Source organism: Platalea leucorodia (assembly GCF_965183815.1).
Source record: "Platalea leucorodia genome assembly, chromosome: 2".
NCBI lineage: Eukaryota > Metazoa > Chordata > Aves > Pelecaniformes > Threskiornithidae > Platalea > Platalea leucorodia.
Window position 1 is genome coordinate 17,667,860 of NC_138824.1, and position 144,179 is coordinate 17,812,038.

The 144,179-nt window shown below is 42.5% G+C and overlaps 3 protein-coding genes across 3 annotated transcripts; 1 reads left to right on the forward strand and 2 right to left on the reverse strand.

Moving 5' to 3' along the window:
- Window positions 1–2,429: 2,429 nt before the first annotated feature.
- On the reverse strand, window positions 2,430–60,122 carry ALKBH8 (alkB homolog 8, tRNA methyltransferase). The gene is made up of 12 exons (XM_082337601.1): window positions 60,090–60,122; window positions 55,137–55,277; window positions 51,078–51,318; window positions 49,891–50,022; window positions 48,913–49,008; window positions 47,399–47,503; window positions 38,072–38,142; window positions 18,981–19,087; window positions 14,681–14,835; window positions 13,585–13,850; window positions 3,993–4,142; window positions 2,430–3,007 (listed from the first exon to the last, which is right to left on the reverse strand). The coding sequence occupies exons 1-12, from the start codon at window positions 60,105–60,107 to the stop codon at window positions 2,438–2,440; spliced, it is 2,052 nt and encodes a 683-aa protein (XP_082193727.1). The 5' UTR covers window positions 60,108–60,122; the 3' UTR covers window positions 2,430–2,437.
- Window positions 60,123–100,139: 40,017 nt separating this feature from the next.
- On the forward strand, window positions 100,140–120,055 carry ELMOD1 (ELMO domain containing 1; the record flags this gene model as incomplete). Its single annotated transcript, XM_082330983.1, has 10 exons — window positions 100,140–100,284; window positions 100,431–100,459; window positions 101,683–101,780; window positions 106,042–106,171; window positions 109,341–109,474; window positions 110,686–110,754; window positions 111,043–111,066; window positions 113,247–113,297; window positions 114,823–114,956; window positions 119,883–120,055. The coding sequence occupies 10 exons, from the start codon at window positions 100,140–100,142 to the stop codon at window positions 120,053–120,055; spliced, it is 987 nt and encodes a 328-aa protein (XP_082187109.1).
- A 19,681-nt stretch (window positions 120,056–139,736) lies between these two features.
- On the reverse strand, window positions 139,737–141,567 carry SLN (sarcolipin). Its single transcript, XM_082303927.1, has 2 exons — window positions 141,456–141,567; window positions 139,737–140,403 (listed from the first exon to the last, which is right to left on the reverse strand). The coding sequence occupies exon 2, from the start codon at window positions 140,294–140,296 to the stop codon at window positions 140,201–140,203; it is 96 nt and encodes a 31-aa protein (XP_082160053.1). The 5' UTR covers window positions 140,297–140,403; window positions 141,456–141,567; the 3' UTR covers window positions 139,737–140,200.
- Between the last annotated feature and the right edge of the window lie 2,612 nt (window positions 141,568–144,179).

Genomic DNA, 144,179 nt, shown 5'->3' on the forward strand with positions numbered 1-144,179 from the left:
AGCGAGTTCCCCTCTAGGTCAAAGGAAGAGGAGGTAAATAGGAAACAGCAGAACCAAGGATTAGTAAGAGGCAAACAAGGGGCAAAGGAGGAGCAAAAAGCCGAGCCAGAGAATAGGTACTAGCCCTACTGAATATCAAACACATGCGATCACTGCCCACGGGCTACACTTCAGTGTATGGGAACCTCCATACTGACTGCAAGAGCCATGATTAGCCCCTCTCACTCCAACAGTGTGGGGAAGCCCAGGCAAGGGTGGGCAGCAGGCAGTTGTCTGAGTTGGGAAATGAACAGTTTGCTATGCTGTAAACATGTTAAGATTAGAGGGGTAGCCTGGTCCTGCAATGCAGTCAGGGAATGGATCACATTTCTATCTCTGCCAGAGAGATGGCATCAACCAGTTTATTTCACTCGTTGGACTCGGTTTCTGCTCCCCGTCTTGGACTTTCTTGCTTAAATCAAGGCTTGGGGTAACACCTGCCTTCTCCTGCACACCTGCACACCCAGAGCACTGTTCAAACAGTGAGTTGCTCCCATGATAGAAACTGCACGATCGATAGTTAGTTCCCAGCACTACCTCTCCCCTGATGACAGCAGGGCCTGCTCACATCACAAGGTCTTGATGAGCAATGCCCAACAGCCTGACCAGAGATGTTATCAAGGAGAAAGGAAGGTTCCTCCTGCATAAACTCACCAGCTGTGCCGCGTACCAGAAGAGCCAAACTGCACACGTATGGGAGGTCCAACATTTCCCAGCTATGTGGTGTTTATTGAATGTGTGCAAACCAACTCCTGAATATGCCGAAGGCAGCTCATCTGCCACGGACATGCCCCTCTGCCTCCCTGTGGCCCAAAGAAACCAGCTAGGACAGGGTGCTACATGGACAACACGTGCAGCTGAGGAATGAGATCTCCTTCCCCAAGGGCTCTTTGGAAGCAGATAGTGAGCAACGCCCAGGCCAGATGAACTGTGGTGGCAGCAAGCTCCTCTCTTACCACTGCCAGATTTTCTCCATTATATGATGGGGGGAAAATGGCAGAGCCTAGGAGAAATGGTAACTGGGAGCAGGCTGCCAGCACAGCAACCCCTTTAACCTGCAAATCTGAGGCAGGCAGGAGTAAGCCAAGGGCACACAGCTGTCCTCCAAGTCCCCATGATTCAGGATGGGCACCTCAGTTTAGATGCCATTACAGCAGCAATGACCTGCCTATACCATGGATCTTGCTACAACTATAGGTGATGAATCAATAAAAAGGGCAATGAGGGCATAGCTGAGCAGTACTGGTTTTCAGAGGCACCAATAGCCATTCATCGTGCAAAAGCCAGTCCATTACATTTTAATTCTGGAAATGCATTGCAGGTGGCATGCTCCTTTGATAGCACAAGAGCTGTATTAAATAAGTTGTGCCAGTCGTTGCAGGCAACAGCAGCAGTGGCTGCTGCGAGTCAGCCAGCCCAGCATCAGCTCCCCTCTACTCCAGTTGTTTGTTCTTCTGAAGTACAATAAATAAAAATTGTTCCACTGCCAACATTTAGGGGTTGAAACTACCCTGAAGAAAATTTGCACCAATATTGCTCTCACTTTAATCTTTTTCCTGCTTTTTTCCAGGGGCATCTGAGCTGGCAGCACCCCAGGAGCCCTGGTGCCGCAGGCACAGAGCCCTGCGCTCACAGGAAGGCATGCTGGCCAGGGTATTCCAGCTGGGCGACCTCACACCTCAGAGGAGCTTTCAAACAACACTAGACCAATCTGGGGAGTGACAGCGTGAGTTGTGGGTGCTTGAGGGTCAAGGAAGAGAAAAAGGGCTGTGGTATCCCACTAGCTTTCCAGTTCCCCTTGAGGAAATCATTAGTGCCACGACCAAGAAAAGAGAGTAAATTCCAAGCTGAAAAAGCACCGTGACCCCTGACAGACACCAAAACAGGCAGGACCCTCTACTGAACTTTAGGCAATGTTTTGACTCTTCAACTAAACTGCTTCACATGCCACTCATTCCCTCCTCTCTGAACCACAGTTTTATGCAGCAAACAGCTTTACCTGTCCTGCCCAGAGCTCCATTCCAATTAGCTGTGGGCTGTAGGGAGGCCACTACAGCTACACCAGCATAAACTGGTGTAAGAGAAGGGAGAACCAGGCCCTTTGTCTTTAAAAGCTCAACGCTGCCCTTACTGATTTCCATGGCCAGTATTTTCCCACTTAATCCTCTTCACTGTAATTCACAAAAGTAAAATATATGCTCTGCAGAGGTAGTATCTGAGTTTGGCCATTATTTTGTCAACATAGGCACACAGTGCTAGTTATTGTTATTAACTCAATAAACAATCTTTATTCTGCTACTTTAAAAGAGGTAATAGCTGCAACCTGCATTAAACATACCTTTTACACTGTAAAAAACAAACAAAAAACCCACCAGAGGTAGTGGAGGAAACACCACAACTACAACTTTTCCAGAACCACACACCAGTTTCCCTGATCATAGTAACTCTTTTGAACCCTCACACAATCCAGGGATCTGCATGCTGCTTCCAGTTCCCCTTCACGGAACACATGGTAGTAACGGTGGAAAACAGGGCTGAGTTCTCGCGATTCCTTAGAGCCAGCTGGAAACGACACTGTATCAACACTTTCTCCTTTCTTTTTAGGGCCACCTTTCAGGTGCCAGGGAACCAGCAAATCTTGAGCGTGAAAGGAGGTTCGGTTAGTGTGGACAGGCAGCCCAGAGTCTGCGACTGGCTTTGCATCACAGCCTTCGTCCTTCGAGTCATTAAGGAGTCGGCCAGAACATGCTGAGTCTTGGCTGTTGCTATCAGGCATTTGATCACTAAGCGGTCTCGGGGCCGTGCCAGTATTGATTTCCTCCTTCTTGTCTTTACTACCATTCTTTTCCTTAAGGTATTTAGACTTCTGTTTTTTGTATTCTTGTTCCATTGCCCAGACATAAATGAGTGCCGTTCCACCAGGTCTCAGAAGCCGAACTAGTTCACGGATAGTAGCCAGTCTCCTCTCCTATAAAGGAAAAATGAAAGTGTGAAGCTAGTACATAAACAGAAAGACAGGAGAGTGGAATGGCAGCAATTCCTCCTTACTGTCCCCCCCCAAGATACAATAAAAAACAGAGGAATTTTTTCCACTATTCATTTTCATTGATAATATAGCCCGTCACTATAAGCAAGCCAAGACATTTTCCTGAACACAATTCTCTTTCCATTTGAAAACAGACCCGTGCTGAGCAGGATTTCTTGGACATATCAGCCAAACTGGAAATGACACACACCTCTTCAAAAAGGTTATTCAATATCTAAAATCCCAGATTCAGCTCTACCATACCTGATGATACACACCCTAAGTTTGCAGCTGAAGGAGTCAGATTTATGGCTTATACACAGGTCCTCTGACCAACCAACCAAAGACATGTCAGCCTTCTCCAAAACAGACTTCTTCCTACTTTTTACATTGCATTTGGAAACATTCCCTTAGGCCCCACCTCAGACGATGGCTTCATGATCTAAAAGCTTGTTACAATCGTACAGTTCCTGCCAGAAGAAGCTTACACAGCCCAGAGATACAGCGGACTAATGAGCAGTGTCCCTGTTGTTCTTTGCAGATGGACAATGAAGGCACAGAGGAAAAAAACATGAGATCTGCTCCAGATCTGAGCTGGGAAGTAACATATCTCTTGACTCCTGAAGCAGAGCCCCTTCTCCAGTGCCATTAATTGTAAGCAGGCAAAAATGAAACACAAACACCTAGATCAAAGTGCCAGGAGGAGGCAGGGCATCTGACAAGCAGAGGGAGAACGTGAAGAGAAAATTTAAGCAGCAGCAGCCCAACAGCTTAACTCTGCTCTGACAACTGCTTACACCAAGGGCAAACCTTCCATTTCCCCCCATTTTGTTCTTCCCTTTTGCTTCCATGAGCCCAAACTAGCAGGTTTGTGTAATATTAGCAGCTCTGCAGAGCAATACAGTGGAGCCAGGGAGGGGTGCCTTACCGCTGTTGAGAAGTGGTGGATTACAGCAATAGAGATGCAGGCGTCGCAAGAACCGCTGCGGATTGGCACCGACAGGGCATCACAGACAAAAGCCTGGAAATTTTTTTCTCCACAAATATCCACCAGGTTTTTGCTGCGATCACAGCCAACCTGTAACAGAAAGTGTTTCATTAATCATAAGAGGATAACTACAAAACTGGAAAATGATTTTCAGTTGATGCTTACAGTAATAAGAGTCATCACAGTCTCCTACTGAGTTAACACAGTTTAGTTTAAAATAAAAACGAGAGCGAGTGTGAGAAAACAGCCTTAAGTAAGAGGAATATATGGTTCCCAGGTATAGACAAAAAGAAGAAAAAAAACCTGATGCTTACTTAAAACAAAGATGGCAGACTGGATATTAGACAGCTCATTATAGCACCCTGATTTTGAACCAGCTTAAGACAGAACAGGTTTCAACCTAACTTTTCCTCAAAACTGGCTCTTAAGGTATCTTGAAACCAGCAAAACAAGAGGTGACCTAACCGCAGTATTTTCTTTTCCTTTCAATTGCCATTTGTAACCTGACAACATTTGAAGCAGCCAAATATTGAACTCGCAAAAGCTGAATCTGCGAGTGTGAACAACGATCTGGTGACCTTGGTGGCACCACTGAAGTATGTCGCGCAGCTTCACTGATCACCCAGGTTTCCCCATTTCAGCAGAAGTGCGGAAGTGCTCAGGTACAGTCCTCTTCATCCTCAGTATCGCAATCCACAGAAATTTAAGCACAACATAATTTTCCAAGGTTCTGTGCAGTCCAAATGAAGTAAACCCTAAGAACCATTTCAGGACACCTCATAAAATGTTTCTTTTATCCCCCCTTTGAACCTTGCCCAGCATCCAGGTCAAAGATGGTAAGAAAAAGCACCTAGAAGAGGGCTTTTATGTGCTTGCATAAAACCAATAAATCCAAACTGATCAAGACCCTTCTGAAAGAACAAATAGAGCGAGGCGTGCACCACCCTCATTTTCATGTCTGCTGCACACACTGAATGCTCAAACCAAAGCCCTGCCACCAAGTCGTATATCAAACTCAGCTTGCATGAGAATATTATATTTATTTTTGTTTTCAATGATCAGCAACAAGTAGACAGCAGAGAAGAGATTCAGAATCCTTAATAATTATTGCTGACAGTGTTTATTGCATTTGACACAGAAAGAACACTAAACCATCCTTGCTGCAAGAAGAATAGCAAACAACTTGCTCTGGTTAATCAACCCAGCAGAGACAACAGTACTGCTAAAATTAAAAATCTCTTTTGCAACTATTAATGAAAATATATTTATTTTCCATCACAACTTTTCATTTTATCGGTTCAAATCATTTTAGCTTTCAGTCTACCACCACAGTTCTGAAGAAATCCAGGATTCTGTTCCCCTCTCATGTCCTGAAAGCTTCCAGGTGAGCTGCTTTCTAGTCAGGTTCCTGACTTTTGGTCCAAAGTAAATGAAATGGTTGTGAAAATGCCACCCTGATAACCCAAGATAATCCTCTGCAAAAACAGTACTATGAACATGTACGTATTGTCCTGCCAGTTAGCTCTAAACAGATCTGAAAAGATCAGTCCTAGCGTTGCTTTCTTCCCATTTATTCCGTGGCCTCATCTCTGCGTTTACTGAAGCAAGGAGTGGATAGCGTTATTTATGAATAAAAAAAGGAAACTCCTGTTTACGTGGAAGTAAACATAAATCCCCATCATTTCACACTGGGAGCCAACTGAAGTGTCTTTAAATTACTCTCATCATGGAATGGATTTAGCTGACAACCTGCATGTTAGGGATTCCACGCCTCATTACCGGTGCCTAAAACTACTTTTGCAATTAAGACATTAGCATGCAGTATTTAATAAAACTCAAAGGACTGAATTCGCTGCTGGCAGAAGGAGGGGGAAGAACACTTGCAACTTCCACTGACAACAAGCTTTTCCAGAAAGAATTGCTTTGGCCCTGTGCATCTACAGCAAAAACGGGCTGGATAATGGAACTCAATCCTCCCTCCCAAAATGACCTTGAAAAGGACTACGCTGTATGTTGATGAAATCCAATGAACTGAGAATGAGAACAAAGGCATGACTGCCAGAATGTGAAGTCCTCATTTGCATCTAAATTATATCAAATAATTACAAAGTCAGGCTTACTTGTATTGTCACAGTTATTAAAGTGAATCTACATCCAAAGCAAAAAGATTCTGGTTCGCAATGAAAATGGAGACCTTGAAATGGGTCACTCTGAATGCACAGCTGCTCTAAACCAGGTATATTAGGCTAAAACTTTAAGTTGTCTTAAATGTAAACATTATAATAGGTGCTACATATATATGCATAAATGCTGAACACAGGGAGTCACCACAGATATGCTTGGTGCTGGAGCTTAGCAAATTTAGCATCCTTACTAGAATTATCTCTGCATGATATTTTAAAAGAATTACAATCACCACATTCCTGCATTTGCTAGCTTATAAGAAACATGCATTCATTAAAAACCAAAATACATTGGTTTCGGTCTCTTAGAAAACAGTAAGCTAGCAAAAAGCAGTTAACTTCAGTGGTGCAATCCCAGCTGACAGCTGGAAAATGAGCCTATCTTATGATTTTTATGAGTACAGAAAACATTTACAACAAGGGGCAGAGACCCCAAACTCAGCTTTTCCCAATTCTGTTACTAACTGATTTCTACATTCTGAAGCACGTGGAAGCTTTGATGTGATGAAGCTTCATTTACAGAAAACAGTTCAAAGGAATGTTTTAATTTAGAACAGGTTTATTTTTCTCTCTCTAATTAAACATGTAATCAAAACATTTTTTAAAAATTCTCAAAATTTAACTGGAATGCTTTAATTTTTGCCAGTTCATGTCTCTAATTTTGATGCTCAGCACGTGATACTGTCCTTGCTGACATCTCTTTTAGAAGAGTGGAGAATGGTAGACGAATTACTGTTAGTTCAGTGTCCAAAACCAACAGAATCTAGTACATCTCTTGGTGAGCCAAGTTATATGCATTTTTAAGGTTCCCTATTTCTTATTACCTGTGAGTCTTCTCAATCATTTATCTGTTTTCCCAGTTTTCCAAATCAAATTCCTTGCTCAACCCCCCCAATTTCTCACATATATTTCAAATAGGATACCTGACTATTGAGCTGAATCCACCTCTCAGCGAGTCGCTCTACAACTTTCAGTATTTCCCCAAAGGAGACTGGCTTCTCAGGTTTCTCAGGTTTTACTCCAGGCAGCCATTCCCACATCCCTGCCTTTTTGGCAGGTTCCCCCACCCCTCTCTTCACTGCTTTTTGTGATGTGGACAACGGCTCACAGGAGCTCCAGAGCGGCCACTGACACCTATGTACTGGGGCTCAGAATCCACTTACATTTTTAACAGGGATTTCCAGCACTGATTTTCATTGTATCTGGATAAACACTAACTGCATCCAACTCTTGTTTTAAGCCAAAAAATCTGTATTAGTATGGAGGCCTGTAACTCCGCAACTGGAATCCCGGCAAACACAAAACTTAGGCAAAAGCGTGTCGTCATTCTGGCATACAGCACCTTCTCTTTAGGGCACACCAGGTAACGCAAACCTTTACACGAATGGAAGTATCAAAAAAGACTAAGATAAAAGAGGATAAGGGAAGGGAGAAACAAATGTAATACCTGTGATTTGTCTGAGTTTGCAGCAGCTCTGTACTGGCTTCCTGGGAACGGGATAACACAGGCAGATATCCCATCCCGCTCCTTTGCATTCCCAGGCACCTTCACCTCCACTGTTTCAGCCAGGAGTAGCTAAACTAAGTTTTATAAAATCTACTTAATGCAGTGGTTTAGAATAGATCATTAGGGGGCAAAAGACACTAAATAAATAGCTTGCTTCATAATGGTGCTGAAATCTGCAAGAAATAAATCCTCTTGCAAGCTTAAATAAAGACAGGGAAAGACAGGTCGATGTTGCCCACCATTATATATTTTCTTTCTATGTTATCTCATTATAAGTAATTCTATCTGGTAGAATTAGTTCATTTAGGTATCTGGAAACCTGATTGATTCAGCACATTAGAAAGTGATGAAGAAAACGACATCTAATTCTGAAATCCAGCCGCCAAATGGAATTATGTCGCTCCCCGGAGAAACACCTCAGCTATAACTGATAGCATGAGAGCCTCAAGGAAGCAAATTACATTCCAGCAAACACACACATACGTAAAAAAAGAGACACCAGCACAGCCACAGCAAGACAGACAAATCTCCTTGTCTAGTTGGTCTGAGTAAGGCCTTTAACGTTCCTTTCACGTAGTGTTTTGGTTTTCCATTGCGTACAGTCAGGGTGTCTGTGGAAACAAAGCACTATGTCTAAAACATTATCCTGGCTTTGGCTGGGAAAGAGTTAATTTTCTTCCTAGTAGCTGGTAGAGTGCTGTGTTTTGGATTTAGCATGAGAATACTGTTGATAACACACTGATGGTTTAGTTGTTGCTAAGCAGTGCTTACACCAGTCAAGGACTTTTCAGCTTCCCATGCTCTGCCCGGTGCACAAGGAGCTGGGAGGGGGCACACCCGGACTGGCCAAAGGGCTGTTCCATACCCTACAACGCCATGCTCAGTCTATAAACTGGGGAGAGTTGGCCTGTGGGCAGCAATCACTGCTCGGGGACAGGCTGAGCATCGGTCAGCGGGTGGTGAGCCGTTGCATTACTCATTTTTCCTGGGTTTCGTTTCTCTATCTCTGTTTTCATTTTCATTATAATTTATTATTTTTATTTTGGTTCAATTATTAAACTGTTCTTATCTCAACCCACGAGTTTTCGTACTTTTGCTCTTCAGATTCTCTCCCCCATCCCACCAGGACTGGGGCTAAACCACGACCAACGTGAAGTTCATTTCTCAATGACAAAGCGTCAGAACCAAGTTAAGCAGTTCAGCGCTCATTCTGGTTTTGTGCCGCTGTTGCCCAGTTCCTTCTGAACTCTCTTCATCCCAGATCTCCCATCATTTTTAATGATTCCTACTCATTGAGAGAAAAGGGCAGGAAAGGTTCCTCTGCCTCACCCTCTGATCACAAAAATACAATGAACTGGCTCCAAATATACTATTGCAAGTTAGTTTTGTCCTTCTGGCTTTTACCCACTCCTAAGTCCTTCGGATAGGAATCTGTTCTCAATCAACACGGACCCAGCGTAACTAAAACCCACCCATCACTATGCAACCACACCACAGCAAATCTTCACCCTCTCTCTTCCCCACACCCTGGCAAAATCCAACTTTTACACAGTTCCAGCAGATCCCAGTTTGGGATGGTAATGCAGAAAACAGAGGTGCACATCTTGCAGCAAAAGGGTGTCTTACAAGGTCATGTGAAATACAGGCAACATTACTGATTACCTCTGAATGACACGCACTACAGAAATAAGAATGTCTATATTAGAGCAAAGCGTTTGGGCTCCTACATTGCCATAATTTTTCTTCCTAGCATCAGTATTCTGGAAAGGAGAATAATTTCTTTATATATAAACAAAAAATACCTACCCAATGGCATTTGCAGTTGTTTGTTACTGTATTTCCCACCATTTTATCAGTTCAATTAAAACTGTAAACCACAAAATTGAAAGGCTTCAATGTCTTTCACTCACACCCTAGCCCTGTGAGGATGCTGAACGGTGCTGTGGGGAACTGGGAGACAGAGCTAAAGCTCATAAAAATTGATGAGATACATTGCAATGATGTCAGCTGGCTCTGGAATGAAACCCTCGTGGTGATGGGGGGATGGGTAAGGCTAAAACGTAGCATTCTGCAAAAATAAAAGCCCTGCTTACAGATATGAATATTAAGCTTGAAAACACTCAATATAAACTGGTGGGGAGGGGATTGTGAAAAGAAAAAACAAAACAACACAAAACCCACAAACCTAAAGCCATTTCTCTCTTTTGCATTCATTCAAACAATAAAAAAGCTGGGCGAGACAGAAAAAGAAAAAGTAATCTGAAACTTTATTAAATTCAATCTTTCTCCAGTCTTTGTCCTAACTACATCAGACTTGGATTCCATCTCTTGCTCAAACATTCTTAATCTCAATTTGTTTGTCATGAAATTGCTGCTCTTTCACCGTGTCAGAATAATGCAGCCATTACAGCACTGTCATTTTCGTTGCGCGTAGCTGGACTTATGCATTTCACTGTCACACAACCATACTCAAGTAGATAAGGCTGTATGTAATCATCCAAAAGAAACGGAAGCAAATACAATAGCACAGGCCACAGTGGAGATATTTTCAGACAGCGCCTGAAGATTAAAACCATCAAGAGGGCTACCTTAGCTTTGATCTACCATTAGCGCTGCTACTTCAGATAGAAGCATCCTATCTAAAAATGTACAGTAACCTTTATGGCACATCGCTTGCTTTCACAAAGTGCTTGCCTCAGGTTTTCAGTATTTCTGAGTCAAAACACACCAAGCTACATGGCTGTACTGACAGTGCTCTACTCAACCCCTAAATATCTCCTAATTTCACAGCACTGCTTTATTGCTTCTTTCCCAACAGGACCTATAAGAGCTCCAGTGCACTGTGCGTAAAAACCTTACCAAGAGCCACAGCAATTGCTGTGAAGGAAAGGCTGCAGCAATTTATTAAGTTTCTGCCTGGATTTTATGCCCCCAAGTCAAGAGGAGTAAATGAGGGAGGAAACTGATGCGCTGCATCTAGAGAGCACTCTCCCTATCCTAACCATGCACCTGATACACAAAGAGTATTATTTAACACCTCACCCTTGGATCCATGCCCAACCCGCGGTAAATGGAAGTAACACAACACGAGAACAGCCCTGTGCAATCAGACCTTTCTGCTGAGCCCAAATAACAACCCAGGAGGACAACAAAAAGCGGAAAAGACGGCTCCTTTCTCCCTCAGATAAGAAGAATGGTTGAACAGGCTGACTCATCCAACCCAGGCACCATACCAAGGAGATGGGCTACCAGTAATAATACTGATACATCACTAACACCTGTTCTACAGTACTTCCTATAGAACAGTACAGCTAGGGAATAGAGGTAAAAATCCCATTCAGGAGTATATGAGTACTGATTTCCTATTAAGGAATAAATGAGTACTGATTTCCCACAGATCAGCGTCCAGAAAATAAAGAACTGACAGCAGTCACTTCCACAGTCACAGAAACAGCAAAATATTTAAAGTAGTACCTTGCTTCAAATAATAGCCAGTACCAGTTGCTTTAGAGGAAGATGCACAAAAAAATCATGAGGACAGTTCACTCTCTAAAAAGCTGACCATAAGAAAAGTGTCTTGCTAAGTCCTGTCTACTGGCACTTTCCATCAGGTCAAAGAACAAGGGTTTGTATTACCTATGAACAACATGATCTTATGTCTCTTGGAAGAATTTGACCCAATCCCTATGACTGCTGCTCCGTGCTTGGCTTTCTGGCATTTTGTGACGGTGAGTTCCATCTGATAAATGGCACCAAATGTGCCCAAAGTATTTTGTCTTCTCAGCAGAAAACGGATCGCCGTAGCTTAACCTGCTCCCAAACCATCAGGTCCCCTTGGATCACCTCACTGTCCTCACTAGCAGCAACTACTCATATCCATGGGAGGTGATCTAAGTGACAGCCACTGATAACACTTCATCAGTACTGAATGCCATCCAACAGTCCTACCTTCCTTTGTCTCCAAACGAGTGTAACGCCACACCGTTCCTTTCACCTACGATAATTTAGTTCTCAGTCTTTTTGAGATACCTTGTCAAAAGTTTAAAAAAAATCTGTAAACATGATATACACCGGTTTTTCTTTAACCACACTTTGGCTGATGTATAAAAATAAATATAGTAGAAAGAAAGAGTCACATCCATCCTCCTGAGACTCTGTGCTAGCTTGCAGATGAAAATAAACAAATGCAAAGTCTAGAGTCTAGCTCCAACCAAGGAGAACTAGTTGTCACCAGTAGAAATTAAAACGTGAAGGTAGGCCAACTGAATAAAGCAATTCCCAGATTCTGTTTTTCAGCTGTCTCAACTGCTTCTTTAAAAATTTCCTCCCTTTCACTGTTACTTTTCATGTTTTGGATTTCTCCTGCAGGCACATATGAAATGAGGTAACTCCTAAAGTAACAGAGGAGAGGGGCTGGCTTTCATTTGACTGCCAGTAGATACGTGATCTCTCTTTCCCTTAGCTGCTTAACTGTGAGCTCCAGAAAGCAGACTGGTGCTGGCAATTTCTCAACATAGCATCTTGCAGAGATTTCACCTTAAAAGCCTTCCACAAACCTAGACAACAGCAATTTACCAAATTCATTCTAGGACCAGGTGACCTTCATGGTACCCTGACAAACTTTTCTCCTTTCTAGTTAGGTTTGCTGATTGTTCTCACAGGAGTCAGGAGTGAAAGACTGAAATGTACTGAACATCAGTAATTATTTTCAGGCTACAGCAGTCAGGCATAAACATGGCTACTTACAAACCAGTTGATTTTGTTCTAGCTTATAAGAACAGTAATGCAAATAAATCCATTGCAAATACAGACAAGGCTGTAAATACCAACTTATGTTTTACAGCTGAATATAAATAGCAGGACAGAAACTCCTGAAACAGACAAACAAGTGTGACTTTTATTATTAATAATGAATGTTTTGCCTTACATAGAGGTTTTCAAGCCTGATGGATTTCAAAGTGTTTCACAGTACAAGCACATGAAAGAATCAAACAATTCTGGAAGAGGGGAGAGCAGATAGCATACTGTACACCTCTCAGAAAGATTTCTTTTAGGTAAAAACAACAGGAAGTTTGACCCTTGCAAGAAAGTCTTTGAAATGTTTGCAATAAAAACTACCTCTTGGTTCACATTTGTATGTGCTTCCTGTCTCCCTGATAGGAAGGGAGAGAAGTAAAACCAGGCGGCATACAGACTGTGAGATGGGGAAGGTGATGAGAACATCAGGAAGAATGTCAGAACTGTCTAAAAGTGAAGAGAAAGGAGTGAGAGGCCAGAAATCTGTGCTGAAGTTGAGACTCCCCCATGAATTTTATGTTGGCATATTTACTGGGCCTATGCACAGAGTCAGAGGTGGGACAGCCAAACATGACATCATTCACAAATGAGCCATGCCACCAGGCCAAAGGGAAGTGAAATATGAAAAGTAGCACTGCCCGTGAAGATTTCAGGAACATGTACATTGCATTCCCCACCCACCAGCCAAGTGAAAAACTTGTTGGAAGCATTCAAATTGCCCAACCATTTTCCCTTTTATTAAGCTTATTCAACAACAAAAGAGGCTAGAGCATCCGTTACAATTTTTCAATCCGCTGCACCCATTACTATTTTTTTTATTAACATATTTTGACTTGCAAAGCAAAAGTGGCTTTGAAGAAAGAAAAGGGTAATGCACATAGTGAATGGATGTGGAAACCTAACACAATTGGTAATTGATCTTGGATCAGGAAACAGCTTTCTGTTCTTGGCACTCTTCCCACAACTGAAGCTCCAACATGCTACAGCTGCACGATGGAATAAACACTTGCACCAATGAAAACAAATGACAGTAGCTACTACTTACCATGTACAAATCCTCGTTGATGCCTAGATATTTCCCATTACCACAACCAACATCAGCCACTATTGACCCTTTTGGTAGAGACCTGAGAAACTCTACAATTCGGGGCCACGGGCTATGCCTGGTACTGCTGAAGTGTGTGGCAATCTCTTCGTACACCTTGTGTACATATTCTTGCTCCAGCTCTGAGGCCTCCATCTCATTGTGGGGAAATGAAGGTTGTACCTGCCTTTGCTGTCCTTTCTGGCTGTCACAGACAGATGGGTAAACTAGATACAGCAGCAGATAAACAAAAAATAAACTTTTTTAAAGTCATTCCTTGTTGGTTAAACTTATTTAGCAAAATAAAAGTGAAATATTAAAATGCAAAAAATGCTTCATTCCTCCTTTACCTTTTAAAAACTGAAATGCAGGTCAAACTGCAGAAGTGTTTGATGACCTTAAAACAAGCAACCTGCCCACATGTACCAGAGGCTGTCTGCAGTGATCATTCATCCTGCTATGTTAATGAGGTTTATGTTTTCAAAACTGAGACAGTGCCCCTAATATCAAAGATCATGACATCACTGTAATTTAGTCTCTGAAATTCTGTTCTGAGGCCACAAATGGATTTCAATTCCATGTAATTGTTGAGCCACCTATCTATTATTATCTGTACTGCTCTAAGGCACTGACATGGCTCTGTCACTGCAGATCTGACTGCTTCTACTTCTCTCATGTACTTGTTTTCAGAAAATTACAGTCCCCTTCAAATTAAAAACAACAAAAACTGATGGGAACCCGAAGAATAGTAGCTACTTCTATTGTGGTACATTATTCCAGCACTTGAGGTCCCAATGAAATGCAAGATTCCAGATTACCTGCCTGGCTCTAGAGCAAGCCAAATGCCTTCCTGTACAGAGAAATTACAGCAGCCAAATGGATGCAAGCAATTGAAGCCATATAGTATGTCTAACCCTGAGCCATCCAGCAATGGCTACGAGGACTGCCAAAACTATCCAAAGGGATAAACCAGTTTGCTCAAAAAAAAAAAAAAAAAAAAAAAAGCTTACATATTGGTGATAAATAACAATTTTGACTTGAAGATCACCTCACTTACTGCAATTGCAAGGGCTTCTCCTCACTTTCCTGAATGTAAATGATGTCCTTGTTTCCCTTCGATTTAGTGTTAAATCTCCAACGTCAGCAGTGATTGTTCCAACTTTCTGCCCAAGCTCAGATGCTTGAATGACATCATATTTTCGGGGTGTAATCCTAAAACAAAGTAACACAAAATAAAAGAATAATTTGCATCAGAAAAAAAACAATCCATCATTATAAGAAGGCACTCCTTAAATACTGTGACAAGTGTGATTACAACCTGCTATTTAATGTACTGCTGCTTCTCAGTTTTTGACTTACTCAGTTTCAGAGAAAAAAAAAAGGTGCTGACATATAAACTAATGACGTTAATTAAAGCGTTATTTAATTGCAAGTAATTACATTTCCCTTTCCTCCCTTCCTTTCCTTCCAAAAAGTTGCACTGTTTATTTTTCTAGGACTTTATCTGAGATAGTTGTTAAAGATAAAATACACTAGTAAAAGTAGTGGCTACAGGCATAAAAGCATAACATTGGCTGAGCTCTACATTAGCAGATTGAAGTTTCTTGTTACAAACAGGCCTCTCCAATGAATTTTGCTTCGCAACAGAATTACTTCTCCATTTATTGACAACAGGAGATGCAAAGAAGTAGCACTTAGGAGATTTGCTAAAATGCTTAAAGGGAGAAACTCCGCTGTAGATCTTTCTTGACCAAAATCTATCAATCAAGCAAACTGGGAGCAGAGCTTCTTAAGCTACTTCTGGATTTGGCACTGATCTTAATGGAAAACAAAAACATTTTTACAAGGACAAAATTCACAAAATGAAAGTGATTTGGAATTTTTTGGGGGTGACAAAAGTTTCAAATAATTTTATGAAGAGATTTACATGATGAAAAAGTACCAAACCCTAGAATTTTTAACATCTCTACCAATGGATCTCTCTTAAATTTCAGAAGAGGAAAGTGAGAAAGTAAAATGAGAAACACAACACGAGAGAAGAGAAACAGCTGCACCCACATGTGGTTTCCCATCACTTGCACATGGGAAAAAGTAGATACTCTTGGAACAAAATGGAAACTACTCAGGGAAATAGCTTAGCACTTCAAAGCTGTTACTGTCACACTGAAATGCTTCTTGAACTTAGTCATCAAGGAGATTAATGCACAAATTTCCTCAAGAAAAAAACCTATCATCTCTAAGGAATTGGCCTCTCAGTGAAGCCCCTTCAGAGCTGCTGACTTCAAAGTACTTGACTCCCAGAAGGACAAACTTTCAGTATAAAACTGACTTCCATATTGGTTAGCTGAGTTTAACCCTCATAGGTTGAGCCAAAAGAGGGAAAAAATCGTCTTACATCTTCTAATAAAGCAGAGCGTCAAGTCTCATCTCAAATTTCTATTGGAACTTTTTTGCAGGTCACGTGAAACCACGGACCAGTGCCTGTACTTAACCAAGAAGAATGATCCAAATGCTGAGAAGGCAGCCTGCAGCCCGATCAGCATTCCCGTACTTTGCTGTACGCCATCTTTCCTACCACAGGGAAGCTGCTCTCTAATCAAGTCACAGGGAAAAAGAGTGCAGGTCTTTTCTGTCTGGAAATCAGGAAGCAGGATGCTCCACCTAGATGTTGCAAAAAGGAGACATGGAGCAGCCCCGAAAATGGAAATGTCCCAAAGGCAGCCATGGAAAGGATGGGATCTAATAAAGAACCGTCTTGTTCATGGCAGATAATGAAGCTATGATGAAATCATCAGCTGAGGATGCCCAAGACTCCCTGGACAGGAGAACTTCAAATCCCAAGTCTGCAGATTTTCTATTTCATTTTCTTTTGTACCTGCAGCAATAAGCTAAGCATAGCAGCTAATATTTTCAGAAATAAGTCTTCTTTTTCAAGGTTCTAGTTTTAGCCTACATAATTTCCTTTTGCCTATACTACAAGCAAGAACTCCAGACAAAGGCTGGGCTAAAAACAGGCTTCCCAATATCAAAAATAAAGTGCTGCACGCTGTCCTGCTTGGCACAGAGCCGTATTACTATTGCAGTGTCAGGAATGGTGTTTTGTCAGGTTACCCAACCAATAATGAACCTCATCAGAAAAAACATCACAAATGAACCTCATCAGAAAAACCGTAATTTTACTTTCACCTATGAGACAAAAAGAGTACATATCTTTTGCTCTCCTTGATGACACTGTATAGCTTATTTCTTAACTGTATCTTTCTCTTTCAGACAGAACAGAACAAAAAACCTTTTCCTGTGCATTTATTAACAGGGTCAAAATGAAGTCACTCATTCCCCTGGTATCCAAATATACACATTGAAAGCATTTCCAGAATAATTCCAAAACTGAACCTTTTGCTCTCTAATTTGACTTCTGAGGAGTAGATAAAAGGCATCGCAAATGATCTTAAATACATCCTGACATTATGTATGCAAGTGAATTAACTACACTTGCTTGCTGGATGATTAGTCTTATTGATTACAATAGTGTGCTTCACTGGCATGTTGCAAAGCTTACTCCAGTTGAGTATCTTGACCCACTACTGCATTTAAAAATATACAGAACTATTTTTAGGAAAGGTGGACAAGCACTGGGACTGGAATAACTTATACATGAGTACAAAGATCTGGGATCTTCATTTTAAATGTAGTTTATGTCACTGGTTCTCAAAAGACAACCATGACTTGAACGTACAAGTGAGTTAAGTAACAATCTCATTCCAGTCCTCAGCAGGCAGGTACGCTACCCCAACTTGAATGCCTGCTGGCAAGTACTGCAAGTGCCTTGCATGCATCCTTCCCCCTGCTGGGAGTTTGGCTGCCCGGGGCCAGCTTGGAAAGAGCAGAGCTGGTGGCCTCGGAGAAAGCTGCCATGAAGACAGGCAGCAGCCTCAGCAAGGGCCACCCCTCCTTCCCCTGGGAGGTGCTTTTAAACAGAGGCTGTCTCGCTGGGCCTTGCCCCAGCTGCAGCCCCAGAGGATCCCCAGCTGTGTCTGTGCACAGCCACTGCCCCGCTGATCCGGGCCCTGACCCCCAGGCTGATGTCCCAAGCTGGCCTCAGCCCAGTCCCACGGAGGTGCCTGATGCCCAGGGCTGGGGGCTGCCCCCTGGCTCCCCACACCAGCAACATCACCGACATGGAAACTGCACTATGTTCTCAGAGTTGTAGATAACCTTTCCAAAAGATGACTGACAGTATCTGGCAGGACAGAATAAGCAGCTTATAATGCTGGTATCAGTGTTCAGCCTTGTATACCAAAAAACAAAGGACTTCACTGCCCTGGGCTTCTATAGTGATGCACGTCAGGAGTACCAGCTGCTTTTTACAACTATTTAATTTAATGAGGGAATATACAAGTGGTATAAGCACTCTGTAAAAATGAACAATGTAAAGGTCATTGGGAGTTCACGTTCACCCTTCTTCATAATATAAATTAACTAGTAAAATTAAAAGGCAGAAAATCTTCTGCCAATAAAAGGATTTGATGTTTAATTTACACAGAATGTAATTAGTGTCTCCAATTGACTGCTGTAACCAGTGATGGCTTGGATCAAACAAAGGAAGAAGCATTTACCATGGGCATTTCTGTCCAATATGAGGGTTTCCACATCCTCCTGAAGTGCACTACTGTCACTCTCAGAGCTCGCCAAGGTTTTAGCCTTTTTGCCAATTTCAGCACTCCTATTTTAAGTATCTCCCAGTGGTGCATGATTTAAAAAGCATGTATTTAAACTCTACAATAAGCAAAGCCTCAAGATATATTTCAAGAAATCTCTTTTCCAGGATCCCAAACATGCTCAGTACAATGCAGCCTTATCAGCAGTTACACTGTCCCTAAAGCAGCTGGGAAGAGCTCAGCAAGACTCCCCTTTGTCACCCTCATGCCCTCTGTGCCGGGGAAGTCACTCTGTTAAACCAGCCCTTCTCTAAAGCCTTTGGCATATGTGATCCAATGGGAAAAGCTGTGGGCTGAAAAAGAGAGAAAAGAAATGGGGAAGCTAATTGCACTACAATCAATTCTTTGCCAGCTCAGAGTCACTGAGGACTTTCACACTGCAGACGTGAGAGCAATTTCCGAGCGAAACTTCACTTGTGACAGCAGCAGGAAACTGCAGCTCAGGGACTGGCAATTAGCTTCCTAAAATCCCCATTTTTTTCAATTTAAGCTGAGCAGAGGACTGAATTTGTATATTAATTATAAAACTTGACTTGATTTCTTTCAGAGCGATTTTAAATACAGAATATCATTAACAAAGCAAACAAACAACACATATTATTCTTCTATTATCAGCAATGCAGAGACTCTTATACATACCCATGTGTCCACAGGTATCTGGATTCTCCAGTCATCACCAATAAACTGCATCGGGGCAGCATAATTGCCACTGTATGGCCATCAGGGTGTTTGAAATCCATCACAATCTAAAAAGAAACAAAACCAGCCACCACAAATGAGCATGATTTACAGAGCTTCATATACATGCCAGGCATTCTTAAGTCCTTGCTTTGTTTGCCTCTTCAATGTGTTCATCAGAATATTGCCATGAAACAGCTACGACTTCCTAGGGATGCAAAAACCTCTACGTTTCTGTCCTTAAGATTTCTCCCTTTCAGCACTGTGTTCAAAAATCTGAGGCACTCACAAATATATGTGCATATACAGATTATTAAAATACTAAAAATATATACAAATATACATATATTTGTGGATTTTCTTTTCTTTTCACAGTAATAGTTTTCTTTGTGAGAACACAGTAGCACCGTTTAATCTCTGTGTGTACCCGTGAGGCGGGAAAGGATTACTACCCCTCAACTAAAGGCAACTGCGTAAGAGGAAGAGAGGGCTCATTTGCTGTAACTCAGGCATCTCAAAGTTAGGTACCTGGGCTAAGGCAGTCAGCTGCTGTCTTTTTGTGAAGTCTATGCAGAGAGACAAGTATCTCCACAGAGTGATTCATCCTAGTCTAAAATGTAGAGCTAGGTGATGTGGAATGACCCTATGCCCTCTGGAAATGCCTATCCATTCACAGCAGATTGAGCTGAGACAATTAACTCAAGAGTTGGATACATAACATTTAGATAACCAGTATTAGGTGAGAGAAATAATTTCCAACCGGCCCACATTCTTGGAGGTTTGCAGCACAACAAGCACATGCAGTCTCCCAAGATCCTGACTAACATGCCAACTACCCGACCATCCTTTTATTATTTGCCACCTGGCTTCTAGCCATGGCAATATATTGAGGTAACGCTTTCAGCTTTATTCCAATTTCACAGCCCAGATGGCAGTGCTACATTTTGCTTCTGCTTGGGCCAGGAATGTTATCCTTTTACATTTCCCAAATGAGAGAAACTCTTGCTGTGGAAAATAAGGAGCAAGTCGTTTAAGCAAGCCAAACGAGTTACAGAAGACTTACCAAAAAAGAAAAGTGGTCAAAAACTATTCAAGTCAGTGGTTCCAGCTACACTGGAGAATTAGCACCATGAAAGTGCTGCCACCTGATTTGTAACCTAGTAAGTATACAATTTAAAAGCAGACTTACTACAGTATGCCAGATCGAAACAAATTAAGCAGTTCTGCTTCTGCATACAGATGCGTTTAACAAAGAGAAAACAGTGGTGCAATGATCAGTCATTCAGCACAAAAAAAATGGCAAGACAGACTGAATAAGCAAGACTTTTAAACACTACAAATTACCACTCAGAACATTTACTATGTAATGCTGTGCACACTGGAGCAAACTACAATGGCATTTACATTTTTAGGGAAAAAATTATTTACGCTGTAGTACCACCCACATAGAGTGACACAGCTTCTCCTGTCGAGCTATCTAAATTTAAGCCAAGAAATGACGAAGGTGACAAACAGTGGGGCTGAAAGGGGAAGAGAAATATGGGGGAACAGGAATAAAGCCTACCTATAAGCTCTGATTAATGATTATGAAACACTTCAATAGCTACACAAATAGATGAATGGCAGCCACTTGCTAATATACTCCTTCCCTTGCACTTAGCAATTTCTTCAAAGAAGCATGGGGTGAAGGAGAAAACACAGTGGCTTCACAGATCTGATGGTGAGGCCGTCCCATAAAGCACGACTAGGTGCAAGCCTCTGTAAAAAGATGTAGCTATCTGGCAAGGCAAAGAAACCAGAAGATGACTAATCAGGACCAGCAAGTAAGCAAAGGAAAAGCACAAAAAGAAAAGAAGTGGGAAGTGATGTGGTTGGATGAAATGGGTGAGATGATATTTCAGTCTGTCTTTTGCCATCTGGTTTACTGCTGTTGGGGGACAGGTGTGAGGGGACAAGATAGAGACTGGGTTCTTCAGAAGTATGGCAGAAGAAACCGATCATGAGACTGTCCAGATACCTTCCTGGAGGCTCAGTGACCCTGCTGTCCCTCTTTCTGTATCAGTAGTAGCTACAAAGCCCCATTCTTGGAGCTGATGTTCAAGAACAGCACTTTCTCAAAGAGTCAATGATTGCCAGCTCTCTGGGGGCTACTACACTTCCAGTTCCTATCTCGCTCCTGGCCCTGGAAGAGGACCTCATTCCCTTTCACTTCTCTGCATGCCAGACTGGGGCACTCTGTGTGAAGCAGTGGGAAACAGTTCCTCCAGCCCCCTGCCTTCTCTGCTGCTTTACCTTGTGCATCTCCAGTTCCTTTTCCCGCACCAACTGCATGGCTCCCCAGAGTCTCTTAGCAGAAGATGCTCTGCAAACCCTGTCCTGTTAACAACTGTGCATCCAAAATAGCAGAGGTTCAGAGCACTCTATAACAGATAGCACACTGGGAATGAGAGGCCACAAAACTATCCCTGGTAGCTGGATTTTCCAGCAGAAGTAGCATGTCCTCCTGGCTGAATTTCAGCTACGCTAAGCCAACAAGAAATATGTCAAACAAATTTCTGATGGTGCAGAATTTGAGGCTGAAAAGCAGGAGATTACCTATTGTATGTAACATCTGGCAAGTCTAGTCCTCACCAGCACAGGATCCCAGCTCTGTCCCTGCTCCCTGCTTTTCTGTGGAGGAAAAACTTCTGCATTATCATCTCACGCTGTGTGGCTGCTCCCCTTCTAAATGAATATCATCCTTACAACAAGCAGTGATGATTTGAGGAGGAAAATACAAATAAAGGATTCATTTACTTGCAAATGGGCAATGACATTAAGTAATAAGCAGTAACTGAAAGAGTCAAAAATCCAAATCCAAAACTGACTTTTGCTTATGAAGCAGAGATCCTCAGCTAGAATATATTAAAGTTTTGCACTGTTTCTGTTAACAACAAATTTGACATTGCAATACAGACAAAGAATCAAATTTAAGGAATCCACTGTGAACATCTGAAGAAAATTTGTGCAATTCCTATGCTTCATTCATTTATCTAGAATAACTGTACCTGAACACTTAAAAAAACAAGCAACAGTATTTCTTCTATTCTTTGTCTACAGTACAGTAAAGAATATTTGACCCAGAAGGATTTTTGAAGAACTCTGTTCTTATCTCTGAAAAGCCTATTACTGACTGAAGTAGATAACATTCCCACACTGCTATATGTGTCTTTATCCTGGCAGAACCTTCTAAATTGTCACTGTCACACACACACACACACACACACACACACACACACACAAGATTAACGCATTTGGTCCTCTTTTTAATTTACTAAGGACTCACAATCAATAAAGCAACTCTGCCACTGCTGAATCAATCTGCTTCATGACAGCTTTGCTCCACAGGAGCTATTTCCAATTACTATTTTCGTTTTTACCTATTTTCTTTTTTCTCTTAGGTGGCAGAGTCAATAAAGATCAAATTTCCAGCTAGCCCATGGTGCATCATCCAGGGATTACATTAAAAAATAAAAATAGCGGATGCTTTGATCTTATACAACTTTTACCTTCTTTCTTTGCACTACGGAAAAATTATGTTTCTACATATACAGCAAAAATCTTGAAAGAAACAAACAGCTAATAATACCTACTTGTGGATTTAAATATCTTGTCATGATGCCAGGTTATTTAAGAAAGAGTGCTCATGACAAAGGAGCACATGAAGCATAAACAGCTTTCAAGGATGGCTGAACATCAAAGCAAAGTGACACCCACATCACGAACATTGTTCCTGTGGCACAAAATACAACAAAATGCAAAAACCAGAAAAGAATCCAGCTTAAAAGAAGAAGGGAAGAAAGTATGGGGTTTTTTAATTCCTCAGGGAGTGAGAAGTCTGCACCACCTTCCAGTGCAGTGGTACCGAACTTCATGAAAGAGCAGGAGGATGGAGGTGAATGACTGGTCTATCAAATAAGTAACGATCCAAAGATGAAACAGAAATAATGCAACAGGGCTATAAGGACAATGTCGATAAGGATTTCACGGGTACAGTGTGGAACAGCAACACTATTTTTCTAAGCTTTGTCTCTGAGGCAATTTGTATTTGATGTTAATAGACTACCTTAGACAAAACATACTCTAAAGCTAAAAAAAGTACAATGTGGAACGTTTCTCAAGTCTCTGACGTTATTTACTGAATTTTCAGAGAGCAAAGACACATTATCAGCCTACATAGCAGTTTCCCACATGTAAAACAGATGAAAAAGAATGTCTACTTCAAAGACAGCTGAGAGGTTTAAAGCCCACACATGGAGCTTGAACAACACAGTAGGGCTCTACGCAGAGACAAGAGCCTGCTGGCTTACACAGAACTGAGGCAATCAATCAGTAATACACAGTGCCTTTCACTGCAAAAACCATGCTAAATTCCAAAATTTGGAATTCAGAAAAATGCTGAATTTCACGGGGAAAGAGAATGGGATTATCTTCTCCAAATAAACCATGTCACAGGACATTTATCTTATGTAACCTATGCTGATATTTACATCCTGTATCATGGTCTCTAGTCATGCTTCAGACAATGAGTGCAACGTTGACAATCATGACGATGAAATATTTCAGTACTGCCTATCTCAAAAATCTCTCAACACACACACAGGCCTAGCCCATATCAGATTTATGCCAAAGCATACCATCTCTTGCTAAGCCTGCTTATCTACTGAGGCACTATGGTGATACTGGTCAGATGCTTAATATACTTACTAGGTTTTCTTTCTTCAAAAATTGTATTCAATTTTCCATCCATGCAATGCATTACTATCTCCCTGAATTTTCTGCGTCATTTTAAGTATCTATATATTTCTTCCTCTTAATTGACATCTAGCATATGAATGTTTAAAAACTATTTCAATATACAGACAACTTCATTCTTTTCTCTCTGAGGTCTCACCTTGTTATGATTTTCTTGGTAACCCCAAGGAGGAGAGTGTATCCACTGAACAGCATACCAGTAGCTCTCCTAGCTATTACGTATGCCATTGACTCCATGATACAAATTCTCTTCTTGTCTGTACTGTTTACAAGATTCAGGTAGTGCACAAGAAGAGGAAAACTACTGCAATTTCCAAGCTAACTCCTGTTGGATGGAGGAGTTTCCAATCCTTTGCAGGCCTTGTCAAGCTAGCTGGAATATACACCACGATCCTTTTGTGCCTGTGAATGCATCTCTTGAGGTTCACCAACTCAGAGATATTAGAAATGTTTCAACCAGTACAACACTGACCAGTAGAGCCAAGATATTCCATTAACTCCTCTACTGTGCCTCATCACTGATCATTGCCACTGTAGAATAACTGCAGTGCTGAAATTTAGCCACTCTGGGTACACCTACATTTCTAAACAAAAGATGATACAAAATGTTAATAAACATCTACAAATTTCAAAATAGCCTTCATAACTAATAGCCCAAAGCTCTAATCCCACAGCGTGCAGTTATGTGCATACCACCTCCTCAGAGGCCACGTGGGCCACCAGCACTCACCCCTCTCCTGGCAATGGGGGCACCCCTGCTCTCACACACCCCCTGTGAGATGTGGGTGCTCCCCACGCACACACCAGTGACAAAAGCCCCCCAGGGTCACACACAGGCACCCCAGGTGTGGGTCCCCACTGCAGCACCCTGTGCTGTCACCCCACAAGCTGGATGCCGGCTCCTCGTGGTGTCCAACGGGGCGGCTGCTCTGCGCAGCCTCAGCAGAGGCTGGGATGCTGGTGGTATTTCTGGCAGCATCACACCAACTTTTGACCACTGCAGTTCCCACCCTATGGTCTCTCCCTGCTGCTACAAATTTTTATGCTTCACTCATACGTCTTCTCAGGCTGACCCTTCTTTGTTTCAAAAGCCTCTTTGTAAATCCAAGGTTACTGTTCAATCTTGCTGATTGAACAGACAGACTAAAAGAAGAACACAACAAACCTAATCTATTAAAGACTACCCATCAAATATGCCAGTTCCTACTAACTCTAAAAGTATCAAATTTCTTTTGTATGTCAGGCCATTACCTGTGGCCTTTGCACCTTCTCAGATCATTACCTCTGTTAAAACTCAATGTTGAATATCAGACTCTTACATAAAAGACTTTCAATCCCTACAGTAAAAAGCAATAGTTGCATTACCACTGCTTCCCTCTCTCTGTCACCACACATATAAATTTCTCCTTTCCGGAAAAAGCTATCTAACTCCAGCATATGACCTTGATGCCCTTCTGTGAATCCAGAGACAAAGACTCAAGCAAGTTCTCAACAACATCCAACTTATTCAATTTCGCTAACATTCTATTTTCATCCTTTAATAAATAGCCTCCCTAGCTCTTAGCTTAAACTCTTTTAGGACACAGAAAGCAAGAAGCTAATGCTGTTAGTCTTCATTTAATTTCTTTTATTGACTTAGCCTTCTCTGCAATATTTTCCATTCTTTCAGTCATATGTCTTCTCTCACATCCATGTGTGCTACTACACTGATGTATAGGGAATTGCATCCACCTACACCAGGGCAGAATGTGCCCCAAGTGTACGAAATCACTCATTTTCCTTTTCGAAGGAAAGGAAATTTCCAAGATTTTGTATCATCACTTGCTCTCTAATGGAGTACAGTTCAATGGAAGAGAACAAGAGGACTCCTATACATCCTGATGCTAGTGGTCTCCAGAGGGCTCAATCTGTTCAAGATATAATGCCCAGACACCACAAGAAAGCAGTTCTGCATCATCAAATACATCTCCTCAGACTTGCACTTAATGTATTACTCTATGTTCTGAAAGTAAATAATCCTTATTTACATGTTCAATGCTGAACCAAACGTCTACCAAGAAACCACAGTACAAGTCCTTACAACACAGATGCAGCTATTCTGTAATGAGTACAACTTTATATGCAAGCATGACGACATTTACAGGAGTCTAGCGTGCACATCTGTGTACATGGTGCTGTGGCATTATCTGTAATCCTTTCACACATTAAAAACTTGCAAGTTCTCAAGAGATTTTCAGTATCTAAGTAGAAAAGGAAACACTTCAGGGTTCAAAAAGAGCATATCACCTTTGTAAAACACTGATCATTTACGAATATCTGTGGAAACACACTATAATCAGCAATTTCCATGTTACCACAGTTGCAAATACATGTAGCAGGACTCTCTTCACCCATAATTTTATTCCCATGCCACCCTACCTGTACATTTATCATCTTGTCATCGATCCTTATAACCTTTAACTGCAAGTTTTCTACAAAAGAAGCAGTGTAAGGGACTGTGAACAGGGCCTCCACATAACATAAATCATAACTGATACAGGACAAACCAGGCCTTGGCTCAGTAATACTGCCAAATGTGGAAGAAGAAACAGCTACAGTAACGAGAGAGTCATTTCCAGGAAAGAGGACCTGAAATACTTACATTCAGGGTGGTACATTCATACCATGTACTAGTGTGCCTCCGCTGACGTATAATAGTCCAAGTCCTTACAGGTTCAGGGTATTTCAACGCATGGGTAAAACAGGCTGCATGTTTACCATCTGTATAGTGGAAAAGCGTCTTCCCTCACTCTCCACAAACATCAGGATTGTTCATCAGACCTTACTCTCCTCTGCAGGTCTCAGCTTTCTGCTTGTAATGCCATAGTACAAGAATCCAAGCTAACTATAAGTCATAGGGTGAAATAGTCATTCAGTTCAAGATTAAGACATCTATATTTAGGCATAGATTTTTAAAAATCCTACTAGGGAACTTCAACCTGTGAAACCAGACACTAGATGTCTAGTTCAGCATGAGCTTAATCACCCCTTAGGCTGGACTGACTCAATCCCCATTGATTACAGAGGAGCTCAGGCATGCAGTGCACACATACACACCTACTTGTAAACACTAAAATCTAACTGTCTTAATCCTGGACTGAATACCACTGACAGCAAGTTATTTAATAAGGCACCCAAGTGTGGATTCAGCAGATGCCTCAACTCTGTTTAAAACAGTCCTGCCCTAATTAAAACCTCTATTATCACAATAATCTTGCCCCCTACATACTAAGAAAGTAGTATGGAAATAGTTCAGTGCTGAGTACCTGCAATTCAAAAGGATGAAATGATGAGTTTACTCAGCCTGAGTTTGAAACAAAGGTCAACTAGCCCTTCTCACAACTCCATCTAACAACTGTCCCAGAGACCATTAAAATAGCAGAGAATTGCCACAATACAAGACATGCAAACTGTGCCTTCCCAAACTAATTCTTGCATCATACCTCAAAAGAGCTGACAAGACATAGTTTTTAATCTATTGCTATAGAAACTACCATATGGCCTGTTTCTTAATCCTCTACATCTTCACTGTAAAAGGGAAATCTACTAAGGAACAAAGATCTGGCCATGAATTTACAGAAGTGGCTTAAAGACATAAAGAAAAGTCATTCCTTAGCAGTCAAAAGCATATAACTCTCAAAAGAAAAATAAATAACGAAAGTCATCTTCTCGGTTAATGATGTCTCCTAGGGCCATAAAGTATAATTCAAAACACAGCATGACACAGAAAGACTTCTTCAAAATCATTTGAAGAAAACTGTTTTATCAATTCACACAATTGCTATGTTTCACCCCACAGAAGTATCACACATCTGAAATACACATATTATTTTAAAGCAGGTAAAACAATCAAAAGGGAAAAAACACATTTTGATGCTTACATAGACGGTATTCCAACACTGCTGATTTTCATCACAAGCACCGTCATCTCTTTCTTCTCTCATTCCCTTCATCTGCTTCGTTAGCCCAATGAGTGTCTTCACATAATGCAGCCAAAAGTTATACAGAAGGGCTCTAACAGGGCCTCAGCATCTGGCCCTGAATGTACAATGGTTTGCATGAACATGCACTGCAGAGAGATGTATGCAGTAACAGAGGAAGAGAAGGAGGAGGAACAAGAACACCTCACAGGGAACCGTGAGGTGTCCAGTTTTCCCTGCTTTCAGCTGCACCATCAACCTTAGTTCCTTCCAACCATTATTCTGCTGCCCCAGCAAACAGACCAGAGCTTCACCCGCGCTGCCCCTGCACTGCACCAAGAGGCTGCCTGCCTACTTTCTTCTCTGGTAAGAGCACACACCTCTCCCTTCCTTGATTCAGAATCTTTCTGTCAAGCGTATCAGCCTCACAGGTGTGGCAGCTCTGGCTCCAGCACACTTTTAACCACTGTCAATTGCCAGTTCCTCAATGAAAATTTCCAGAGTCAACTCTACTGAAACAAGAGCTCTGTAGAGAAATTCCTCCTGAAACACTCAACACAGCTGGAAAGAAAAACAGAAACAGAACATTGCAGTATGCACAATGCTCAATTTGTAACGATAGTATAAATGCAGACAGACTTCAAACCCCATTTGCTACACTTACTGGTATTCTAGAAGTCCAGTTCAAAGCCAAGAGAGACAACACACCACAGCAGGAGCTTAACCTGTTAAGCTTGTTTCTTTGCTTATAGACTATTTGTGATGATTATTATTGACTGACTGCTTGCCATTTCTACATGAAATTTGCCACAGTCTTAAAATAGGCTCCCATGCCAATAGAGATGACATCACTGGCTAATGAAATTAGATTTCTTTATTGAATTCCAGAACTGAAGTACGGCTGAAATGCAACAGCTAAAGATAACGACTTTTTAATGCCCTAGAGTTCAGCCTGTTTGCTGTTAATTTGTGGCAGACACCAGGATTCCATTTCATGCATCAAGTACCGATCTTCTAAAAATAACATGGGGAATAGAAATAACTTCCACTGATAAACCTCTTGCAGAAATTAAAAATTATTTTAAAAATAAAGAAATTAGTAACTACTCAAACAACAGTACAGAGGTTTCTATAAAAAAATACTGAACTATACTTCAAGAATGACAATCCAAAACCTGACTCAAAAATAATTTCAGCTGTAAAAATATTAATTGAAATGTAAATTTAAATGCTCTATTAGTTTTCTTCTATTACAATGATTACATTTTTCACAGGAATAAATAGCAACTTCGTATTTAGACAGTTAATTCATCCCACCAGCACTGAAAAGTAGTTCATGTATCATCGTGAAGGGTACATGGGGGGAGTGAGGCGGAACAAGACGGGGGGAAAAAAAAAAAAAGGTTTAGTTTAAAAAGAGCAATATCATGCATCATAATTAATTTTTTTCAAGATTTTTATCTATCTACATATTTCCTACCACATGAAAACCAGTTCGAAATCTCTAGCAATAGCAAGACACTTTTTAGACAGTACATTTGTTTCCACTGAAAAATTCAATATCTGTATTTGTGTGTCACAGTAAAGCTGTAACAGCCAGACATCTGAGAATTGGAAATGAAATGATGCTACCTCAGCATATAAAATAAGCACACTACAGAAACAGCAAATAGCCTGGAGACAACAGGTTCTGTTAAAACAGAATCAAGTTGGTAAAGGAATTATGCAGAAGTTTTCACTCATTATTTAGCAGCTGTGACCACAGTCAGAAAATCGTAAGACCTACTGCAGACTTCAAACATTTTAGAAGGTGTTTCACTCACAGTAAGGTTTTGGTATGACTGTGAGAAAACTAACTGGAACTATATATTAGTAGTGACTATAGGTAGTCAGGCACTGGCACAGGCTGCCCAGGGAAGTGGTTGAGCCCCCATCCCTGGAGGTATTTAAAGGACGGGCAGATGTGGTGCTGGAGGACATGGTTTAGTGGTGGACTAACAGCTTTATGGAAAGGCATGGTAGATGACAAATTTCCTTCTTCTGTAGAGAGGAAGGAAGGCTGGTATGAATCCAACAAAAGAGAGACAGGAGACAAAACTCTGCAGAGCTATTTCCCCAGTATTGGCCCATGGTAGTAAATGCTAGACCTCAGAGACTCACCACAGGGATAACTCATAGAAAGAGGCACCTGGAGACTGTAATGTCTCACCAAGATGAAAGGGAAGGAGGAAGAAGAAAAAAAAAAAAAAAAAAGAATATTTTTACATACAAAACGTTAAAATACAGGCTCTGTCATAGCTTAGCTTTGATTTTGTTCCTCCCAAGTAGCTGAGGAGGCAGCGGAGAAGGTAAAATCTCCATGCTGCTGTCTTGTTTCTCAAGAAATTACTGCCACACAGCTTCTACAGAAATAATGCGAGTATCATTGTTCTAGGGCAATTCTGTCCTAATGCTCTTCTTGTAGCATCTCAGCGCAAATCAAGATTGGTTAGCAGATTCCTACAGTACCTGGGAAACAAATGCTTGTCTGCATTAGTTATTATTAGGTATTGCAGGACAGGTTCCCTGTGAACAATCTACATGAAAGCTGGGCTTTCAAGATCCTTACAAAGGTTAAAATAATTCATCAGGTGGAAACATCAGCAGATATAACACATTGATATCTGTGAACAGAATCCTGTATGCAAATGGGGAAGAGACATCCAGCACAGAAATAAAAACTCAGAACAGTATGTTTACTGAATATTCACCTTTCCCAAAAAAGACAGTAAGATTATTATAAATATTCCCATGGAGGGCTGCAGGCTTTATTGCTTATTTCAGGGGGCACAATTCTACGTTCAATTACTTCAACAGAAAGTTCTCCCTTGATTTTGATGGGTCTTTTATCTGATCCAAGCTCAAGTACATTATGGTATGACATGGACAGAAAGAAACACACAGGGCATATTTATACAGTGTAAATGCAAGCAGGAGAGACAGGTTTATAAAGCCTGATGCATTTCACTTGTGGTGCTCAGGACACCTTTCACATGGAGAAGCTCTTCAGTTGTTTTCAAAAAATGAAACACCACTTTAAATGGAAAAACCCAACTAAATTTGGCATACAATTATAAATACAGTCCCTCTGGGTTTCCAGCTAAATGATACAGAAGCCACTGCAAATCACTATTCTTCAAGAACTGATAAAATCCATGACTATAAGAAGGGTACAGCTCAAGAAACCTGTCTTACAGATCTGAAAAGCACACTATTGAGCTTCAGGAATCCCACCAGACTCACTGGAACAAACTTCTGAACTCAGCATTAGGTTGCAGTGATTAAAATTCTTCCATTTGGGTCAAGAGACATTTTGGTTCTGCCAATCCAATCTCTTTAAATATTGATCACTATTACTACTATTTCACCTACTACAATCATGCTGCTATCATGGAGGAAAACTGGTGGAATAGTCACTACCAGAATAATTCCTTAAAAAGGTAAGATGCTTTCTCCCTTCCCTTAAAAGAAAAATAAAGCAATGCAAATGTAAACAGTAAATTAAACTGAATCAGGAACTAACCAAGATAAGCAAAATAACAGTGGGACCACGAAGTTAACACAACAATATCCAGTCCCACCTACCTTGTTAAAGCTCATACAAGACATGACACAGGTGCTAACGGTCAAAGGCTGGGTACAATCTAGACTTCCTAAAGGCTTCGGATAAAATCTCTCAAGGAGTTATTACAGAAACAGCTGCTGCTATAGCAGCTACAGATTTCTGTTTGTTAACCAAGACAGATTAGAAATAGATCAACAGATAAGAAGCAAAAGTGCAGGAAAAAATGGTCAATTATCAGCCTAAGAGATGAGTAATAGCAGTGTACCTCGTTCTATAAGCTCTAGGACAACCATCGGTCATACACCTTTCAAAAGATCCGATGGAGTTTTTCTTTGTAACATTGCTCTGCTTTCAAGGCTTAATAGAGTCACAGCTTTTCTTTACAGATCAAAGCATGTAACAGCTGCAGGCTGACATGATGAATATGTGTTCCGATGAACAGAAGTTAGGCAGAGGTCAAGGATGATCCACACACAGCCCCACTGTTTAACCTTGAGCCACAAATCTTACTCAAAACCCTGAAGCTTCCTTGTAGCAGACATTAGGTCATGAGCCTAACCAGAGCATCACACGGCTGTTTATACCAGCCTTCTGCAGGGCCACAGCACAGGGATAGGAAGCAGAGTAAGGTACTCAAGGAGGGAAAGCAGAAGCTGAGGAGAAGAGAATGACAAGTCTGGGGCTTCCACATCAGGGCTGGATATTAGGAAAATGGGACAGAACAACATAACTCATGGTATGATGCCAACACAACACAACCTTCAGGAAAATTATGATTGCGCTTCATCCTCTGGCATGGGGCAGTGGGTGCCCCACAGCAGTCTCAGACAGAATGGGGCAGAGCTGATGAGGAGGGACTGCAGGTGTCACTAGCTGTTTACTAGGGGTAAGATCTGCAGCCAGGAAGGGAAAATTCTATTACGGGTTGGATACTCTCACAGCACTACTTAACTCATTATAGAAATGCTACCTCCGTATTTCTAAAATTCTAATGAATCAAGGCTTACATGACAGCATGTAAAATGGCAAATTAGGAAAAGTGGAAAAACAGAAATCTCAATATTGATCAAGCTCCTGCTGCAAACCTGCAAAAGAAAATTTGACACAGGCTTTAACTAAGATATTTTTGAGACAGCTGCAAACTTGGCCAGGCTCCTAAGATGAAACACTGTAAAATTATGTATCTTTAGAGACACCAAATGGAGGTACTGAAAATAACACCTAACTCAAGTAAATACAGAAAATTCTCAACAGAAAGGACTGTTCCCTGTTTTGCATACTTCATTCAAATTCATGGACACAGGACATATGGTTTGCCATTAAGCTTAATAAAAATCACTCTGAACTAGATTTACCCCATTGCCTTTCTTCTCCTACTATGACAACTTCTGAATTAGAGGAAGTTTTATTCAATGAGACAACACTGAAACTGATATTCATTAATATTTTCAGTGTATCAGTTCCTGTAAGGAAAGGGTGACTATTTTGACTTATAAAATGCCATTACAAGCCCACAGGACATTCTTGAAGTCTCACTTTATTCTGCAGTTTCACAGGAGATGCCAAAGAAACGGGTCAAAAACAGAGAAGTGATTAGCCTGAGACCCTTGCTTTTCCTGGAGTATAATGGGACAAGACACATCACATGTCTCACTGCTTTGCCCTCAAACTACTCAGTGCTTTTTATAAGCAAGGCAGAAGTACAAAGTAATAGTGAGATTTTTCTCCTTGAAATTAAGTTTAATCTGTCTTGTAAACCCCCCCAAACACAACGTATTGCACCAACTAGAACAAAATGGAGCCACTTGGTTTCCCCGTGCCTCCTTGACAAAGCTGTTTCATGTGACTGGCATAGGAAAGAGAATCTCACACCTACATTTCTGCCTCATTGCAGGCAAGCTTAAGAACTTGGATTGCTGTAGGTTATCTGATGCAAGACAAATGCAGTGTTGTGAAGAACCATGCCCGTATTTTCTTCTCAAGATTGCTTGTTCGTATTTACAATTAACATATGCGCCACATGCCAATAACTATTCCTTTTTCAACATAAATCAAGTTTGCAGAAACAAATTAGACTTAAAATGATTCCCCTAACAAAATATTACAAAAAGTGCTTTGTTACTGGGTAAACTCATTCACCACTGAGGAAAAGACTGATTCTCAATCATCCGATTTAGGCTGCAAGGTACGACTGAAGATGGCAGTGGCACAAAGTGCATCTGGAGACAAGTCACTAGTGGTGTACTCTAGGGGCTGATACTGGGGCTAACACTGTTTAACATCTTCATTAATGACCTGGACGATGGGGCAGAATGCACCCTCAGCAAGTTTACAGACAATACAGAAGGGGAGGAGCGGCTGATACACCGGACAGTTGTGCTGCCATTCACAGGGAACTGGACAGGCTGGAGAACTGGTGCCAACAGGAACCTCATGAAGTTCAACAAAGGGAAGTGCAAAGTCCTGCACCTGGTCAGGAATAACCCCATGCATCACTACATGCTGGGGGCTGATCAGCTAGAAAGCATCTTTGCCAAAAAGGACCTCGAGGTCCTGCTGGACACGAAGCTGAACATAAGCCAGTAATGTACTCTTCCAGAAAAAGAGGCCGAGAGCCTCCTGGGTTACACTACGAAGAGCACTGCCAGCAGGTCAAGGGAGGTGATCCTTCCTCTCTACTCAGCACTGGTGAGGATGCATCTAGAGTACTGTGTCCAGTACTGGCACTGGACTTCCCACTACAAGAAATATACGGAAAGATATGTGCAAGTCCAGCACAGGGCCATGAAGATGATTAAGGAATATCTCTATATGAGGAGATGCTGAGAGAGCTGGGACTGATGAGCTTGGAGAAGAGATGGCTCAGAAAAGACAGTTTGTCAATGTGTATAAATACTTGATGGGAGGGAATGAAGAAGAGGGAGCCAGACTCTTCCTAGTAGTGTCCACCAACAGGACAAGAGACAATGGGCACAATTTAAAACCCATGCGATTCTATCTGAACACAAGAAAACAGTTTGGTTTGGGTTTTTTGGGGGTTTTTTTTGTTTTTTTTACTGCAAGGGAGGTCTAATACTGGAACAGGTTGCCCAGAGAGGTTCTGGAGTCTCCATCTGCAGAAATATTGGAAACACAACTGGACAAAGTCTTGGACAACCTGCTTTAGCTGACCCTGCTTGAGCAGGGGCCTTGGACTACATGACCTCAAGAGGGCCCTTCCAACCTAAACAATTCTATGGTTCTGCAAAGATGATAAATGAAGTTTGAGAACCTATGCTGATAGCTAAGGCACTAGGCTAGGAAGGCACTTGTGTTTAGTCCCCTGCTCTGCCACAGACTTCTTTTTCATAAGCCAAAAAATTACTAGTTACTAGAACCTGCCTAACTCAGATCCTGGAAGGACAAGCATACAAACAAATCAAAAGAAAAGCTCCTTCCATGACTTAGTATAAGAATAAACCATATGAGGCACTCTGCTTTCTTTTCTTCCTCTGAAGTGTCTGGTTAGCCAACTTCCAAAATAGGATACAGAACCAGTTGGGCTGCAAGATTATCTCCTTATGGCACTTCTTATTTAAATGTGTGCATTTACTGTTGAGAAGAATAAAGAAAGGACACGACATACGACTTCGTTTATGTATGTTTTCCGTTAGGTAATTTGTTCAGGTGAAAAAAAAAAAATAGTCACACTACAGAGAGAAGAATAGAGAGAAGAGACAGATACCAAAATTTGCTGCTGTATATGCAGCTCCAATTATTTATTATCGGAGTGTGTAAATTTTGTACATGGTAAGCTTTAATAGGAATAGAGTAGGGGGCTTCACTCCTTAAATAGCTAACTCACATATCACTACAACTGATATTTACATTTTAAAATCAGATGAAGAGCTAAGTGCACAAAAACACATTAAAGAAATCATAAAAACTTATAAAAGTACCAAAAAGAAAAGCCATTAAATAATGCAGGATTTCATGGGCCACTCCTTCGGCTGGGGCTGCACGGCTAGAAGGCGCGTCCCCTGGGTGGTGGATAGGGGATCCCTCTCTGGAGGGTGCACCGGATAAAATTGAAGAAGGTGCCGCGAACCAACGCAGCCTAAGGGAAGGCCACCCTGACAGAAAAACCACTGGCCCTCCAAGTCACGGGGGTTGGGCAGGAGGCCAACTACCTCCTCCTGGGGAAAAAAAAAAAAAAAAAAAAAGTTGCAGAAACGACGAGCATCAGAAATGGTGGGGACGGAGAAAATCGGTAACGAAGTGAGGAGGAGGAGATGGAGCTGGATCGGTCGTGTCCTGAGGGGGAAACTGACGGAAGACTGCGCTGTGGCCCTTGACTCCAGAGCACGCAGCCGCAGACCGATCGAAGTGGAAGAACGATGTGCGCGCCTTGTGTGCCTCCTGGCACTGAGAGAATTCAGATTCAGATTCATGGGCCACTGGCTTGTTTTACTACATGTGTGCATTGATTGCCTGCACCCGAAAAGTGCATTAATGGCTCATTAGGAAAAGGCACTGAAACTTGGGAGCTATCTAACAGACCGCATCCAATGCCTATGCCTGAAATACCTGGGAATGGCCCAAGTCTGGCTGTTTCCCTGATTGAAATGTACACATTCCAATTTTTAACTGCATCATAATGCTCCAGGCAGTCCACTTCCCAGAAAGGTTTGTATTTCTCAGGTGATTAAAATCACTCTGGCTTTTGGCCATCTCTGAGACCATCACAAAGGTGTGCTGTAATATAATCATCCAGAAATGCACTGCCTATGGTGCCTCATCAATGAGATAACAGAGCATCTGTGCCAGAGTCGGCCTTTTAATTGAAATGGAAAGGGTAAGAAAGCATGGGGCTGCAGACTGAGGCAGAACATTTGAAATTACAGCACCAATATAGTTTTTATAAAATAAAGTAACTTTTTTTTTATTTACAAGATCAGTATAGGAACAGCTGTAAGTTGGGGTCATCTACTGTTGCTGTGCTGCCCTGAATGCTCACCATGTATTAGAAAAATAAAACTTAGGATGGATGAACTGCACAGAAGATCAGTTAGAGCCCTTCTCCTAGAGAAACTGCATGAAAGAAATGGACATTCTTATGTGCTATCTAGCATGGAGGTGTTGGCACTGTTAAAGACAACATTGCAGCTGAACAGAGGAGAACACACTATCTCTGAGACAAGGCTAAGTGCAGAAGCCACATGAGGAAGTAGCCCCTAGATTGGGAGATTCCAAAACAAAAGTAGTAAGAACGCTACTGCTACTGTGCATGCCACCCTCACAACTAATCCCAGACGTTCCTGCTCCAGTGGATGCTTTTGTGAGTGGCGGACAAATACATCCATGGTCAGGCTGAGAGGACTGGCAACACTGACACCCCCTTTTCAAGCGACCAAGAACACAGATGTGCCACTGCCACAGATGCTAATGAAAAAGCTATCCTTCCTTAGACTCACCCTTAGTCCCAGGAGCTCCACATGCACTACACAACTTGCAAGAAAAGGAAGTCAATGCCAGAGCACAGACAAAAGATTCAAAAAATATGAGTGCTCAGAATATCCAGCCATGCTCCTCTCTCTGCCTAAAGAGTAAGACAAACTGAGAGCAATAATCAAAGTTGTTGTTTTGTAACAGGAGAACGCTACCGGTAATACAAGTACAACTCTACAAGCACACACATCTGTGTCATCTACACGCCGCTGCCAGAAAAAATAAGAAGATTAGATCATTCTCATACACCATTCATAGCTTTTCAACAGAAAGATTCAAAAGTCAAACCTTTATTACCGATTGCAGTAACTTGTCCTTAGCCTTGTTCAGCTTCTAGTTATCCACTACCATGGGAATACACAGCAACAGATGTAACTCTCCTGTCACAGAAAGCCCAAGACAATGGAAGCAGGCCTTGCAGATGTGTAGAATACAATCTCAAGAAATGTGTAGGAAGATGGGAAGGACGGGTAGCAAAGACTTGCTGCAGTAGTGCTTAAGGCAGAGAAAGTAACACTAAATTTGTAAAACATGGATGGGCACAGACGCAGCAGATAAATCCAAATAGAGTAAAAGTAAAGACACTAATTAGAGCACTGAGACTAGATGATATGGACTGTTTTCAGCCCTACTCTTGATATGTTACGTGACTTTGTGCCGGTCCACTGTTTTTCCATTTCCCTTCCCACTCTTTGTCTACATCATCTGCGTATGTTGGAAGCTCGTGAGATCAGAGTCCACCCCCGCCTGCACCACAACTATCTCAGCAGGGTTCAGACTCTGAGTGGACCTTCTACAGGTAATACATCTACATTAGCCTACTGTAAATGTACTGAATATAAAAATAAAGGGAGGCTTATGCAGACCAGAGGGAACAGGGGATGACACAGGAAAAAATGGAAGTAGAAACATAAGCAGGAGTGATATGCTTTCTACAAGTAATACAAAAAGAAGGAAGGTCGATGGAGAACTGGATGCTAAGATTTAAAAACAGGGTATCACTGATATCACTGGCAAATCTTCCAGTGACAACATCTCATCGCAGTTACTTATTTAATTAGTATATCACATTACCTTACATGCTTGGTATTAAACTCAAAAGAGTGTGAGCAGTCAGAATGGAAAATCAAAGTAACTTGTATTAAACAATATAAAAATGAAAGTTCCCGGTAAAGCATTAACAAAACACATACAAACATTAAGTTTACCTCAGCTCCTAAACTGAGAGAGATTATTTCATCCTCAAAAGCAGAATGTGTATCAATATGAGGAGGAATTCCTGCATAAGAAAAAAACAGAAACGTCAGTATAATAATAATAGAGTGGTATCTCTGTTAGCAAGCTATATTTCCATGGATGTCCATATAGAAAACTGGGATGTATGGTTGAACAAACAAAACTTATGATAAAGGAGGGAGTTACCTTCCAAAAAAATTCAGGACAATTGTCTGATTTACATGTCCAGATTAGATGCACACAGTTAACACAAGTATCCTGTATAATCAGTGGCAATATCTAGAAGACAGTTCAGAGCACCCAAAGGCCTCGCTCACCCTCTGAAGACTCCACGTGCTCTCCTTGCTGCAGAGAGCACCTGAAATCACTATGCTCTCCCCTTGGGCAGCTTAGCACTTAGCACTAACAGTTACGCTATCTTAGTCGATTCTGGGGCTTAGTTCATCCATGATTATGTATTTCTCCCTCACTTTTTTCCCAGAGAAGGAGTCATCCCAAATACTCCCTCCATTGCTAAGCAAATGACTGCGCTAAGGGTCTCAGCCTCAGAATTAGGACCTACCACCACAAATGCAGACACTGTCAGGGTCAAACCCTGCCTCTGCTTTGCAGTTCCCAGGGGAACTCCACATACTAGGCTAACCCCTGGGTACTATATCGGTTGGTGTGTGGATGAGTAACCACACGTAGTTGAGAATTGCCAAAGGGACTGCAATGTTTTTATTAATTTTTCTTTCAGAACTGCTAATTGGAAAGAAACTGTCATTCCCCACAGCTCATGCCATGCATTTTAACACCAAGTGCTGAAACAGCAGTGGGCATGCCACAGCAAGATCTCACCGCATGGTGGGGAACTGTAGCCAGCAGTGGAGCAAGCCCAGCAGACAGCTTGGGAGAACTGCAACTATGCCTTCCTTTGACACCAGAGCAGGCCCAGACAGATAGAGCAACTCCTACGTGATCCAAACCAAAACAGTTATGTTTGCTATTAAAAGCTCTACCCACATTCATTTTGTACACCATCAAATTTCTGAGCTGAAAACATTTTTTTCCTAACAGTGACAGCCCTATAAAGTATCCTTATTATACGCCAGATTTTACCTCCAGATGTAAATATTCTGAATTCCATTAGTTTCAGTGAAAGCAATACAAGTGTTCTGTGAGCCCAATATTTAATGACAGAAAATCAGCGAGACTTGAAAACCAAAGACACATATCTGTGTTTGCTCATAACTTTGCTTTAGTACAAAGCACCGAAACTCTGCCTTCAGATGCGCACTGAAGTCAGTGCAATTCACTACGCAACAGGAGAACATCAACTGCTCTCTTCCGCATCACCCAGACAATTCAATCAAGACCACAGTGACCTGCTTGTGGGAATAAATGAGGCTGTGTTTGACTTTGATGAGATGCAGCTTTGCCCTTGAGGCTTATTACAAACAGGTTTGAAGGGATGCAGCTGTGCCCTTGAGGCTTGTTACAAACAAGTTTGTGAAAACTTAGAGGCAGCAAAATAAGGATACGATTAGATACGTTTCTGAAAGAGGAAAGTTGCGTGCACCAACTTGAAGAACCAATAAGCAGCGCGGAAGAGACGCGTGAACGTAAGGCAGTAACCAATGAAATAAGTTTTGCTTGCTTGTGAACACTAGATCATATTATAAGGAGGACAGATTGTAAAAATAAAGGGTCTTCGCTTGTCTTCGCCTGAACTGATATGCGGAGTCCGTGTCTCATTCCCTTCAAATGGTGACCCCGACGTGATCCGGAGGAGGCAGCGCAGCAAGTAGCGTCCGGAGGGAACCCAGCTGAACGACTCAAGCTGACGGCAGGACCGCGGCTTTAATCTCGGGACATCACCTTAAGAAACAGTTGAGCAGCTGGGCAGTAATCATGGGAGCTAACATATCAGCTGAAGAAGAAGCTATAGTTAAACTTTTAATGCAGCTATTAGCGAAACGAGGAGTGAAGTATGACGCATATAAAATAAAATTATTACCGAAGTTCTTGCAAAAGCAAGGGGCTCCCTCTACAGTCTCTGCAGTATTTGATGTGAAAACTGCAGAACAGGCAGGGGAGACGATTTGGGAGGCGGCGTCCAGAGGGGACACCACCGCCACCGAAGTCATGACCACTTGGCGATTAGTGACTGAGACCTTGCGCTCATGGCAAGCTGAAAAAAAGGTACAAAACGCAGTCGCTCAAGCGGCACAGATAGAGAATGATGAACTGAGTGAAAGCAAGCCCCAAGACAAGGAAGCTCTTATAGACTTGGGGGAAAATTAAAAGAATGAGAACTTGGGTGAAACAAACAAGGGAGCAGGACTCAGACCGCCTCCCCCAAGTTCCATTCCAATGAAATCCACTCCGTCCTGTCCCCCGTGTCCGATGCAGCCGCCTGCGCCGCAGGCTGTACCACAGCCTGAGCGAGCCTTCGACCCCCGGGATCGGTGGGAGCAGCTCCGTAGGGAAGCACTGAAAGATGGAGAAACCGCGGGGTTCAGGTTTCCGGTGCGGGTACAAGATAATAGACCAAACAAATGGATCCCCTTTCAGTGGGATCTGATTAAGGAATTAAGGAAAAATGTCACTGTGTATGGTTTAAACGCACCGTTTTCTCAATCACTGTTGGAAAACGTTATGACGGGACAGTTATTAACCCCACTTGACTCACGACAAGTGGCTGCAATGATCTTAACACCGACCCAGCGATTACTCTGGGAGCAAAAATGGAGGGAACACTGTGAGGTAGCCGCCCTGAACAATCTAGCGCGAGAGGATGGAGATCCCCTTGCCAGAGCAGGGATACCCCAGCTGATGGGTACTGACCCTTTGCTGGATCCCCGGTTGCAGGCTAGATTAGACCCAAATATCCTTCGACAATCCGCGGCATTAGCTCTTCAGGCGATGTTGCGGCTGCCTGAAGTGGGAAAGCCAAACCAATCATTTACTAGTATTCGGCAGGGGACCCAGGAACCATATATGCAATTCATTGATAGGTTAAGAGATGCATTGGATAAACAAATCGAAAATCGTGAGGCAAAAGAAGCCCTAATACTAAAGCTAGCAGTGGAAAATGCAAATACAGATTGTAAACAATTACTGCAGGCGCTACCTGTAAACGCCACGCTGGTGCATATGATAGAGGCTTGTAATCGAGTCGGATCTATTGAACATCATACTGCTGCGTTGGCAGGAGCGTTTGCTGCAGCCCTCAACATTGGGAAGGGTGCCGATGGGGAACGGCGATGCTATTGGTGTCATGCCACCGGACACCTAGCTGCTGATTGCCCACAGCGGGCTGGCCGAAGTGCCGCTCCCAATCCTCCTACCCTACGTCCACGATGTGGAAAAGGGTAGCACTGGGCTAACCAGTGCCGCTGGAAATATAATGTGGAAGGACAACCCCTGCCAGCACGGCAGGGAAACCGGAGGCGGAGCGTGGGGCGGAGCCGCGCGATGACACAAGCTCCACCGCCTCCCGGACCGAAAGGACGGCCAACACCAGGTTTCCGGCCAAGGGCAATGCTGGCCGAGAGGCCTGTTTCTGCAACAGTGACGGCAACTTCACAGACATCGTCCCCGTGGGCACCCTCGCCGCCCAGACCAGAGGGAGTGCCGGACTGGATGTCGCCACAATAGCAGATCTTACCCTTTGGGGATCCCATGTGCAAAAAACCCTGCTAAACGTGAAAGGACCCATTGGACAAGGATATAGTGCACTATTATTAGGTAGATCAAGCACCACCTTAACAAGCTGTTTTGTTTTGCCTGGAGTAATTGATGCCGACTATGAGGGGCAAATTTAAGCAATGGTTTGGACTCCTTCTCCCCCAGTATTTATACCTAAGGGAACCAGAATCGCTCAACTAATCCTGCTTAAAGCTACAGTTCCGCGAGCTGAAAATCGCACGCGGCACAACGCGGGATTCGGATCAACAGGGCCTCCTGCAATTTTTTGGGCCACAGACATCGCCACTACAAGACCGACACTTACACATTACACATTACACAACCCATGCGCAACTCCTTCTTGTACCCAGCTATCAGTCTTAATGGATACTGGAGCCGATGTTACTGTCTTAGCTCTTAAGGACTGGCCACGTAGTTGGCCGTTAGCCACCCCCACAGAGGGCTTGATTGGAGTCGGCGGCCTTTCTCAAACCTTTCAAAGCACCCACCTGCTCAATATCAATACCCAAGAAGGGTCTACATTTACTGTACGGCCATATGTGACAAATTTGCCCATGAGCCTGTTGGGGCGAGACGTAATGTCCCAATGCGGCTTCACCTTAAATTGCCCTGAAAATTTTCAGTAGCAGCCACTGATGAGCGACCGACAATGAAACTTATTTGGAAAAAAGAAACACCCATTTGGATAGATCAATGGCCGCTCCCCAAAGAAAAAGTCGCTGCCCTTCAAGAACTGGTCAAAGAACAACTTCAACAAGGACATATCACTCCTACAACCAGCCCCTGGAATTCTCCAGCATTTGTTATAAAAAAGAAGAGTGGAAAATGGCGACTGCTACATGACTTGAGACAAATAAACAAAGCTATGGAAGAAATGGGAGCGCTCCAACCCAGCTTGCCCTCACCAACAATGATACCCCGAAATTGGGACATAATCACAGTAGACTTAAAAGACTGCTTCTTTACTATGCCACTACATCCTACGGATGCACCGCATTTTGCGTTTTCGGTACCAAAAATTAACCGAGGCGAGCCAATGGATAGATACCACTGGACTGTCCTGCGTCAAGGAACGAAGAATTCTCCAACGATCTGTCAAATATATGTGGCTAAAGCCATACGTCCTGTACAACTAAAATTCCCGGAAATGTACATCTACCACTATATGGACGACGTTTTACTAGCAGGCCCCACGAACACCATGGTGTGTGAAGCACTACCTGTTTTAAAATATGCATTGCAAAGCAAAGGACTGCAAATCGCACCAGAAAAAATTCAAATGGAAGCACCATGGAAATATCTTGGGTGGAAAATCTTACAACAAAGTATCCAACCTCAAAATGTGATCATTTCAGCAGACATAAAAACCTTTAATGATGTACAAAACTATTGGGAAACATAAATTGGATTAGAGCGCAGTGTGGTATTGATAACTACACATTAACACCCTTATTTGAGCTACTTAAAGGAGATACCGATATTAACGCACCACGCCAATGGACGACCGAAGCAAAAAACGCACTGAGAATCATAAATGAAAAACTCTCACTGCAACAATGTCACCAACGACTTCAAAATTTACCCATACAATTATATATCTGCAACCAAAACCAACAGCCTCTAGCAATCATCAGACAATGTGAGAACAAAGGAATAGACCCTCTCATAATGTTGGAATGGGTGTTTTTGCCACATCAACCTGCGAAAACCCTGGCTACTCGTATCGAAATGTTCGCTGCGTTGATAAAAAAGGGCAGAGAACAAATTGTAGAAATGGCTGGAGAAGAGCCTCATCTCATTGTCCTTCCTGTCATAAAGGACTACTTAGATTGGTGCTTACAAAATAGTCTAGAACTTCAAATGGCCTTAGCAGGGTTTAGTGGAAGAATTGGTACTCATCACCCCCCTCATAAAATGTTCACCTTTTACAATAATGTAAAAATTGAAGAGGCGCCACTATACCAGTGGCAACCAGTTAAGGGTCAAACGGTGTTCACCGATGGCTCAGGGAACACAGGAAAAGCAGTCATCACATGGAAAAAAGAAGGTCAACAGCAACACAAAATAGAACAAATTGAGGGTTCACCTCAATTAGTCGAGTTGCACGCCATTACCATGGCTTTTAGAGAATGGCCTCTAACTCCACAAAATATTGTATCAGACTCACTATATGCTGTAGGAATTGTGCAACGCATTGAAAGGGCACAACTAAAACATATACTGAAAGAAGCCGTGTTCTTGAAGTTTAAGGAGCTATTATTCTTAATAGAACAACAAAAACATCCCTATTGTGTAATCCACATTAGAAGCCATACAAACTTACCCGGGTTCTTTACAGAAGGAAATGCACGAGCCGATTACCTAACGAACATTGCATTACATACCCCAGTACCAAACACACTTTCTCAAGCTCAATTATCGCATCAATTTTTCCACCAATCTGCCAAAGCTCTTGTGAAACAATCTGCAATCTCTATGGGGGATGCAAAACTCATTGTGCAAACATGTCCAGACTGTCAACAACAACCATCCTGCCCATTGTTTGCGACAAACCCTAGGGGACTCTCCTCCCTTCAGCTCTGGCAAACTGACGTGACTCATGTACCCGACTTTGATCGGCAGAGATATGTTCACGTTTCCATAGATACCTACTCCCATGCAATCTGGGCCACTGCAATGACAGGTGATACTAGCCGGCACGTACAAAGCCACTTCTGAGCTGCCTTTGCAGCGCTTGGTATTCCAAAAGAAATAAAAACAGATAATGGCCCTGCATATGTCAGCCATGCGACACAAAAATTTTTCCACACATGGGGTATCACTCATAAGACAGGGATACCCCATTCTCCCACAGGGGAAGCTATTATAGAACGTGCACACAGAACCTTAAAAACTCTATTGCAAAAACAAAAAGAGGGGGAAGCTCAGGAATCTCCCCAAAACAGATTAGGAAAAGCTATATATGTACTAAACCATTTATTGCTGCCTTTTCAACATGAAGATGTCACACCCATAGTCAAACATTTTAAAGCTATGGAGTCAGGAATGGCACATATATCACAGGAGAAGGCGATGGTAATGATGAAAAATTTAAATACTGGGTGTTGGGAAGGGCCATATCGGCTACTAACTTGGGGTCGAAAGTATGCTTGGGTCTCAACAGATGTAGGACCTAAGTGGGTACCTGCAAGGTGCGTAAGACTGGCTCTTGCATTGGATAACAGGAACGAGCAGCAGAAGACAATGAACTCCGAGAAGACTGATGGGGAATGACCCCCATGCGAACGTGAGAGCAGTTTGTGTCCATCGTTGGAGACCAGGAGTGTCTCTTTGTCCCGTCTGTAAACGGTGTTGTGGATTTGTGACCTTTTTTTAATTACTATAATAAGTAGACAAGCTTTTGTGGTAGAAAAACAAAAAGGGGGAATTGTGGGAATAAATGAGGCTGTGTTTGATGAGATGCAGCTGTGCCCTTGAGGCTTGTTACAAACAGGTTTGAAGGGATGCAGCTGTGCCCTTGAGGCTTGTTACAAACAAGTTTGCGAAAACTTAGAGGCAGCAAAATAAGGATGCGATTAAATACGTTTCTGAAAGAGGAAAGTCGCGTGCACCCACTTGAAGAACCAATAAGCAGCGCGGAAGAGACGCGTGAACGTAAGGCAGTAACCAATGAAATAAGTTTTGCTTGCTCGTGAACACTAGATCATATTATAAAAGGGATAGATTGTAAAAATAAAGGGTCTTCGCTTGTTTTCGCCTGAACTGATATGCGGAGTCCGTGTCTCATTCCCTTCACCTACCTACCTGCTGTTCATACTCCATATATGCAGCACATAGTACGAGACCTAAGCATTCAAAAGTGGATGGGAACTTTCAAGTATAAACCTACAACTTTAAACATTATTAGGACCCTGAATGAAAAAAGTGCTCTCAAAAAGGAATTAATTTAATGTGTCTTAAGTGTGGCCCCTACAGCTTAGATACACAAAGTCATCAGTCACTTTTTAAAGTCTCAAGTGTAATTTCCAGTGACAATCTGGCTCGGAACACAGATACTAAAGGTATTAATCTGACGGCACTCTCTGTTCATTCAGATCCTAACAATTTGCACTTAAGAAAAGGTATTTTGCTTTGGGGTTGTTTGTTTTTTTTTTAAAAACTGCTTCTATTCTTGACAGACATCTACAATCATAACTAATCTCCTCTGACGTCCCAGCCAGAAGTACATGACTGTATCAGTTTAATAGGTTGTCAGATACATAAACAAATAGGATCAGCTTTTCAGACCCCTGTTTGGCAGACACTGTATTAGCCATCAGACATTAATTCTGAAAGGAAAGCTGTTGTCCTTTCTTCCTAAGGACAAATGAGATATCTACACTAGAAAGGAAGCCAGATACTTAGCCTTGATGACTGACCTTAGCAAAAAGCACAGCATGTGATTTATTCTTTAGAGGTGTGATTAGAAGCAAATTTCTCTTTGTATTTCTCCAGTTTGGGAAAGATTACAGAAATAGAATAATTTCTTATTCCTCAGATAAGGGAACACTGCTTGCATCATACTTAAGAGTCCATATATCACATATAGTACATTATATCATATAATGTATATATTTTTATATGATCTATATATATATAATATAACAGCAAGAGCCGTTTCCTGGAGACTGTATGCACAGTACAGAGAGCAAGAGGAGTCTGGAGTGAAAGAATGCACTGAGTACAAAACCAAATATGACCATTTATTCCTGTATTTTTCTACGTTTAGTTTCCATGGCCTTGGACTCTGAAACACCATCAATTTCCATAACAGTAGTATCAAGAAATGTACTTCTAAACACAAGCTCCGGGGTTCACAAACCAGTATGAAGACTTTAGTTTTGATTCAAAGCATTCCTGGTCACAGAGGAAATACACTAAGCAGGTACTTAAATCCTGTCCCTACACCATGTCACATTTAGATGCTATTTCCTTCTGGTTTTCAGTTAAGTTGCACTGGTTTGGCTGGGATAGAGTTAATTTTTTCCACCGTAGCTTGCACGGTGTTATGTTTTGGATTTGTGATGAAGAGAGTGTTGAGAACACAGGGATGTTTTAGTTATTGCTGAGCAGTGCTTACACAGCATCCAGATCCTTTCTGGTTCTCTTCCTTCCCTGCCAGTGAGTCGTCCACGGGTACACAAGAAGTTGGGAGGGGACACAGCTGGGACAGCTGACCCTAGCTGACCAAAGGGATATTCCATACCATACGACATCATGCTCAGCAATAAAACTAGGGGGGAGGTTTACCAGGGATGCCATTGCCCAGGGACTGGCTGGGCATCTGTTAGCTGGTAGTGAGCAATTGTCTGGGTTGTTTTTTTTTTTTTGCATCACTTGTTTTTCTCCATTTTATTTTCCGTTTCTTTCCTTTTTTTTTTTTTTTTAAACTTATTAAACTGTCTTTATCTCAACCCACAAGTTTTCTCACTTTATCCTTCCGATTCTCTCCCCTACCTCAATGAGGGAGAGTGAGCAAGTGGCTGTATGGTGCTTAGTTGCCTATCAGGGTTAAATCACAATGTAAGCTAAAGAGCTCAAAATTTTTGAAGGACAAATAAACTTACCTTGTCCAGGTTCATACTGATTTACAGTCAGTTGATCAGGTTTATGTTTGATATACCCCTGCTTCAAGCACTTCTCCAAGAATAGGTCGCAAATTTCAGGAAGACCTAGTTATAGAAACAAAACTGTAAGCAAAACAGGATAGCTCTTGATATTTTTATCCTTTCTTTTTACAATAAATATAACAACTGGACAAAATACACAGAAACAGCTTCATAGATACGTAAGTCCATCTTCAATAATGATCACTCTGCATTTGCTGTAACACGTACATCACAGCTGAGGGCCTGATCTGAAAGTCCAATATATTTATAACATCTCATAATTAGAAAGGCCATTCCTCCAAAGCCTCTGCGTTCAGAAGCAGACCAGGTCCACTCCTTACAAATGCAGACTGCGCTATCTGCACATAATTAAAGCATATCAAATCAGAGGCAAAGTTTCCACCAACTACAGTAAAAAAGTTGCAGTCAAGAAGCAAAATTATGCAGAAAGTCAGAAGTTGTGCAGAGAGCTCTCTAAAAAAATTTAGCCCCCAAAAACCTGTTACTGAGTTAGATTAAATATCACCAAAAAAAATCTGCTGAAGGTAAAGTGGTTTTGAAACAGGCATGAAAGTTACAGTCCTTCACTGAATGTTTGGTTTGCTATTTTTACCTGAGGACTTCACTGTAAAATTCTGTTGGAGGTAACACACACAAACATGTTAGTAACAGCCCTTTCATGAATCTATTGATTTTTATTTTTCAATTTTTCTCCCCCAATGAAGTGTTTGTGCTTTTCTCACACATAAAATATTCTAGCTGTGAGACCAGAAAACAGCTCAAATACCGATGCTTTTATGATTATATAGCTTCACTGTTAAAACCACAATGTAACCAGAATCCTCCTGTTGGAAGCTGCATCCACCCTAGTACACATGCATCACCTTAAACACCTTCAAGTTTTACAGGAATTTAACTCCCTTATTTTACTATTTTTAAATCTAAGACTATAAGATGACTCACTTTGCTCTGACTCACAGCTCTCAACTCCAAATAAGAGTTATTCAAACCTTTTCAAAATTGCTTTCACTCTAAAGGAAATATTATTTTGGTGTGCATCCAGCAAGCTTCAAGCTAGTCAAGATAAATATACACAGCAATATACGTCACAATCCCCAAAAAAATGAACACATAATTTATAACATATAATTGTTTTATGAAACAAAGCTAAAAAAGAATGACAATTACAATCACAAAAGTCTCATTTGACTGGACCTCAACAAAGGGCAGCAACCCCTGGCTGCAAGTGATTGGAAAACAAGCTTCAAGCACTCACAATAATTTGGAACAGATCCCATTCAGAAGCACTGTTTGGTGTGTGCTTAAGATACAGTGAAGGCTCTCCTCTTACTAGAATCTCACCTCTCCTTTAATTAGAATCTCACATCCGTATCTCAGTGAGGCTTAAAGGCTTTATATAATGGTTCAAACATCAGTGAGCAATAAGTATGATTTAATAGGGAAGTTCTCACCTCCAGGTAAAGGTTTGTCTTTATCAACATTGTTGTTATCATAGCAAAACTCATATCCAAAATGTTTTACTCTTCTATGCTTTAAAGTCTTCTGGGCTGTAAAAACACACAAGCTGAAAGTAAGACTAGACTACATAAAACAGTATAGGCAATTTGCTATGCTTCCCTATTCCATCTGACCTGTTAAATGTAAACATTCTTTAATTAACAGTTGAAACAATGTGTGCAACCCTTATTCTTCATGGCACATGCTTCTACCTTATTACCTTTTGTATTTGCATCAAGCATCACATTCACGGCTGTATGAAGTCAAGCTGATGGTTTTCGTACATGCAAGAAGTAGAGAGTACCAATTTTCTTTAGCCATGTTTAATGCATCTTTATTCTTGCCCTGATCTCTGAACTTCCACTTGATTAGTATCCTATGAATACAGCAGGATCCTTCACTTTCACCAATTACCAAGTTACATGTTAGCTAAGGTCAATATAACCCTTTGTGTTCTTCCAAGGAACAAAATTTACACAGAAACCTTGAAGTGAATTCCAAGAGCAATTAATTTGTTAAGAGATTTAACTCCACAAAGCTCAAGTGAAAGCACAAAAGCATCCAGAACGTGTCTCTCACTGACTTCTTTTTGATTTAAGAGAAGACATGGCTCCTCAGTTGGACATCAAATTACAAGAGTAACCTTCACAGAACAGTCTTGTGCTTGGCATAAGACACCTAAAAAAGACTTTAGTTGTTCCTGGATGCAGGAGTATTATTCAAGTAAATCCATACCAGCATATCAACTCAGACCACTTGCCCCCAGGAGTTTATCACTTGCAATATAAGACCCAATTTCTCAAATACTAAGAACAAGTACACAATGATTTCAAACAATACATTTACCAAGATGTAGACTTCTTGCAAACTGAAACTGTAGGAAAAAACAGCATAAAAGTATGGAAGGTCTGGATTTCTATGGTATTGCCCACCATTTTGAGTATCTTCATCTCCTGTCCAGTCAATACTTCCCAACATCCTCCTTTCTTCCTCTGGAGAAATAATCTTTTCAATGACCATTAGACCTGGAGGCAAGCTTGGAGGAACAGCATTCTTCCAGAAAACTAGGGTGTACGGAAAAAGTGAATATTGTCACTGTTCAGAGAAAATAAAACCATGTGTTCCCTATGGGGATATTTACTATGTATGAGAATATAGTATAGCTGTACAAATATTTACTTTCATGATACAACGGAGCCCTCATTGGGGTCTTATTTGGTGAATGAATGATCCCTTTTTGGCATGACAAAACAGGATAAGGCCCAAGTTTTGCATCATGCAAAGCACTTTCTAAAAATTTTACTGCATAAGACCAATAAGATTCCATATTATTCAAACGCAAAACCACTTGTGATTTTCCTGTCAAAATAACGGAAACAAGAATTTCCCAATCACTTCAGGATTCTACCTGCATTTCATTTTAATTTTCTAGAACTTTGATGATTTACCAAATCATCAGATTACTCTCTGTCCAAAGAAGCAGTCTGTAATCAAATATCGAGGAGCATAATGCAATACCTAGGTGAACACAAAATGTTGGTGATGTAGGGACATTCAGTTGGCTATCCTTACAGCTTAAAAAAGCTATTCGCTGGGAGAATGTACAGACCAACACCAGGAACCCATTCCACTAGACACTGTAAAAGCTCATAGAAAGAGCAACAGTTCTTATACTAAAGAGCTTATAGTCAGCCCTAAAAAAACCTTGGAGAGAAGGGGGAAAAAAGCCAGAAATCTTATTGTGCCTATTTTACTTCTTGGAGTTGAGACAGAGATCGCAAGACTAAGGTCACACAAGAAATCCAACTAAATGTCCAGAGATCTCCTGGGTCCCAGTTTAGCTCCTTAATCACAAAACCTTCATGTGCAGTATTGAATGGTCTAGAAACTACCTAAATCCTTTTGCCTCCAAGTAAAGGAGTTCAAATTAGAGTACCCTATCATGAAATACAAGGAGCAAAGATTATTTTATGTCCTGAATTTTAGATTCTGGCTTTCATTCTCTCTGTCCACTTACGAAGACTAATGTGCTTTTAGCTATATTTACAACCTAGAAAGTAAAAGCAAAGGGAAGCAGTATGCAGGAAGTTGGATATATGGGAGAGCAGAAAAATTATACCTTTTTCTACAAAATTAATATAGAGAACAATGTTTTGGCCAAAGTCTTCCAGTGTCACTTCTTTTCCATTAAGGGCATCAAAGGCTTTCTTGGCTTCTTCTGTTGTCCCATATTTCACAAATGAATATGGTTTATTCGGTGGCATTAAGAGTGTTTCTACCAATCCATATTCTTCTACTATCCTGAGCAGTTGGTGTCTACTCATCCCATTACCGAGACCAGCATTGGCAATAACCAGGCTCTAATTGAAGAGGAATTTAAAAAAAGGAGAATTAGTGATTACTGTTGGTTCATTTAAAACTAACACTCTACCAAGAGAGCAGCTCTATAAAGAAAATTAAGTAAGCTCATGAGTACTTTTTTGTGTATTCCACACAAAATATTTACATTTCAATGAGCTTGGTATATGAGGCTAAAGGAACCTTTGTTTGCCCAGCGCATATTCTGGCAGAAAAGCTTGCAACCTCTATCAGAGATACCTCCTCAATTAATGTGTGTACTTACTATTAAAAGAGCACTTAAGCTTTCAATCAGTATGTGTGCGTCAAGTGTACTGCAGGCAAACAGTGACACCGGCACACATAATTTTGGAGGTTTCTAAAATGGTATTTTTCCAGAGACCTGTTACCAGTAACAAAAATAAACAGAAAAACCTTTGAAGACTGTGATTCTTTTTTCAAGAAAGGTTTTCTCATCTTTGCCAAGCAGTCTCTCCAAGCAGAGAGATTGATATTCCCAGTCCCACCTCATGTCTTCCATACATCACGTTCACCAAAAAAAGCAGCAGCCTCTAGAAAGAGAGCATCTAGTTCTGCTCCAGCACTCTTATCTGAAAATTCTCCCTCTTGTTTTTATAAACAAAAGAGATTTATGTCCTATCCTTAGTTAACACAGCTTACTTCATACACAATGCCTAACTGCTTCATTCGACGCTTTCATAGTGATTTATGTCCAAAATTATCAAGGAGTATGCAGTTTGTGAGGACTGTTGCTGGTTTGCCAAATATTAGAAGAAACAGCAAAACAGAACTTTTCAAAGGACTATTATTCAAGAAATACCCTTTGAAAATACATAGGCCTTTTCAAAATAAATTAACAAGTTCTTTTGACATCTAAATAGCTATATGCCATAACTGGATGTTCAATCTAATCATGGTGGTTGAAAGAAGTTTAAGTCCTTTTTTAAGACCAAATGAGGATGCAGCCTTGAAGCTTTGATTGAGCCCTGGTGACTCCAAACAGCTAGCAACAATTTATTCAGATCAACTCCATGTAATACCTTTTCAGAAAGCTTTCAATCTTTTCTTTAAAGTCTATGAATGTTCTATGACCTTTTCTGAAGGCAGCTGGTAAAGTGTTCAATTGTTTCAAATGATACCATTTAACTTCTCTAAAAGACAGAAAATTAGGTTTAAAACTGAAGACAAGGATTATTAAAAAAAAAAAAAATTATATAGTGAGCACGCCTGAGGTACTGCTGTGATTATGTCTATTGCAATGGCTCTGTTAACACTTGTTCTTAGCACTGCATCAGGCTGTCCGTTACTGATCACATTTCTCAAAGGTGACCATATTATTAATTACTGTTATTTTCTGGAATGTTATTAATTATAGAATCATTTAGGTTGGAAAAGACCTTGAAGATCATCAAGTCCAACTGTAAACCTAACACTGCCAAGTCCACCACTAAACCATGTCCCTAAGCACCACATCTACATGTCTTTCAAATACCTCCAGGGATGGGGACTCAACCACTTCTCTGGGCAGCCTATTCCAATGCTTGACAACCATTTCAGTGAAGAAATTCTTCCTAATATCCAATCTAAACCTCCCCTGGCGCAGCTTGAGGCCGTTTCCACTTGTCCTATCACTTGTTACTAGGGAGAAGAGACCGACCCCCACCTCGCTACAACCTCCTTTCAGGTAGTTGTAGAGAGCAATAAGGTCTCCCCTCAGCCTCCTCTTCTCCAGACTAAACAACCCCAGTTCCCTCAGCCGCTCCTCATAAGACTTGTGCTCTAGACCCTTCACCAGCTTTGTTGCCCTCCTCTGGACACGCTCCAGCACCTCGATGTCCTTCTTGTAGTGAGGGGCCCAAAACTGAACACAGTACTCGAGGTGCGGCCTCACCAGTGCTGAGTACAGGGGCACTGTCATCTCCGTGCTCCTGCTGGCCACACTATTCCTGATACAAGCCAGGATGCTGACGGCCTTCTTGGCCACCTGAGCACACTGCTGGCTCATGTTCAGGCGGCTGCTGACAAACACCCCCAGGTCCTTTTCCCCCAGGCAGCTCTCCAGCCCCTCCTCCCCCAAGCCTGTAGCGTTGCATGGGGTTGTTGTGACCCAAGTGCAGGACCCAGCACTGAGCCTTGTTGAATCTCATACAGTTGGCCTTGGCCCAACGATCCAGCCTGGCCAGATCCCTCTGTAGGGCCTTCCTACCCTCCAGCAGATCAACACTCCCACCCAGCTTGGTGTCATCTGCAAACTTACTGAGGGTGCACTCGATCCCCTCATCCAGATCATCAATGATGATGTTGAACAGGACCGGCCCCAGTACTGAGCCCTGGGGAACACCACTTGTGACCGGCCGCCAACCAGATTTAAGTACATTCACCACAATGATGGAGAGGCCCATGTGTGTAGAGGAAACACAGAGACTCAAACCAGTGCTTTCACTGGTGGCAGGCACTTCATCTACAAAGACAGTCACTACACAACAACAGCATGTACTGCAACTGATCATGTTCTCCTGACTGAGCAATTTCAATATAATGAGACTCTTGCACAAAGCCTGAAAGCATTTTCTGTGTTCTTGACACAAGTTTATCACTAGTACTATGATTTTATTTCGTACAACACTTATTCAAATGTTCTATCATCGATGAGGATCTTGCTGGACCCAAAAATTACTCTATGGTTAGATGAGATGGATAATTTCCTATCTGGGGCAGTGTTGAAGGGAATAAGTCCCAGATTACAGACCCATTTCCAACCAATACTAGAAAAACACAGTCCCTGCTCCAAGGAGCTTACAATATACACAAGATTGCTGGGTCATTTTAGCATACGCCCACGTGGTGTGAAATCTGAGTGAATAATAAGCCCATTTTTGTTACAAAATAAGTATAAAGATCTAACCGATGTTTCCATATTTGAATGGGGAGAACTGGCAGGATGAAGACGAACAAGGCTAGAGTAAACGATACTGCTCTATAGTGTTTCAAGCTATTAGCAGCTCCCCACAACTGACGGAGGGAAATTATAAACTCTCTAACTTCTTCCCTTTCTGTCTGCAAGGTCCTATCACTTACTTTTTGCTACACCAGTATCTGCGAGATCACCCTCTGATCTGCCGTAACTCTCTACTGTGGCAGGAAACTACAGATCAAAAAGCTGAGTAGTTTTCTGTTAGGTTAGGGAATAAAGTGGCTTAAGGTAAAGTTCATTGAGCATCCTAAGAAAGCAGAATTCCCTCCTATCTTGTCACCCTTGTGCAAGGGAAGAGGAAGTTGTCCCCTTTTCAACAGCTGCAAGTCAGTCAATCAGTTCAACTCCCACAGAACTACAGCCTAAATCAATTTAGGTGAATAAAACAGTGTGGAAAAGATTTCTAAGACAGACATGTTTTTAACAGGGAGTTTAAACGAGACAAATCATACTTGATAGAGAAGTATAGGGGAAAGAAAGATACAAAAGCTAAAAGCCAGAGAAGAAAAGAAATCACACACAGAGAGAGAAGAAAAGTTTATCTACTTCAACAAGGTAACATTTCCCATGCTTCCTGCTCCTCCCCACCCCAAGGAACTACTATTTCAGATTAAAAAAACAAAACAAAACAAAACAAAACAAAATTTATCCAAAGGCCATCAAAGTCTCTCCACTGACATTAAACTGGTGAAGTACAGTTCTGCTTTGAAATCAGAGAGGCACAGAAAACCCTCAATCTCAGGCAGTGCATTTTTGAGAACTGCATTTTAGACAAAGCCTATGCGAGACCAGAACATAGATAAGCAGCATTTTCACACCACCACCAAGATCAGAACTGCCAGTCACCTGTGTAGCATGGGAGATGCACTCAATGCCCTCATGTCTCATCAATGTATGCTGAGCTCTGACCTGCTTCCTCAATACCTTCTTCTTCATTTTATGGACTTTCAAATGATCTTCGCTGGTTTTAACTTCCATGCTGGTGATCTGGGAAGCAGAAGTAACAACAGATAGTAAGTGTCCTGCTTGAAAAATTAAATACTTCAGTCTACTCTAGAGAGATAGCCTCCCCATCTCATATGTCAGCCCTAGGATAGAATTAGGACTTCCGATAATTCCAGATTTTATTATTTGGGGCTGACAAAACTGAGTCTGCAAAGTACGTTCTTCCTCAGTCAATAGCACAGTTTTCCCCATCTCTGGTTTTGTTATTAAACTCTCTTTTATTAGGAGGATCCCTCCCCAAAATAAAGCCTTATAAAGTCTGCCATGATGCTAGATTTCGTTTTCCAGTTTTTCTCTTCCTCTTCACTCCTTTATTCACAATATCACTACATCCATTTGCAGTTTTTAACCTGGCTGCCCCTCCTGTTTTCACATAGTAGTTTCAGTTAATTTCCTTCTCTCTACAGTCTCTCCAGAGCAGAACAAGAGAAAAAAATGTATGTGGAGCTGCCATGAGATTTGTATCGTGCTAGATTCTAAGTTATTCATGCCTCACCAAATGCTTGAGTTGGAGATGAACTGTTCCCATTTGGCTCCCTTTTCCTAATTGCCACTTTCAAGTGAGTATGTCATTTGGCAAAAATTGCTTTTTTTGAGAGTAGAAAAATGTGTCCAATACTTAGACATTCAAGAATTAGTGACCAGGATGCTCCACACCTTATTTAGCACATCTCCCAAGGCCAAACTTCACACAAATGACATTCCTCTCATGAGAAGGAACGGAAAACTGTGTACATATATTAACTGTTGAATTCAGTGGCAACGCAGCATTTCCCTACCAGTGAGTTACTTAAGGGTCACCGGCCTTCTCCAGGTTTTGTTGCATCTTTTGCCACTTCTGGTCTACCGCTATACTGAGATCATACCTTACCTTCCTACATCCCTCCAAGCCTACCTTCTTTTCCTTTCTCCCTTCCCACTTCCTTCAAACCCAAAGGAAGAGTCCAGACCTCACCTGAGACTATGACAAACCTCTCAGACGTTGATGTGGCTAGACTTTGCCCTTCTCTTTTTCTCTCCCTATAGCATAATCCCTTTACTCATATTTTAGGGGTTTCTTCTCTTCTTTCCCAAAAATCCTCCTAACAGTACAGGTAGACAATCCAACTGCAGTTGTCTGTCCTTTTCCATTCTTTTATTACCATTGATCTGATAACAATCCTTTCACCTCATCTTCTCTTCACCTCAAAAAATGTTTTTGTTTCTGTTTAAGAAAAGAAAAAAAAAAAACCAACTATGCCAATCACCACTATATTTACTTATTTAAATGTGTCAACTGCTTCAACAGTCAATCATCCACTTCCATACCTTCTGGCTTGCAAGACTGCGTAGCTGCCTCCCAATACCTAAACTGCAGACACAATCACGATAATATTACAATGTATCACAGGAAAATTGCAAAGGCAAAAAAAATTCATATTAGTATTTGATGCAACTTTGTATTGAATGACTTAGCAAATATTTTCTTCTAAACAAATGCAAATATTCTAGTAAAATTGTTATAAAAATATTAAAGAGTTGCATAGGAGCGCTAAGTATGTATTCCCTGTGACTGCTGCAGCATTATCATCATCAACACGCAAAACCATTAAGTGCACTGAAAGAGAAAAATCTTTAAAGTGAATCAGAATGGCAATTGCAACCCAGTGGAAATAACAGTTTCTAATCCTCAAAAAAGGAGCAGAGTAAATACTGCCAAAGAAGACTCAGTCTTTTGCCACTCCTCACCATTTGTTGGTTCTTCCTCCTACCGTTGGTCTTTCACTCCCAAACCCGATTTTACAGCAGCCTCAAATGAATTAAAACACTTGTCATAGAAAATGAATTGACAACAACAAATTCAAGCAAGCCTAGCAAGTTACTGGCATAGTAGGCTCCAACAATTCTATTCTGAAACAGCCTCAGATGCCTGCTATCAAGTTTGAGATAGCGCATGCATGGCCATAACAGTTTGAACCCCAAGCTCCTGGCCAAACAGCATTATTCAATTTTTTTTTACACTGACCTGACCAATTTTTTTTACACTGACTATCCTGACCACACAAAAATCACGTTAACATCTGAGCCTGATGAAAAAACCTAATAAATTACTCAGCACCAAGATCCATCCTACCACCACTAGACTCTTGCCCTTTCCTAGGGGCTCTTACTCAGAGCTAATCAAGCATAACCATGCTAACATGCAACGGAGGCAACATAAATGAGAAGGCAATCTCACTAGTGACAAAACTCTTAACAGGACACAGTTTCAGAAAAAGGAGGAGACTACTGAAATAATTATTTCATGAGACTTCAGAAACATAAAGTGTAGAGGCTGAAAAGACCAATGGGTTATAAAGGAATCTTCCTTTCTGTAAAATCATTTTTTATTACAGATTTCTTAGCAACTGTCTCCCACTTCCCTTCAAAGCAATACTGATCGCTAAGGGCTTTTTGCATATTTTATACTCTGCTTTTCACCCTTCCCATCCTGAATCTCTTGGTACCTTCTTAAATAATCATTTTCCCTTCTTGATGGCAGACCTGCACACAGTCCGCAGTTCATTCTTTGACAAAACCACACTTGCTTCTAAAGACAAATAGTTCAAAATAGTTTTCTTATTGAGGATTCTTCACTTAATCTCCAACTAGGGTTAAACGCACAGCAGGTAACGGTCCCCTTAACCTTCATTAGTTAAATAATGATCAAGAAATCTCAAACTTGCTTAGACCAAAAAAGTGCAGCGAGACACAAAAAAACCAACAAAAGATAAATGGAAGGGAGCGGGGGGAGTCTCCTGAAAAGAGGCATGAAAAGTTTACATCAAGTACATTCCCCTAAGTGCATCTAATGGGTTATCCTTACCATGATTCATCTGATTTGCAGGCTTGTTCAGCAAGCTTACCATGACCGAGCTGTCCAATTAACAGATGTGGTCCAAAAGGCTTGGCCTGCCCAACTTTATTTGCCATACACAGGAGAACAGAGGCCAATAGCTTTACAGACCGCCCATGTGCAGGTCCCCATCTTCTGGGGAGGGGGACAAACGGTCTCAAACTACTTCACAGGAAAGTATAGGAGAGACACATCTTTGATTTGGTGAGGTGGGGTTACAGAAAGAGAATAAAAGTATGGGATGGGTTTTCTCTTTGGAACCATGCAAATCTGGTTCAGAAGGAAAAGCATGGAGGCAATGTACACCACCCACACCAGTCAGACCACTGTCATGCAGCCTCTGCAGAACAGGCCCAGCCAGAAGAAATGGGTATCGAACTGAAAGGCTCAGGCTTCTCCCGTAACACCTACACCTCTGCACACTGGAAGACTCCGTCCGATCTCAGGGTAAAGCAGCTCTGAGTTTAGTCAGGCCTTTAGTCAGGTCCTCATAAACTACCAGGCAAAAGCCAAGAAGTCATGACCCAATATTTGGCAAATAAGCACAGAAATTGAAATTGAAAGACTACTTTCCATCCTTTCATAACCTCTGAACTAAACAACAGAGCAAGGGGGAGACCAGGTGTGACTCAGCTGCCTAACCAGTAGCATTTAAAACTGGCAGAGATGCCCTACCCCACAATGCCTGGCCTTCCACCTGCTGCTCAAGAAGCTGAGGACCTTCTCTACATGCTGTGTCATGCTTGCCAACATCACCCAGATGCCTCTGGCCTCTGAAGGCACCTCGAACAGCATTACCTACATTGCAGAAGCAGCAGGACCTTCCCTTGGTCTCTGAGTTGGGCTAAACCCTCTGCCTTGTCTGTTGCACCATTATCTGAGGCTCAATTCTGCAGGCACGGAAACCATCAGTCTGCCTCGATTTCTGAGTTAAAGAATCACACTCAACTGTAGAGAAGTGGAAAACTTTATTTGGTAGCATCTCACACCCCCTTTACAAAGGCCAACTATAGAAGAAAAAGCATGCAGGAGTGCATTATTCATTACTGTTATCACCTCCTTTCATGAGTATTAAAAAAAGTAGCTCCTGAAAATACACTAAACAGTCTCCCCTCGCAAGGCTAGCTCATCACTCAACTGGCCTGACATTACTACAAAGGTTAATGTAAAGCTTTAATGTAATGGGGGAACCTTATCTGCTGTAGAAGCCACTTCCGAAAATTGAAGTGCATCGTTTCTGAAGTGGAGCGAAACGGCAGCGCTCAGCAGAGGGAGCACCACGCTCAGTCATGAACTTTGGCAGTTCGTTATTCAGTTTCGGCTTGGTTTTGTGCCGCAGACACGTAAACATAAACGTATACAGACGCTGCATACACACAGACATCAAAACTCGTTGAAAAAAACAAAATTCAGGAGTTCTGGTGGGGAGGTTTAGGAGTTCCAGCACTGGCCAAATAGGCCTGAAGGCGCCGGTACCTCCCTGCGGTTACCGCCACCGCACCTCTGCCAGTGACGGCCAGCACCTAAACCTCCCACCGACGCCCCTCAGATTCACGAGCTCCGGGCACTCGTTAAAAATAATAACGATAACAGGAGTAACAACAGGTACGTGCGCATGCTGTTCCGCCATGAATAAAGACGAGGCGGGTGCGTGCAAAAGCTGTGAGGCAGACGCAGGGTTTGACTTGGCCTTGACCCCCCTTCATATCACCTCGCCCTGACAGGGCCAGAGCCAGGCCGCCGCGGGCTCGCTTCCCCCGCACACGGCGGCGCGGCGGGGAGGGGAGGGAACCCGCGGCAGGGGCCGGCCGCGCTCCCGACACCTCCGCGGGGCCCCGCCTGCCCTCTCTCCCTCCCCCAGCCGGGAGCCGGGCGGGACGGGCGCTGCAGCCCCGGGCCCGGCCGACGCTGCACGTTACCTGGCTGGAGGCGGCCATGTTGGGGCGGGCAGGCAGCCCGCCACCGCCTCCCCGTCATGGCGGCGCCCCGCCCCGGACGGGTGGGCCCTCGCTGCCGGCCGGGCGGCAAGTCCCCTGCAGGTCTTTTCCGAGGCAAAACATCTGCGCCGTTATCACGGGGTGGAGGAAGGGAGACCTGTCCGTCACGAACCGCCGTTCTGCGCCAGTTTTCCTGAGCGCCGGCCAGGGTCCGGGGGGTCCCGGGGCCGCGGTCAGGCGGTGCCTCAGAGGAGGCCGGTCCGTGCCCGGGTGGGCCCGGGCCTGTGCTCGCCGCGCTGAGGGGAACTTGCAGTGTAACGAGGGGGAGAAAGCGGCCTTGTTCAGCCTCCCACCTTGGACGCATGCTTATTGCAATTGTTCCGTATCCTCATTTCTGCTCGCCCAACTCCCACCCGGCTTCACTTGCCTGCAGGCCCTCCCCTTGCCGTCGTTTCTCTCCAGGTAGAGCCTGCTCCTTGCCATCAATAAAGTCTTCCAAATCCGCAACAGAAGTAACGCAACGTTTGAGCCCCCACCTCAGCCCCACGCCTGGCTCTGCTCTTTCGCTGAGAGCAATTCAGGGCAGAGCCTTCTCCAGCACAGGGGATCCTGAAACGGCCACATCCACGTGTCAGATTAAAGACACCTTCCCCCAGGCCGAGGCGCTCACCCAAAGAGATCGTCCATCACCTAGACAGGCCAGCACCACAGCAGCACTGGTCACATTACCTTTGGCACACCCTGCACTAGGGGCAGAGGAAGGTAAAACCGTGCCAATGCAGCCAAGGCCGTGTGAAGACCAGCCCTCTGGTTGTATGTACATATTTCCTCACTCCACTCTTCAGCTCGCTAGCAACCCCCGCTAAGGCTGCTTAGTAAACCTGTGCTGTTAAGCAACCTGCGCCTCACTGAAAGGAAGCATCTCCACGGCTTGCTGGCTCCCTGCATGAGAAAGTGATCCCATAAATCAGAGATGGAGCATGTAAGTCTTCTCTCCCCATCATTTTTCTCTGCCACCATAGACTAACTAAGCTTCATACTATGCCCCTAGACCTACACAGCCCTTTCCCCCTTCTTTATCCAAAATACTGAAGTTCAGCATTACCTACTTTTTCTGCCTTTACCTGACAAATATTCTACTTCTTGCTGTAGCTTATTACCTAAAAACTATCTTTTTTTCTCTCTCTCTATTTAAATACCAAGCTGATTTTTTTCCCTCCCTCTACCTCCTGTGGGTTTTTAACATTTCTCAAGATCAATTAGGAATGGGATTCCCACGTGGGTGGTATGTAAGGTGACTGATGAGCCTGTAAACCTGTAGTCTGAACCCAGCTCCTCAGCTTTGTCCCAGATCCACACTCTGGAGGAGTCTACCCATGCTGTTAGGTAGGGCTGTGCTTGCCCAGAAAAAAAAAAAATGTTTTTCTCTTTCCCTTGGATCATATACCATGCCCTGAGCCAGGGACACAGCTGTCCCATGTGCAGGAGGTACGGGGATGTGAGGCTGGTGGGGCACATCCACCAGCTTGTGAAGGTAGTCAGAAAGGTGGTCCCACTTCTGTCCTTCCACCACAGTTTGTGGCATTACATCACTCTACGTCTTTGACCTACACAGTGGGTAGCAAGGTATCGTGATAGCACAAATCTTTTGCTTAAGTTTTCTCATACGTACAGTGTGCATATTAACTGCCTACCTAGTAAGTGTATAGCAGGGATCTTGTTAACCTTTGTGAACACTAAACATTAGCATCATCTGGTCTTTTTGTAAGTCAGAATGAATGGGGGGAAACAACAACCAGGCAACATCAACAGCTGCTGTCTCTGTTAAAATATTCTCTGAGGCCCTCAGCCCTGGAAACCACCAAACCTGAATGCTACTGAAAGGATGATTCTAATGAAATCGGTGTGTAGTTCATTACCAGTTTGTTCTGACAAGAGAAATAACAGTCCTCATTCATAGCCTAATCTATTAGCACTAGATTACTCACTTGGCTGTTTCCACATGCTCTTGACAGCCCTTTCTCTCTCTGACATGTCTTCACCACTGACTGACCCTGTTCCTGTCCTAAATATCCGCTCTGCTCTTGGATTGACTTCTCTTAACTGCTTACTAACAGCGCACTCTTGGACACATCAGCGTAGACGCAAAGACCTCTCAGCTGATTCACTGCCCCCAGTTACAGGCCACCAGGAAGGGAAGGCAGAGCCAGAGGATGTAGGAGGATTGGGCTTTTCGAGCAGGGCAGCTGTGGGTGACATTGTAGGCACCCAGCTCATGGTAGAGGGGATGGAGAGGGGTGAGAAAAACATAGACTGGCAGGATGTTGTTTTCCTTTTGGCAGGAAAATACCTGCCCAAAAGTTGTTTCTGTTAAGTGCCCATGTTCCAGTTCAAAGCCCTGATTATGTGGGCTCTCCATTCTTCTACTTGGCTGTCCATGTGCAGTTTATCCCACTGGGATGCATCATTGCTAGGTAAGAAGTAGAACACAGGCTCAGTGGAACGTTACGTCTCAGAGCACAAACCAACAGGTCCTGGCAGCTGCCTGACCCTGTGTTCGCCAGTCACCATTTGGGTATATTCTGCTTTATTATTTTGAAAATTGCTTTCTGGAGGAGAACAGACTCACTGTGTATTTTTTTCTTGAAATATCTCTGTATGATTCGCGTTGGTCAAGAATTTGTGATGCATATTGAAATAACATTGCCTTTGTAAAGGAATAAAGATTTTACTTCTATAAACAACATTCACCAGTTAAAAGGAAAACAGTTAAAGGCTGATTATGGGGGGTTTAATACAAGCTTATTTTGGTCAAATCAGAACTGTTATTCCCTTTATAATTTAAGCCTTGAAGCACTGTGCAGTCCCTTCTCATGCTAGATAACACGGGTACAGACTCCTCCTACAGCTACCACAGTGCTTATTCACCACAAATAAAAATACCTCTCTTATGGTTAACAACATTGCCACTGACTAATCCACAAGATAGATAGTTCACAGAAGTGGGGATTCAAATACATTTACATTTGATGTTAATATAATCTCTGATTAAAAGCGCTTTGGGAGAAAATATTTCTAAAAAAAAAATCCAGTTTTTATAATGATACTATTTTGGGTTTAAAATTCAGCAAATATTCTAGTTTGAAATTAAGTTTTCATAATTTTCTTAAGCAAAAAAAATGTTTATATCAGAAAACCTTGTCTCTGGCTCTATTTTTTTTTTTAATTGATAACCAGGAAACGTCTTCTAAAGCAGAATGTCATGCTCCCGTTTACTCGTGGGTGAGAAATAAAATGCTGCTGACTTTTCCCGGGAGCAAGTTACAATACTCACTATGCTGTTAGCTATGTTATCTTTGCCACATTCCAAGGGAGAGTCAAGGCGTTTGTCTGTTCCTTCTAATTCCCTCTCCATTTCATATGATAGTAAGTGAACACTTCTGTTTCCTTCAGCAAACTAGAGGTTACTGGTTCGTACATGGAAAGACAATCTTAATCCTTTTTATGCCAATACAAACCAGGCCGTGCTTTAGCCTAATGTGATCACACTGGATTTCCATCACTTTCAAACCCAATTAAAAGAAAATTACAGGAAGAGAGTAGGATTTGCTGTATCAAATCTCTTGATTTAAGAAGCTGCAGTTTAAGAATCATGACAAATAGGATATGTTTCAGGATAGCAGTTTGTTACAGAAATAAGAAGAAACCTGTCAGCATAAAATCCAGCTCAAAATCACCCATGACTAGTACTGTAGAGGAGTACCGTAGTAAATGATGAGGCACAAGATGAATTGTTTTAGGATAGCATTCATGTAATGGTTAAGGACTTTGACAAATATCTGTTGACCTAAATTCAAAATGTGCTACTGCTGCTACTTGCGATAGTAAAATTCTCCAGAACAAACCCCCGCAATGCCAAAGGCTTATATTTTTCCGGAAGATAGCAAGGCTGGCTCTTTGCTGCATGTCATTTTGATTCTGCATTTGTGCTGTTCAAGGCTAGATTTCACATTTTTTTCTAAAAAAGAAAAACAGCCAAAAAACAACTTTAAGAATTTTTTAGCAATTGCATAAGACCAAAAAGAGACCTCAGAAATCTAGGCCCTGGTAAAATCAATGGGAGTTGCGCCAGTTATTGTAATGAAGTCAGGTTTTATCCTTATTTTCAAATACTAGCAAACAAAAATCTTTTATTCTCAAGAGACTTAAAACGTCAAGTAATATCAGTATGCTTTCTGATTTCTAAGCTTTAGGCTCCACTCTCTTCATACCTGCAAGCTTTTTTCCACAAACATAAGACTTTGGAGTATGGGGGTTTTTTTTCTTTCCTTTAATGAAAGCTGAAATTTTGCTGAAATCACTAGACTCGGGGTATTGGAACTTTAAGAAAAACATTAAGTATTGTAAATTTCATGATAAAATTGTAAGATTTGGCAACACTTGTTTTGTGGCACACATGCATGTTTATTGGCAGGTTCACTTCCATCGTTACAAGGTACCATCCTCTTGTGAACAAAGTTTCTTTGGCACAACAACACGACTTTTTCTGAGCAGGTCGATTTCAGTTTTGTGCTGGGACAGCTGCAGATCTTGTCATCCAGAGAACTGAACTGGTCAGTGAATGTGTAGGATTGGGCAGAGGTTAGCTAAATTGAGCACTTCTGCTATGCCATGAGATTGCATTAATGCAATACAAGCATGTGTTATCAGAAGGGGAAGGAACAGTTTTAACTTCTGTTGTCAGATACGCTGCAAAGGTGCACCTGCATTGTGGGATCGCCATTAATATCTCACTACAACTGGGAGCACAATTCGGTAGGCTTCAATAAACAGAAATTCTTTGATCCCTTCCTGGAGAGTCCTCAGAAAATTCCTGTGAACTCTCAGGCACAAGGCAGAAGTACTACAGTATGTAGTTATGATGTGCATGCCACACATCTGAAGACCTTTCGTTATCGGTACAGCCAGTCCAAAGCTCCAGCTCTTGCAAGGTTCCTACAACATGGCCACACAGATGTCAACAAACAGACAATTTCTTCATTTGACTAAGGAAGAATCTAAGATGTGTAAATTCCCTAGGCACAATTACTGGAAAGCATAATATCCATGAAGATCAACTAAAAGCTCCCAGTGCAGCTCCTGATATGCTGTCTCCTGCCAGCTTTTTCTGCTCACGTAACACCTGTCAGTGAATGGTCCCCAGCCTTCAAAGTCCCACATGCACCAGTACTAAGCAAATCATACATTGCAGGCAATCATTTTGCCCTCAGTTTTAATTTTCTAAATTTTCTCTGGCCATAAGCAATCTTGGAGACTTAGGGCTTTAAATCTTTCCAAAGCTTTCTCTGCTCTAAGAACACTACTGACATTTCCACTTTCTAGAACAGGGGGCCTCCTGCAGTTTGGAGCAATGAGCCACGGTCAGGTTCTCATCAGGCTCTATGCACCTTTATCATGACACTTTTATTTGAAAATACTATAAAACTACAATACTACATGATAGGTCCACAGACCACAGGCTTGGAGATTATTAAATCCCTAAGTCACTGCTGGGAACACTTCTCCAAAAAATTCCTGAATTCTTTGCTGGTTCTCTTCTGAACAGGAACTGCTGCTTTCACTGCCCACGTGGCTCTTTCTCTGCAATTCAGGCAAAGTCTAGGGAAGATCTTCTTGTGCCAGTCTAGTACACTTTCCAGGGTGTCAGAAAAGTAATACAAAGTACTAAAAGAACCATACAAAATATTGATTTCCCTCCAAATCACTGAATCCATCAACACATGGTTTAGTTTAGCCTTGAAAGCAACTTGTTAGAGAGATTCAGACAAAATATTGCTGTTTTCTCTGGCATGAAGGCTGAAAATTATCATCTCTTCTTCAAAGCCTGTACGTACTTTACATTCGCTTCTTGCTCTTTATGCCTGTTTTCCATGGCAAGGCAGGAAATATTATTTTTTGGAATTACTGATTGAATTATATCTCTTCTGACCCTGCGGTCAAAATCTTACACTAACCTGGCAAAACCCAGTTCTGTCACAAGCAATTAGGATTTGGTAGGCATTCAGAAAGCAATGCGACCCTACCCAGGGATCCTCCCTGATATCTACACTAGGCAGGCAGTCTGCTTTCCTGCATATCCTTGGAAACCATCATTTCTCATGGTTATCTTTCAGGACATAAATGTATCACAAGGACAATCACGGAATATCAGGCAGTGAATTTGTCTACTTCATCAGTCAATACATTTTTAAGGATACAGTGCTTGCAGTCCAGACACAATCTGCAAAGTTAATTCTTAAAGGCATAGTATTGTTTACATACAGAGAACTAAATATTGCATTTCCATCATAAGTTAGATCCTCGGCACCTCCAGTGAGACTGGAGAGAACATTGCAATGTATTCCTTAGACTGGGACTCTATCCTCTCAGCTCGTTTCAGGCATCATCTCAGGAGGTCTCATTAGCTGTTGCTCATGCCATCGATTCACCTTCTTTGGAAGAAGAATAGCTGTCCAACTACAAGTTAAAATTTTCTACACAAAAACATGGTCAGTTTCTTGGGTCACCCCACTTGCTGCTCTTGTAATCCAGTTTCCATTGACTGCTCTGGATCTGTACACATACTCAACACATCTGAAAAATAGAAGTTGTAAGTTTTTCAACTGAATAGGCCAAAAAAAAAAATGCATCCAAACTTAGCGGAATTTTTTTTTTACAAACACCACTTCTCTGTGACTCAGTTTGCCAATCTGTATGACATTTACATAAATATTTACCCAACTCACCAAAGGTTGTGAATCTTTATGAATCATTGTTTGTGTAACACTTTGTAATCCTTGAATGAAACGTAGCATATGCGTTCAGAGTATGGATCTGATTAATGGCAGAGGATAAATGAAAAGAATAGATAAAAAATTATCACATCACTTTTTTTTCCCTTGTTCAAAATTGGTTTCAAAGAAATTCTCTATTACAAATGCAAATCTTTCTTTTTCACACAGACATAATATGGTTGGTACGCATCTTAGTGAAGAAGATTAGGGGACAGTCTGATGTTAATCAGCATATTCAAGTTTGTTCACTTTTATTAAGATAAAAAAGCAGGCATTGTTAGCATATAGTATTTGAAATTTTGTGTCTACATCACTTTATTTTACTCTTTCTGTATAGAAATATCAAACAGAATTGTTTAAATTAAAACATTATAACATTAAATGCTCTTCATTCATACATAGACAAAGTCCTTTCTGGCAAAATTCTTTGCTTCAAGAGACGGGTAACTAAATGAGCATACTGGCTGCTTCACTTAGCTGTCATCTCTCTGAAGGCTATATGAGTAAGCCTGACACACTTCATCTCTCACGTTATCATCATCTACGTGCTTTTGTTATTGTCTCCCCTGTTAAACTTTACAGCATCTTCAGTCAAAGGAATACAAGTGAAACGAAGTGTGGCACTGTAAATGAACAAAATAACTAGGAGAGAGGTTTAAGAAATTATATCATAAAAGTTGTGTGCAGACTGCTTTAGTTGCTATAATATCAGTGCACGAGAGCCATGTAATACACCCTCTCAGGACAATGCTGTATTTGATGCTTGTCCTGAGCTAGGCACAAAGAATTGCAAGCTATTCAATATTTGAAAGTAGAGTGTTGACACGGATTTGGATTACGAAATCATTGTGATACTTGAAATAGATACTCAGACATAGCAAGAAAACAGTTTTTAATTTGGGGAACCAGATTTTTTAAGCAAACAAAATTATAAAAGTTAGAGATTGGAAATACGTTTTGTCACCCCATCCTTCACTGCAGCAGGATGGTTCTTTATAACACACTGCTATAGTGTTCTGCAGCTCAATTGTAGGAATGCCTTTTGTGGGGGAGGATATCTGCAGACAAGTCCCCATACACCTGTCAACCACGCAGGACACTGCCCTAGGAATGGAATCAGCACCTACATGAATGTACATGGAAACTAAACAGGGGAATCCCTGACTGTATCACATAGTTCAGGATCATGCTCGCTACCGGAACGCTGCTTGGAATAGGGAGGAATGAACTCAAACCCCAGATCCCATCCAGTAAATCCCAGCATGGATATACATGATTATATAGAGTAGAAACAAAAGGCTCAGACATATGTTGTGCAGTATCAAACATAAAACAGAGAAGCTAACTCATGCTAACACACGAGTATCCTCAAATGAAAGGCTCCAAAAGTGTGATAATTCTTACATATAAGCAAATCTACAGATGTTCAGGACTCTCTTTCTAGATTGTTGTGGATCCCCAAAAGGGCCTGTTTCCATATCTTTTATATATTTTATTTATTTATTTGTTAGAAGTAAACTATAAAGCTCCAGGCAAATATGTAAAAGTTTCTGGCTATGCTGACGTGGGAGTAAGAACTGCATTGGGAGCACCTGTCCAGCTGCACATGTAGTACTGTCCAGCAGCTGGAAATTGATTTACTGTAGACGCCTTTCACTACAGAGCTCCCAATAGTTAACATACCTGTCACATGATTCCTGCTCCAGATTCCTCCCCTGCAATGATCCTTATGGAAATTTTTTTTTCAGCAAGTAACTTACACCCCAAATGCATGTGTGCAGAAGGGTGACAAGCTGTGCTCAGACAAATGTTGCCCTCCCGTCTGCACTTTTACCTGAGCGTCCTGTTCACCTGGACCATATAACACCTCCCAGAAGATACAGCCGGATGTTTGCTTGATGACATCCTACACCTAAGGTAATCTGAGCTTGATTCTTTTCTGGACATCTTGACAAAAGCTGTAGTTGGTATCAGACTCACTAATTACAGCATTCTTTTGTCATCTGCTTGCTACTGGCTTTGGAAAGGCTCCGTTTCACCACATACCAGTGTTCGGTCATTTCTTACAGAGGTCTAACACCACGATCCCATACAGTTTCATATAAACATATGGGTTTCCAAATGACAAGAGGTGTGGTGTCTTTTCCTATGGAGTGAGGGCAAATAGCTGTTTAAACTAAAATCAGGCTTCATGTGTTCCAGTAGGTGAGAGTACTAGGAGAAAGGTATAACCTTTTTAATGCAAAGCTTTTCCCCACAAGCAAAAAAGTTTGATCAGTTCAGTCAAAGTAATAAAGAAACACAGCAGCTGGTCTTGCGGTACTTAATCCACTATTGTTCCTTTGCTATCACAGGTATCGTTATACTTAGCACTATGTTTCCATTACAGCAATTTTCTTTTAAAAGCACAGCACTGTCACCAGTTGCCTAATGTATTATGGTCTCTTAAATCACGCCTGGGTTAATGGAGCGAGAAGATCAAACACTAAGGAATAAAAAATAAAACTTCTAGCTGATCCACAGATCTCAGAAAAAGCGCTAGCATCCTGAAGACAAGGGTGTGGTTTATCACACCCTGATAATGCCCAGCTGACAAAAAGGTCCCTTGTTGCCCAGGGCAGGTGAGGATGATTGAAAGTAGCCTGAGAAGGTTTTATTTTATGCTGAGAGTAGCTTGTCTCATCTTGAGTAAAACTTAAACAGATTGATAATTTGGGCTGTAGATTTTGAAAACTGAGGTAAGATGATTCCTTATGTAAATGGAGGGTGGGGTGGTTTTAGTCCTTCCTTATCTTTCCTTACTACAACTTGTAAAACTATTCTGGGAGTATTAGGATTGTTAGGTAAAATATATTCTTTCTCTTGTCTGTTTTAAGTAAAAGAATACAAGTATAGCTGAAGTATTTCTGTCACCATCTGTGTTGTCACAAAATGAAAAATGTTATTTGTTAAAAAGAAAACAAAATAATATTATGAAAGCATTAACTAAAACATAACTCCTTATGATGCATTTAATAATGCTTGGGTGGCATGTCTTCTGAGACAAGTGCTCGATGGTGTCAGAACACATTAGGTTCTTCACAAGGGCATAGCATGTGTACTCTTTATCAATCTTGTCTTTATCAGTAAATTGTGCAACAACAAGAGCTTCCATCCAAAATAATGAAGGACCTGAGCTTTTGATTTTTCACCGATATCTGAGCTAGGTATGTTGCTATCTGTTTTTTTGCTGCTTCTGTCACCTTCTTTCCAATGCTAAATTAATCATGCAGGTGACCTTGCTGGTTTTTATTACGCACAGCAGGCTGTATGAGCTATTGCTGGAAAAGTGTGACATTGCTCAACTAGTGGGGTCCTGTATCTATTTTTTCTAATAATTTTTTCACTGACACTTCTAAACACAGGCTATATTTCTGCTGTAATGCACAGTTTTTTTCATTTGCCATAAATCAAAAATAATTATGCGGTTAGAAGGCAAGTACAGCATAGTAAAATGTTCTCTAACCACTTACAAGTGAAAGAGCTGAGGGCTTTTTAATCCAGGCCCCTGTTATCTTTAAAATGCTGGTTTGCCTCAACTTTCCTTGAGAACAGTGATGCTGAACATAGGAGGCCTAGTAATCCGGGTAACTTCCATCCCAAGACACTGAGTGAACGGGTGCATCGAACTGCAATTTGATAACAAGGGACTCGTAAAAATCCAGTCAAGTCTGAGATGGCACTGCGTGACTACAGCGTAGCTATGTGCTACTACTCGAGTCCAGAGAACGGGCAGGAGGCCATCTGGAAGCTCCAAATCTGTTGGTCTGATCCCCAAAATTTGCCATAACAGTAAAGGACTAGAGTCAGTGAGCCTTTCTAGCTTATTTTTTAAATTCCTCCTCATTTGTGGACAAGAGTATGGCATCTGGGAAGGTAAGGCTACTTCTGTAGCATGGATCCGGCTTTTCATACTCATGATGCATCTTGCATAATTATGAATGAATTGTCTCACAAAGCTCTGTCCCCAAATGTATTTTGGGAAGCACAACTGAACTCTGCTCCTGAAGCTCCTGAAAAGTTTCCCAATACTGGGTTTACTCTGTTCAGAGATGTAGTGACCTGCAGTGGTTCTTCCAGCCTAGTGACAGAGCAGTCCCGACAGGCTGAGGGACTGAGAGCAAGGATCTGTGTGTGTGACCGGGGAGAATACACCGGGATGTAGGAATTAGAAACACCGCCATAATGCAGGTGGCAGGAGAAAGAACTAGTTTTCTAGTTGCAGCGATGCATGGAATTAAGCTTGGAACCTTACTTCGGTGTGCAAAACATGAGGCAAATAAGAGATGAGGTAGTAAACCCATCATTTAGTGGGTTCCTTCGAGCGTTGGAGCTGGGCCGTAGCAGGGGCTGCTGAGCCCCGTCCCTGCCGTTCGGTCAGCTCCGCAGATCGCGGCGTCTGCCAGCCAGGCGCGTCGGGCATGCTGATGGCAAGAAGTGGAAGGGGGACTACCGAGCCCTAGCCAGGAGGAGGATGAAGTAGCAGTCTGCTTTGCCTTGAGCGTAAGACATGAAAGGCATTTCCTAGTCATTAAATGTTTAACTTAGTGACCCGAGCGTTTTCACCATACTTCTTGAATGTGACAGTTGATTATGGGATCAAAATGACTGAAAAAGGAGAGTTTTCAGAAGAAATTAAATCCTGTCTCTTTAACAGGCATGCAGAAAGCTATTTTCAGGTTAGGCACAGAAAACACTTTGGAAAAGAGGTTAATTAGCATTTTCAAAGGACATCTAAAACCCAAGACTATTGGACAGTGTAGGGATGCCAGCGTGGCCTGACAGCCTGCCTACAGCTTCAAAGGAACATCTGGACAGATGCATGCAGCAGTAAGGATGAGCAGAAACACAGCCTGTTTGCCCCGCTGGCAGTAGGTGTAGCGCTGGGCAACTTTAAATGGTTCTGTGGATGCTTCGGGCAACAGTCGTTATTCTCTTGGAGGGGAGAGCCACATAAATCAGCCGGCATGCCTGCCATCCCGCTCAGCAGATTTTGAACTTGGAAGATCAAAAGCCCTCGGGATATACGGCTGGGGAAGAAAGGGCCTTGACAGGTGGGTGGGTGGGCCGTGGAGGAGCGGTCTCGGAAATCCAGCTTCATTTGGGGGCCGGGGACCGCTGGCAGCGGCGCCCAGGCAGCCCCGGGGGCGCGTTGTCTCCCGGGGCGCCGGCTGCCAGCGGTCCCCGGCCCCTTCCCCTCCCCGCGGGGCGGGCTCGGGCCCCGCCGCAGCCTCCCCCCGCCTTCGCCGGTAGGCGGCACCGCCACCCGCCTTCCTCCTCCTCCTCCTCACCTTCGCCGGCTGACCCGGATCGCGGCGGCGAGGAAGGACGGCCCGGGACGGCGGCCGCGGTTCGCCGCGCCGCGGGGATGCGGCGGCGCGGAGCGGTGAGTGCGCGGCGGCGGCGGGCCCCGGCGGCGGCCCCGCGGGTCGCCTGGCGACGGGAGGCGGCTCCGGCCGCGCCGCCCGCCCCGGCGGTGGCAGCGAAGTTTTGCCCCTCCGAGTGCGGGACTCGCCCTAGGAAGACCTTGCGGCGTAAGGAGACCGGGAGGACGCTGGGTGGTTTGCGCATTTGGGGGTTGTTTTTAATTTTTTTATTCTTTTTAGCGCCTCCATCCTTTGTAACGCGGAGGCGGGCGGCGCTGGGCGGCAGCCAGGCGCACGGCTCTGCGGCTCCGCAGTGGGCTCCGCGCCCTGCCCCGCCGCCGCCCGGCCCCGCCGCCGCCCGGGGGTCTGTGCACTCCAGTCACACCGGCATGTGGACACGATAATGATGATTTTTTTCCTTATTTTTTTCATGGCACTCTCTTCTTCCGTGCCTCCCCTTCATCCCCCCCGCATGGTTATTGTGTATTGAAGTTACACTTGCTCCTGAGTTAACTCTAGGATTGATGTCTGTAGTCTTTTATGTTTCTCTTTGTCCTCACCACTTCTGCTTTTCTTACCGTTTCCATGAAAATGGCTAAAAGAGAGTAGCTAAAGTGTATGCCAGAATGGGGGTGGGGTGGGGGGAGAACAACACCTTTGTCCCAATTCAGTCAACCCAACAGTCAGATCACAACAAGCTGTTTTTTATGATGAAGGCATAAGGAAACAAAGGAGCCATTTTAGAAACTGAAAGAAATTTATTTTGTGGCTTGCATGCTTTAGTAAATCCAGGTTTTCATTCTTCTCTTTCTTGCCCCCGCCCCCCGCTATCCTAATTTACCCTAAAATGAAGTAGAATAGAAGAAATGGCATCTCAAATCCTGCATCACCCCTATGCACTACAGCAAGCTTACTGTTTGCCTTCCGTTTCAAATATTTCGTTATGCATTTTTAAGGAACGTTGTTTTGTACCGGTAGATCCTTGAACAGTTGAAGCAGTTGAGTGTGCTTGTGATAAGAACATCTTGTCTCCTTAAGATGAGAACAGCAAAAGACTCGTTACGTGCAGTAATTTGGTAGGTGTTGCATACTTATATCTAGCGTATTTAGCAAAGCACAAATACAGAGGAGACTTACTGATTCTAAGAAGAGCCTGCTTTTCTCTGACTTTCTTAAAAAATGTGGACCACTGCATTCCCAAGCTGAACAGGTGGAGTTACATCTAGAAATATCTTTTGACTTGATCAATTCTTGTAATTTGCATATCATCTTAAGCAGTATTTCAACTAAAACTAACGCAAAACCACATTGCTGTAGCAATTGGCTTATCACCAAGCCTAATAGATGCTCAGAGACGGGAAGCCTATGATTTTCAGGAGTGAAATCATGTGACAGCATCAGATGCTGTGTGTATCACTCTAGACAGAAAACCGACAGAAAATACTTCCAGGAAAGCACTAAACAACAGAAAAATCATGTAACAGAATACACTTGTTAACTTCCCTGCTGGTTTACTGATATACAGTAAAGCATGTTCTGCTAGTGTAAAAACCTGGTAGGGCTAAGCATATAACAAACGTGTCTACGAATCCTTTGCCTGCTCCGCTCTTGAGACAGGGCTTTATCAGCCGTGGGACAGCATCACATTAGCTGCACTGACACTTGTGAACCCAAGAATTTCCTCTGATCAAACATCTTTCTGTCACTCTTGCCTGGGGAATTACAGCCCCTTGAGCTAAACTATATTTAAGCAGGGAAACTTCAGGGCTATGTTGCATTAGGTGGTTATTTTGTTATCTATCATCTCCCCTGCACAAACAGAGTCTTGCTGCCGCTTGCAGTGCTGGAAGCAGAGAAAATGCTGTTGCACAAATGCTAGTGTGTGTAGGGCTCCAGACTGCTGCTAGTATTTAAACCATCTTGTATTTTAAAGCTGTCCGGAAAAGTTGTACTTACAGTTAAGCTGTGATCAGCTGTAACCAATGTTAACAAAAATTCTGTTTAGTTGTACAGACAGGGCATAAGTGCTATACAGAGCCAGGCAAGCTTTATTTGTCCCAAGGGGTCATTTGAAGTGATAGCACAGAATTGCAAGAAGAGCAAGCTTGGGCTGCCTGGAGGTCAAATCTTGTTGGATTTAATGCCCCTCTGGATCATGAGACTCTATTTTTTTGTGTTTGGTGTTTTTTTTTTTTTTTTTTATGAACATCTGCTCAGCCCTCTTGATTGGAAAGCTTGTTTTATTTGACATTTGTTTGAGATCTTTTGCTTGGTGATATAGGCCAAAAGACTGCATGAAATGTTTTACTCTCCTTGAATGCAAGCTTTGGGAAGGAGGCAAGAGGAGTAAACTCCAGGGTAGGGTTTGCTGGAATACTGGGAAGGAAGCCAGGTAGTGAGATTCCACTCAGGAAAGAAGGATACAGTAAAGAAAAATAAAATGAGAGATGAGACTGATGCAAAGAGATGTGGAGAATGGTTGTGGTAGTGCAGGACTGAGGCTATGGTTCAGGCTTAGCATCCTCATCATCCATGTAACACGACATGAGCTCAGCCACATAACTGAGCTCGAGTGCTGAGCTGTGCTGCACCACGGGATTTGCCAAGCCTGAGCCCGAGGTGGAAACGCTGCCTGTTCCTGCCAGGCAGTGGAAAGAGTGGTCCGACAGCAGAGGCTGCCGGAGCAGCTTCCTGAGTCGCTTCTCAGTGGTACTGCGTGAGCACTCCTTTTCAAGGCAAAGCAAGCATTTTAGTGGTAAACTGACCTGTTTGACTTTGCCTCGAAACAAATTATGGATATGTTTACAGTAGCGATTTGGCTTGCATCCAGCTTGAGTATCTGACACATCCTCTGGAGACCTTCTCCAGTTGCCTTGTGGTGGTTCAGATCTCAGAGCAGTCTTGCTACAAGAGACCTGAACTCTCCCAATGAAACTAAACCAGAAGTCCTGCTCTGGGAGCACTCCCAGTCAATTACTGAGTCTTGCATGAAAAATATTGGTTTCTTAAAAGTACCTCTCAGCTGTAATCAAGTGAGCAGTTCTCATCCACTTTAGCATAAAACCAATGAAGACCCCCATACCAGGTTTTTAGCTTCAAACATTTCTGGCAGTTCGTTCTGGAGTGCTATGTTCCACTCCCCTGCAAAATGTGAGCAAACACTTCTCAGCTTTCTGTTACAGCTGAAAGGCCCTTCAAGAAGATAGTTTCCAGCACTTATAGAAGGTGTAGTAGCTGAGTGGAACCAAGTGGTTGGCCGTGATGTTTTTAACATGTCCAATCTGTCTGCAGATCCTCAGGCTGAGCACTCAATTCTGGTTCAGCCAGCTACAGTCACAGACGTACAAAGGAGCCTGGAGAACAGGCAAAATATAGGAGGTGCAAAGACTGGAATTGAAAATAGTCAGCAGATTGAGCAGGTGAAATTGCAACTTGTTAGAGCAGATTTGGGAGGTACAGGATACTGTGGTCCTCATGACTGTGTCTATAGGAAACTGCGTACCTGTGAGCTCTTCCCTCTCTGGTGATATTGTACCTAGAATTACTTCACAGGCCTTTTTAGTCTTAATATATGTATCTACACGAATGTTTTAGCTGAGGTAGAGAGTGTGTTTTTGAAGCAAATGTCCTGGTTGTCCCTGCCTTTTTGTTCTTCACCTCACTTTGTGGACTAGTCTTGTAGCACCTGAGAATAAATGGGAGGAACTGTTTTGGGAGCACACCGGCTGCAACCTGGCATTCAGTCCCAGGGACCAGGTTGGAGCTACTCCAGCATCTGTATTGGGTGTTTTGTTTAAAAACAAACAGCCTTTCCCCCATCTATGTAGTTTCAATTTCAAATGCTTGGCACCATTTTTTTTCCTTGGCAGAGCCACTTTTGTTGGTCTGTGCTACGCACTGATGTAGCTGTAGCTCCTGCGGTAGATACGTATTTTGCTTCTCCAGGGAAGGATGTTCAGATAGAGAGATTAAGGGACAGGACCAAACCCAAGAAAATTAGTTATACGAGGTCCTGTCTCCACAGCTCCCTGTATCATGCTGCTAATCCACTCACAGTTAACTGGTGTCTTCTGAAGGTGCATAAGGAAGAAAGGCTGTTTCTGTAAAGAATGCTTATTTAGAACTGTGTACAACTGGCTATCAATTTCACAAACATAGGAGTTATTCCTTAGCATATACACCATCTGCCACACAAGCCCATATTGTGTGCCTGTGTCTGAATCTGCCAAAAGTGAACTGATAAGTTTCCTGGGACCCCAAAATTGTGATGCTACCAGGATCAGTGTATTGAGCAGCGGCTCCTGTGGCCAGTTCCAGGCTGCACTAACGAACTGAAGTTTTGCCACTGATTTTTTTTTTCTTTTTTTAGTAGTCTTATTTATATATTTAAAAACAAAAATAAATCCCTGCCTTTCATTGCCCTCCAGGATGCTTTGGGTACTGAGACTTGTCCGTGGTGTAGCAACAATTTGTTACTGCTCCAATAATACTTGCACAATTGGGTGGCCGTGCAGGTGATAGGGATTGGGCACCTTAGCACAAAGCAGTCGTGTGGCCATGGAAACTGTAGTCCTCTTGCATAGCTCTGGCAGGCAGTTATAAGAGCAAATCTCTTATTCCCTCTCCCACTCTGCTTTCACAAAGCCACATCCATATCAACATTGGCTTGGATGCGTGCCACCAAACAGGTTGTGCCTCTGAAACACTAAGATCAGTGTGGGGTTTGTTAAATTTGGGCTTGCTAGGCCTTCACACTGTCAGTGTTAAGACAGCCTGAGGAGAACAGATGGATTGAAGGAGGAAAAGAGGAGTTCTTGCTGAACCATTTGAGGAAGGGAGAGGAGTGGAGTGAGGAAGGGAGAGGAGTGATGGTGCTCCCAGAGGAAGATATGGAAAACTGGACGTATCCTGGGCACAAACTAAGAAAAGGCCATGCAATCTGCCCCAACTATTTGGTGGGGGACCACAAGAGTATCTCCAAGGATCTGAGATAGTCATGTTCTTCTTTGAACCTTGTTTGTCCTGACCACCTACATTACAAGTGTTTTGGGTCAGGGCTTATTGATTTTATACACACCTCTGGAGTCTTTAGGTACCTGTAGGCAAATGAGATGCCCTAGAAGTGCTGGATTGGGGCTTCCCTTTGGAAGGGAAAAATGTTTTGGCTTTTTTTTTTTTTTTTTTTTTTAAATACTATGGGCTGTTTTTAGCTGGAGTGGCCTTTCTTCACACCACCCCCACCCCCGCCTTATTTATCATGTTGTAGGGATTATTTGAAACTCTGGGGTATATTTTTCTTCCAGAGAGGGGGGTTGAGTGGTGCAGCATGAGCAAGAGTGTTCTTGCTCTTCTGCATCTTGAACATCCAGTTACCATCATAGGCAAACCAAGCAATTCGGGACTAGATCTGAAGCATGAAAGATGAGATTGTGGTCACCGTTCAGTCCAAAAAAACAATGAAAACAACCAACCCACTGAATCCGGAGAAAATTTTGGTCTGCACATTGTGCTATATCATACAGGTTACCATCTCAAGGATGAGACAGGTCATGTTACTGAATTATTATGGGTGTATCTGCTGCAAGTGTTCTGGAAACTTGTTTTATTTATTTTCTTTTAAAAGTTTTTCTGACTATCGTTTTACATTTATGAGGTAAAGGGTAGGACTGTAAAAATGTATGCCCCACTATTCTAAGTAGAAAGCAATGCTGAAGGAAGATGACTTTCACTGTTGCATTGTGTTAAGAATAAGTGCGTTATGGCAATGCTGTCAATCATCCTGTCCTAGTTTGTATTCTTCCTGGCTCTGCTTTGTTCTTCTTCCCCCTTGGTAATGATGTTGCAGGAACAGTTTCCAATGGTCTTCATGTGCTTCTCCCTCTCCTCTCCCCATGTTTGTCTTCTCTCCTCTCCTCTCCCCATGTTTGTCTTCTCTCCTCTCCTCTCCCCATGTTTGTCTTCTCTCCTCTCCTCTCCCCATGTTTGTCTTCTCTCCTCTTTCCAATTTTTTGCTATCAAATCTTTGCCAGCATCCTTTTCTGTCTGAGACTGGGCACCTGAAACAAAGCAAACACCTGGTAGGACCGAGCAGGAAGCGGCAGAGGGAAGGAGGGCACCATGGCACCTCACACTTCCCTTGCCACTGACTTTTTTCCTACTTGGCTGAGAAAGGACACCTCGTGCAGTTACCCCATAAGGATGGTTCCTGGGCCATGCCTGAAAGTGTGTTTCATAAGTCTTGCTTACTAGCTGGTATAACTTTATTGACATTCAAACCATTCTTTCCATCTTTACCTTTTGCAGATCATCACCTTTTCCTTTTGCTTCGTCATGTTAGAGGGGTGTTTGTGCTACTGTATCCTTCCTTGCTATGAATGTTCCTGTCACCAAACTCCATCCTAGCTTTCTTTCTCCATTACTTATAGAAGCAGTGCTTAATTTTGGTGCTGCTTGGAGTTAGCTTAAGCTACAGAAGGGTGAAGCGAGTCTTAATACAGTCACTTTTACAGTTGTTCACAACCCTTGTTAATGGAAACTAAAATTTGGCAAGATACTTGCGACTCTTCCAAGCTGAAGAGTCAACTGGTAGCTGCTGGTGCGTAGGCCTGTCTGAACAACAGATCTGCGAAGATGCCCCTAAAGTGATTTTTTTGACCATGTTGCCATTCAAAACTTTTCTCTAAAGAAGGGCTTAAACCTGTTTCAACCAAAGCATAGAGTTTGCAATATTTATTGCAGAAACTTCAGAAAACTTTCTGGTTTCCATGAGCAAATAGATTATTTCTTCTGCTTCTCCTCACCCCGGACACCGGTAAAACCAGAGCAATCTATGCTGCGCATGTTCTTCTGGGCTGCAAGTGTGTAACCAGGGCTTCCAGCAAGGTCATGTACTTGGAGCTGTCCTGGTTTCCTGCCTCCTGGGATGCAGAACATCTCACTGAGCAGCAAACAGGAGATGAAATAGTAGGCCATGAAGTTTGCAAAAAAAACTGCAGTGGGATTTTTCATCCACTTGTCTGCAGATTAAGTATGTTGCTCATTTATTGTGGTCCCTCTGTAGATTGCAGGACCGTGGGCAGCTAACAGCTGATGCATAACACTTGCTATAGGATCCTCACAGTTTCACAAATGTGGTGCTTCATGACATCATCTAACTGCCTTACTGCATGGGAGGTCATTATTCTTGAATCCTGTCTTAAGGAACAGTGCATCTGTAAAATTATAGAAGGACATGGAGAAACTCACATGTACCCTACTCTGTCTCAGAGAGCTCTCTGGAAAAGTTGTCACTTGCATGCCAAAGTAATCTAGATGCAGTGGTGGGAAAACTGGGCACCACATGGAGCAATTTTCTGTTGGATCAGTATGAATTGTGTCTGACCTTCACCAGGTTCCTGGGTAAATAAATTGCTTTATGCTTCTCTAACCTGAAAGCTTTGCCTGGTCTTTGTCCTGACACCTCTGGTGTCCTTATCTTTTTTTTTTTTTTTTTGTGTCAGTTAACAAAATAAATATGAAAGTCCTTAGTACTACATGCTTTCAGGCTGATGCTTGGTGTGAGGTTGTATTGATCTGATGGCTGAATTAACTCTACCTGGTCCAAGCAAATATAACAGATGTTGGAAAGGTAGGGGAAAGGATAGAGCAAGCATCTCTGGTGTAATTCTGTTGACATTGCAGATCTGCATGTGACCCATTGAGAGTATGATGTTTCTTCCCCACAAATTACTGCGTGTTAGAAATTGGTAGGGCTCTAAAGCAAATCTAGACTTCACTTAATTTTGGTGGCAAGTAAATACTTCATCTTTGCCTTTTACCTTGTACCCTCCTCTCATCTAGGCAATGAGGTGGAAGGCAAAAGACCATCCGTCATTCACTTTTGGAAACAGTTGTTTTGTTGTTTTTTTTTTTCCCCATGGAGCTTCTGCAGTAATTAGTCTGCAAGCTAACCAGGCAGCCTCTTTGGATTTTATGCATCCAGTCTTGTAGGATTTATTCTAAACTTGAAGAAATGTTGCTACAAAGTGCAATGTTCTATTTAGAACAGACTTCCTCGCAGTACAAGCTGTTGTACGGTGTGTCTGGAAACAGAGCAAGCAGGCCAGAAACACTGCACTGCCAACCATGTAGGCACACACGAGCCACCCAGATGATACTGCTGTTCTTCTGGGTGAACTCATCAGTGGTCAAGTGAAAGTTCATGAGAAGTGGCTAAAAATTATGCCTTTTTGTAGTGCATGAAGGGGTGGGGGGAAGTTGCTGTAGGTTGAAGGCTCTTTTCAAGCATGAGACGTCATTTTTAGCTGATATATCATCTACTCAGGCTTCTTCTGGATAAAATACACTTTCCTGAATAAGGAAAGTAAGCTTGTTAAGGATGGAAACATTATAGACAGAGGCAACACTTGGATACTTTAATTCCTGTTGAAGTCAAGTATCTGATTACATTTCTAGAAGTGTACGGTACTCTGGCATGTGTTCCTCTGCTTTTAAACTTCATATTTAGTATTAGAAATAGAATGTACCCAGTGAAGTCTTCACCAGTGACCTGAAGTGACTTCATATAATTTTGTCCTCAGCATCTTTCAACATTGTAATAGAGGAGAGCTAATAGAAATTGGTAAAAGTAGATTATTGCCACAGTTCTGCAGGCAAAATATACTTGTATACATATTGTACATTTGTGTACATTCCTTTGTTGAATTTTTGGGTTTTAGTTTGCTTTAAGAAGTCAGGTACAGAACCATAGCCTTTTTCTTTTAAAGGACGGAGATCAGCAATGAACCGTGGAGATGCTTCTACAATGCCGAGTTTTGGTTTGATGTGGATTACCACTGAGCAAAAATCTACTGAGGAATTGCAGTGTGTAGGCTGAACTGGATGGTGTTAGAGGTAACTTGCCATGTGAGATTTGACGAGTAAGTTTTCTTGAACCCAAATGCAGTCCTAGGTGCCTGTCTCTTACAGGTATTGTACGACCCTCTTGATGTTTCCTTGTTTCTGTCTTATATCTGTGACACTATTTACCACTTTAAAGAGGCAGTAATCGAGTGAAGTGAAGCGCTAAGTTAGGACTACAGAATTAGAGACTTTCAAAGCTCTGTTCTGTTTTTTGTGCTCTCCCACCCCCCAACTCTGCTGTGATTTTAAGCTTTTATTCAGGGCTCTTTCCTTGTATTGCTTAATTGTGTTGTACGTGCTCATGCTCACGGGCTCTTTTAGACATAACTAAAATTCAGTGAATTTTGACTTCATGTCTAGCCGTTCCCTCACCTCCTAGTGAAGTATAGAAACATAAAATGTCAATGTGTGATGGAGATTAGGAGAGGAAAAAATCTTATTACCTGTGACAGTGTGACTGAAGTCAAGTCTTGCTTATTAGCTTCATCAATCAAGTGTGACATTTTGTTCCAAGACTTTCTTCTAAAGAACACGAAGTTGAATACAGCCTCGTCTTGGGCACATGGAAATGAAAATACCCTTCTGTACTGAGATGGGAAACTGAGCACACACAAAACAGGCATCCACTGTTGATCTTTGAGGTGGGTGCCACCAGTGGCTGCATCTGTTGGTGTCGGGCAAAGCCACTTCTGAGCCAACACAAAGTGCTTTTGAACTCCATGGAACTGGGGTTTGAGACGACCTGTTCCTGAGAGCCTTTCAGCAATAGAGCCTTTTCCCAGGGTGTGTTCTGAGTTCGAGAGGTCTATGCACTATTCTTGCTGTAACATTCAATGACCTATAAATTACTATGCTGCAATTGAGATGGACAAAGATCCTCTGTTTTTACTGGGTTTTTAAATAAATTTTTAAGTGACTTTTATTCCACCTTTGGGCATGAATGCAAGTTGGAAGGTGCAAGTAGGTATGTATCTATTCCATGGGACAGCCTGATAAACAATACTTGCTGAGAATTAGCATGGCTTGACCAAACTGGGGTCCTAGAGTCACTGGGGTTTTATTTGTATTTGGAGTTTTTGTGTGTTATATTGATACTGGCAGGACTCTTGTAGACTCTTATTCTTGACTTGTAGGTCCCTTAAAATGACTTGTTTGTGGTGAAATTGAGTGGTGGAGGCTTTTGGGTGGGAGTGGTGGGGAGAGATGAGGTAGAGGCAATAATCTTGTTTCATCCTCAAGCTAAGCTTGTTTCATGGGAAGCACTGCAAATTGTACAGTATTTTAGTGAGGAGTTGGTAGCTCTTAAACTAGTAAAATAGCAGGGACTTGGGCACCCTGTCTGTTGTATACCTGTCTGCACTTGGGTATAACTCAGGATAGCTGAGATCTCCCCATGAGAGTGGCTGTGGGGGAAGCAGAGAATCAAAGGCTGGAAGGGACCTCAGAAGGTCTCCAGCCCAACCTCCTGCTCACAGCAGGGTCAGCTCTGACGTCAGGCTTCTCAGGCCTTCGTTCAGTTGGGGCTTGAAACCTCAAAGGATGGAGACTGCACAGCCTCTCCGGGCAACCTGTGCCACTTCCTCACTGTCCTCTTGGGGAAAAATTTTCGCCTTATATCCAGGCTGAACCTCTCCTCTTTAAGTTTGTGGCTGTTGTTTTTCACCTTCCTGCCCTGCACTGCTGTGAAGTGTCCATCTAAGACTTCTAAATGACTTCCCCGCAGGCACTGGAGGTGCTGTTAGAGACCCGCAAAGCTGCCTCTGCCCCGGGCTGAACAAGCCCATCTCCCCCAGCCTCTCCCCCATCATCTCAGTGGCCTCTGCTTAACTCTCCCCAGTTTATTGGTGTCTTTTGTGTATTGCTGGGGCCCAAAACTAGACAGCGTCTAAATGTGGCCCAAAGAATGCTGAGGAAGATAATCCCTTCCCTCAATCTACTTACTGGCTCTGCTTGTGTTCATGCAGCCCAGAGTGCTGTTGTCTGTCTTTCCATACTGCTGGCTCGTGGCCAGCTTGCTATCCACCAGGACCTCAAGGGACATTTCATAACGTGTATCAGCTATTCTTCTCCTTTCTAATTCTAGTTATTGCACATTGGTGTTCAGGATAGAGAAGCATAATGTTCCCATCAGAAAAAAAAAAAAAAATAAAAGGAATAAACAGTAGCAAAACACTTTTGGTGCCATAAGGTTCAAGACTGTTGTCCTTCACAAATAAATACATGTAGGCTTTTGAGGTGAATGAGGGATAGGTGGCAACCCAGGATGCTACTGGTAAGAAATGTTGCAACCTGAAATCATGATGGTAGTTGGTGGCATTCAGCTCAGAAGAACCTACTTTGAAATTGAAATTGTAACAACTAAACCTAAAAATACATGAATAATTTTTTTTTCTCTGCACTCAAGATGACTGATGCAATTACTGCTTTCTATTTCAAACACGTCTTTTTTTTTTTTTTTCTTTTTTGTGAGGATGAACTGTAATCTAATGATCCACATAAACAAAGTCTATATTCAGCCTGCTCATCTTAATGGTTCTGATGATTTGTCTCTTCAGCACAGCTATTCCTTCTTTATAATTAGAATATAAACCTTCTAAAAATGTTTGCAATATGCCAGGTGAGTCATTAGGTTGCAAGACAAACATTGTGAAGAAAGCTACCTTGGTTTTATATTTTGGTCTGCAAATATGGTGACTTATATTAAATAATACAACTTTTTCCTTCAGCTGTATCTGCAGCTTTCTTGAAGACACACAAAGCAAACCCTCAGCTTCAGATAAAGAAGTGACTTTTAAGGCTTACTCTTGACTTCTTACAGCCTCCAGCAACTGTTAACCTTTCAGATTGGTGCATGTTTTGCTATGTTACTTGAAAGACTATAAAGAGCCACAAGAATCCAAACAGTTACTGTTTATTTAAGGAAAGCTTCATTTATATTTCGAGACAGATCTTGCAATAGTATCACTGTTCTACGTGTTTGTAGTAGTACTGCTTCTCTTCCAAGAAAAGCTGCAGCTAGTTTTAGGAGGGGAAACTCCTGTCTGGTTTAAGATAAACTGGATGAAACAATTGGCAGTGAATGGGTACGTGGGCGTGTTGTGGGAGGGAGGAGGAGGCTGATTTGTGGAAGTGATGTGGTATAGGATAAAATCCTGCAAGCTGAGAAACTTGAGCATATGGGAGATCCAAACTGTGTCCTTGCTCCGTCATCCTCAATCTAGAGCCTTAGAACATGAGTCTCTTCTTGCCAAAGAGCAAACTTTAAACATTGAGCCAAGAGGTTTTCAGTGGTGGATCTGTGTTGTTGGTGTAAGCTGTTTCTAGCGAATTAATGAAAGATAGCTAACAAAGTCAAACCTACTTGCCTTTAGGCTTACTCCAGCTGCATGACTTAAAATTAGAAAAGGCTGAAAAGCTGCCTGCAAAAGGAAAAGAGGGGAAGTATCTTCCAGGTTCCTCAGTGAGAAAATGTGAGTGCGTATAGCTTAAAGCTGGAACGTTTTCTTAGGCTGCAGAAAAACAGCTGTAAGTTCACGAGTGAAACCATGTAAAAGCACAAACTCAGTCTCCCAGAGCGATGGGTGGGTAGCATGGCCAACGGGCTTCTCCCCACTGGGTACCTGCTGGCTCTGGGCGTCCTGCTACGAGTCTGGCGCTTTCTGAAGTGTTATTTCAAAAATGCAGGAAGTTGAGTCTTCAGAAACTTGTATTTCAGTCTCCCCAAATCCATAACTGCTGTCAGCTTCTCAACTAAATTGTATAATTGCTGTGCTCTGTCTTTCAACAAGCTCACAAACATTCGTTACCCTGTCACTTGTAGAAATCTTTTTTTCATATTTGTCTTCCTTTCCTATAAGTGGACCCTGAAAACCTTCCTGATCTGCAGACATTCAACTTGCTGAGGAATCTCTTTCCTTAAGAAAACAGAAGGCTGGAAGTCAAGTCCCTGTCCCTGACCACAAATGCTTTTTTGTCCTAAGCACACCTAATGGCAGTTGACTGAAACTTTTCGGGCAAAATCTGAAGTGGTGTAAATGTTGTCCAAAGCTATCTATATCTGCTGCTCTTGTTCACTGAGATGTGGTAACAACTTTACTGGAAATAAAATAGAGTACTAGTTCATTTTGTAGGGAATTTTGTTTGGGGTTTTTTTTTTGGTTGGTTTTTTGTTTTTTTTTTTTTTTTTTTTTCTTAAAAGAAATATATTACATTTTGAGAGGAAAAGAGGTTGGCAGAAATTAGGTCTTGTGGCTCTGCAGGTTTATGAATAGGTCAACTTACTCAGCTGTGAATTGTGGTAACAATCTTTTTAAAGAGTTTAAACGCTGGTTTTTTTCACAGAAAATCTTTACTGAACTCCCTTAGAGTTATGGAGGTGTATGGAAATGGGGAATGCTGCTGTCCAGTCCTACTGGTTTGAAGGTGACTGTAAATTCTCATCTCCTGATGTGCCTTCCCAACCTAGCCTAGATGTCAATACCTTAATGCCATGTGTATGTGTGTGTCCACATAAGTGAATTTTTGCAAGAATTGGAGAGCATGACATTAATTCTATCCCTGTACTTAGCAGATGACAGCATTTACAAAGTCTGTCCGACAGACGTTAAAGTAAACTTTTTATCTTATGAACCAAGACAGCAGTATAGACTCTCTGTACTTTTGTTTGTGCTGGAAGTCTTGCCTCTATGTCTTGAAAACCTTCTTGGTAGAGTCAGGTGGAACTTGATTGCTTTGTGCTCCAGTGGAGGGGATTGCTTTTGAGGCCATAGCCTTTCTATTAACCTGGTTATGGGCTGGGTCTGTGCTGTAGGGGACTAGCTGTTGAAGCCTGTAGGGTGAACTGTTCCTCTCCAAGCTGGAGGGCTTTGATGTTGACTTTTGCGGCATCAGGACTTCAGCTGTAAAGTTCCTTTTGGTGACTTCTCCCCCTGCCCCCTTTTAATTAAAAGGGAGAGAGCAAGGGGAATTATTCTTGTAATTCCAAGGGTGGGCTTTTAAAAGACATCAAAAATTGTCACTTTTAACCACCTGTCATGTCTGTTGTGTCACTTAGTTATGCTTTTTCTTTGCAACCAGTGGCCTTCCTTTGAGTTTAGCTTTCTCGGTAGAAGGCAGGGGTTTATGAGCAGCAATGTTGACTTCTTAAAATACAGTTTTTGAGACAGTCTAATTTTTAATGAGCATTCAAAATGAATTTGTAATTGGCTGTAGCTGGTAACTGTTCTTGAAGGGAGAGTATCTTGAAGCTCCTACCATGCCACACTTGGATGAGACCATTCTAGAGTTCAGACAAGAGGAACTTCTCTTCCCTTTAAAGCAGTAGTAAAGAAGCAGCATCATTTTCAGCGAGAACCTTGATCAGAATCAAGAAGGAGCTGACCTCAGAGGCTGAGGCCAGCACACACTTTTAGAGGGGGTTGATTTGACATCTCCTGGCACTTCTGGCGTGTTCCTTACACTGCCACCCTTACGGGTCAAATATTGTGGTGAAGCTTCCTTTGTTCAAGTTGATGCTAAAAAGCTGAGACTCAGCTGTGAGAATCTTTCACAAACCGTATCTTTTAAACAGCAAATTATTAGACCGGAGAAGGGGAGCAGGTTACATCCCCTCCAGTTTTTGCCTGTCTCCGGTGCTCCCTGCGCTTGCTGTCGTCAAAGACCTATCAAAATCTGTAGCAGGAAGTGTTGGGAGCCTGCCTACTGTGTTCATTAATGAACCGGAGTCTGATGTTAGCATCTCTCTGCCCTTGCAAGCAGGTGTCACTGCAGCCAGTGACAATTACAGCTGTATTCAGGGGACAGCAACATGATTCAGCCAGTCAAAAACAATATAAATGAATTGAAGCTTTCACAGTTCAGGGATTATATATTTTTAGCAAGCTGTATGTGATGTAATCCAACCAGATAGCTGCATTTTTCTGAACTTAAGCGCTTGTTCTGTTCCTGTCAGCAGGCAACAGCATAATGTAAAACTTGCAAGTTACAAAAGGGAAAGAATATGAAAACAAGGTAGGGTAAGAAGATTTTTATCCCATCAGTGCTGTTAGGTCCTGCAAAAGAAAATAGATTTGAGATTCTCTAGATTTATAACTTTGTGACAAAAGAGGGCCAGACTTTGAAGGCCTTCAGGTCCTTTTTAGCATGCTGCATGCAGTGCTAATGAAAAATGGTCTCTTAAATGATTTCTTAATGGCACAGCTTTCATTCAGGCCTTCCTTTGTGTGTGGTTTGTACTAGTACCGAGCTTGAAAACGTGGTCTTGTTCCCTTTAAGTCTTGGATTAAGCTGTCCCAGTAGCAGACATGTGTAACAGTACTCTCTTTTCTGGCAGCAAGTAAAGTTGTTTTATTGCCTTTTACAGGATATGAAGTACAGTAATCTGAGAAGTCTGCATCTCGTAGTCAAATGTTGCTTGTATGTGAATATTCCATTTTAGAAACCTGAAGTAAAGAGGTGGTGACTGGGGAGAGTCTGCAGTACGTGGGCAGGGTTATATTTATGATATTTCTTCCTGAATTCTTCCTGTTCCTCTCCTCTACTGGAACTAAATGGTAACCATAATGAAAATTAACTGTAGGACACCAAATCTCAGAATGGATGGGCAACATGGTCAACTGTATCTAAGATGTCATATGTATCATTTAATAAAGTTGGTCACCAGGGAAGTTGATTACCTGACATCTCCTGTAGTGAATTAAATCAGGTCCCAGTAGTAGCTCTTTGCTTACATGCTAGTTTTCCCCGAGGTCTCCGAGTGATGTTGCAAATTCTGGGGAATAGAGGGCTTTTAATAGCAGAGCGAGCCAAGTGTCTCTTGAAACTGCCACTTGGAAGCTGCTGTGAACCAGACGGGTGGTTGAAGAACACAGGAAGTGTTTGAAATGGTCTAGATTTTTCTTCAAGGTTTCTCACTTAATTCTGTACTCTTATTCAAATTTTTTACTTTCTGAAAAGAGATGTGGATAGTATAGTCTGGTCAAAGTATGTGCTCAGGCTGTGGAGTGTGAACAAATTATGATTTTTCATTTTGTTTTTATTGACATGAGATTTCTTAACATCTTTCCCATGTATTTTCATAGATGTTTGTTTCAAGAGAAATTTAGAAAACTGAAGTACTCCTTCTTTTTCTCTGTTAGTAAATACATGTCAATTTTATTTCTACAGCACTGATATCACCTGCAAAGAAGAGGTCATCAGTGATCAATAGATTACGGCTCCAGCAACACAGACCAAACCGTCACCATGAAACACTTCCTGAGGTAACTGTTCTGTATTTTTTCAAGTGTTAAATTATTCTAATTACTTCTGTGCTGCAGTGAGTTAAGTGTTTTAGCTGTTACCAGTAGTACGGAAGGTGCAAACTAGTTTATACTAGATTGCTGCTTTCTGTTCACCTAGATTTCACTATTTAATTAAAGCTGTTTTTAATTTAAAATTTCCTTTCCAGTTCTTTATAGAAGCAAAGCATGTGGGAACTATCTTATGGGATTGGAGCAGTGATGCATCAAATCAGTAGTGCATAATATGTCAAGGGAAAATAGGAGAAACAGTAGCATAGAACAGTGTTTGAAGAATGTTGGGTTTTTTCATTCCCATTCTTGTTTGCTGTCTGAATTTTTGGAGCGTTAGTTGTGAAAGTGGAGAAGGGGAGATGCTTGGTGAAGATGTGCAACTGTTTTTGAAGCCTGTTGTGCTCAGTTTGGGGAGAAATGTCTATTACTTGCTCCTATGTATGACTTGCAGTTGTTTCTCTGTAAACCAGGGGTAGTACGGGGGACTTGTAGACGCCAGCTGTAGGTACAGAAAGCCCACGTTGTCTCTGTTCTGTATTCAGTGGAGAGAGTTGAGCGCTCCTAGAAACTAACACAGATCAAGAGCTTAATTTGTGTATAAACCAAAGAAATCATATTCTGTCTGGATGGGAAAAACCTTTTCAAGAGGGCCTAAACATATGCTTCTGTATAGAGCATCTGTCACTGTATTTTCCTGTCTTTTTAGACTGTTTATAGCGAAGAATCTTATACACTATGGATATCAGCATCATTACCTCCAGGCTGATCATCTGTAATGATTTTGCTGCCAAGTCAGCCTTGGCTTAAGCATTTCTGTGGAATGTTTGGGTCAGTTTCCTGGGGTATCTTGAGCCAGCTGCAAAAGGACCCTGTAAGCAGGACATACACAGGTTAAAAGTATAAAGCAATTATTTATTTGCTAACACCCACAAAAGACAGCTAAGATTTAATGAGCCATCAGGCTAAGCATTAGTGTGCTCACCACTGTGATAGGCACCAGTGAGGAGGGAAAGCATTGGCCCCTGCAGCTCTGTGGCACTGATCCTGGATAGTTCCAAGTCTTCCACCAACTCCATTGATACTGGTCCAGTGACCTGATGGTTAACAACTAGCCTGGCTAATGTCCCTGCAGTGCTTTTTCCCTGTACAATTTTATAACATCACATGTTAGAGCCTTCCTTCTTGGATCCTGCTAATGATTTCCATCTCAGCAGTCCTACCTCTATAATTTTTACCTTTCTTTCTCCACAGACTTGCTTAGCAGCCTGGCCCAAGGTCACACATTGGTGCCATATGGGATCTGGGCCGTGAATCCTGCATAAATGGGACTCTACCATCCTGTGGGTGGGGTGGGAGCCTCCAACTGGGGTCACAGAGGAGGGTGTTGTGGCTTGCCCCCTTAATGGCCTGGTATCTTTTGAGCATAACATAATTTTGATCCATCCTGATGGAGATGCTGAGCTGCTGACAACTTCTAAGCTGCCAGCTCTTCCCTGACTACAGTAAACGCTTTGCCTCTCCCTTTAAACTGCCTCTTCTGCCCTCCTTTGGCTGTCCTGGCCCCTTGGTGTTTTTTCCTTGTTGGAGAAAGCACTCTGTTTTGAATATTTGTGTTCCTGAAGTTGTCTTGAAGAAACTACCTCCTACTTCTTTTCATGGTATTTCTAAAGTCAATGAATCCTAAAAGATTTGAGAAGCCTTGATGGTGTTAGCTTCTCTTACATAGCCAAAGTAGATCTTCTGAAAAGCAATTACTTGTCTAAATAGTACAGTTCAGGACTTCATTATGGAAAGTCCAGTATTGCAAATGCTGAACAGAAAGTTGGATTAAAGAGGGGCGGGGGAATACAGAATGCCTTGAATAGGAAAACACTGCTGAAATAGGAAAGCTATTGTGTTTACTTACAAGCATCTGGATTTTCTTGTTTTATGTTAATCCTTTGACATGAACTGATATGATATGAGTACTATACTCCTCATAAGCACTTACTGGGGATAGTGAGTTCTGTTGTATGTGTTGTGGCTGCAGGTTTGTGTGATAGGGAATAAGTTTGGAGCTGCAGGGAGATCTATGTGCAAGACAAGGATATTACGCCTTCCAACTTGGAAATCAGCTGGAAAATAAACAAGTTAACGTATATTGTGTCCCCTAGTGTTTGTCCGTTACCAGTAGCAGCAGCCGCCCAGGAGCTTGCTGAAAGCATCCTTAACGATTTGAAGATCAAATGCAGGGCTGAATGTGGTGTACTGATGGCAAGGACTGCTCAGTGGCACACTGTTTTCCTTGTTGCACAACGTGGAGCAGGCACTGGACCGATGCTGATGGCATAGATTATCTCTGTGTTTGAAACCAATGAGTTTAGTTAAGTCTACACAAACTGCAACTCATGTTGTTGACTGCAACATAGAAAATGCCATAAAACAGATGGAGAGAGGAGCAGGGCTTTCATCTGTAAAGTTAAGATAACCTGTCACTACTCAGAGAGAGCAGTTGAGTAGTTCACCTGCAGCAACTTCATGCAGCAGATACACACTGGAGACCCAAGGAGCACTTTTAACAGTGGCTTTCAAATCCAGCTTGTTGTAATGGAAGACTCTCACCTGTAGGCAGGTGCCACTCAGCTCTGAGTTAGGTTTGTGTACTGGAGGCATGCTGTAGTCTCTGCTGCTACTATCAAAGGGCAAGTCTGCATATGCCGCATCAGGGGTCTCTGCTACTGGAGTTTGTCTTCTAAACAAAGTATTTCAGATGTGAGTACAGATAATGAGGAATTAGTGTAACTTGCATGCTACTTTTGCTGTGCCTACTATTCATCTGTTGGACCATTGACATGGCTTTTTATAGTCAGGTTGACATTTTCTGTCTCTGTTATGACATACTGATACAAAATAGACTGAATTGTCTTTTTTTTCTTCAGACTTTTCCATTTAAGATGCCCTATTTAGTCTTCAACTATTCTGTGATTCTGTGGTTAGTGAGGTTGAAAGACAGCTCTGGAAATCATCAAGTCCAACCCCCTTGATCAAAGCAGGGTCAGCTACAGCAGGTTGCTTAGGGCTGTGTCCTGTCACATTTTTAATATCTCCAAGGACAGAGACTCTGCAGCTTCTCTGAACAACCTGTTCTGATTGTTTGATGACCCTTACAATTTAAAAACGGTAACAAAGCAAAACCAAAAAAACACCCTTATGTTTAAATGCAATTCCTGCATTTCTGTCTGTGCTCATTGCCTCTTGTCCTGTCAGTGGGCACCACTGAGAAGAGTCTGGCTTAGTCTTCTTTACTACTCCCATCAGGTATTACCCCCTCAGGACAGGAAAGTCTTGGACCTGTTGGAGCGGGTCCGGAGGAGGGCCACAAAAATGAGCAGAGGTGCTCCAGCCCTCTGATATGAAGGCAGGCTGAGAGAGCTGGGGTTGTTCAGCCTGGAGAAGAGAAGGCTGCGGGGAGACTTTATTGCAGCCTTTCAGTAAAGGGGGCTTATAAGAAAGATGGGGACAAGCTTTTTAGCAGGGCCTGTTGTGACAGGACGAGGGGTAATGGTTTTAAACTAAAAGAGGGTAAATTTAGACTAGGTATAAGGAAGAAATTTTTTTACAATGAGGGTAACACTGAGGGTAACACTGAGCAGGTTGCCCAGAGAGGTGGTAGATGCCCCATCCCTGGAAACATTCAAGGTCAGGTTGGACAGGGCTCTGAGCAACCTGATCTGGTTGAAGATGTCCCTGCTCATTGCAGGGGGGTTGGACTAGATGACCTTTAAGGATCCCTTCCAACCCAAAGCATTCTATGATTTATGCACATAAATAAGGTCCCCCTGAGCCCCTAGCTCTCAGCCTGTCCTTCTACAACAGATGCTCCAGTCCCTTAATCACCTTCATGGCCCTTTGTTGGACTCTCTCCAGTATGTCCATGTCTCTCTAGTGCTGGGGAGCCCAGCGCTGAACACAGCACTTCAGTTGTGTCTCACCAGGGCTGAGTATAGAATACAATCAGTGTGATGCACAAATATATGGAGATTTAAGGGCCTCACATGAAAGGCAATGGAAAAGGTAAAACTTTGAACGTTGACTGCTCTTCCACAATTGAAGCAATTGCTTAGTTTTGTACAAGTAACACTTGTACATCCTCATATTTAAAGGAAGTAAAAAGATGTTTGCTTCATGCCATGGACAACACTGGCTAAACTGTTTTACGTGAAGGTGTTGAATTTTTTCCTACTGATATTTAAAACAATAGACAAGTATGCAATATCCCTTTAAAAACTTATAGCATAATGTTTTATTGTTCTTGAGGTGGGGGGTGGGCAGTTTGGTTTTGGGTGTTGTTTGTTTGTATGTGGTTTTTCTCTTTAAGACATACTTCAAAAGGTAGTCTTTACCTGTTGCAAAATGGCTCGACTCTGAAGTTACCCATCTTCGCTAACAGTCTCTAACTGGAAAGTGAAATTGTCATTGTAAAAGTAACAACAAAAAAGTAGCTCAGTACATTTCTAACACAAAGTTCAGCCATTGAATGGACGATAATTAAAAAGATATGAGAAGATACATGTGGTGCCATGTAGTAAAGACTGCTTTTAATAAACTGAAGTCCTACAGCATTTCAACAATTGCAAAACTTCAAAATAAGTCCTAAATTGAATCGGTTGCTTGTGCAGTCTCATTTCTCAATCTGAAATACTTCCCCTATTCCTGCCTTTCCCAGGACTGTATTGCACATCTGAATAGCGAAGAAAGGGGCTGCGCTTACACAAACAGTGGCTACATTGAGATCTAGATCTTTTATAAGAATATAATTTTTTAGACTGGGGGATCCTTAATGTAACAGAAGTTCATCTCTAGCTTTTCATCTACCTGTTTTCAACAGCTGTTGCTTTCCAGTGGAAGGAGAAGTTGTTTTTTTTTTTAAACAGACAGTGCAGCCCTTGGAGTAACTCTAAATCCCTAAATTTAAGGGAGTGCTGTTGGCTGGTAAACTACAGGACTGTTGTGCTCATATCTAATCCAAGGCAATGTCTAAATGAAAATAGCTATTCTAAGTTTCTTTTCTTTCTCAGCTTGCTCTGATATGAATTATTCCTAAAGTCTGAAATATTACTTATGAAATAATAAAACTGTTTCTCAGTGAAATACTTAATCCTTCAGTGCTTTCTTTTTTCATAAAGGGGTTTTGAGGAGTCTGTCAGTGGTACTTCCACTTCGATTGTGACTGATCTTATACATCTGAAATAGTAACAACTTGGAGAACCAACTGTAGCAGACACTTAAGTTTTTTCAATAAATCCTAGAAACTTGACACCTGCTCTTGATCTACTGCAAAACAGTCTGTAAGCACTAGCAGATTTTGAGCATAAGTTCTGTCCTACCGGAGTCACATCAGATAAAATGAAAATCAAGTCAGCAAAAACCAAGAGCAGGAAAAGTGTGGAAAGCTGCTGTTAAAAACTACTCTTATGTCTTAGTTGCCACGGGGACTTGCTTTCATCTCTAAATGGAGAGAGAAGGTGGATTTCAGTTGTCAAGTCTGCAAGGGCACAGACTGAAAAAAATTTCTTGTGTTTTAAAGGAGCTAATAGCAGGTTTGCCTATGGCAGAAATGATGATTGGTACATTACTACTTGGTTGGCCTTGTATACAAACCGTAAGTTATACAAATAAACTCAAGTTAGTCAAATTAATTAGCTCCTAACAGGGTGATATCACTTGCTTTCTCACCTGTTTGGACAGCTTGTCATCCGCAACTAACTCATGTGTCCTTGACTTCTCAAGCCGTAATCGGAATTCTCAGGAAGGAAATGTTGATGTGTAATGCTTTCTTCTCTAAGCTGAGTATGTCCTTCAGGAAAAATAGTTGTGTAAGAGTCTTTCCTGTCCATAGGACCTAAAACAGGACACAAAGGAAAGAAAATTATGTGTAAGTAGATTCAGTGACTTTTATTTCATTCTTTTGAACTAGTGGGGTCGAGGTGGGGGAAGGGGGGGTTGTTGGTTTTTGGGTTTTGCTTGCTTTTTTCCCCCCATGATTTTTAAGGCCAGCCACTAGCATTGGGTATCTAGTTGACGTTTTCATTTCACCCAAAGTAGTTGTTTTGTTTGTTACTAGCTCTGAAAATACTAAGGTTCTGAAATTACCAGAGGGAGGGAATAAGCACCTTCTATTTTATGAGTTTCAAAAGTGTTGCATAGTAATTAATCTCTACTTCCCTTCATGTCAGCGAAATACCGCATGTTGCATTATATATATATCTTGCTATTTAGGCAAACATACTTCACATAGGAAAGAGCTCCATAGAAATATTAGACAGCTTTGGAAACCTTTGCTCAGTTTTGCTCCTGCCTGTTTATCATGGAGAAGGCTGGCTAACACCAGTCACCTTTAAATAAAAAGACAGATTTCGTGAAAATATGTCATACTGTCGTTGGAGAGAGATGTAAATTCTAATAACCATCATGTGTGCCATTCCCATCATGCTGACCCACATCAGCTGGGCTAGTCGAGGGCAAACCTTGAGACTCCTTGTTGAGAAGCACTTCTGTCCTTCCCTTTGCAATGCCAGGGTGTGAAACAACATGCTCGGTTCTCTCCTTCTTGCTGCCATGTGCTTTCTTACCCCAGACAGAGCAGCACGCCCTCTGGAGAATGGAAGTGCTGTGACTGCAGCAGTGTTACTCTTACTTTGTGCTCTTTTTGGCTCTACATTTCTCTGTGTCTTGCAAGGATTCTAGCAATTGTAGAACTCCCTTTCTTCATCCTCTCCCTCGTGGAAGAGAGCTCTCCAGAATCTCTGCTGAGCCCCGTTATTGCTGATATAGATTGGTTGCTTGCCTGGTTTTGCAGCATTCCTGATAGTCCTTGCAAGGCACTGACTGCCTAATTCGTTTTTTGGTTGAAGCTGTTCTCAGCAGAAAATTAGAGCTGAGTAGAGTGACATACAGCAGGGAAGATATGAAAGAGTTAAAAGTAGAAAAGCAAGAAGAAGGAGAGGTTAAATAGATGCATATACCAGCCCTTAACTGATGTTTCCTAATTATACAGAAGAAAACTTTGCATTTCTGTGGCACTTCAGGCTATTGTGATGGTAACTTTAAGCACTGGGTAGTATTCAATAAGTCTCTTCCAGACATGCAAAAGAATACTTACTCATTTCAGAATGTTTCGTTGTTTTGACTTTTTTGTTTGTTTGTTTGTTCTCGGAACCCAAGCAACAAGTACATTTTTCTGTAATATTGACTTTTCTGTGAGCCAAGTTGGCAGAACTGTGCTGAGTTGCGTTGGTATTGCTCGGGAGCTAACAGGTAGCTTCTGATGTCCAAGTGATTGGCATCGACGACTGGGAACTGTAACCCTGACTCCGCATGGGAGGATGGCTGCGTGTGTTTCCACTCATACAGCACCCTTGGCAAGGGAACTGCCCGTTGATTGGGCCTGTGTGCATCAGCACCTTATTATGCAGATTTTTCTTTGTTTTACCTGAATAAATGTTTGTATGAACTCTTGTAATGCACTTTGCATGTATAAACACAAACCTGTAGGTCTGTATAGCTGCATGTCATACAGGAGGAGGACAAGGAGCTTGTATCAGGATGAGGAAGAGTAGAATGCAAGTCTCTAAGGAACACCTTCATTTCTGTAATACTTCTGTTCTTAAAGCTCACCTCAGGATCTGAAGTATCGCTGTACATGACTACACAAACTGCTAGTGAAGCACACTATTTTCTGCGCTGACAAAACCTTCAAAGGCAAGCGGGGGGGGAAAAAAAAAAACTGTGAAAGAGATTTAGTGGAGAGGAGGTTTGGAATCAGACTCTAAAACAAACCAGAAGCTAATGCCACTGTGCCATAGTCAGACACGTGGCTCATGCTACGCTTCCAAGTGGGTTCTTGTTCATGTTTTGTTTTATAGCTGCCGGTGTCTCCACTGTGCTTACATGAACTGAAGTGCACAGCAGCTAAAATAAAACCTGTCTTATTTAATCACTAGTGTGCTTTTATTACAGGACTTCTGCAAGCAAGAATTCCCTTTTATAAAGAACATCCCCTTGAAACCAAACTTGTATTACGTTTTATGCCGTTCATGTTACAAACAGAAGATTTCAACTGTTGTAAGCTTGAGATGGCTGAGTAGTAGAAAACTGAAGGTATCCACAAAGGCTAACTTTCTTCTATAAGCTACCTAGTCAAAAACTAGTGTTTGTCTGCTTTATTAGTAATAGCTGCTAAGTATATTTTAGTGAATCACAGATATAGTGTTCACGTGCTATAGTGGCATTTTTTTTTAGTAGATGCATTTTTATTAGTTAATGTTTGTGCAAACCATGGCTAAAACAAAACTTCAGTGGGGAAGGTGGTTGCAACCATGCAAGATCACAGCTCTGTCCCTTTTAGACTTTTTCCTTTGATTTGCAGATCTGTCATTGAGCCTAAAGGCAGCAACATATAATTCAAATGCACCTAACAACTTTTTTTTCTACTTTTTTTTTTTTTTCCCCCTTGGAAATTTATCCACATCACACAATACAGTAAAAACCAAGGTTTTAATTAATGAAATGAGTTGTGATGTTTCAGCCCTGGAGACAATTAAGTGCAGGCATGAACTTTCTTAAAGGAGGTGTATTTTTTGAGGGAGCTGCCTTGCTCGTTAGCAGGAAATCTTCTCGCATGGGCTGTTAACATGAAGTTAAGTGAGTCTTTCCTCCTTTCCATATAAGTTAGCCCTCTAGGTAGTGAGTTGCTCTAATAGAGACCTAACCTTTAGAAACAAAGCAGGCCAAAAGAAAGCAAGTTTAACTTTTACTGCAAATGTATGGTGAAAACCCAGAACTTTGTTATACTACATTCCACCTTCCAGTTTGGCATTAATCTCTTGTATTCATTTCTCTGGACCTTCAGCCTGAGTACAGAGCTGGGCTGTGCTGAGGAGGCTGAGGGAGGGCTATAGGTTGTGTTTGGATTCTTCAGGGATGGTGGACTAGTCAAAACTGTGAAGGTTGATATGAAATGTCTGCTGGAAAACCAACATGCCCAGTGTTAGCCTGTGAGTTTTTTCAAGCAACTAGCAAAGATTGAGGTTGAAGGCATTAGTTGACTTTGTGTGAGATTGACTCTTTAACTGACCTACACTTCTGACTGTTGGAAACTTAAAGAATGGCTGCTGGGCTGGTGATGAACTTGCCTCCTGATTACTGGTCTTGTTCTTAATACTGAAGGTGATCATCTGCTGTGAAGCACATATGAACTCCTCAAAGTAGTGTGTTCTGGCATGTCTTGGGGGGGGATGACACCCAAATATTTCAGTGTCAGCATCTGAAACTTTTTTGCTTGTCTAAAACTTGATTCCAGTGTGGGAGTGATTCCTCATTCTTTAGGTTTCACTTTGTATCTAAAATAGAGGCTTCCTGTTGCATAAAGACAAGGGAGTTGCCTGCGTGCAGGCAGTGTTAAATGAATTAACTAAAAGTGTGAAGATAAAGTGGATGCTTTTAAAGCATGTTAAATACTTGTGTGGATGCTCTCCATTTAGATATAAAATGGCTTCAGTTCCCTTAGCTTAATCCTCCTTCAAAGGGGATTAAGCTAAAGTGAACATAAAGTAGATTAAACTCCTGTGTGGACATTAACATGAGTTAATTTTATCTTTCCTTCTCTGAATTTCCTTCTACACCACGCCCTTCAGGATGTTTTAGGAAGTGATGGAGCTCCTCAAGCTTTATTAAAGCAATAACTGATTTGAGTATCTGGAATTCAGTATTTCAGAATAACCAGTGCACTCCATTAAAAAAGATAATACAGAGTCTCCTAACAAATAACTGTCCTTTGAAAGCATCAACAGCATGTGGAGGAGATAATGGGTTAATGATGAACACACTACACCCAGGCTTAGAACATAATGGACTGAATTATTTTTGACCATTTAATGGCAAGCTAGCCTATCAAAGCTGTATTGATGTTTTTCCATAATATAATCATAGAATATAATCACAGAGAGGTTGAGGTTGGAAGGGACCTCTGGAGGTCATCTAGTCCACCCCCCCGACTCTAGCAGGGCCACCTAGAGCCAGTTGCCCAGGACCACGTCCAGATGACAATGTTCCTGTTGTCAGGTCTTTGCAATTTACCTTTTCTGAGATGTGCTTCTGAACCCAAGGGCCCTGGGTGGATCCTGCCCCACCTCAAGTCCTGGTGCGCCCCGTGGGGGTTGACAGTTGGGTAACTTGGCAGGATCTGTGCCTTCACAGCCATAGAAACAAGAGAGCTAAATTGTGTCCAAATAAGTTGTAGCCCATGAAATCTGTTTTTGGCATGTGTTATGTAATTGTGGTAGCGGTATGTGGGCTTTGGTAGCAGCTGCCATGCTAACGAACTTTAAAATAGAGCATTTCTCATGTACGCAGTCTTTTTCAGGCTTTCCTAGGATCACAGGATAGTTCAGGCTGGGAGGAACGTCAGCAGGTCTCTGGTCCAACCTCCTGCTCACAGCAGGTCAGCTCTGAGGTCAGACCAGGCTGCTTGGGGCTTCTTCCAGTCAGGACTTAAAAAAACTCTGGGGAAGGAGACTGCACAGCCTCTCTGGGCAACCTGTGCCACTACATGACTGTCCTCATGGAGAAAAAGCTTCTCCTTATATCTAGGACCTCTTATGTTTCAGTTTATGACTGTTGTCCCTTGTCTTCCTCCCCTGCACCACGGTGAAGAGCCCGGCTCTGCCTCCTCCATGATCTTCCCACAGGCACTGAGGGCTGCTGTTAGGTCCCCCTGAAGCCATCTCTGCTCCAGGTTGAACAAGTCTGGCTCTCCCAGCCTTTCCTCGCAGGGTCTATGCTCCAGCCCTACCATCTCGGGGGGCTTCCAGTGAAATCCATCCAGTTTGTCAAAGTCTGTTTTGTATTGCTGGGGCTCAAAACTGGATGCAATATCTAAACAAGGGCTTTCTTGGCTTACTGCCAGTTCTGTGCTTTGAGAAATTGCACAGCATCAGTGCTGTGTAACAGCTGATCTTGCGAAGAACTGGCAGTCCTCAGGACAAGTTCTTCAACACCTTTTCTCCTGAAGGGGGGAAGCTTTGGTTTCCTTAATTGTTGCTCTTTACTCTTAGAGACCTGACATGAGTGTTGATTCACATTTGTCAGGTTAACCAGCCGCTCTGCTTGGAGCAGCTGGATGCAGAGGCAAAGCTAAGCCAGGGTGTAGTGGCTCCCTGGATCCTCAGCAGCCATCGTAACAGGGTGAGCTGTGCCCCCTTCTCATGTAGTCCTGTTTCCCCAAAGCATTAGTAGGAACTATATGACCTTTTATTTTAAGGGGACAAACAGTTTTCTAGAAATACTCTTTTGAGAACTCATAGAGTTGACTTATTCTGTGCTTCCAGTTCTGGTGCTTTGTGTGTGGTTTTTGGGGTTGTTTTTGTTGTTGTTGGCTGAGACTAAAAAGCATGATTTGACACTTACCAGGATAAATGTTTGCAGTGTTAATGCTGGTTTTGCTTTAAAGGTGCCCTTAAGCAATGGGAATTTGGGGTGAGGAATACCTTCTGTTTGGGTGGTCGCATTGTTGAAATAAACTCTGCTCAAGACTCTTATTTTCAGGCTTCTTCTTTTGCCAGGATGTTTGTCCAGGTATGCCTGTACTTCTATTGCAAATGTTTGTGGCGCTGCCTGAAATTCGTGGTCAGGAAACTAACGGGTCGATGTGAATTGCAAAGGATCTGTTACAATACCAAACCTGGAGCTGCCAGAACTATGAAAATAGGTAACTGCGAAATACTTAGTTCTGCATGCCTTTGTGCCTTTCTGCATGTGCTAAAAATAGTTCATTCTTATAAATAAATAGTTAAATGAATCCAATATAAACTCAGCTTGTCTGACATGATGCTTTCAAATACTGTTCTCTTACAGAGGCATCACTGAAAGGTTCAAAAAGTAAGGTGAGTGAAAGAACCCATCATTCACCTTTTCTATTGTGTCCTGTATAGTTGGTTTGTTCAGTCTGCTGTTTGCTCACCCCAAAATATCACTTTAAGGTTTGATATGATTTTACATTAAAACCATCTTCTACTGAAGAGGGTCTTGTGTCTGCAATAGCAGGTGATCTTGCAAAGTCAGGGAGAGTGTCCTGGGCCCCAGGGACAGGCACGCTGTGGCACTGATGGAATCGAGGGGGCAACAGGCCGCGGTGGAGACGACGAGAGTGATGTGTTGTCATTTGGGGTTTCTTGGCTTGATTCCTCATCCTGTCTTAGAATTTCTGTAATCTGCAGTCAGTCACTTACTTTACGCCTCAGGTTTTTTGTCTGGAAAGCAGGGATAACAGGGGCTGAAGGCAGCAGTGCCTAGATAGCCAAGACAACTTTGTTCTCTCCTTTCCTTTTAAATACGTTAATGGACAAGAGCCTCTGTCACTTCATCCTAGCACACTGCTTGTGCTAACCTAAATTCTTCTCACAAAGCATTTGTGTATATGTTAAATAGCATCATTCAGCTGTTCAGTTCTCTTTGGCATGAGAATCACTGATGTTGAAAAGCTTACCTCAGCATTAGCAAAAATGATGTCACATAGCTCATAGTGCAGCATGGTGCTTCCAGATGTACTTCTAGCACAAACAGAAAGGCAGAATCTTATTTAAAAGCCTGCATTTAAGCAATTGTGTGGTTTTGAGACAAAGCACCAGAAAGTTCAACCTCTTAATTTTTTGGAAAGCATGTTGATTTTTGAATACTGAACTTCCAGGGGCATCTTTACAAAGTGCAATGACGTGCAAGAGAAAGGAAAAATGTTTTACTGTCTTACTGCAACACGTTGGGAGAGGGGGTGTCAAATGAAGGCTAGCAATTCCAGTGTAATTAGACGGATGGTCTGACGCTGCTTCTTGATCAAAGGCTTCAGTGCAGATGATCTTCACTGGCAGCTGCCACGGAAATGCGATAGACTGACTACAAGGCCATGGCAAAACGACTCAGTTCTTATAGGGCTACTGCTCTGAAACCAGTCAGTAGGGTTGAATAGACTGGAAAGGTGTGTGTATATATGTTGAGTTGGGTCTTCTGGGCTCTTAATCTACAAGCTTTTGGGTATCAAATTTACCATTGTTAACTTCTATTGAATAATAGCTTCCATAAGAATTAATATGTATTTAAAACCTCTTTTTAGCGGCTGCAAACTTCAGTAAGTGTTCACCCTGATGCTATTGAAAAAACTATAGATGACATCATGGAGCTGAAAAGGATTAATCCAGATATAAATCCACAGTAAGTTCATGCTTTCCCTACAAAACAAATGGGAATTATTGATTTCTTCAGTGCCTAGGTCCATGGAGAGCTAGTTCTCCCTAGCTATTGTGGCACACAATTTGAAGATGAATTCTATCTCTCGGCATAAAACTCCAGTTTAAGCTTTGCTGTCAAAAAGCTGATGGAAAAATGAATGATCTTTTATGGTGACTGTAATAGGCAAGTCCTGAGTCTCTTTAGCTGCTTCCTGAATCGTGCTGTCCTAGTATGTTGTTGATGCATTGATTTATGGGGGCCACTTCCCAGGGATAAAATACCACCAAGGCAGGTGGTCCTGGCAGTGACAGTGATGGCTTCTTAGCAAGGCTGCATGCAGTCTTCTGAGTACGGCAGAAATCATCCTGTTGTAACCGATATAAATGGTACAATGGTTTACATTTTAAAACTGCCTTTAATTATCCAAACACAAGTTTTAATGACACAAAATAGCTGATACTCTTTTAATGCTACAAGATGTTAATGGTAAGAAGAGATAGACAACAAACCATTAAATTTGCAAGCGTGTATTTCAAGAGTAAGTGATAACGCTTTTGTGGTTGCCTTACCTCTCAGCCCCTACCTTAAGGTACAAGATGGTCTAGGTCAGGAATCGGTGGGAGAAATGTTGAGGGTTGTATTATTCAGGTGATCAGTCTGAGGTTCACTCCTCTTCCCAAACTTGAAACTGATGTACATAATCCAAAATGGGCATCTATAAATTGATAGCTGCTTTTCTTTAAGTGGTCAGCAGCATCAACAGGTAAGGTGGTCCCAAGGTCTTGCTGCAACAACAAAACCCAAAAGCTCAGTTGGAAAAATATAATTTTTTTTTTTTTTTGTCTCATTACAGAATGACCCCCCAGCCCTGCCCCCCAGTGAAAAGGACAGTAACTGGGTAGTCTTAAAATGAGGCTTCACTGATCATAAAGGAAATAGAGTACACTGGGTGTCTCTCTAATTTAAGAGACAACTGTTCTGGATGTGACCATTGTCCACCTGGATTGAAAAAACAGTGGCCCAACCATTAAAGAAGGGAAGAAAATAAGAGAAACAAAACACAGAAAACACCTTATTCTCATAGATGAGAAACCCTGTGAAATTCTTCTGGAAACGGGCCCAGAGTTTTTCCAGGGGTGTCACTTCTCAGAACCTTGCCCACATGACCTTCAAAGGGAGGGTGATGAAAGAGCAGCTGCTTCAAGTGGATGTGAGGCCACGCTGAGAGGCTGCCCATCTGAGGAGGGTGTCACAGCTCTGGTACTCTTGTGTTGCACAGGATGCTGATAGCTGAAACTCAGAAAAAAATCGGCAATGGCAAAATTAGTGAAGGTGACATATGAGGAAAAACTGCAGGATGTAAACGTGCACAGCTCAGAGGCTGGCCTGTGGACATCAGTAACTGCAGCGTTGGCAATCAGGCTGATTCAAGCACTCACTTCTCAGTGTTGGACCCTTGGGTAACTGGGTGGAATAATTACAAGAAAAAACAAGGAATTGATTAAAATAGTATTTTGTATGACATTGGAGATCACTATCTGATCCTTCTCATGGCATTTCCTTTGGCCTCTGAAGAAATGCTGTCTTCTAGAAGAGAGAGAGGTGCAGATGACTTCTGCTTGCTTGAATCAGGGCCCTGAACGTTAAGTTACATTTTAAGTGATCTGGTCCTAATATTTAAAAAAAAAAAAAAAAATTAAAAAAACCCTAAACTATTTTTTGTTTAATCCAGGTAGTGTTCGTATGCTTAGCACAGAACAAATGATTAATTGCTTTTGGACTAGAACCCATGCACTCGATGTTTTACAGGACTGAGTCTTTCATACCACACACCCCCAATTTGGTGAAATACCTCTTTAAAACAGTGAGAAATACTGGCCTGGGACGTGCAAGGTGGTGCCACATACATAGAAACACACCCTGCCGCTAAATTGCTCCTTATATTAAATTAATCATAGTTCTGCTAAACTTTAAGCATCTGCACTGAAGTTTTACATGTAAGCCATTTATTTTATAATAAATGTTGCTGGAGAAACTTCAGCAAAAGCAGTTCAGCTGTTTCTTTAGACAGGATTAAGGAAAACCCTTTGCCTTGCCTACTCTTGAACACAAAGAAACCTGCATCCAGACTGTCTTGTTCAGAAGCTCTGACCTTCCCTTGCATTGTAGAGACTTGAAATCTCCTGGGGTAAGGACAAGGGGCCATGTGTCATACTATATCTGTTTCTGCAAATCTGTATGCAGTCATTTTTGTTACTGTAGCATCTTTGCAGAGCTGAACTAGCATCCCAGGGGTGTTTGCACTGAGCTGTTCTTGAATGCTATGGGCTGCCATGATCTGAAGAGGGGGAGGCACTTTATCAATAAGATACTGAGATAACAGTGCGTATGTTTAGCGGTGGGAGCAAGTAGATTGAATAACCAGGTGGTGACACGTGGAGTCTACACTAACTACAGTAACAATCCATGAAATACTCCCAGTTTTGGACTCGACTCCATCTCGTGGAGTGCCTGGAGCTGAGGAGGTGGGGGTGCAAGGCCAGGCAGGTTGCTGCTGTGCTCTGAGAGCTGCCACCGCCAGCACAGGGGCGGCAGGGAGGAGGCATGGGGTGTCAGCAGCTCACCCGTGTCCTCTGCTTTGTGCTGCTGGGGCAAGCAGGAGAGCAAAAGCTTAATGGAGAGTGGGGAAAGTAGTTCCCCCCCACCCCCCAAATAACATTGCACAGAGTATTTGACTGGATTTAGACAAAGTGCAAACATGGCTTGCTTTGTATATGTTGTGCAACTTGGAACTTTAAAATATATTTATTTTTTTTTAATATAAAATCCCTCTGCTTTGCCACTGCCTGTGGTGTTCTGCTCTAAACTATTCGGAGGTTATTGAGTAGTTAAAGACATTATGGCTGTGATTTAGTGATGCACTACAGCAATTCACATGCAGTCTTGTCAGGCTTTTCAGCTTTCTTTGAAATGCAGCCTTTCTGTAAAACTGTAGGGTATAGCAAGTGAAGCATGTTAAAAAAAAAAAAATCCAAAAACAACAAAAACCAAAAAACAAGCCAAAACAAAAAAAACACCAAAAAACAAACAGCAAAGGAGGGAAAACACTGCATAGGTTATTCCAAAAGGGTTATAGCCACAAATAACATGAAATTACAGCAAGAGAAATGGCCTAATGACATCTCTGATTCTGTAGATTAATCTCAAAAGATAAGCAGTGAAAGTCCTTCTGCTCAGAAAATTTAACAGTATTATGGAATAAACAAAACGTTTCAGCATATCAAACAAGACAGATGAGGAACCTGTGCAGCTTAATATCAGTGCAGTCTGTTCCACAGAGGAATGAGGATACGAATCTAACTGTGCCCTCCAAATTCATACTAGGCATTCAGATAATTTCAGACAGTATTAAAAATCAAAGGATTTATTCCCATATATAATTAAACATTCTTATGAGCGTGGCAGTTGTGTACTGCATAACTTGTATTTAATATTATAAAATCTTAACCTAAAACTAAATAAGTTTTTGTAATTTAAAGCCTTGGAAGCCACACGTTTGGTGGGGGTTTTGGGGTTTTTCTTTGTTTTGTTTTTTTGGGTTGGTTTTTTCGTTTTGTTTGGTTTTTAATGCTGCATCAGGAAATGTAAAAAGGAAACATAAAATCTGCATTATAATGAAAAGAGAGCAATTATTGTGATTCTTAACATGAGACTGAAAAAAATACTGCCTAGAGGCAGATCTTTGAACTATATTACTTTGGGTTTTTGGCCGCTTTATGCGAGCTTTTGTGGCACGGAATCAAGATGAATATTTTTAGCTTTTTGCTGAGTTCCCCCCCCTCACCCTCTTTTAAGTTCACATCTCTGGTCTCAGGGCATTGTTTGAGAGGCTGCCATTTGAATGAGGGGAAAGATTCAGTGATGTGCTTGTAGCAGGCATTCAATGCTACTGTGTGTAGTTACAATGAGATTTCAATGTGTGAAAATTCACTGTTCAAAGATCTGAAAAAATCCCAAATTTAATTACCTAAGGAAGGCACTAAATAAGACTATGCATTTTACAAGGCCTTTTTTAACATAATATTGATCTCTTGGAAATTCTCCCGCTGTAATTAAAGTGTTAGGCTATAAATCCATTGATGTAACGTTACTCATGTGAATTAAACGAGAGTGTACACGGCAGTGCTATTTCAAGGCTACATATGATTGAGTAGGATCATATTGCTCCTTTCCCCCCACTCAGGTTGGGAGTATCTCTTCAGGCATGCCTGCTGCAGATTGTGGGGTACAGAAACCTGATTGTAGAGGTTGAAAAGCTGCGCAGAGAGCCATATGATTCAGAGAATCCGCAACATGAGGAAATGCTTCTGAAGGTAGGTGCTTAAGAGATACTTAGAGGGCATCCTTTATTCATGTCAGCTCCAAACAGCCTGGTTTATAAATACCTTTAAAACATCAAGAGGTGGTGTCGCCTTCCTCCATTGTGTGCCTGTTGTAAGATAAGGCTATACAGCATATTAATCTAGTCTGGGTGTAACACCTGCCAAGCAAGCAGCTCATTCCCTGGTTTGTGAATGCGTGTCCCTTGGCTGGACTACGTCTAGGCACTGGATACCCAGCTCTTGCTGCAGATAACAGCTCTGTGCTATGAGCTCTAGAAAAATAGCTGTATGTCCTACTTCAGTACACCTCTCTTCAATATGAGAAGGGTATTCTTCTCTCTTAACCAGAATTGACATTTTTTTTCCTTCAGTTTCTTGTATTTTTGAAGACATTGTCTGTGTATCCCAGTGGCAAACCTCTGGCTTTCATTGTGTGGGATGAAGGGTGGGAGATGATGACTTGCACATTTATATTTACCAAATATATTTTCAAATGAAAACAAAGCTATTCTTTAGATAATACATGCATAGTGACGAAAACCATACCCATTGGGTTTCACATACTTCAGGAAAGTCTTGCACTGGAGCAGATAATAAAAGTATTTTTTCAGGAAGATGATCTTGAAGCCATAAACGGAGGGAGAGCTAGAGAGCTCTTATATTGGAAAGGAATTGAGGAGAGAATAAAGGGGGTGGAAAATAGTCTAATTAGAAGTCCCAGTATTTCTTCTGATCCTATTTCTGACCATAGCTAGTGCTAGATGCTTCAGAGAAATGGAAAGAAACAGAATAGCGATAATGAGCTTATCTACAAGCAAAATGCCTTCTTACAGAATTCTCAGATGTCTTATAAAAACATACCACCTGTTTGTTTTTTTTTTTATTATTTTAAACAAAAATATTGAAAACTTAAACACTTCCTTTGCTTCTGTCCCCATCCAACTTTGTTGGGATTTTTACAGCACGTGATGATGAAGCTGTCTTTCACGCTGCAGTTTGCAGTGTAATGCCTTACACAAGTTACAGTGGGAGCTTCTGGAAGTGTTACCTTAGTTACTTGGGCTTCCAGGCACTTCCAAAAATCCCAGTAGGCATCTTGTATAAGCGCTTAAGGATGCAAATAACTATTTCTAAAAAATGCTTCAAATGGTCAGAGAGTTCCTGTAGGTGTCTGGAAGGCTGTCTTTAAGGTTGGCTCCTTGCTGGGATGTGGGAGTCTCACTGAGGAGGAGTCAAAATCCAGAGCTGCCCCTGAAGGAGTGCTCTAGCCACCAGGTAGGATGGGGCAGATGGACTCCTATTCCAGTCCTGCCCCTGTGCAGCCAAAAGCACAAATTTCTTGGGGGTAGAGTGGGCTTTAATTAAAAGGACACACCAGTTTACCCAGTGAGGAAGCCCGTGTCTTGGAGGTGGGAGATCCAGGTGCCAGCCTACAATGTTGGTCCCTGAAAATACCAGATACCTGGCTGCAGATTTAACGAGGGCCTTTGGCTCTAGAAAAGCATTCCTAAATACATTGGGCATCTACACTGCCCAGAGAGCAAGAAGTTGGGTCTGAGGATGGGATCACAGGTGAGAAGCACCAAGGAGCTGGTTGTGGTCTGCCTCCTGGCCACCCAGCCTGTGAGGGCCAGGTCCTGGTTCTTAGATGCTCCTGAGAATCATGTCAGCAATGATGTGTAGTCACATAAGTGCTTTAAAAACATAACTGCAGAAGAATAAAAGCAGAATGGAAACCGAGCATTTGTCTGAGGGGAGATTAAACAGCGCAGCTTATGCTGTAAAATTCATACTGTTGAAGAAAGTATCAGTTTCACCATCTGCTTCCAGTGTAACCTGTATATTAGCACTTGTTTACAGCAGGCATTTTTCTTTTGCGAATTCTCATGTCAAATGGAAATATGTCCAATGGTTTAACTTGGTTTCCAACGCACGCTGGGAAGAACAGGCCAGTTGGTTTTCATCCCTTCTAGATATTCTTCTAAGTGATCTCTGCAGTGGGTAATTTGAGTTCCTAATGTCTATCATGTGTTCATGTTTACCAGGAGTGCACTTTATGAATGAGACAGAGATTAACTTATTATTCATTAGTTCAATCACATTATTGTATTTACTGTCAATGGATGAACAAGAAAGATAGCAAATATGATTTAAACAATGATGCTTTATGCAGTCATACAAAGTGAAATCATTAAAATTTTAACCTTCCTAAGGCACCTCGTTTTAAATGCAGTTAGAATTGCTAAAATTAATAAGCTTTCTGGGTTGTTTATTTGGGAAATGTGCATACAGCTCTTTCCCTTGGGTAGGCTTTGTCTAAGTGCATTTCTTGAGGCCCTACTCACCAACTCATGGTTTATGGAGAACACCTGATTTCATAATACACTTTGGAAAGGGTGAGTTTGTGATATGGCACACAAAGTGTGTGGAAAAGTATGTATTTGTCAGACATGTCAATTTAGGCTGCTTTTAGGTGCCTAGCAACATGATATTTAGGCACTAAAGTCACTGGACCAGTGCAGCTAAGGGGATTTATTCCAGCTGAGGATCTGGCTTGTTAAATCACTTTGTCCTTTTTTTTATGTGAGATGAATGAGTGATTCACCCCTTAGTTAAATATGAAGGTGGCACATGCTATTCTTGTATAGATTTTTTTTTTTTTTTTTTATGTTCTCCAATTTGCTTTTCAGCACTGTGGTAGCCAAGTCAGCACTCTTGATTTATAACCCTTCCAGAGACTTGCAAAAGATGCTGGAGAAAAGATTGCTGCAGAGCCTCAGGGACCTGAGGGCTGATTGCCTGCCTCTCTGTCAGTGATTTACAACCAAATTCCAGCCTGTTCCTGTCTCTGTGCTTATGGAAGCAGATGCTAGTTTGATCCACAAAGCATGAACAAAACAAGTCCTTGTGTGAGACATTACAGCAACTGCCAATAAGGTCGGAAGGGCCTTGTAGGTCTGAAACATCTGCAATACTTAAGAGTGGTTTGGGATTTCCCTACCCACCGTCCTCACCCCCAGGAATTTAATTTGATTTTATATTTGGGCTGCTGGGATAGCAATGCAGTGATGTAACATCAGAACCTAGCTTGACTTAAAAAGAAGAAAAAGCCATACTAATGTGTGGAAGTTTAATTATGTTTTACCTGTAATCTTCCTAGTTGTGGAAATGCTTGAAGCCCAATTCGCCACTGAAAGCTCGGATTTCGAAGCAGTGGTGTGAAATTGGTTTCCAAGGTGACGATCCTAAAACAGACTTTAGAGGAATGGGTCTCCTGGGCTTATATAACTTGGTGTAAGTATGTTCCTCTGTAGATGGGTTTATGAGTGCTGAAGCACGAAAAGCAGCATTACTTGCAAATTTTTAGCAAGTCTATGGGAATGACTTATGAAAGTGTTAGGGAATCCATATAAAAAACTGAAAGAATTTATTTGCTAGCCCAGATTTTGGAGGGTTTCTCTTCTCTAAGGGGTCTCCTTTCTTTCAGTATTCCTAATTCAACTCAGGAATACCGCCTTGCTAAGCCCTTTTTTTAGTTTCTCTGTGACACAGTAAGTTAGCACTCTCTCTTCCCACAAGAAAGAAACTGTAAAGTATATTTTCACCAATATCTAGATCTCCTTAAACAAAATGCCCTGAAAGTGGGTAGGTGGGAGGGTTATGTTACTGCTCAGCTTCCTTGTTTGAGAATTTTATGCTGAATTCTTAGGCAAAACACTTGAAATGCAGCCACTGATGGCAGACTTCTGTAGTTGGACTACTTTTTCAATTTCTGTCAATACTCAAAATTAAGCAGTGAGTTTACATCACTTTTCCCTTCTGCAGCATGCACCCTAGGTGTTGGTACCATATCTGTGGTTGGTAATTTGGGAGTTGATTAATGCCTGTTATTTCCTCCAGCCCTTGTATCTACTGCAGGTAGTTACATAACTTAGAAACATTCAGTAAAATAACCTCTCCCTATGAGGGGAAGAAGAAATATTTTCTGCTTTTACAGATTGAAGGACATAAATCATCCACTGTCCCTATGTTGTTCTCTAGCAAAGCTCAGTTGAGGATCTGGACTCTTGACTCTGGCTTTGAACTTCCATTGGAGATGAATCCCTACCATGTATTTCATTTCTTAGTCTCCTGTGATGACTCTTATCTTGCTTAATGAATCTGCCAGATCAAAAAGCCTGAACTGCTTTCTCTTGAGCTCAGCAGCCAACACGCTCTAGTAATAAGCAACTGATTTTCTGTAGGGTGGGTAGAAAGGGGAGTCTGGTAATGCACGTTCACTAAGCGCTTATAGGATTGCACTTGTAATTTGAGGCTGCTTTTATCTTTCATTTTGGGGCTCTGAGTTGGTAGCTTAATGAATTTAACATGTTAAATGCTACTCAAACTGCATAACACATGTAGTGACCTTTAAAAGGGTGTGTATGGACAGCTCAGTATGACTTAAGATGCTTTTCTTTGGTTGTGTTTCTTTAACAACTCTTCCTGAACATATATATCTGCAGGTATTTTGCCGAATGGGACACTGAGATAGCTCAGCAAGTTCTCTCCGATTCTCTTCAGCCTAAATACAGGTAATGCTTGAGACCAGAAAAAATAACTTGAGAGAGTGCTGTGCTGGCTGGTGTTTGGGGGAGGGGGCTTTTTTCTTTTTGTTGGGCATATGCTTGGGTATTGCCACATGCAATCTGTTTTCAAGTACTGATCCTGAAAACTGATCAAGTCCAAGAGGCAAACTTGTATACTGAATTTTAGAAATAGTTAAACTTAGCGTTAAATGTTTTCATTTATACTTCTAATTTCAAGTGATTTTGTATTTTTATTTACCTTTCTTTTAATTCTTTTGTCTTTTCATAATGAAGGGAAGTCACTAAGAAGGAAATAAGGTATTTTTTTTTTCTTTTCTCTTAGTTTTATGAGACCCTACATGTAAATAAAGATCAAACCATACTGCAATTTGGTGTGTTATAAACTGAAAGTCTTTGTTGCGACTCCAAGAGATCCATATTCCTTTCTCTAAAGTTAACTCAAACGTAGCTGATGCTGCAACACTGAGTAGATCTGAGCATGCTTATATATAAAAACTGAAATCAACCTTGCTTGATGTGGCTAAAGTACTGTATTTTAGACCTATTTAGTAGCAGGCTTAATGAAAAAATTTTGAGCGACTTTGACCTGTAGGAAAAAAGTCTAAGCAGTGCCACTATAGTCACAACAGCTGTGACTGACTTGATAATCAAAAGTAGCTTAGGCCAAGGACTTGTTAGCACAGCTGAAGAGCCCCTTTATAGTGACGTAACTCTGTCTGCCTTGACTAATGATGGGTCTAATCTCTCAACAGTCAGGACAATGGACTAGCCAGATCAGGTGCCTTCAAGTGGCAAAAATTTTGTGTTGTGAATGATTTGTGAATAGATCTATTCCGTAATTATTGGGAGGGAGGGGGCAGAGATGCCTCTTAGCCAGTTACATAGTAATCAGTTGCCTTAAAAGACACTTTTCTTCTGCCAATAATGTTAGATATCCATATAGCAGGTCCACATCTGAATCCTGTGAAGCTTTTGATCTCCTCAGTATTTTGTGATTGAGTTCCCAATAGTAATTCTGTGACACAAAGCACTTGGAACACATGAGTGTTCTTCATTTACATGTTTGATTACCAACGACCATCTTGGAGTGCTGTATGAGCATGTGCAATTTCTATCCCTTGAAAGAGCATTCAGTAGAAGATAGATGCTGCTGGTGGTGCCCGTGGTGTTCTTCCTGGTGTGGTTGCTTAGCAGCCGTGCTGGTTTCTGATGTGATCATGATCAATGTCATTTCTATTTCTGTTGAACTGTATTGCTTGTCCACATCCTACACGTGCCACCTTTATTCAGTGTTTGCTTGGGGTTTTTTAACTGATGCTATGCCACAGCCTACAAAGATGGTTAAGATTTTAGGGAATGAGTGAAGACTGATGTATTCCTGTACGCTAAGCCATTTAGGAGCTGAAGTTTTGTCCTCATGCATGCCACCTGGTAACACTCAGGTCAGGATGGGTATGAACCTATTAGCATCTTTAATACTTAACGGCAACAATTTTTAAACACTATATTTACATGAAGCTCAGGGGATTGTTTTTAGTGTAATATATACTCATTGTGGTTCAAGTCCAACAACAATGCTTTCACACATGGCTGTCTGTAATTTGGGATCTAAAGCTTGCAAACTCTGATCTGCCTTACCAAGGCAAAACTCCCACAGGCATGTCTAAATTGTAGCCCACTGGTTAGGATCGGTTCCGTGCCTGCTTTTAGCTGGTGATGAATGCAGGCAATGATTTCTGCTAAACTTGCTCCATTTGAGTAGATTAAAACCTGGTTAGTGGGTTGTCAGCTGACTCGTTGCATCACACAGCTCTTCTAAATTAAAATGTTGTTGAACGGCAGAAATTTCGTCTAAAATGAATCTGTTCCCTAACTAATTTTGTTTTAAGGGAGGGATCTTCTTTGTCCATGAAAAGCTCTGCATTATTGTGCCAAATAATAGGAAATACTGTTCCTTATTTTTGACTCTTGAGTGGTTTCTAATTTGGCTGGACATAAAAACTTTGTCAGAGGAGTATTTTTCATGTTTGCTGCATCAGGTGAATTATGCCTTCTAGTGATGAGTGTCATGTATATCTTTGAAAACACAAAAGGCTAAAACCATCTCTGATTAGTTAAAAGAAATGTAATATTATCAACTTTTTGTATAGCTCAGACTTAATTGAAGTGGATCATCTTTGTGGTCAATATAGAAAATAACTGGCTTTTACTGAGAGCATTGATGTAGACGAACACTTTGTAATGATGAGACAAGTTTATCAGCAATGCTATAAAGCCAGTTACCCATTTCAAGTGCATCCAATCCATTTTATACCAATCTATTCAGTCAGAAGCAGAGTTAAATTTGATTAGCTATATCAATGGAGGTAAAATACTGTGTTCAGTCAATGTTATAATATCAAAGAAATTGAAAGAAAATATTTGTTAGTTAGTAATGCATGGCAATATCTGGATTTTAATTTTTTTTTTCCCCTTAGCCAATTCAGCAAAGCAGAATGGGAGAAGAAAAAGTTTGATAAGGCAATTGGGTAAGTTTAAAAATCTTTTTAAAGTTGCCACAAGCACAACACTTAACAATAATGCCGTACATTTGAGGGGAAGAAGGTGTTTCCTGGTTACTTTATAAAGGAAATTTCAGTGTACATACTAACATTTATTGTCTTAACCACACCTTGATTTTGATCAAAGATTACAGGAAAAACAGTTTGAAGTAAGAATTAGGAAAAATAACACAAAAATTTTGCAGCAAGGAGCATACAGAGAAAGCTTCTATGAATAGTGCCGTGATGAATATCTGTTTAATTCTTCTTAACACATAATGTGATCGAGTCTCACTTCTTACTGTCAGAGCCAGGTTCTGATCTGCTTTCAGGAAAGTATAATAGGGGAATATAAAAGGGAAGAAATTGTAGTGAGGTTTTTCTCTTGTTAAGCAGTGGGTTTGATATAGCTGCATTATTCATGAGTATGGAACTGGATGTTCCTTCTGAGTGTATCTGAAAATCTGTAATACAACATTTTAATGCCCATATTTCACTTTTCTGTGAAACTTGCCATTAGGCCTCACATTGCAGTTAACTTCTGGACTTTTATTTATTATTTTTTCCTCCTGAAAGATATCAAAGGTTAAAGAAAAGGGAAGTATTTTGGTTTGCTTGATAGAGATAATTGAAAAAACACCCAGGACAGTCTACAGAAGACAGCTGTGTTCAGAGGACAAAAAAAAAAAAAAAATCACTGAATAACTAAACAAGTTTGCCTTTATCACTAAATGCCAGTGTGGGACATCATATGTTTTCTTGGGAAATGGTCACTGCCAGAAACGTCAAGTTCTTTAGGCAACAGGCTCACAAATTAAGAAATAACTTCCAATTTCTGAGTTCTGTTGTGCCTAAATATACTTTACTTGTTGATAGCTCTTAGCAGGACAGGGGGTTGCTTCATGAATCTGATTTTTCTTATTCCTGTTTCCAGCATGCTCTGATTTATGTTTTTGCCTGTTTTCTGGCCTGTGTATCTTGTTCTCTGTTAGGAAGAAATTGGAAGTGACTCAGCTAGATCTTTTTCACAGGCTTTTTAGCCACATGAATGTCTTTATAGGACTGATTGTTGAAACCTGATGTTCCTAACTGAGGGTAATGAATTCCAGTGGGGCAGATGGGTTAAAATAGCAAATGATGGGTCACCCTGCAGACAGCCACCGTGTGGAGTGCTTGCCCTGTGTCAGAGGCGAGCACAGGGACACCCGGGCTTGTTCTTATTCCGTAGGAATGAATCTGTGCTCCTCCACTGAAAATGCTGGCACAGTGATGAAACTCCTGTTTTCACTGTGACCATATGTTTCACAAGGGAAGCATTGCTATTAGAGTGTATCAAGCAGGCAGGATAAATGTTTTTCTTGTTTTCTACCCCCCCACCTTGGAAGCTCACAAAGGAGAATTAATACACCTCAGTAGCACGCAAAATCTGCAGTGTCAGTGTCATCAGTGTTTTTTATAGCGTGCTGAAAGAAAACAAACTCCCCACAAATGTTGCCACTTCTTTTTCTTACAGCTATTCTTTTGCTATCGTGGGCATTAACATAACAGACCTCGCATACAACCTACTTGTGAGTGGAGCTCTGAAGACCCATTTCTACAATGTTGCTCCAGAAGCACCAACACTAACTCACTTCCAGCAGACGTTCTGTAAGTGGTGATGGGGCTGGGAAATACATAATTTGTACTCCTGCTAACACTTTTGTACTACCCATACTTTAAAAAAAAAAAAAAAAAGCTGACACAGCACAGAGACTATCATGGTAGTCCTGCTCTCCTGCCTTTAGGATGCTTGGATTCAGTTCTTAGTTGTGATGGATGCCACTACCAAACCAAGGGGTAAAACAAACAAAACAAAACAAAAACCCAAATAAACCCAAACAAAAAAACTCACCAAGTATCTGAACAAGTGACCTTCCTATCTTCTTAAACTGGTTTTAAATAATAAGAACCTAAAGGTACTTTAAAGAGCTTCTGGAGATTGCTTCCCCATAAATCCAACTGTCTTAAGATACTTGCATCTACATTCAAGTGTTACCCTCCACCCTTCAGTAGAGTTGTCCCCCCTCAAAATAATGCTTTCCCAGCCCTTTCCCTTGTATTTGAGGAACCCTTCTACAGCATAGACCTGCTGTGCATCCTTGCACAGTAGGAGCAACACTTCTAATATTTGCCAATGTATAGACAAGAAACTGATAACAAGAAGTCAAGATGCACTGTTTTCCACATTTATGACAATTGCAAAGCTTTCATTCTTTTTTTTAAGTTTGGCTATTTAGGTAACAGATTTTTTTGTTTTGCAGATATAATATTTTCTTATTGCTTAACTGGATAAATGGCAAATATTAGTGTCCTGTGCATCTTTTTCATTAAATAGTATAGGCTTTTCAGAACAAGGATGCTATTTAATGAGACTCATTCACCCAAAATCTTATGTGGGCAGATATCATACTGTAGCAGGGCTCTCCCTTTTGCAATGGTTTCTGGGCAGTTTAGCTGCTAGGCTTTTGTCTTTGGGGGAGGTTGGCTTGATAAATAAAAAAAGACAGATAAGTATCTACCTAAATATCCACTTATGCATCTTCAGGTCATCTTTTCCTTGGAAGGGTTACTCTGTCTTTTTGACACATTCCTGACGTGCCCATGGCCTCATGAATGGATGTGTCTAGTATGATTGGTTTGGCTCCCATATCTCTCAGTCACTAGTCCCTGTTCTCATGGGGGGCTTCAACTTACCAGGTGTGTACTGGAAATACAATACAACGGAGAGGAAACAGTCTAGGAGGTTCTTGGACTGTGTGAAAGGTAACTACTTGACACAGCTGGTGAGGGAGCCAACAAGGGAAGGTGCCCCACTGGACCTCTTGTTTGTGAACAGAGAAGGACTGGTGGGTGATGTGATGGTTGGAGGCCATCTTGGGCACAGCGATCATGAAATGATGGAGTTTTTGATTCTTGGAGAAGTAAGGAGGGGGGTCACCAGAACTGCTGCTACCTTGGACTTCTGGAGGGCAGACTTTGGCCTGTTTAGGAGCCTGGTTGACAGAGTCCCTTGGGAGGCAGTCGTGAAGGGCAGAGGAGTCCAGGAAGGCTGGACATTCTTCAAAAAGGAAATCTTAAAGGTGCAGGAGCAGGTTGTCCCCATGTACCGAAATACAAGCCAGCAAGAGAGAAAGACTGGCCTGGCTGAACAGAGAGCTTTGGCTGGAACTCAGGGGGGGAAAAAGAAGAGTTTATGACTTTTGAATGAAGGGTCAGGCAACTCAGGAGGATTACAAGGATGTTGTGAGGTTATGCAGCGAGAAAATTAGAAGGGCCAAAACCCAACTAGAACTTAATCTGGCTACTGCTGTAAAAGACAACAAAAAATGTTTCTATAAATTCATTAGCAACAAAAGGAGGGCTAAGGAGACTCTCCATCCTTTATTGGATGCAGGGGGAAACATAGTGGCAAAAGATGAGGAAAAGGCTGAGGTACTCAATGCCTTCTTTGCCTCAGCCTTTAATAGTCAGACCAGTTGTTCTCTGGGTACCCAGCCCCCTGAGCTGGAAGACAGGGACAGGGAGCAGAATGAAGCCCACATAATGCAAGGGGAAATGGTTAGCAACCTGCTACACCACTTAGACACACACAAGTCTCTGGGGCTGGATGGGATCCACCCAAGGGCACTGAGGGGGCTGGTGGAAGTGCTCGCCGAGCCACTTTCCACCATTTCTCAGCAGTCCTGGCTAACCGGGGAGGTCCCAGTTGACTGGAGGTCAGCAAGTGTGACACCCATCTACAAGAAGGGCCAGAAGGAGGATCCGGGGAACTACAGGCCTGTCAGCCTGACCTTGGTGCCAGGAAAGGTTATGGAGCAGATCATCTTGAGTGCCATCATGCTGTATGTACAGGACAACCAGGGAATCAGGCTCAGCCAGCATGGGTTTATGAAAGGCGGGTCCTGCTTCACTAACCTGATCTCCTTCTATGACAAGGTGACCCGCTTAGTGGATGAGGGGAAGGCTGTGGATGTTGCCTACCTGGACTTTAGTAAAGTCTTTGACACCATTTCCCACAGCATTCTCCTGGAGAAACTGGCTGCTCATGGTTTGGACAGGCGTACTCTTTGCTGGGTAAAAAAAACTGGCTGGATGGCCAGGCTCAAAGAGTTGTGGTGAATGGAGTTAAATCCAGTTGGCGGCTGCTCACAAGTGGTGTTCCCCAGGGCTCAGTGTTGGGGCCAGTTCTGTTTAATATCTTTATCAGTGATCTGGATGAGGGGATTGAGTGCCCCCTCAGTACGTTTGCAGATGACACCATGTCGGGTGGAAGTGTCGATCTGCTGGAGGGTAGGAAGGCCCTACAGAGAGACCTGGACAGGCTGGATCAATGGGCCGGGGCCAACTGTATGAGGTTCAACAAGGCTCAGTGCTGGGTCCTGCACTTGGGTCACAACAACCCCATGCAACACTACAGACTGGGGGAGGAGTGGCTGGAGAGCTGCCTGGGGGAAAAGGACCTGGGGGTGTTTGTCAACAGCCACCTGAACATGAGCCAGCAGTGTGCTCAGGTGGCCAAGAGGGCCAATGGCGTCCTGGCTTGTATCAGGAATAGTGTGGCCAGCAGGACCAGGGAGGTGATAGTGTCCCTGTACTCGGCACTGGTGAGGCTTCATCTCAAATACCGTGTTCAGTTTTGGGCCCCTCACTCCAAGAAGGACATGGAGGTGCTGGAGCGTGTCCAGAGAAGGGCAACGAAGCTGGTGAAGGGTCTAGAGAACAAGTCTTATGAGGAGCGGCTGAGGGAACTGGGGTTGTTTAGTCTGGAGAAGAGGAGGCTGAGGGGAGACCTTATCGCTCTCTACAACTACCTGAAAGGAGGTTGTAGCCAGGTGGGGGTCGGTCTCTTCTCCCAAGTAGCAAATGATAGGACAAGTGGAAATGGCCTCAAGCTGTGCCAGGGGAGGTTTAGATTGGATATTGGGAAGAATTTCTTCACCGAAAGGGTTGCCAAGCATTGGAACAGGCTGCCCAGGGAAGTGGCTGAGTCTTCATCCCTGGAGATATTTAAAAGACATGTAGTTGTGGTGCTTAGGGACATGGTTTAGGGGGACCTGGCAATGTTAGGTTCATGGTTGGACTCACTCTTAAAGGTCTTTTCCAACTTAAACAATTCTATGATTCTATATTCTATTCTTGCTTCTGGTTTCTTGCCACATCTAAAATTCCCCACCACTGAATTTGGGGGAGGAAGAGACATGTTTTAGTACCTTTACAGTGTCTTCTTGCCACTGCCAAACTTGTGGCTGCAGAAGGGACTGTTCTGCTGGCTAAGCCTGGGGCTGTGCCCCAGGACCACTGTGTCTGCTGACCAGCATGGCCAGTCCCTCATGACAACGCTGGAGAGAGAACTGATTTTGACAGCACTTCCCTTTGCAGCCCTTGCATATATGAGTTATGAAGCTGGATAAAACTTTCACAGCTCTCCGGTGTAGTAATGGGCCAGTAAAGTGGATGGATGTTCCTACGTACTCTGCCTGCGATCCTAGAAAAAACTTGAGGTTATCCTAGGAAAAGCTTGAAGCTATCAAATGGACTTTATGGTAGAGAAAGCATCAACAGACAGACTTTCCTGGAGCAAGGACAATTCATCCAGAGATTATCTGTTGGAGTCTGACAAATCCCTGCTCTTATGCTCTTGCAGTTTCTCTCCTCTCCCTACTGCAGTCATCCTAGGTTTCCTTCAAATTTCCTTCAAACCCAGACACCATTAGACTGCATTAAATGCCTACAGGCTGCCTCACTGAACTGGAAAGTCAAAATTACATTGCCTAGCCAGCAGCCTTGCTGGTAGAAGTTGGGATCAAGAGATTGGGTACAGTTCATTGAAGTCCTAGTGCTGGATGTAACGTTTTTCTTGTCAGTGAAACTCTTTTGAGTCCAAGGATGGCACAGAACTGAGAGGGTAAAGGCCTTAATCAGAGCCTGTATATTAAACTCACTTTGGAATCAAGTTTCTTCCTGTAACAGGGATGTCTTACCAAAGCTAGCGGTTCTGTGTGTCACCTTATCATTCATTTTTTCAGGATCATAGGCATAAGTGTTCAACAACACTTCAAGCAAGGTCATGCACACACAAGGTAAAATTGTGCATGAGGAGGAAGCATTAGTACAGAAAGACGCGATGGTAACTGTTAAGTTACCTACAAGTGTGCTCTTTTTTAGTGGAGAGTAAGCAAGGTTCCCATGAGGAAATATCTGTGAGGCAGAACTTGGATATAAACCACAGGCTGGTGGAGCAGCGACAGCAGCGTCTTCCCCTGCTTTTATACTCATTAGTTTAATGTATCGATATGCCAAGACAACGAGTGACTTCTTGTATTTATTGTGAGAAGTTCTGCCAATGTATAACATTCATCAAATTTTGGGTTTATCCAAAATGGGTTTAGTCTTGTCCCTGCATGGTGCTGTGAGGTGTCAGACCTCTGTGACCAGGATTCTCTGTATAAATCTTAATTGTTAATCGCAGGTTTCTTTCTAATTTTGTATGTGATCTTTACATACTGTCTCTTCTCCTTTTTTATTACTTTGTAGGTTACTTAATGCATGAATTCCACAAATTCTGGATTGAAGAGGATCCGCTGGACATAATGGAGTTCAATCGTGTCAGAGAGAAATTTCACAAGCGAATCTTGAAACAGCTCCAGAACCCAGAGATGGCTCTGTGCCCTCATTTTGCTGCATCAGAAAGTTTAATCAATATGTAGTTACTCACTCGATTTTATTTGGAAACACTGTCTCACTCTTGTGTTAGGTCACTGTTTAGACCATCACTAGCATACTGAATGACCATGGCGATTGTGTGCATGTTTTTGGTGCAGTATTCATCTATTTTTGTCACACGTACTAGATCCCCTTATGCTTCTCGTGTTGGGGATTTCTCATTTTAAATGCGTGCTCATATTGTGGCATTATGCAGTGTTACATTTTGAATCGATGTCCAGGTATCAGAGTTTTTCTATTTTTTTAGACTTTCCTCATAATTCAGCATTGACAATTGAATTGTATTTCTCTAGCTGTGTTTTGTATATGTGGAATAAGTAGCTGGATCTTGTATTGTGAAAGCTTTTTAACTTCTTGGTATATTTTAAGATAACTACTGGCATTTCAAGCGAAATGTATGCTTGGACCTCGTCTAGAAGATAATGCGTGTAATTTAATCTGATGCAGGCAAACACATTAAAGTCCAATTTTCTTCATGCAGCCATATAGGCTTAATGCAGAATTAATGAGGCTTATGAGGTACAAGTTTCAGTGAGAAGAGTTTATGCAGAATTACAATCGGACTCCACAGCTGCATGAATACCAAATGGTCTGGTGATGCTAATACATTCACAGTGAACTGCAAACACACTCACAACTACTGCATACTGGCAGGGGCCAAAAGTTATATCAGCAGGCCATTGTCACCAACACCACCACGCTGAAGCACGGTCTAAATTCCTGCACATTCCTTTGAATATACGGGAGTTACTATTTCGTGTTGCACGTTGGAAGGCAACATGATTTGGTCACATTGTGCTTGGTGAATTCAGGGGAGCAAAAAGAAATTTATTTTTTTTTTTTAACTACTGAAAATGTTGCTTTGGTTGTCAACTCAGTTCCTAAGAACTGGGAGAAATAATTGATTGGAAGGTTTAGAGCAAAACCACGTGAGTTTCCCAGACTACTTACAAAAAAAAATTAAAAACGGCAAACTGCCTTTTTTCTAAAAACATAAATGAGTAAAAGTGTCTGACACTAAGATTGTGTAGTATATTGAACAGCATCTACCATGGCATTTCATACCCATGGTATTTTTTACCTTCTAAGCAATCAATTTTAGTATTATATGTGTAAATCACTTGCATATTGGAGATTAAATTGAGTAGTGTCCAACTACTTGTGAATTATATGAATAAATTATATGTCATTCTAAACTGAAGCACTGTGGGTTTTATTTTTGAGATATGCAGTAATACAGATGAAAGCTATTTTACTTTAATGGATCAGGTAAAAGGGGGTGTAACAGCTTTGTGGTATTTCCCTAGTCTGAAGAGTGATCTGAACTTCCTCAGATCGGGTTCTTTATACCATTTCCAGTTACAGCTTGGGCTATCATTTCATAAGTAAAAGATAAAGCAATGGGAGTGGTTAAAGTTCTTGGGAAACTCCTTCGATTTAAGCCCTCTCATTTCTTTGCTAAAATGTAAGATGGGGATCAGGACTTCTCTGCAGGGCTGGAAACTTGCACTCATTGCAGAGTTAATCAGCAAAACTCTATAGGGTCTGGGATAATTAGTCTTCTCCAATGAATTTGGAAATACGGAACTGGAAATATTAACTATTGCCTATTTTGCATGGAAAAAAAGAATAAAAGCTGTGTATGTTTAACTTAGTACCATTGATTTTTGGAAAGTGGTTATTTATAATCGTTAGATATCGAGGACTTCTTTGCATCACTCTTGAAGCCTCTAAAATAAGTTTCTAGCAACAGTTTTTGTTGTTTCAAATCTTAGACTCTCGCTTTCTTTCCCTGCCCCACTCTGACTTAAATACCTTCTGCGGTTTGTTAGGCTATGCTGGTTTGTTTTTAATACTCTGCACTGGAGTTCATGGAGTTGGGGGGGAGGGAGGCACGAAGGTCCCTGCTACCTTCTCACTGGGGCGACCCTCTCGGTTGTTGTGCCTTGTTTCAAGGTGTCAACTTCAAATAGAATCAGAAAATGTCATCTGGCTCCGTATCAGGCTGCGTCGCTATAATCTAGCTGCTTGGGCGGTGGTTTTTCCTGTCTTGCAGGGAGATGGATTTAACGAGGCTGAGTGTGAAACTCCTCCTCCTGTGGAGCCCCTGCATGCTGGTGCCTACAGATCTTATCGTCCTGCCCACTCGTGCTTCAGCGTTGGCCTGTGACATCCTTGCTCTCAAATTCCCTGTCAAACCCGGGGCAGAGAACGTCCCTGGTGCCTGCCAAGCTGGCTGTGCGCTGCTGAGGGAGGGCGTCCATCTGTCCAGGAATGACCTCTCACCACAATGCAAGCCTAAACTTTTCTTTAAAAAATCAGAATTTACTCTATCACTGACACATCTCCAAACTGACCAGTGAGGAGCTGGATGCTGCTTTCCCTAGGGAGGAGAAAATGAAAGAAACAGCAAAAAAAGAAGTGTAAAAAGTCATTTCAAGAAAGCAGAATCAATATTGATACTCACCGCAGGGTGCAGATTTTGGTTTAATTAAGAGTAGGGAAGATTTAGGTTGGATCTTTCGAAAAACTTTGCATGGCCTCATGGTTGCTGCACTTCACCTGACATCTCCTCTCCTGGAGGCTCCCTTGAAGCCGACCGAACGCTTGCTGCTGGGAAAACATCATCCCTAGCCCTGCGTGGCAGGGGCAGCTCGGGCAGCAGGTGCTGCCTGCCCAGCCTGTAAAGCTCTTTGGCACCTTTCTTTTTTAACAGGTATTTTTCTCAGGCAAATAATTTCCATTGACATCGCCATGCAACCCAGGTGTTTTAAAAAGGCACAGCCTAAGCTGCTTTATAAAATACAAGATAGCGTACTGATGCTGTACAGAATATGTCTTGCTTTGGGTGGGCAGATGAAAATATAATTGATGAAAATGTGATATTGGCAGGTTGTATGTGATTTAAAATGCAGAAATATTTACCTTGATCTGCTTAAAGCCAGAAAAAAGGGCCATGTAGTGTTGTGATTCTTTAATTCTGTATGAGAAATTACACAAGGGTGGCCTCTATTTCTCTATGTTACAGGTTCGGCCACTTCCCTTAGCACAGCACTTCCTTACCCCGGCTAACGTGAATGTCAGTTGTTGCCAGGGCTCCTTCAGCAACGTAGGTGGGCACCGATTTGCCTTCAGCAACCTCGGTGCTCCGCCAGCACCGGTGGAGCTGGGGCTGTGAGCGCGGTAGGGTCCGTGCTCGGGGTTTTGATTACAGCCAGGAGGAGAGCGAGCGCTGCTCCGGCTTCCTGTCGCTTCTTGGCTTGTACCTTTTTTCTTCCTTTGGGGAAGGGAGAATTAGTTCTGCTGAGGTTCTTATTGGCTCTTTTGGAAGGTACTTCTTAAAATACTGGTGCTGGTGGTTTCTATATACTATTTTTAGAAGCAAATAAACTGTCTTATCTCTACAGTTTGTCTTGGAGAATTGTATCTCCTGGCTGTTTCCCAGAGCAGCACTGAAGCTGGACTGGAAAATTTCCTGTCATGTAAAGAGGATTAATCCATCGTCCTGGTTAATGGAAGAGCAATCTTTAAAAGCACCTGTACCCGCTGTGTGGTCTGTGCTGTGTGCCCTGTGGGGCACAGCTGGGGGGATGGCTTAGCGGTGCTGGCTGAAGCACTTTGCTGCAAAGGGAGAATTTTCAGCGTGTTCCCAGTTGAAGTAAGTGCTGTTAGGTGGAGCAGGATGTATGTGCACAGAATGCTGATGCTCGGGTTAATGAACCCAGATCTGCCGCTACTGACCCAAAGAACCAGTGGTAGCATCATGCACACGTTGGTTTTCTTTACGCAGCTGATACCATCGTTTCCTTCTTAATCCTGCCCTTCATGGGCCGTGGTTAGCTTTTCACGTTCCATTTGTTGACCAGTCCATTTTTGTCATAATGTGACCTGTGGTTTTTGACCCTTCCACAGGGGTGACCAGCATTGCCGGGTTGTCCACTAGTGGGGTCTTGCAGATTGGAGTCCTTCCTGCATGAGCTCTAGAGGAAACCTCAATCCGCAGCTCTGCCGCGTGGATGGATCTGACTGAGGTAGGAATCAGTTACAGCCTGAAGCCGTACCCATGTGCAATTCCATAAATGCTAAGTTCGTGTGTTTGGGAAGTACTGTTGGGAAATAGGGGAACTCTGTATATACTTCCCTCTGTTCCCCAGCTGGTTCTTGACAAGCTTGCCATCGTCAGCAGATGACCATTTTGGCATTATAGGAAGACTCCTCTGTGAATGACTCTCATAATCTCTGTTTTTCAGAGAACTGTTCTACTTTGAATCTTGCTAACCACCCTGATTTTCACCTCACTCCTCACTTGGAATTTGGCCCAATGTGAGCTGGAATTTTGCACTAATGACTCCTCCAGGCTACACTGAGAAAAGCAGTATGGCTCTCCTCTGTACACTTGTATCTGCAGCATGGTGCAGCTGAAAATCACATGAATTATTAAAATAGATGTTTTGCAGAAAACAATCCTGAAACAGATAAGAAAATGAATTATTCATTGTTTTCCTTAGTTTGCGGCAGTGCAGGTTTTCTATAAGACTTGCCAAAGATTAGACAGGAGTCTTCCTACAAGATCAGGTAGGAACATAGCAGGACTGGCTTTGTGCTTTCCCCTGTGAGCAGCGCACATAGAAATCAGGTCATTACTTATTCTAGTAAAGGAAACTGTTCTTCTCTGTATAGAACTATAATTAGAAAATGAGATTTAGCTCTAAAACCTCCAAGCAAGAACTGGGTACAGCAGCTTAGATCAAAATGAACTATGGGGAAGGGCTGAGGGTTTGTTACTTGTGTTGCTGTGTTCCTAGACCTGGGCTCCACTGTACTGAAGGGCTGTAAAAACAAGTAACTAAAGGTGGCATATTCCCCAAAGAGCTTACAGCCTGAAACAAGGGAGGTGAGGAAGGCAGGGGAGCGTGGGGTCAACACCTACCAGCACAGATGGCAGCTCAGCAAAGCAGAGCAGTACAAGAGGAGCTGGAGAAAGGCACACGAGGAAGCTTGTTGTATGTTTATCGGCAGTTTTTCCCAATTGCAAGGGCAACCAAGGAAGACACATGGAGATGACTGTGAAAAACCTAACCAAAGGACAACAGGGCATGGCACTGTGACATACTAGAAATGAGGACAGATATATTCCTGGTGGATACAGCCTGTCTGAGAAGGTTCTTCAAAGAAAAACATAGTCCAAAGTGAGAAAGTGTGTGTTGAAGGGGAGATTCATAGGCATGCTGGTGTGATAAACATGGGGCTGGTGCAGTTGGCACAGAGAGCTCGGCAAGGGCTGTGTGCCAGGGTCCTGAATAGGTCTGAGCATGACAACACTGCATGTTGTCCATGGGCCTGAGAAGATAAGGGCAACATTGGGGACAAATTTTACTTCTGGGGAAGAAAAGCTCTGCTGCTCAAGAGAGGCCAGTCAGGAAGTGTCAACAAGATGTAGACATAGCTTAGATGTAAAGCCCTAAAGAGGGGTTAGGGACAAAAGTGGAGCCCTTGGTCATGGTCCAGAGACAAGATGGGAGTGTTCTCCACAGCTGGAAAGAGCTTTGTATGCACATCAGGCTTAATTGGGGGAGAGCTGTTAGGAAATATTGAACAACTTGGGACTGTAATACAGACATCAGGATAAAAGTCTGGAGCAGAGAGCGCTCTGTGACTCATCAGTGGGGCAAGAACTGCCAAGACTGTGCTTGCAAACAAGATTAACAAAGGAGAAAATGTTGAAGCAGGAATAAAAAATGGACCAACGGCAGAACCCCGTGGAGACCCCCATGGATAGAAAGAATCCTCGACAGGACTTGTGGCAGTAATGATCAGAAAGGTGGGAGGACAATCTCAGAAACTAAGGGGAGACCAAATTTGAGAAAACAGCCATGGTCACCTGTGTCAAAGGCATTTGACAGCTGAGTGCTTTATCTTTTCCCTGGTGATGTGCTCTGTTCTGAGCAGATTCCTTTTAATTCATCCAGCAAAGCACTTGTGCGGTTCCCATCCCACCACAGGCCAATCAGCAGTGCGTACACCCAGCGAAAACAGTACCAAAACCCTCAAAAGCAGTAAATCAGCTCAGTCCCTTAGCTTTTGTCACCTGCCTTTGTCAAACCAAGGCATCCTTCTGGCAAGACCCGTTAAGCAAACATCACCCAAGCACACGAGCCCTCCTTGCCTGCTCAAAGGCAGGTGTGAGCTTTGCTGAGTTGCAGACTGACTCCTGGGAACAACTCGATCTTTTTGAGTCGACTCGGTCCTAGCCGATGGGAATGGCACGAGTTCTGCACCTCGTGACACAGGCCTCTCGGGCTGATCCATCCCATGACGCCTGCCTGCTCACCCCCACGAAGCTGTCCCTGCTTGATGTGCTGGATGGGGGGGAACGCCAAAGGGGCAGGATGCAGAAGGCATGAGGATGCAGTTTGCTGCCTCTCTTTGATAGGGGTATTTGTGATACTGATTTGGCTCTGGATGGTCTCACATGTTCCTTTAAGCTGTTGTGACTAAGCCATCACCTGCCTCTTCACTTTCTCCCGGTTTTCCATTCACATTGGTTGGTTGGTTTGAATTTTAGCCAACTGACATACACTTTAGCTCGAGTTTCCACGTCTGTGTCCCCACTGCCCCTTCAGCTTCTCTCCCTTCCACCCTTTGTCACACACAACTGGCAGAGAACCATTTTGCAGAAGATGTGGGTGAAACCTCTCAGTAGCTCTGTGGCCAAAAAAGAGCAGAAAAAGACTGGTGGGAGCAGAGGCCTGAGCAGGCGCCAGCCGACCTGGTGAGCCCCCTCCTCCCATCCTGCCCTGGCCCAGCTCGCAGGGGGCCGCTGTGACACCAGGGGTAGGAGGGTTGCTCTAAGCTTGGCTGTCTCAAAGCTGCTGCCTCCAACTGCTTTGCCCCTTTCCTGAGGGCTGTGGGAAAGAGGCACGGGCATGTGGCTGCATGGGGAACACAGAGCTTCTCTAGCTCAGCTGCTAATTTAGTGCATGGGGTTGTTCTGCCCCTAACGCACCCTCAAACTCCCACCAGGCTCCCTCCAGGGAGAATCAGCTGCTTCTGTCTCGCAGAATAGAATGTATTTTATTTTTTTGTCCATGCTTGAGACAGGCCTCAGTTAGTGTAAATCATGCCTGTCTGCTGTGAAGCTGTGCAAATTTACACCAGCTCCAAATCTGGCCAGAAGAGATGAATCCAGCAACAGCAAAGAATAGGGGACCCTGAGCCCCAGCAAAGAGTTATAATCCCAGCACGGTGCTCTCCTTTCATTTGCTGGATAAAAAAGCAGGTCTGAGGGAGATGTGAACATCAACTATCTACTGAGTGGGTCAGAAAGTCTTCCCTGATCAGTGGTACGAGTGCCCTTGTATTAAAAGCTAGACTAAGCATTCATATCCTGGGAGACTATTTGAAAAGCCAGTCAGTGACTTCCTTGTCACGTAGAAATATCAGTGCTTTTTGGAGCACTAAACTCATTTCTAATTCCAATAGAGATCCAAAAGCTACAGAGAGACTGTGCAGTGCATTTGGGAACCTGCAGCAGTTTGAGTCATTTTGGAGCTGTCTGAACTGCAAGTCATAGAGAGAGATGCTGACACTTCAATGTTTTATTCTATATTCTTAATTTGCACCTATAAATGCAAATTAAACATCCCTGTCTAGCAACAGTATCTTTTGTGATCCTCTTAAATTTATTATGAATGTCTATAATCACTGCCTATGAGTCTCATACATGCTGATAATTAACTTCTATGCCATAGTTCAATTCCATTATTTTTCAGGCACAGCAATGACAGCTCCTAGACATTTGAATGATAGAAGTGAGAGACTCCCTTGCTCCCAGAGAGAGAATTGCCTTTGGGGTAGAGCATTGTGGGAGGCAGTGCAGCCTATGCCATTCGGGTTAGGTCATCTGTGATGCTACTGAAAACGTAATTGATAATATAACCCTAATATCAAATGCTTAAACTTCAGAGAGGGAGAAAAGCACATAGCAAAAATGTGTATAAGACCATGTACCTATCTAAAATAATGTGAGTCTGAAATATCCACATGCAGTTGCGAACTGCAGAGTGATGCTTTGCCTTGAATAGGCAGTGGGACTTCTACATCTGTCTTGTGCTCTGTCAGGAGTTAATTCTGGGGTATCTCAGCTCACTGCTCTTAGGGTCAAAGCAGTAGTAATAAATTTATTTTCTTCATATTAAATTACCTGTAACAAGCACTGCAATGGGAAAAAATGCTGTGTTCTAGAGAGAGCAATTTTTTCTTAACAAGCCCACATAATATCAATGTATCTCAGCAAGCTGCTGTTGTATGACTGATACCCAATAGCCATGTTCCAGCCAGGACAAGAAATGCTTTGCACATCAGAAGGAATTCAGTTTCACAAGGTCCCAACAGGTGGACAAATAACACCTACTTATCATATTTGGGGGAAATGAGGTGTAATGGAAAATAAGTTAGGTTTTAGTTATGCTAGTGCATGAGAGAGGCCTGAATTCCCAAGCTGTTCTTCCTTGTTTCATCCATGAGAAAGCCTTCTCCAAAAAACAAGTACGATTCCCTTTGAGAATGAAATATCTTGTTGTGGCTGTTAAAAGCCACTTCTCTGACATAGCTGAAGTTTGTGTTACTCAATACACATACCATGCATGGAAGACATTGTCTTGTCTTGTTTAAAGCTATCACATCATCATTCTCCAACACCTGAAATCTGACCATTAAGTGACTTCCAAATGTAGAAAGTCAGATCTCCCAGGCAGAAGGGGCAGCTTCCTCTGTTTAATGCCTGGTACATTTTTCAGTTTCTAACAATAATGAGCTAACCATCATGCCAATGCCTTTTTTGGATTTTATCTTCTTGCTTATTTCTTTCACCTGCAGTCTACCTGCTCAAACTAAAGTCTCATTCCCCCTTCAAAACTTTTCTTCTTGCAAGGCCCCCATAACCTAGTCTTCACTATTTATGTCTGACGGTACAGTGAATTTGAGGTCGCAAGGGGAAAAAAAAGACAACCTCTAAGCCACGAGCACTGAGCCAGCAGTGTGCTCAGGTGGCCAAGAGGGCCAATGGCGTCCTGGCTTGTATCAGGAATAGCGTGGCCAACAGGACCAGGGAGGTGATAGTGCCCCTGTACTCAGCACTGGTGAGGCCGCACCTCGAATACTGTGTTCAGTTTTGGGCCCCTCACTCCAGGAAGGACATCGAGGTGCTGGAGCGTGTCCAGAGGAGGGCAACAAAACTGGTGAAGGGTCTAGAGCACAAGTCTGATGAGGAGTGGCTGAGGGAACTGGGGTTGTTTAGCCTGGAGAAGAGGAGGCTGAGGGGAGACCTTATCGCTCTCTATAACTCCCTGAAAGGAGGCTGTAGAGAGGTGGGGGTTGGTCTCTTCTCCCTAGTAACAAGCGATAGGATGAGAGGAAATGGCCTCAAGCTGCGCCAGGGGAGGTTTAGGTTGGATATTAGGAAAAACTTCTTCACCGAAAGGGTAGTCAGGCACTGGAACAGGCTGCCCAGGGAAGTGGTTGAGTCTCCATCCCTGGAGGTATTTAAAAGACAAGTAGACGTGGTGCTTGAGGACATGGTATAGATGGACTTGGCAGTGCTAGGTTAACGGTTGGACTCGATGGTCTTAAGGGTCTTTTCCAACCTTAACGATTCTATGATTCTATGATTTTTACGAACAGCATCACCTTAATTGCCTTTCAGTTGACCCCCACGCACACTCACGAACGTTCTGGGGTAAAAGCAAGAGCTTTCTGATCTTGTGCTAAAACCCAGAGAGTGGGGACCCCCCCGTGCCCCTGGGGCAGGGTCCCTCCCCCGCCCTGCGCTGCCCCCCCTCCCGCCGCTTCAGCACCCTGGACAGCGCCGGGCCGGGCCGGGCCGGGCAGGGCAGGGCCACCGCGGCGCTGGCGGCCGGGTTTCTAAGGCCAAGGATCACACTGCTTGCCTGATGTTCTTGCATCTACCCCCGTGTTTCAGCCGCTTGCTGCTAGTTGACTGCTGGAACCATAGGATGCTTCTTAACTCTTTCCAAGAAAACACTGTGAATCAAATTAGGTTAATGATACTTGCGTTTCTGGTGGAAATCAGAGTTTGGTGATCACGGTGAGGCTGTGCCCCTTCAGGGGTTTGGAACCGTATTGGGAGATTTTCACTCAGTCTGCCTGTCAGAGTTAAGTTGCATCTGGACAACGCTCTTTTAGTCATATGGTTTAGTTTTAGGTAGTGCTGTGTGGAGCGGGGAGTTGGACTCAATGATCCTTATGGGTCCTTTCCAACGAGATATTCTATGATTCTATCCTATGTTTCTTTGGCGTGTTGTCTGGATAGGAGTTAGCTGTTGTGAATGCCCTCACCTTGGAGAAAGACTGCCAAGGATCCTGCACCCAGAGGCCCAGGAGAGCCCAAAGAGGCAGCAGCAGCCTGGAGGAAATAAAACTTCTGGCGCGCCTGTCTTCCCTGAGGCAAGCATTTTCCATTCTGGGAAACATTGCTCTAAGTTACCTAAATGCTTTCTAAATTCCATCAAGAAAAGTGCAAAATGTCCTGTTCACATACTTCTTGTTAGTTCCCATAAGCAAATTGCAACAACTTTCTATCAGTGTTTTTCTCCATTGTAAAATATCTTCCTCTTCATTGAGCTGGGCTGAGGAGCCTGTGACCTCTTAAGCACTGAAAGAAGGGCCGCCTTTGGTATTTGCTTTCATGGAAGCTCCCCAAGAGACAGTATCCCTCTCCAAGCTAGGACAGCTGTTATAAACTATTTCTGATGGATGTTTGAGCCCATTCTTAAAAAACACTGACAGCATCTCTTGATATCGGTAGCCCCACATAGCAGTGTACTCAACTGTACCCTCTTTTAGTTAGACTAAGAAAACTGCTCTGAAATCTCCTTTTAACATCCAAGCCCATTACCTTGTGTGCATGGAAAATAGTTTATTGCTTTCTTCTTTGCTGCTACATTGTCTATATTTGAAAGCTGTTATATCTCTTAACAATTGACTTTTCTCTTGCTTGGCCTGTCCCCACTCCCAGTGCGGTGCCCAATGCCTGCTGCTGGGGCTGCCACCATGCCCTGCTCCATGGCTGGCGTGGCAGGATGGGCCCTGGCTGCCAGACCCTGCCCTGCCACCCCCGGTGAGCCTCCAGCCTCCGCAATGCCCTGACAATAGGTAAAACAAGGAGCAATAACTCTTGAGAATACCTTCTCAGTTTTAGCAACCTGTGGGTTAAGCTTCCTGTAGACCCAGCAAGCCTATCCTCATATTTAACAGGTCTTGATGGGTTTTATCCTTCCACAGATTTGTCTCAACATTTTTAAATGTACCTGTCCTGTTTTCTTTCAGAACATCTTGTATTTCTGAGTTTTACAGTTCAATTTTACTCTGTGAAATGCCTTTCTTCATTTTATATGTCCCTATTATGTTTGCTATTTATTTGATGGACTGAGAAAGTGTAAATAGTCAGTGCATGTGCCCTTATTTGTTACTACTCATATCCTTTCTTCAGTCCTCTGTTTTTTCAAGTTAAAGAGATCTAGTCTGCTTAATTTCTTCTCAAGCCGAAGTTGTCACAATGTTTTTTATTATTTTATTGCCCCTCTCTGCAATTTTTCCAACACTGACCTGGAGCCAATGTGTTCAGGGAACTGTCTGCAGTGATTCCTAGATCTTTCCTGTGTGCCAGTGTCTGCTGTGCTCGTTATTTTCTCATATCTGAGCTCCTTTAAAATCACTGGGTGAACATCGTCTGGTCCTGCTGATATTTCACTGTTCATTCTGTTGACTTCTGGCCATTCAGCTGAGACCATTTCTTGTACTCACCACCTGCAGATAGAAGTTCCAGTGTGGAAGCCCTCCTAAACCCTTCCACAGTGAGCGTTGCCGCAGGTAATTAATATACCTATCCTGTACCAAACTTATATTCTCCGAGCACTCCTGCTCTGCATCTACCATCTGCAGACCCTGCAGTCTCCATGGCAGATTTCTTGTTTCTGATGTATTTTATTATTAGCTTTCAATGCATCTGGCCTGGTGTTACTCAACATTTTTTCTTGTCCTCCTTATGATTTTTTATTTAACTTTTCTGAGTTCTTTTCAGTTTTTCCAATTTGGATGCATTTTCTGTGTTTTGAATGGTAGTATTTTACTTATAATTACTTCCTGTGCTTTGCTGATTCTTCTCCTGGCCTTCCCATTCCCATAAGGATGTTCGCTCATGCACATTGTGGTCACTATCACACCATCATTTTTCAAAGGTACCAATTGAACCTGATCCTGTGTGCTGTTCATGGCTGCACGGCTTCTCCTTCTGTGATGTCTGACTGCCCAAGAAACAATAATTTATGTTGTTAAAAAAATGTAGCATGAATTAGAGCCCAGTCTGACATTTCCCCACTTTGTGGAGGCGGTGAGTAACTGAAGTTTTCCGTGACCGCTGTGCTTTCTGCCTTACAGCCGCGCTGGTGTCCTGTAGCCTGTCATGTTCTAGTTGACAACTTAGTCCAAATTGCACTTTTCCTATTTTTGAAATGTCAGATTAGAGGGGTACTATATTATTTTTTTGAACAATTAGTTTTTCTAAAGCTTTCTTTAACATACGCTGCACCTTCCTTATTGATACTGTCTTGTTTGTCTGTCTTTCTGATACTTGCATTATCACCGTGTCCTATCTTCCAGTCATCACCTCTCTTTTAGGCCAGTTCTGATTAACAACGAGATGTTCCAGGCTACCCAACTTCATTTTGTAATTAGTAATATTTCCAGAAAAAAAAGTATGTTTAACTTTTGGCTTGGTCTCATTCTGGCTAAACAGGCCTTTATTTGTTGAAATTGCTGTTTGTTGTGTTTCCCATCTGAATTTCATTGACTTCCATCCTGTTCTTTATCAGAGGACATGGTATGATATGATTTTACATCTAGAAGATGAGCACTATAGCTTTGGGGCTGGCTGTTTATGCAGACAAGCTTTCCCCAACGCTGTAAGGGAGTTTTCAGTACTTTCTGTGCTCAGGTGAGTACAGCCTCAGCAGAGAAAGAGCCAAAATTCACAACCAAGACTGCAAAAAGACTGTGACTGTAGTGCAACAGGTAGAAGTTCCCACTTATTATTTTCAAGGAGATCTTATTTAGCCTCATTATGACATGGAGTTGACTGTATCGTATTGAATAGTTTCTGTTTAATCATTTTGCTGATACACAAGTGAAAATGCAGCAGAAGTACCCAGAAGTACGGTTAAGTAGGGAAGTATCCTAGGCTGAAAAAAAAACACCTAAGGCTTAGTGGTTTTAATGCTTATTAGCTTCTGAGCTCACTTAGTTTTAAATCATTCAAAAAAAACTTCCAAAAAACTGGACTACATTTAAAGTTCTACTGGGACTGTAAAAGTAAATTTGTTGAAAAAAAAAAATGTTAAGCTCAGTTCATTGTTTGTTATTACTTATTTTGTTCCTAGCCCAATAAGTTTTAGAACCTAGCAATTCAAAGGTATGGTTTAAAATACAGATATGGTTTTAAAGTGTGAAGCTTAGTGTTTCCAAATCATATGTTCATTAAAGCGTTAGTTAATATAGCTTAATAAATATAGGATGTAACATTCATTTTACTCAAATGCTTCTGTTCAAAACTGGGTTTAAGTGAAAGGTCTAAAACTACTTCTGGCACATCTCTTCCAGGTGATGCTGAAACAGACTTTTGCAGAGAGCAGATCAGAAGCGGGGGAACACAAAGGGCTGACCCTTGTCTGATATAACCAGGCCCAGCTCCACTGAAGTCCATTGAGGAAACGGCTTGCCGCATGCAGAAGTAGATCTTTCCTAACCTAGTTGAAAGGCTCGGGTTAATCCTACTGAAATTGGCAGCCACCAGTGAAACTGCACTGCAGGTATTAAAAAAATTATGTCCCTGCTTTCAGATATGCCAACAGATGTCTGTGGACAAGAAGCTGAACAGCAAAATGGTTGAATACTGCAGGGAAAAGAGGTACATGCAAAATGCATTCTAGATTATTTATTGCTCCGCGTGTTCCATGGTTTTAATTAAGGAATTGGGTCACTCCCCCGAGATGTTTTGGAGAATGCATCTAGGCCAGGCTATCACAGTAATGTGCAAGACCAAAGTTACACCAAATGCATGTAGAAATGTGCAAATTTCTATGAGTGTAAGGTAGGATCTTCTCCAGGAGCCCTTCTCCCAAGGCATATCTCTGCAAGGGATAAGTCCCTCCTAAGAAACTGTTAGATACCTGGGTCACTGTGAATGTCCTGACCCCATCAATTTGATCTTCAGGTCACCTGAGCCACACTCATTCCAGGCCTGGGCAGGGACAGCAGCGCAGAGCAGACATGAACTGGACATGACACTGTTGTGGTAGACCATGTACCACTCTGGCCATGAGGGCGAGAGATAAAAGCCACTGCCTGCCTCCCAAGAGGGGAGAGGTGAAACACGAGGAAAACAGTCATTTGCAAGAGAGACACAGCTCTGGCTGCTCTTCGGGGTGCAAGAAGAGGCATATATGCAAAGCCAATAGATCAAGGCACATCCATGCACCATATAAACGCACTTCTGGACCCTGCCATACAAGCTGTAGTATAAGGAAGCCTAGGTCTACATTCAGCTAACAACTGCTGCCAAAACCAAATTATTCCTCATCTCCCTCATCCACCCACTACAGCAAAGAACTGGCAAGTACAAGTGCAATACAGCACACACACCGGCACAAACTGACCATCTCCATTTTGCGTTAATTTATGCTTCTTTACACTCCCTCACAGATCAGCCCAGTGCGAGTAGAGATTAGCATTAGCTGATAAGCATAATGGAGCCTGCTTGAAAATGCTGTCATCTCTCTTTAGAAGCTGACAGCTGAACTGTTAAGCTAAGAGGTCAGAGTTGATTGGCTTGAGCACCAGCTGTATAGGGCCCTGGGAAATGCGCCAAAGGCTTTTCCAGCTCAGACCTGCAAGACACTAATCTGTGAGTAAACCCTATGCACAAGGGGCAAACCAGCTCAGCTGTGTAGGTGGAGAATGATTTAGGAGCCCCCATAATGGCATCCCAAGGGGTCAGCAGCTGTCAGTCTTCTTGATCCCTCCTAGCTCACCGCACCACCAAAATATAGATAATTATCATGCAAAGTTCTTCTTGAATTCCAAGGGCATCTATCACCTTTGGGACACTTCCAAACGCAGTTGTATAAATAGAACCATGCTGGACTTGCTACGTAGTGAGGAAGTTATTTATGCTTCACATTTTCTTGGTTTGGTCCAGAGAAAACTTATATACATACGTAGGAATGCTGTCTTGATAAGGCTGAGAACCTTGTTTTTTGCCTTTCCTTCTCCTTCTGTACATCTACTGAGTACACACACACAACACACACACACAAAGAGCTTACGCAGTGTGCAATTTTTTCCACAGAAAACTGAATTTTGAGTGAATCTTTGCAAACTGAAAAATGTCAGCAATAAATGGTTTGTAATCAACTCACTTAGAAATGCAGCACATGCAGTTCCTCGGTGTCAGTCACTTTTTTTTTCCTTTCTCCTCTCTCTCTCATTGCATGGCAGTTTCCTACCCTGTGACTTGGCGGTGGCAGATCGTGAGAGTGGCTGGTTATGTCACACAGGATAGAGAACCGGCCTGACCTGGAGCCTGGGCAATAAAAGAGAAAGGAGGCACAAGCCACACAGTTTACAGCAGCCATGATATCATTCAAAAGCAAAATGGACACAGCTGGTTTTCAAGCATGGCATTTGCCTTTGACAAATTTTAATTTTCCTTGATAAAAACACTCTTGAAAAAAATACAAAAACCCATTTCGACTAAAAACACTTTTGATTGATTGATAAAAGCATTTTGGTAAACCCCACTGAACAATTTTCTAATGTTTAACCAAAGTTTCAAATCTTGGTGCCTAAAATTTGGTTTCCAGGTTGGTATCCAGGCACACAAACTCGTGGTCTGATTTTTCCCAAAAGCATGGTGAACATCCTGTGTCTCTAGTTTCTGTTGAGCAAAGTGCTGAGTGCTTAGCAATTCTGAATTACCAGGCCTAGAGCCAAACTTTTGAAATCTGAACATCTAAAATTAGGTAGCTACGGTCTGATCCAAAGCCCAGTAAAGTGAATGGAAAGGCCACCACTGAACTTCTGCTTCTGGGTGAAGCTAATTCATCTATACTTAGATGCCAGAATGAAAATTGCCTTGTTCAGGTCAGGTCAAAGTCATGAGCAACCACCGTTTTTCCTGTCGCTGGCAGTTCCTGAGGTGCTACACAGGGTGCCTTTAACAAAGCAGACGGGATGGGAGAGGAAACAGGGTAAGCATAGCGTCACCTTGGCAATCCTCTCCATGAGCAGGTACGGTGCTGCGTTCATGTCCTGTGCACACTACGTGTAAAACTTACAGCAGGTCAAATGTTGATATACATACATATATGCGTATAAAAATATATATATTAAAAAAAAAAAAAAAAAGCTTGCAGATATAAAAGAGAGCTTGCATAATAGATACTCTTCATGGTACATCATTCATAATGTGTTAGGGGCCACAAAGAAGGGATAAACATCTGCAGCTTAAAACAGGCATGGGTTAATTAAAATGATGTAAAGTATGTAAATGTACATATGGAAAGATGTAAAATAAGGATATAGAACTGATAGGAGTGGCTGATACACCAGAGTGTTGTCCTGCTCAACAGGCTGGAGAAATGAGCCGACAGGAACCTCATCAAGGTCAACAGAGGGAAATGCCAAGTTCTGCCCCTGCGAAGGAATAACCCCAGGCACCAGGACAGGCTGGGACCAACCAGCAGGAAAGCAGCTCTGCAGAGGACCTGAGGCTCACCAAGGTGACCATGAGCCAGCAGTGGGCCCTTGCGGCAGTAGCCAAACAGCCTCCTGGGCCTCATCAGGCAGAGCACTGCCAGCAGGTCAAGGGAGGCGATCCTTCCCCTCTGCTCAGCACTGGTGAGACACACCTGGAGTGCTGTGTCCAGTGCTGGGCTCCCCAGCACAAGAGAGACATGAACGTGCTGGAGATGGTCCAGCAAAGGACCATGAGGAAGACAAAGGGACTGGAACATCTGACATATGAGAAAAGGCTGAGGGAGCTGGGACTGTTCAGCCTGGAGAAGAGAAGGCTCAGGGGGATCTTATCAATGTATGTAAATACCTGATGGGAGGGAATAAAGAAGACAGAGCCAGACTCTTCTCAGTGGTGCCCAGCAACGAGACAAGAGGTAATGGGCACAAACCAAAGTGCAGGAATTACGTTTAAAAATAAGAAAAAGGTTTTTTACTGTGAGGGTGGTCAAGCACTGGAAGAGTTTGCCTAGGGAGGCTGGAGGAGCTAGGGCAGCTACTTACTCTAAAGTATAGTTTTAATAAAACTTTTGCCTAATATTATTTTACTGATAAACTAAAGACAAATCACTGTTAGCCCAGAAGTCCTCTGGTGTTCTCAATCTCCCTTACACTGCAAAGGGCTGGAAAATGCTGGTAACATAGGTCACTGGAGAGCCACCTCTCCTCCAGGGCCTCTTTGGCAAGTGGGAAGATAATCAAGAGAGTTTGAGACTCTAGGGTCACACCAAACATCTATATTAAGGTCCCTCAAACTGGGAAATTTTGTCTGTATATGTGTATTTGGCTGATGCTCTTTGACACTAATGTACTTGTGCACCTGCACAGTGCTGGCTCTTCGCGGCCAGCTGAATTGCCTTTCTTCAGTTTTAGGCAAATTAATTACTTAGGCAAATAACTTACCTCATTTAAAATCTGCTTTAAAATTATAAAAGCCTGAAAAGAGAACCACTTAGGCTGGGATTCTCACTTCCAGCAACTTGTTTGCGGTGCTTTACCTTAATCATATTGTCAAAGTTAGATGCAAGTCTACTCCCAAAAAGACTGATGGCTGAAAGTTGCGGATGGCCCAAACTCTCCAGAACATTTTCTCTTCCTATCTGAAAATTGCTAGGATCACCTTGAGCTGTTGCTGAACCACTTCTAGTTCAGGCAGTGAAGCCCACACCTCTATTTTTTGCATTGCTAGCCTGAGATGAGCCCAAACACATCAATTGGCTCATGACATTGCTCTCCCTGGGCAGTGGCCATGTGCGCTGGGACTGGCAGAAAAGCCTCAGCCCTACCAGGTGGGACCAGCGCACAGCGGTGAGGTCCCCTGTGAAAGCTGTGATGCATGAGAGACTCTGAAAATCTATTTTTAAGCCACAGGAAAGGTCTGATAATGCTGGATGAAGACACCATGTTCAGCTGGGGTAGGGAGTCACAGCCGGTGAAAGACGAGAATCTTTCATACTGAATTATCAAGTATTCCCTGAATTTAAAAATAGATTTTCCATGTCCTTCTCCAGCTGCTGCTGCGTGTCTCAGCCAAGCTTATGAACACAAACTGACCGTGTAAATTAGTGAAAATATAGCAACATCTGGTACAAGGTGGGCTGCAGAGAAAGGCTGCGTCCCCTGGCAAAAGTTCATTTCAATGTCTTGGTTTTCTCGCAGAAAATTTGCTATCCCTGGGAATGCTGGAAGGAGGTTTGCTCAGTTGCAGCCAAGAGTAAACAAGAGGTGATTTTCATCATTGCACTGGAGTGGGGATTTCTTGACTGGAAGGATGAGAGGCACCAGCTGCAGCGGGGTGGCCGCAAACCCGGACGGACAGCACAAGTGGCACAGGGCAACAGGTCATTTACTGGCAATATTTAAGCAACACACACACTTAACAAGCGGTGCTACCACAACATTTGCCGTCTTTCCTTAAAGCCCAAGCCCAAGTCCCAGCTGCCACGGCCAACACTGCTCCATCTAACCATACCAGAGAGCAGCCTTGGGTAACTCACAGCACAGCCTCGCGATGCTGCCCGCTCCTTGCAGGTTCCTGGAGGGGGAAGGAGACCTGTATCAGCAGTGTGGCACACATCTCACTGCCTTCTCCAGAAAGCTGTATTTTGTAGAAGATACCGATTCTCTGAAGCCATTAAAATAACAAATGGGGAATGCCTCGGAGGAGTTTGATTACTGATTTCACAAACCCAGGGACTGTGGCCTCTTCAAGCTGGCTCAAGATTTTTTAGCAGGCGACGACACCATCACAGCAACCCAGACACACTCGCGCCTCGTCCTGCCGAAGCTGAGCATGGCCGTGCTGCGGCGCCTGGCGCACCACAGCAGACCCCGAGGGACTGCTGCCCTGGGCAAGGCTCGCAGCAGGGCTGCGGCGCCAGCGGGCGCCTACGCCTGCGACTGACCCCAGCTCGTCCTTCCAGGCACTGCTCCAAGCATAGCTTGGCCAAAAATAGGATCCTGGGAATCCCTGCCCGAAATCCAGCTTCAGAAAATGCAATTATTGACAATGTCTCGGTGGGACGGAAGTTCTCTTTGAAGTCCACGTCCAGAGACACCGATGGTGTAAGTCACTCTGGACAGAAAAGTGACCTGAACAGCTCATTCATGTGGCTACACAGCTGTTAAGTTGCAGGATTTCCCCTCTACAGCAATTTTTTTTTAAAATACAAATGAAAATGCAGGTGGGAGGAGCGAGCAAACCACCAGACTTGCACAGCGCACTGTACCGCAGTTATCAGCAGGTCTCTCAGTGAACAGCAGTCAGGCCAGGAGAAGGATAAGGAATGCTACAAAAAATGGTTTTACATGTTCTTTATTTAAGTGAAACGAGCAAGTGAAAGTAGAGGTTTCACATTCCTTTCTGCTAAGCGAGTTTGTGCCTCTTACGCTGGTTAATACAGACGGTTACGTTGCATGCTGCAGTTTTATACCCTCAAGAACCTAACACCAACGCCAACCAAGCCGGCATGGCAGGCAGGGGGTTACAGCATTCACAGTAACCACCGGAGGAGGCAGCCGCATTGAACAGTTCCTAAGGATCTTGCATTTTACATTTTACAGCTGGATCACTGCAGAATAAAATAATTACACCATCATAGACCCATCACAGACATTAGCATGGGCAACAGATACGAGAGAGTAAAAAAAAACTGACAACATCCTCAATTGACTGAAAGCTAATCACAGCGGTGTGCTGTGGGTGTTACTTATGTCTGCGGAGACACACACTTAAATCACCTCCCAGAGTTTCTGATTGTCTTTTACTCCTGATAAGACTTCACAAGGAGCCACATGAGCAACACAGTAATCAGGACAATCATGAAGTTGAGGAAAAGTTCTTGCGTGGATCGCTCCATTTTTCGGGAGTAATCAGGGGAGAGCAGAGGTCAACAGGTAGAGCAAGGGGAAAACTTCAGTGACTTGCCTGGGAGCGTCCTTGAGCTCAACCTTCAGGTCACGGGCTCTTTTAAGGAAAAAGAAAAATATGTGAAGAACAGATGCAGGAAGGTGGCAGGTTCAGCAGAGCTATTTATATCGGTGTAAATAAATGTTGTTTCAGTGGCTCGAACTTAGTAAGCACTGTGGACGCTAAAAAGTAAAAGCCATCTCTGGCAGCTTATCACCTTCTTTGATTTCCAGCATTTGACATGGAGCGTTCTCAGTGTCACCCCAAAATATACCACGCAAGAGTGAGCAGTCCTTGGAAATTAGCACTGCTTTGTGCAAGCATTTTCAAATAAATAATGCCCAAGCCCCCTTTATTACTTTCAAAAGATATACATGGTAAATATGCCACTGGTTAGACTTCTTTAAATTCTTATATTTGTTTGCATATTTTCATTTTTTAAAGAAACTAGGTCCAAATTATTCTCTTATAAAGAAAGACTAATAAAACTGAATTATTTATGTTACCACTAAAAGTACAAGGAGAACCTTAGGTTAGATATTTTCATTTCTGAAGAACTTAATAAATTTTGTGAGTTAATCCTACAGATGAAATAGCATTTTCTCAAGCACCTTCTGACTTTCCTGCGCTTTCAAGCTGCTATAGATCTCTTACTTCAGAAATCCCATTCAAGTTGTATTCGAGAACTTTTTTGTTGGTTATTGTTTTTATTTACTTTATCACAGCAAGTTTTGAATTTTATATGTTCTTGGAGTTCATGCAGAGAAATGAGAAAAATTTATCATGAATATCATGCGCTAATCCCATCTGCATGCTGTATAAATAAAATTAAAAACTTTTAAACAAATGAGACATAAGCTCTAGACAAAGAATTTCAGCTACACAACCAAAATCTTAGCAGACAAGCCCGCTTAGGCTGTAACATCTATGGTGCAAACAAGAGAAGCCCTGGGACCATACCAAAAGAAGACAGAGTTTAGTTGCAAATTAAATATTAAAAGCCCGGTGCATGCAGTTAACAAATTCCTACATTCCCAAGTTGTTTTGTCAGCCTCCTACGTCCTTGGACAAGAGAAAATCTGACCTAATAAGTAAGCCAAGTTTTTTACCTTGAGGAGGTAAATGGAGCCCAGTAGTTCTGCCTCCGGACTTTGGGTCAGTGCAGATATTATTTCCCTCTCAGCTTGTGCCTATCTCCCACTCGGTCTGGATGCCCTGTCCCTGTGTGGGAACTAAAGTAGGCTGAGGGAGGAGAGCAACAAGTGCATTGGCAACCCAGGTGCTGACATCACCCCCAAAATATTTTAAAAGGGCTAAGCTGGGCTGCAGGATTTGGTTAAGGCTGTTTATGCAGTGGCCTCTGTGGGCTGATTTGCTTCTTTTAGTTCTTCTGACGTGGTGCCGTGCTAAGAGCAGAGCTGTGTGTAGCCCTTGGGACTCAATGGGATTTTACGAGAACTTCTTTTGGCCTGTTGGTGTCTTCGCTCACAATGTGGGGAAAAGAGAAAGAAGGAGTGAGCCACTGGCAGAAGCCTGCGTATAGATTTCGGGATCTCTCGAGATCAGTTCCAGTGTATGGAGCCCTGTCTACACAGTTACCTTCTTAAGTACAGTACAGCTGTTGCTGTCCTATATAGCTATAGTCCCCACAGCTTCTCAAGTTCATATACATTTAAAAGAAAGGGAATAGGAAAAAAATATTCTTTGCATTTGAATGCAGACTACTGAAATCCAGGATCATTTGCTGGATAGAAAAGTTTGGGACTAAGAGGTCTGAAAAGCACAATCCATTGCTTTAAAGAGCCACTGACTCACCTGCATGCTCTTCCCTCATTGATTTTCAATGCTGATGTTAATGCTCCATCTGCCTGAGCATACAGAGAAGTATTTCTGGTACCCTGCAGTGTTTCTTCCCAGAAAGCACACGGCTCTGCGGCCTAGATAGCTGTAATCCCCACATCATTTTATCTTTGCCCAAGGCGCTGGTAGAACTTGCTATACACATGAACAAAAAGAAATGGCTATTTGTTTCCTTTAAATCGATACAGCTGAAAGAGAGTCTCAGCAGAGCGGACTGGACTGAACCGGGAGCAGACTCTGCCAGCCTTGCGCTGCCGTGGGTTCCCCCTGCTCAGAGCCTTTGCTTCAGATGAATGATATGAGTATTTCCACTGAAGTCAGAGGGGTCACTTTTGCAACATGGTGCTGCCAGATGAGCATGAGGATCCTGATCAGGTTTAAGTGTGTAAGGCTATCCACAGGGCTGGCCTTATTACCACTGCCAAACACCACATGATATATAGTATGCAGATTATTTACTGATTCTGATGCCTTTTGTATTTATATTCGGGCATGCTGGGAGATAGTGTAGCTCAGAGTATCCAAGCTTACTGTGACAGCCCCCCTCCATCAGCGCCCAGGTTTCACCCTTTGCACCAGCACCGGCACTCACGTCACGGTGCGATGCCCCCAGTGAGGGAGGGTGGCTGGCTGGAAACCAACCTGATGAAAAGCACAACAAAACAAATAGCTGTGAGTAACCAGGGGTGTGGAGGGGAGGGTTTCTTGGGTTTTGCTTGATGATTTCCCTAAATAGCCTCCCCTCGCAATCACTGGAGGTAGGAGGGGGACCAGAGCTGCAGAAATCTTCCCTTTCATTGGCTTGACTGCCTTGCCATTGCTCTCCTAGACACCCAGGCAGCATGTTCACAGAAGCCAACATGCTGTGTGGGAGTCCTCTCCTAAAATATACAGATGAAAGAGCAAAGGCTTAACCCATGCCTCATTCAGGCTTAGATGCCTAAGCAGGTTTGCAGGGTCCTATTGAGATGCATGGCCTTCTAGGCTGAGCCACCAAAGCCTGTCCTCTCAAGGAAAACTTGGGCAAACCTGTCCCATACTTACAGGGGATTTGGGAAATCCAGATTCAAAATGTTCCCCTTCTGCCTGAGGAAAGCAGGGTGCACATCTGCCATGAGACTGTCCTAGGCTATTCCCTTTCCTGGCATGTTCCAAAGCAGAAATCTCTGGATTTCTCATGCACTGGCTAATCCACTTCACCTCGAATCACATAGATATCCACCAGCAAAAGGGTGAAATATTTGGGTGCCATTGATCCTAATTAAATGGTGCACATCAGCGCCCAAATATTCCCCTTGGGCTGTGCATCTTGGAGATCTTGGGGTTTATTTTACTCTTTGCCAACAGAAAACTCAAAACACGTGTTCTTTAACTGAAACCCCTCAGCTCTGGTCCCCAGGCCTGTATCGGCACTTCCACACTGACAGGGAGCCCCTTTCTGCTCTGTCCCAGCTCACCTCCTTCATCTTGGACTTCATCCATGACAGGCAGAAAACTTCTCTTCTTCAAAGTAGGGAAACAGCACCATAAATGTCATTAATGAGCACACTTCATAAGCACCCTAGCTCCTGTATACCCTTCCTTTCCCTCTACAGGCACAGAGGTTTCCCTCATTTTTGTGCTGAGGATCTTACAGGAGACCATGGAAGAGCATATTGGATCACAAGAAGTTCATTAGTAGACCAGAAACCTAACGCAGCATACTGGCTGGTAGGGGAATCCAGGGAAAGGATACAGAAATAGAGCAAATGTAACATGATCTTTGCCTGGCTATCCTCAAATTTCTAGGATTCAGCCTATTGGGATAGCTAGACTGGGACTACAAACAAGGTTGGCTTTATGACTCCCTGTTGCTCGTATTGTCAGGGTGTCCCTTCAATACAAGGGTGCGTTCCTGCAGCTGTGATAGCTCATTCTGTGAATAGTTCCAGACCAGGCAACTTGTTCTTAGTTCAGCTTCTCTACAAAACATC

Bases quoted from the DNA above. Each gene is read 5' to 3' on its own strand.
- SLN (XM_082303927.1), bottom strand. From the start codon at position 140,296: ATGGAGCGATCCACGCAAGAACTTTTCCTCAACTTCATGATTGTCCTG.
- ALKBH8 (XM_082337601.1), bottom strand. The intron at 51,319-55,136 runs GTGACTGGCAGT...CTCTTCAATTAG, and splicing joins GCATCTCCCATGCTACACAG to AGCCTGGTTATTGCCAATGC. The intron at 13,851-14,680 runs GTAAGTGAGGTG...TGCTGTATCTAG, and splicing joins GAGAAGCCCTTGCAATTGCA to TTTACCCATCTGTCTGTGAC.